We start from the raw sequence: 142,879 nt of genomic DNA, 5'->3' as shown, positions 1-142,879 counted from the left end.
TTTTGGTGGATGAAGAGAGGAAACAAATATAATACTATTACTTTTTGGTTGGCCAAGTCTCCTAATAAGGAAATGTAGCAAATAAAAAAAAAAACCCTTTTTGGAAAATGTAGCAAATAAATAAAAGCAGAGGGAGTACTTGATTGTATTAGTTTATTTTAATAGTTGATTGCATTAACTATTTGTATAAAGGTATTTGGTAAATAATTTTAGCTGATTGTTATTTAATTGTGCAAATTGTTCAATGAGGACACAAGTGTAATTGATTATTGTATTTTGTATTACTTATAAATGTAATTTTGAATAAACTTTATGGCATAAATGTAATTTATGAACTCATTCCCAAACTTCTATTGTCAAAAAGATCATCCCTCTAGCTATTTAAAAAAGATCGTTTACGTCTTTTACGTCCAATCAGTTATTTCAAACCTCCCTTTACCAATCACTCGAATATGAGAATTGATTAGTCAAATCCTCAAATATAAGTCATTTAAATCTCTAGTTTTCTCCCAAACCTCTTTTTACCAAACAAGGCCTAAGTTTTTTCTAGAAAATTGTGTTCATCTTACAAACTTACTAACTTTTTTTTAAAAAGTTACAACCTTAAGTATGTCGTGGGTGTAACATGTTACACCATAACTTATTGTTAACAACATCTCACATGATAACTTATTGGTAACAAAATCTCACATGTTCTATGTCTTGTAAAGCTCTTTCATGTCATTATTAAAAAGTTCATACTATTTTAACGTTGTTTTATGTCATTTTAAAATCTGTTTCACATCCATTTTTTAATTTATCATGTCATTATTGATATGTTTCACATCATTATTATGGACTTCTATGTCATAATCTAGCAAAATTGTATTATTTCTCCTATTTCATCATTATTTTTTAACTCGTCATAAACCTTATCATTAGTCTAATAATAGGAGATACTATATCATGATTACTTACTTTTATATCTTTTTTTTTTCCAAACTTGTATCATTCTCCTTATTTCATTAGAGATTTTTGACTCTTTATATACCTTGTATTATTATTAGACAAACTAATATAATTTATAATAAAAATGATACTATTATTACTCACTTTTATGTCATTTTTCAACATACTTGTATTCTTTTTCCTTATTTCATTATCATTTCTCAACACTTTAATTATCTTATCATTGTTACACATACTGATATCATTTATAAGAAAAATGATATTCTTATAACTCGCTTTTATGTCAATTTTTAGCAAACTTGTATCATTCTCCCCTATTCCATAATGATTTTTCAATTTTTTGTACATATTATCATTATTACACAAGACTGATATCAAGATTTGCCGGAATTTTTCGGTGTTGCATCTAACAAATAGAAGCAAAAGCAATAGCACAGCAGCAGTAGACATAGATGGGCGTGAATAGAAGATCTGTGGCAGTAGCCTTGCTATAATGGTCGTAACGACTAATAAAGGTGAGAAAGAAATAACAAGGGCGAGTATTAGACCACAAAAACAAATAGCAGCAACACGAATGAGGATTGGAGAAAGAATACGGGGCGACGACAAGCCTCTGGAGACGCAAGAAGAAGGGGTGGGGTTTACCGAGGTTTCACAAACAATATTAGAGAACATGTAGTTTAAGGATTTAGGGATTTGCTTTAAATTGGCGTCTAAAGAGCTACAGGATAAGGGATGAGAGAGAAATGAGGAAGAAGTGGTTGTTATGTGTGTCACCAGGCTGTCCTAATCATTGTGGAGACTATGTGCAATTAATAAAAGATGGATACCATTTCCGATCACCTTTCGTTTTAAGTTGTCAGTCGTCTTTGTCGTTGATAATTAATCATTTATTTTCTCTTAATATTTTACTAAGCTTAAAGCATCATTTCATCATCGAATCAGATAATGGAGAAGTTATTTTTTCTACATGTATCTTATTTATAAAATTAGTCACCTTCATGTTAGTATTACTATCGAAGTATTATTAGTCTTTTTTTGGTGTTAGAAAATCGATTAAGAGTTGTGATCGATTTGATCTCGTGATTTCAAGGCTATATACTAAAGTCTTAACCATTAAATAAAGTAATGTTTAGTGTTAAAATATTAATAAATAAAAATTATAATTACCATGACATAGCCCGAGCCTATGAACTAGTTAAATTCTATTGGTAGTGGTAACTACTCGCTCGGTTAACTAAGTTTTATCCCCAAGTTAGACAACATTTACATTAAAGTATAATTAGTGGTTGCAAGGGATTGGAGTTCTCAAGAATAATTATTAAGGGTAATTGCTATTTACTAGTAGGTAGTGTTAGTGATTTATTGGTATAAAAATAAAAACTACAAACTAAAAAAAATTGAGCGTTCTATTGATTGATTATCTAGTTCAACTGCATTTACTATGGAACATGTGTAAAACATAAATGACATAAATACAATAAGCATTTGACTTGGAAAATAAAAAAATAATTTGGATATTAATAGGATTTGTACACCTGGACTTTTGCAATTTGAAGAAAACCGTCAATCTACAGCACCACTAGGCTACATCCACCCATTTCAGTACATGTTGCAATAAACCGCAAACGAAATCCCATTTTTGTTGGAGGCCCTGTTCCAGTGCACATGTTGCACTTATTATTAACCGACCCTATTCCGTTTCTGAATAAGTGCAACACTTCTTGTTTTCACGTTTGCCAATGCATTATTTTAACCATTAATATCTTCAATTATCAATAAGTAAAAATTATAAAAAGTTGATATTAAAAAATTCACATTCAGACGAATCTAGCAAGATCCCACATGACTATGTTTTTCCTAAAATATAAATCACCAAGCTAATTAAAGTTTAAACTGTGAATAGTAAACACTATGCAAATGTTGCACTTATTTAAAAACGGAGGAAGTATATTGTAACAGTTACACCAAACGAAAATTGTACACATTCACTAACATACTTTTAGTTGTGTTTGACTTGTCTTGAAACTTTTTTAGTATGACAAACATGCAATTAATCATTCACTTTATAATTAAAGATGTGTGATATAGTTAAACACGTATGATATAATTAAAATTACTTTAATTATGCTTATGTGTATTGAAGAAACATTAGGGCAATATTGTTTGTAATTTATGTTAGGTAAACGAAGACTTGTAGTTTGGTCAATGGAAGAGTGTGCTTATGCAATTGTATAATTTTGCGTACCTGGGCTTGAGTGAACATAAGTGAGAAACAAGGGACTTTGTGTGATAAAATGAATTGAGTTGTGGCTCAAGCATAATAGGCTTATAAACAAAGTAATAATTTGACCTATTATTCATAAGATTTTTTTTGCTTGAAATATTGTCGAAGTTGAGTTGTACTACCTACTCTAGCTTGCATATTTCTTAACAATTCATTAACTAACAATTTACTAATATAAGAATCATATCAGCGCCCCCTCTCTCCCCTCTCTCCTCTCTCCTCTCTACTTTCAAAAACCCTAGCCTCCATTGTTGATTTTTAAAGGGGCTTCCATCGGTTTTTACCGTTGGAAAGCCCCCACCTTTGCTTTTTTATTTGTTTTTAGTTTTCCAATAACAATTTCTCCCTCGAAAGACAGGGTTTTCGATCTCCTTCGTAAGAAAAGGCTTTTCGATCTCCTTCGAAAGACAAGGTTTTTCGACCTCCTTCGAAAGACAGGGTTTTTCTCCTCTTTTGAGGGGAATTTCTACAGGTTACAATCCGGGATACTAGATCTAATGGATTGTCGTGAAATTATTTTGTTGGTGAAGAATTATGCGGGATCTCAAAGGTTATCAATTTTTCGAATACGGTCAGATGAATCCGACGGAAATCATCCTCACGACTACAAGGGATCGTTAGATTGTCTCTCCAACAAGGCTGTATTTTCCAGCGATATAAGCGGGAGATGTTCCACATTGCAAGATTTGTTTGACGATCGTAGTTTTTATGAAGGAAATTTTTGTTTGATTCAACTTATGTATTTGTTTGATTCGATTGCTTATGTAGATGTCGTATGACTTTTTTATTATGAATTAATTTTACTATTCAAAAAAAAAAAAAAAAAAAAAAAAGCTTGCATATTTCTTCATTCATTTGTTGTTATAAAGTTTGCAAGTCTTTCAATGTCTACAAATTAAATTCACCCTTCGCATATATGTTCATCAAATTAATAAGTTGTATATTAATTTTATACTTATCACCATACTAACACTTGACAAACTTACATTCTCACATTCTTATGTTTGTCCGAGCGACGAACTGAAGAAAAAAAAGTGTTGTTGTCACGACTCTCATCTTAAATTGCTACATACTTGTTCCGAAAAAGGGAGTAGTTACAAATTACAATATCTAATTGCTACGAATATTGCTAATTTAATTATTTTATACTATCTCCGTTTTCTAAAGATCTTCCTTGTTACTGTTACTACAGATACTAATGAGAATTAATTTGTGTAGGGTGTGGGGTGGGTAAAGTATGAGAGAGAAATGAGTTAAGATAAATAAACAAATAAAAAGAGGTTAAAGTAGGAGAGAGAAAGAGAGTAAAATTGAATTAATAATGTAATGGTGGACCATATGATAGGGATATGAGAGGGTAAAAAGGGAAAAAAAATTCCAAATAAGGAATAAAGTAAAAGAGGGAAGATCTTTTGAAAACGCACTAAAACGGAAAGAGGGAAGATCTTTAGGAAACAAAGGTAGTATCACTCAAGCTTTGTTCTTCTCAACTTATTAAAACAAGTTTCAGCAAAAATAAGTTAAGCTAAATTAAGTAAAAATAAGTTCAATCCAAGTAATTTCAGCAAAAATAAGTTTAATATTCAACAAAAATAAAATAAGTTTTGCAAAACCGAGCTCGAGAAGAGAAGAATTGCTCACATATGCAAATACTAGTATTTTTTGCACGCGATGCGTGCTTGAATATTTTTTAAGATAGAATCTCGATTTTTTTCGACGTATGTAAAAGTCAGAATTTGAACATTAGACATACAGAGTATAATTGTTTTTAATTACAAAATTTATTGGTTTAGTCTCTGTCACTTAAGTCTCTCACCAGTCATTTTTTTTACTTTTCAAAGTTAAATTTTATGAACAAAATATAAATTTTATTGAATTTATTTATGATTTCTAATATTATAATTTTTTAGTTGGTTTTTGAATTAAGTATACTACTTCATATATTGTGAAGAAAGTGGACACTTGGATTTCAAGTCAAATTTTTGTGAGTATGTATTGACGTTGTAGTGCATTTGTTGTAATTTTTGTTTTTTTGTAAAGTTTACTCATTTGAATGATTTGTATAATGTAAATTATGCAATTCTATGATATTAATTGACTTGTGAGTGATTGTTATAATTTTATTTTTAGTATTTTTATTTGAATCTCCCTTTGGTTTGTAAGTGAATTTGTAATTTAGAAAGGAAAAGAGGTAAAATAGTCTCTTCATTCGGGGACACCATAGTTCCCCCTTCCCTTATATCTATATATATATCTAAAGTAAAATCCTTGAGGCCACGTGTCGTTCAGTTAGCGATTTCAATCCCACGTGGCATGACGTGGCATGCTCCTTTGATCAGTATTCCTCGAAGCTCAATGAGAGTGTCCACGTGTCAAAGGAATCAAAGAATAATTCTTTCCCTTAATCACGCATATAATTGATTTGATATTGAATTAAATTTGGAAATCAGTAATAAGATTCAGTATCAAATTGATACGTAATCGATATAATTAAGGAAACAATTATTAGTATATTAATGTGATTGACGTTAATTATGGTTACAATTACGTAATTAAAATCTTAAATTAATATGCTTTTGGCCGAAATTTTTAGTTGTCATATTGGTATGTTCGAAAATTTTAGTTAGCAACTAAACATGGCAAGTAATTTAAATTATCAATCAATCTTAATTATTGCCTCCGTTAATGGTAATTGTCAATCAATCACTTAATTTAGATTAGTATCCGAAATTAATAAAAAAATATTAACATGGTAATAAAATTAAGATATCGATCAATCAATCAATATTTATGCTAATTGTCAATCAACTATAATTTTAGGTGATTTATGAATTTAATTAGGCAATTAGTATCCTCAAATCTTTATGAATTTAAATCAGTACTAAATCATTGGCATTTTTGATTTAATTGATTGATATTACAACCGTATCTTAGGGGTAGGGGATCCAAAATATCAATCAAGTCAATCATATATATTTTTGGAATTAGAAAAAAAAATCAATTAAATATACAATATTACAAGTATAAATATAGACCATGTCATAACTCACCATTACTCCAAAACGTGCCCTACTCCAAAATTATTCATTGAGTTATACGTATGCTTTGGATATTATAGAGTAGGGATATCTTCTTTTCTTCAATATCATATGTATACAAAAGCCCATATTTTTAATTGGAGCACCAACTACACCACAATACCATAATAGTAACGCAAACAAAGCAGCAACAACATAAGAGGCTAAAGAAAGAGTTACGACTTAAGTTGATGATTCGAAGCTCATATGTACATGTTGTTGTGCTAATCATGTTTTTTTATGGTTTCTAAAGATTACATATATGGAACGTTTTTTTCCATGAGTGATGATGTACAAGTCATATTGGTGATCTATTAATAAGTGATGATATATAAACATTTCATATATGTTGGTGATGATGTACAAAAAAAATCAGCTTATTTATTTATGCTAATTTAACAATTGATACTAAAGTAAATTTAAATATGCATATCCAATCTAATTGATGATAATTAGGATCATATACTAAAGGTATATCAAGTAATTCATATTCTTGCTTTCTAATACTATTATGCTTTCTAATACTACGTACAAGTCATATCAAGTAACAGACAACATAACAATCAACTGCAGCAACAACAACAAACTGGTGCAGGGCGGCAGCCAGCCTGAGCGTCGACAACACCGGTGATGCAACACCAGCAGCACCACACAGAACAACGTAGAGGAGAGATTATGTGAGGCATGCAGCAGGAACTTAAAAACCAAAAAAGACATTTGAGGTTCCTCTCATATATTGTGGAGTTTCTAAAACCTTTGAAAGGTAGTGATGGAATTTTAGTTGAGCAAAGATTTAATATTTGATGGGTGATTCTTGATTTCGTTCAAAAGAGAACAACGTTAACACCATCATTTGCTAAAAAAAAAATTAAATAAAATGAGGGGAACAGCCGAACAGGGGAGACGAAGACGAGTGGAAGAGGAGGAAGATTTGGGGTTCTTTTTGGTTTTGGTGATCTTATGGAAAATGATGATCAAGGTCTTTGATCTTATTTGATGGAGCATGATTTCTTGACAACAAGACCTTAATATGTCACAACTCATGACTTATGTGTAGATAGATCCACGGCAGAAAGAATAAAAAAATTGAATAGGTTTCCTTTTCTCATTTTTTCCTAATGGGGGAAAATTATATGTAATAAATTCATTTTAGATCAATAAAGTATATTTTGATTATGTTCCTCATAACATGTAATTGTCTTTACGTTTTTAAGAAAGTTTTTCAATAAGTACTTCTATTTTGATTATATTATTTTGTTTGGCATGGGATATTATAAGGTTTTCAAGCTTTCTTTTAGGGCATGTTCTCTTCGGCATAAAACAACTGAATTGAACTGAACTGGTCTGAACTGAACTAATCTGAACTGAATTAAACATGCCCTTAATCACGCATATAATTGATTTGAAATTGAATTAAATTAGGAAATCAGTAAGATTCACAATCAAATTGCACGTTTAATTCAAAAAAAAATAATGTCAATTAGTAGTATACATTGACGTCAATCACGCTTTGTAATTGATACGTAATCGATATAATTAAGGAAACAATTATTTAGGTTCCCAAATAAACCAGTCAGGCTAATATTAAGGAAACAATTAGTTATTATTGTGAGTAAATTACATAAATAAATAAATTCAATAAAAACCTTAATTATACATGGCCATAATCCGTACAATCATGCGTGTAATTGATATTGTACTTGCCACAATTAGGAAACAAGTATATTCCCTATTACGTGTAATTGATATTGTACTTGCCACAATTAGGAAACAAGTATATTCCCTTCTTAATAATAGCCTATTATGCAGCTAATGTTAAGGAATTATTTTTGCTAATTCCGAATGAGAAGTTGTTCGACTTACAATTTTGCAACTATAAATAGGCATTATACTCTAGCTTTGTAGGAGTCATTCAAAGTACATATTACATAATTATATTATATTCTCTTCGGTGGTGTTATTCTATTATAAGTCAACCATACGATTGAAAGTGGGTTGCACCCAAAATTATAAGTCAACGGTACCAACTGATGAGCAATCTATATTTTTTTGTGCAAACTCATGAACAATCTATGATTATATAGCAAGCTATGATTAGGGATACAACAATTATTAGTATTGTTTTTTCTAACATTTATATCTTAGTATGCTTTTATGTTCGTATTGCCCGTTTTATTATCATCATATTTATTTGTTGACTAATAAATAACTCACTCAATTTTGTGTTCGTGATTATATGGTATTATTGTTATCATATTCCCATGCAATACTATTATTGCTTTAAAAAGGAATTCATTATATATATATATATATATATATATATATATATATATATATGTCATCATTCACTGAAGTGAAAACCCATTCATACAAAATTATAGTTATAAATCCATGAAATATAACTTCTCAATTTCAATTTCAATTTCTAATTAATTCATAAAATAAATAAACTTAGTTGATCCATAGCAATGTAGGCATATGCATGTTCAATTCATCCCCAAAATTTTATAATTGATCCTCAAAAGTCAAAACACAAATTTTTTATACTACAATATCCAATTCATATAAGGAAACTACCATAAGTAAGTTTTTTTATACTTTTTCGGCAGTGGGATAGAAAAAATCAAATTACAATATCTATGTACAATATGAAAATGAAAACAGTTTATGGTATAATCAGAAAATTAACGAATTAGAAGTTTTAGAATTGGTATATGTTAGTTGAAATCAAGTATATAAGAAAAAAAAATACCCTGCTTAACGATTTTGACAAAAAACCATTTTGATTTATAATATTAGTCACATAATAGAAATGCACTTTAACAATATTATAGAAAGGGACTTGAACAATTTAGGTAATAAATAATGGCACCATCATAAAAAGTTCGTTAAAAATCATATTAATCCTAAAATAAAAGTTAAAAAATGATATTACATCCATCTTTGTAAAAATTTAAATATAATGTTGAAACATCATTAATATTTGGCCAAAGTCATATATTGGTTTGAAGAACTCTTTTTTTCCGATTTCTCTAATTAACTTTGTTTATTGTTTTTTAATTGAAAGAAAGTTTCAAACAAAAAAACATTTCTAATTAGAATGTGAGTATTATTTTGTAGAACCAAGAAATGAAACATCCCTCTTTTAGTGATTTAAATTACATTAGAAATTATATATGTTTACATTCAGAAGTAATTTTTGTTTTTGCCAATAATATCAATTAGTACTATACAAGTATCAGCTAGATTAACGTACATATGAATCATTTACTTTCTGCACACAAACAAAAACATCAAGGGATGAAAAAGAAATCAATTGATAAAATGGAAAAGTTTTAGATCACAACACAAAATCGAAATTTATCCTTGAATAACAACACTCTTAAAATTTAAAAGTTGAACTTTTATTTACCGCTTAGCATACTCTAACAATATTACAAAAAGAGTCATATATAATGAGCATCATTATAAAAATTTACATAAAAATCATATTACAATCATCTTTTTTGGAAAGTGAAATAAAATTTAGAAATAGTATCATTAGCTGGCTTAACACCAAAATAAGAAATTCTTTTGCTCCAACACTATGTCATTCAATCTTTTATACGAATCAAAATTTAGTCCCCAAATTGTGCAATAATTATTTTTCTTAGACTGAAACGGGATTTCTTCTTTTAGACGCCATTGTAGGAAATCGTTCTATAAAGTATACTACGTCCATTCTTGAATAATTGTCATGTAAGGTTTGGACACACATATGAAGAGTATATAGTAGGGGTGTAGGTATTGTTGGCAAAAAGTGTACAAGTATAAACAAAAAAAAATGATTGAGTAAGAAAGAGAACAGTGGAGGGCTCCACATCACATGAATATGAGAAGAATGTGTGTGAGAGATATAATTAGTGGAGGAATTTATATTAGATGGGTTCGGAGGAGTAAATTATCATATAATTAAGGGAAAAAGATAATTATTTATGAATGCATGAAAATTTGATGACCAATGGAGTCTGTGCAAACATATCTCTATTATATAAGCCAAGGGAGGAGGTGTAGTGTCCTCTTTTGAAAGGACTAAAATACCCTTAATGATCTAATTAATGGAATGAAAAAAATTACAAAAGAAAATCATTTAAAAATTCTCATTCCAACTTGTCATTTAAAACAAGTTTAAAATGGTATATGCATCAAATACTTCAATAAAAAATTAAATGGACAAAATATTTATACCTTATGAAAAAAATGGCATATATAACGTGCACATGAAAAGTCTGAACATTCACTACCTTTGATATTCTTTAATTCAGTTAAACCAACTCATTATTTTTGTTCTTTCTGTTCAATATTCATTCACAAAAAATTAATGTTAACAATCACTTGCTTATAACCTTTTTATTTTTGTACATTAGCGAATTAATATATCTAAATTCATCTAACTGTTAAATTTTTCACATTTAAATTTAATCATAAATAAAGTACGAATGGAGTATCTAATAGAATAACAAATTTTGAAATTAACGCACGCATCGCGTGCATATGAAGGCTATTATCACATAATGTTACTAATAGAATGAAAATATAATTGTAAGAATAAATGTTAAACATTTGCATATAGATACAAAATATCAAGATATGTGAAATAAGCAACATATTTGGTGTTTTCTAACAAATAGAAAAAACATAGTAACTGAAATCTATAACTGGAGAACATAATGAATAAAAAATGAAAAATCACGTAATACACGATGACAAAAAAAACATATTGTAACAAAGTCAAAAGCTGCTTTAAATAGAAGGATCCTTTCCACCATCAAAGTGTAAATACTATTAAGAGAAAAGATTATGAAAGGTGATAGGATTACTCTAAAGCAAAGGAGCATTAAAAATTAATTCATATTAATTTTGAACGTGACATACAATGATACAAGACTATAAAACGGGTATATATAAGTTAATAATGATGAGACTTTATGACAGGCCATTGAAGATTATCATTTTTGTGCAATCACTCCCTCAATTAAATTGTACAATCAGCCAAAATTTTCTAAATAGATAACGTTTGAAGAAAGTCCCCGTGCAAGTAGTGGTTGTCTGGTGGGTGGTGGTCAGTGGGTGACCTGGTGCATTGCAATGATGATGCAAGATTACAAGAGAAGAGAGGGTGAGTGGGCTGGGGAAAACGGGAGTGAAAGTGGTTGCATGATAGAGTGTAAGCAGTGATGCGAATTGTGATTTTGTATGAGCTTCTAAGTGAAGCAATGGGCACATCGAAGACTTTTTCTGTAAACCTTTTTAAAGAAAAATGGTTGGTCACATGTCCCACCATAATATTAGCTATATTAGTTACTGAACATATGGGTCGTAAGCCAATTTAATATATTCTTAATACACGATATGATTATAAAAAGGTTGCTTGGAATTTCAGGAATATAATGACGTATTATATAAAGGAAATAATATGATGAGACTTTTGTGACAGGTCATTGGTGATTCTCATTTGTGTGCAATCACTCCCGTAATTTATACAATATGCCAAAATTTTCTGTAAGATAACATCTGATGAAGTTCCCCGCCGCAAGCAGTGGTAGCCTGGTGGGTGGTGGCCAGTGGGTGGCCTGGTATAGTGCATGCGTGCAGCAGTGGTGCAAGACAACAAGAAAGAGGGGGAGACATGACTGTAGAATGCAGGAGTAGAAGTGGTTGCATGATTGAGTGTTAGTAGTGTGTGAATTAAAATTTTATTTAAATGGGAAAGCAAAGAAATTTTCAGTCAGATTTTCTAAAATATTGTTGCTCACGTGTTCCACCATAACATTAAATATATGACTATAATAACTTTAAATCACAAGTTAATATTCAGACTTCAATCATGTTCTTCTTCGTCGACTGCTAAGGAAGTAAGGGAGTTATCAGAATGGGTACTGAGTGTTGGTGATGGCAGAGCTGGAGGGTCCATTGATGGAGAAGTGGATATTGAAATCACTGAAGATATTTTTATAGACGGTGGAGATGACCCCATATCATCAATTGTCGACAAACATACCCTTCACTCACTGATCACCACTGGGAAGCCAAATACTTCCAAGAAAGAGCAATTCTAGCTCCAACTAATGAAATAGTTAAGAAGGTAAATGATCTTGTGTTGTCCACAATTCCAGGTGATGAGAAAAATTACTAGAGTTGTGATGCAATTAGTAAAGATGAAGGGAACTTAGGGGTTCATGAAATATAATCTACTGAATTCCTAAACACAATAAAGTGTTCGGGCCTGCCAAATCATAGTATTAAGTTAAAAGTTGGTGCGCCGGTCATGTTGTTTCGTAATATTGATCAGACATCTGGATTGTGTAATGGCACGAGGCTGGTTATCAAGCATTTAGGCAATCAAGTGATTGAAGCTACCGTCATTTCAGGGAGTAATGTTGGTGACAAGGTATTCATCCCACGAATGACACTAACACCGTCTGACTCAACAAAATTTCCTATCAGATTAAAGACGACGATTTCCTTTAACTGTGTGTTTTGCCAGGACTATAAACAAAAGTCAAGGACAATCATTATCGCACGTCGGGTTGTATTTACCAAGGCTGTTTTCAGTCATGGTCAGCTATATGTCGCTATTTCCCGAGTCACGAACAAAAAAGGACTTAAAATTTTTATTTGTGATAAAGAGAATAATATGTGCAAAACAATTACAAATGTTGTTTATAAGGTAGTGTTCCAAAATGTATAACTTCATACACATTTTTGTAATTTTTGTTATTATAACTTTTACTTATTGTTTCATTAGAAAATTTTTCGTTTATTATTCGTTTCATTGGAAAATTTTTCTTATTAAGCAAATCCTTTCCCGTGCATTTTTGCACGGGTCCAGAAGCTAGTAATAGATATAATAGAGATGATGATTTTTGACAACAATGATTTGTAAGTGAATTTTGTGAATGTTTTTGTATGTATTGACGTCCGAGTATATTAGTTTTAGTTTATAAGTTATTTGTTTTTGTAAAGTTTCTGATCATTTGAGTGATTTTCGTGATTTTTTGTGATTTTCTCAATTTTATGAGTGATTTGTAAAGTTTCCTAATATAAGTGATTTTTGAGTGATGTTGAAATCTAATTTTCGGTGGCTTTGTTAGAACCCCCATTTTGGTATTTAGAAAGGGAAGGGAGGGTGAAATACAGAAATAGGCATTTCAAAAGAGGACACCGTTGCTCTCCATTCCCTTATGTAATAGAGATAGTCTATATATATTCGGATCTTTTAAATTTGTAATTTGTCATTAGCTATTGTTAGAGGCTACATAAGGAGAAATTGGGCAAAATCCAGTATGCTTGAGACCGAAATCTCGATTTGGTACGTTAGCTGCTGATAGTCTGAAGCTAGTCAATTTCTGTCTTGAAAGCCTCACTTCTCAAAGCTCATCGCATTTGCAAGAAGCAAGAAGCCAAAGCTAGGGTTTTCATTTCTCCCCAAATTGAAGCTCCCCTTCTTCATCTTCCGGTATTTCTTTCGATTTCTTCATCTTCACACTTCTCTTTTCGCATCTCTATAATCTATTGTCTTCGATTTTTATTTTTTAAAGATTTCGCGTAGAATTTACTCCAGATTTAGTTCCGTGTTGTAGAACTTGCAAATTTGCGATTTTGCTTTGCTGCAGAAAGAGAGCGAGAGAGGGCGAACAATCTCAATTTGGAATTCGATTGATACTGAATCTTCTTTTCCGACGTAATCTCATAAGTAATTGAAGAATTAGGGTTTTACATTATTCGATCCTTTGCCTGAAAATTGGAAGGAAGAGATTGATTTTTCCGTGTTTGGTTGCTCGGATATTTCTTTCTGAGCTTTGATTGGCTGCTTGCTAATTTACGAAGTGATTTTTATTAATTCTTTTAGGTTTTGGTTGGTGAGTTGGGGTTGTTGCGAGAGAAATTGTATAGGAAAGAAAGGATACCCACCTACTATGAGAGTCAAGAGGGTATAAAATGAGGTTCTATCTCTTTCTTTGATGTTTGTTTTGCTGAGTGGATGAGGAGTACCAAGCTAGCGATACAAGACATAGATATTGGTGCATCATTGAGCTTCCGTTGATGTGTTCTGGTGGCTCGGAAATGGTTTTCATGTACTCATGCTGTTTTAATTCCTTATAATTTAGCATTTTGAAACAATTTTTTTTTTTAAATTATTGGAACACCTTTATAATGTTGTATTATTTTTGCCATCGATCAACTCAAAGCAGGGTTTATTGTAGGAAATTAATTATAGTCCACTAGTAGTTTGGAAAGGGGAGAACTATTTGTAGGTTCTGCGAAGTAATTTATGCGGCTATTATTTTTTGATAGTGGAAGTAGTTTGCTATCAAGTTCATAGCATGGAAATGAATGAATATAGGCTGAAGTGTATTTATGAAAAGGAGAGCTATTAGATTGAGGCTCCAAGAGCCATTTTTTTTTGGTGCACTTGATTTTCTCAGGCTATCCGTTTTCACAGATCTTTCTTGCCACTTTGTCGCTAGTACTTCATTTAGGGGCCTTTTCGCTTCATGGGATGTTTCTCTTCATTTTGTCATGAGCAATTTTGCTTTGTAGTCTGCTTATTTCATGAGTTTCTGATTGAAATTCTCCTTTGTATTGCCTGGTCAAGATGATAGAGTAACCCCCCTCTCCTCCTCTCTCTCTCTTTGTGTGTGTGTGTGGGGGGGGGGGAGGATTGGATACTAAAGATAAGTACCTTGAGCAGAAAAGACTGTTATTATATATTTATATGTCAAGTACATTAGTAAATGACATGGGTGTCACTTTTAAATTGGAGATTCTTTATTGCGTTGTTTTTCTTCCCCGTCCTCCCATTTTTGTGTATATGAGTGGGTAGTTCTTAATAGATTTATTGTTAAGGTAATGGGATTGTCGTGGTTATGAAGCGCAATGGCTTTTGATGCCGTTATCTATAGTGAATCACTGAATCATATAAGCTGTTACTTGATGATAACAAAGTATCTACGTCGAATCCTTTCAACTGGTATCCATGTATTTGTGACTTTAGTTGCCTGTCTGTGTCAGTGCACTATGTGTCATCACCCGCATTTTACTTATGCTTGCCTTTTGGTGAAGGTGGGATAATTGGAAACACTTCTTTCCCCCCTTCCCAGAAGTAGTTCATTTGAAAATCTGTTGCTTGCTTGTCCCATGTTCCTGGAAAACTGACATCATTTTTTGGTGTTCAATATATGAAGTTTCAGACAAAAAGATTGGTAATGCACTTGCTGTGTTGTTCATTCTGGTTCCAGACCTAATATTATTTAGCAGCTAATTTTGAAGAACTAAAACTCAAAATCTTTTTACTATTTCCTGGGCTTTGTGATGACGCAGTTGCAAAAGTCTCAGTAAGGCAAATGCTTAGATATGTGCTAATCTTCCATCTCATGACACATGCTTTCTTTATGGTAGATGACCAGCGCTTGGACAAATATGAGCTTTGGAATACATAGGGATGTAGAGGGGGAGTGGGAGAGTACTGGGTGGAGTAATGGGTTTATTAAATATAATGGAGTTCCTTGATCATTCTTTGGAGAGCTATGCATCTGCAAAAACTTGAGAAAGCATTGGCGATCAATTAATATATCAAATATATATTAGCTTTGGAGCCTCTTGGAGCATATGAGCAATGGAGCTTATGGAGAATCGCTCACCTCAAGGATTGCTCTCTTGGTTTGCTTCATGGTTTTGGCTTTGACTTGATAATGATATTAATTGCTTGAAATGAAATTAAGTGCTCCATTGTCTTAATCATGTTTTTGTAAATCTCAAAAGATTTATCTTTGACTCACATATCCTCTTTTGTGTTTGCAGTAAATCTTTGTGCAGAGTGACTAAGCAATAAAATGAGTAGCCGTTTCTCGCGTACCATCTATGTTGGTAACTTACCTGGAGATATTAAAGAACATGAGGTTGAAGATCTGTTTTACAAGGTTTGGATTTTGTAATTCTGTTTGTGTGCCTTTTTTTGAATTTTTTTTTTTCACTTCCAGTAATGTATTCCTCTGTAAGCAATTGCTGTTTTCACCAATTTTAAGTATCTCTTTGCTTATCCCCTAGATCCTATGCTGTATGTTTGCTAAGAACATAGGTTATAGATGGCGTAATGGTTCATGAAAATATGAGGTCTTTCCCCCTTTCTCGCCTTAATATGGTAATTCGTTACTGAAAGAGAGACGTTTAGAAGTTTCTGGAGTAGACATGCTGTCAATTTTGTTTGTCATCGTGTTGCTTTGTGTGTTAATTTATTGCTTCAATTTCTGCTTTCAAAACTTGCACTTAACTTTATGTCCACTCATCCATGATGGTTGTTGCTAAATTCGTGTATCTTCTTCCTGTACATTCATGCTGATTATTCAAGCATGTGCGGTGGGCTATGTTGGCCAGTCAAGTTCAAGAAATGATTTATGATTGCATGACAATTTTTTGATTGCTTTGGTGCAGTATGGTCGTATCTTGGATATTGAATTAAAAGTTCCTCCTCGACCTCCTTCCTATTGCTTTGTGGAGGTAATCCTTTAGCATCTTTTTGGTCAACATGCAACTAGTGTATTAATTTTTGGTCTTTAGAATTATGAGCTATATGCTTTAAATGAATAGTTCGAGAGTTCTCGAGATGCGGATGATGCGATCAGGGGACGTGATGGGTACAACTTTGATGGCTGTCGTCTAAGGGTAATACATCGTCGCTTACTTTCATGTCATAAGTTACACTTTTTGGTTCCTTAATTTTGTTGTTTGAATAATGTAGGTTGAACTTGCACATGGTGGTCGGGGATCTTCCTCTGCTAGTGAGCGTCGTGGTGGAGGGTCTGGGCGCTATGGTGCATCACGTCGTACTGATTATCGAGGTCTGTATGTTTATTTTCAAAGATGTCATTTATACCATTATGTGAATTAAGCAATGAAAAATTTGTGTTTGTCATGCAGTTATTGTTCGTGGACTTCCTTCTTCTGCATCATGGCAGGATTTAAAGGTATTTTTCTGACCTTTTCTCTACTGACAAGCTGTGTTGAGCATTTCATGATGTCAATATGCCTCCATCTTAACCTTTTGGGTTTCTGTTCAATTTCAGGATCACATGCGAAAAGCTGGTGATGTTTGCTTTGCTGAAGTTTCTCGTGACAGTGAAGGTATTGCTTGAACTATCTGCTACTGTCATACGTGCCAGCTGTATAAGTAGTTGTCAACTGTATATGGAGAACATTCTTTTTTTGTTTATGCACATTTATTTGACTTCTCAGAATTGGTTTTTGCATGCTGAATAAAACCTTATATAGTTATATAATGTCTTCCAAACTTTATATCTGAAGGACATACATCTTTGGTATCCTTGTGTATGAGTCATAGGTACCAAGGTTCTAATAAAAATTTCTACTTTGTATGCTACGTGCGGCCAATCCCTTTGCAAGACATGTTTCCTGTGTCAATGTTACTCCCTCCGTTTCATATTAATCTACACACTTTGACATTTTACACTATTCACAAATTGCATTTTGACCCTTGTTTGTGATTTATATGTGAATAAAAACATAGTCATGTGGGATCTTGTTAGATTCATATTAGTATGTATTTTATTAATATGTACTTTTTATAATTTTTACAAATACAAAACTAAAGATATATGTCCTCAAAGTTTTACATTGGCATGCGTGAAAAGTGTAAGTGTGTAGATTAAAATGAAACAGAGGGAGTATGATATTAGCAAAAATGTGGTATGGTGAAATGGCTGGTGTTTCTTAAGATTTAGGGAATTTGGTCTCTTGAACTGAATGTACAAGTGTGTATCTAGATCTCTGTTCGGACACAAACGCTTCGAGTTGTGTTTTGCCTTGCTGAATTCTAACTGAGTTGAATGGCTTTGTCCCGGTCCCTGAATCTGGGTTTCTGATGTAATTGGTTATTGTAATGAAGATATCTTATGAAAATCAGCTTTGAAACAGTGTAGATTATGTATGTGCTTGTACTGTTTGTATATGCTTGTACTGATTGTTACTTGCTTTAAGCTTAGAGTTCATAGCTTCCTGTCTCCTTAATTTTCAAATCTCTTTTTTACAGGAACCTTTGGTTTGGTTGACTATACTAACTCTGAAGACATGAAATATGCTGTAAGTGTTTAGTGATTGTTTTTGGATTCCAGGTCAAGAACATTTTTTATCCACCACTTCTCCATGCATAACTTTGACGTAATTCTTAATGTCTATATTTTAGATCCGAAAACTGGATGATACTGAATTCAAAAATCCTTGGGCAAAATCTTATATTCGGGTGAGTGACCTTCGCTTGCATGATTTTTGTGTTCCAAGGATAACTCTTGATCAAATATCTTTGCTTGCCTTTCATTTTCTACACATCGCTTATAAGTATTTATGCAATCATTTATTCCTCGCTGGATAGTCTTCAAAATCCGCGGGGCAATATTAGTTAAGTATGGTATCTCATGTTAGTGAGCATGGATATTATTTTGTGTACCTTAACTTCTCTTTTCTCATAAATTTTATTGCTATCAATTAGTAATGCGATTTCATAAAATAACACATGTTGTGGTATGGAGTTTCAGTACCATACACATTGGCATGAGACTTTCTTTACAGCTTTAAATAATTGTCATCTGTTACCACCTTCATCAGGGTGTGGATTTTGTGAAATGTGAATTGTCTTAAGGTTCCCTATAGTACTAATTTATGGTAAAATTTTACTGAACAATGATGTTCTTTGATTGGTTTATAGGAAATAGCTATGTGCCATTGCAGGCAAGCGCCAGACATGGCACGTGCTACCCCCCCCCCCCCCAAAAAAAAAGAAAATAGATAATTGTGCTCCCTTTTTCCTCTTTCAATTCTCTTCTCCGCCTCTCTATTTTTCTCTGAGGTGGTGGTGGCAGTGGCAGCTTGCTCTGACTAATTTTACCCAACTCACCTATAATGGACGATACATAGTACATGCAATCAAAGAGAAAGCTAAATGCTACTCCCTCTGTCCCCTAATAAGACTTCCCATCTCTCCTTTTCACGTTTGCCAATACATGTTTTGTATCATTAATATCTTTAATTACATATTAGTAAAAATTATAAAAGTTTGATTTTCGAGATATACACACAATGAGATGAATCAAACAAGACCCCACATGATTATGTTTTTCCTTATATAGTGGAATTTCTTTTTGGAAGATTTCTTTAATTATGGATAGCATCCATATTAGAAATGGGAAGTCTGTTGAGGGATGGAGTACTTTGTATCTGAGTGGCAAGGCAGAGTTAACTTTCTTGCCAGTGTCCTACTGCCAAAATTGCTACTTCACTCCGGGGATTTCATGTTTGCTTGAACATGTTATTGAAGAGGCTGAATAAAATGTTGGCGAGAAAATGAGTGTAGGAGCACATCATTTTTCACAAACATGTGAAAGTTGGTGATGCTGAGAGCAAATTTTTGGGGTTGTATTTTTTCCCACACATTTCCCAAGCTTCCTATTGTTTTAGTCGATATCTCCTTTTTTAATTGCATTTGGAATTGGCATCCAATATTCTCACATTATTGTGATTCCTTATCAATTTGATTCAGTATGCTTTGGGATTTCAGTTGAAACATAGAGCTGTGGAGAGGCTAAGTTGGGTTGTAGAACAAACTTTGGACAAATATTACTATTTTGCATTAGATTGTAGCACAGAGCACAACACTATGTTTTGGGTTGTAACCAAAGACGTACAAATTTGAAATATGTAAAAGTTCTTGTAGGGTTGTTGAACTGTTATGGTTGGGATTCTTTGTGAAGTATAATGTTTTTATACTTTGTCTACCTGTTTTTTGAACTTTTGGTGCAATCCCTAAAAGTTCCTGGATCCATCGCTGGTTGCAGGTTAAAAGGGGAGAGGGAAGCTCAACTAGGAGCCGCAGCAGGAGTAGAAGCCCGAAAAGGAACAGAAGGTATCTTATTTAAAAAATACAAACTTTTTCTTTCCTTGTTTTGGACTAGGGAGTTGGGGTTGCCTTAGTTTATCAGAGATGTGTTTGAATATTGTGGCAGCAAAGCACTGGAGAAATCAGTTTCAAGATCACCATCGAGATCAAGGTCTGCATCACCTGTGAAATCTGCCAGGTCATACATTTGATAATTATGCAGTGATTTAACTCTCCCCTTTCCTAATTATAATTTAGCATCTTTTCTCAGCTTCACCCTAACATGCAGGCCAAAGTCTAGATCCAGGTCGAGGTCCCTTTCTAAGTCACGGTCAAGGTCCAGATCGCCGCAGTAGTACTAGGTATGCCTTTGGCTCAAAACTTCATAAATTAGCTTATGATCTTTGTGATTCACATTCACCTGACTTGATAGGATTTGGCCTTTTATTCTTACAGTCTATTTGGCCAGTTTCTCTGCCCTGTGATCATCCAGTGGTACACCTTCGATGTATGAGCATCTGGCTAATGCTGATTATTGCATGAACTTCACAAGCGTAGTTATATTTCCCCTGACGGAACCTTGTAAAACAGACACGTAAGGCAGATTTGGCTATGGTTTTTATTTGGTCTTTAGTTTAAAAACGTTATGTTGAGGAGTCCATTTAAGTATATTGTTGCTTAATTTGTTTTTCTTTTGGTTTAATTTGGTTATTGAATTACGGGATTTGGAGACTCTACTTTCTGAAGATTAATCAAAACTAGAATATTTCTATATCTTCGTCAAGAATGTTCTGACCAGTTATGCTTATGAGCATGTAACTCACTTCTTTAATGTCAACATCAAGCATTCATCAAGCGACCAAAGCCACACGTTGTATATCCAAATCCCGAAAAGGAACAGAAGATATTATAAAAGGTTAGAGCCCCTCACCATTATGACGTATGAAAAGAAGTTTGCATGGCTCTGATGCAGGGAAGGGTTTTAATTTTATTTCCCCGGGTGTTGTTTTACAAAGCATGGAGCAAGGGTGTAAATTCATGTGTTTTGACAACTTTGTTGTCCTTGTGTGCGTAGACAAAATATTAGAATTACACCACAATAGAATTAAGTACCTTTACACTAATACTAATTTTTATGAAAAAGGAGAAGGGGAGGTTGGGGGTGACAGACTGACAGGATCAGGATGGAATGAACAAGGCGAGGGGCGACTTGAGGTGACAGTGTATTTTTACTTGCTCTTGTTGGTTAATCTGGAACCTTGGTGGCCTATGAGCCTGCTCGTCTATAGAGTAGTCCAATTCGTGGATTGAACACACCATTCCTTCTAATCCGTTGCTGGAGAGTGGAGACCTTCTCAAGTTCGTTGGAATATTAATACGAAACACAGGTCGGCCTGTCTATCTCAGAGCCCCGACCTGACATCTGTTTCAGATTCATGTCATTATGTTTTTAAAAAAATTGTGACGACCTTGCAGGACATGGAGAGAGAAAATTCAGAAAAGGGGTGGTGTTGATCTGTTTGTGATGGTTTCGGTGTTGGTGGTAGGGTTGGTTACAGTGGAGTGGTGGTGGTTTTGCTAGATTGGTGGTTGGATGAGGGAAGGGAAAGTTAGGGGGATGGGGTTGGTTACTTGGTTGTAGAGGAAAGGGAAAGGAAGAGAGGGAAAGAAAAATTTGGGTAGCAATCCCCTGTATATCTTCAATTGTCCTTAGACATATCTATCCTTTTTAATTTTTTCGTGAAGATATCCATTTTTTCCTTTAGATGATAACATTCTTTTCGACCGCTCTTTATTTCACATATTCACTAATTTCTGTATTTATTACTACATAACTGACTAGTGTGCTTAATATATATTGGAGATAAAAAAACAAGTAAAAAAATCAATTTTTTCTTGAATTATAAATGAAGGGTTTAATTTTCTGAATTGAACAGGGGCACTATTATCCTTGCCCTGATTCCTTATTCAAAACATTTCTTCTTACCGTAATTTGGGAATTTTATACAAGAAAAAATTATAGATACGTACAATTTTGTTAGATTACATCAATATATAGTTTCAAAAATATCATTTTTTTTATAATATTTACTTGTAGGAAATTAAAGATATTAATAATTAAAGTTATACATCTAAAAGAGTGCTCAGAAAAATGTTTCGAAGTAATATAAAACAAAGGGAGTATAATATTTTACTTCATGTGTTGCGTTGTCTTCCTGTTTTGCCATTTTTCGATCTCATAAAAGGATTTCCAAAAGGAAAACAAAAAGAAATAGATAAGTGTTTATTATTGGCTGGTTGGCTGAACTGTACACTCACCCATATTCTCTCTTCCTTTAATGTAAGGTAAAACGAACTCGTATTGTATCCTTTTTAAATATCTTTAGCCAAAAAAGCATGAGAGTTGAGACCTAACCTTTTATGGGCTCTCCTCTTGCAAAAAATTCTCTTTAGATGCATGTCAGTATATATATATATATATATATAATTATATATATATATAATATATATATATATATATATATATACATATATATATATTTCAAAGGTAAGATAAAGTCCCTTGCAAGGAAGGGGGGAAATTGGGAATATCTCATCGCAAGGGGTGAGACTCGATCCCTTGACCTCTGGGATCGGAGGTGATGCCAATACCACTAGGCTATCACCTACTACTTGATGCATGTCAGTATATACTGTCGAACTGAAAATAAGGTATTAAGGTGTAATGGAAGGATAAGGCAACCAACTAGTTTAGCTGAAATGACAATCTCAACTTAATTTATTGTGAGACATTGAAAGTTTGCCTTTAGGATGCATAATGCATGTCACGATATTGGTATTGTAGTAATAATAATAGAGGATGCTCATACAACCATCTCAAGCACTTGGTCACTCGGGTAATTTTTGACTAATAATAATCAAAGTAATGTTGTAGAATGGCATAGTGTTACCGAGCTTCCATATCCGAAATTGATGCATCATTCAAGGAACCCTGCTCTAGATCATATTGGGGATGCTCTGCCTTTGTTAAACCTTTGTCTATAAAAAATGCAGGTTTGTTTGGTTTAGGGAGTTGATTATCCTCACTAGCGATCATGGTTACGACAGTTGCCATGGTGGGTCTATCTTCTGGGTTTTCTTGCACGCATAAGAGACCGACATTGATGCACTTCATTGCTTCTTCATGGTCATTATTGTTCAAAATCGAGGTTTTGTCAATCAGCTCGGAGCTTCTGTTCTCTGTCCACAACTCCCATGCCTGAAAAAAACATGATTCAATGATATAGAAAGCTGACGAAGGGAGTTTCAGTGTGAGTCTAGAACTTACATATCCAATAAGGTTGAGTGAGCGGTCTGAGCTGTAAGATTCATTGTTCTTCTTACTGCTGATTATCTCTAACAATAATACCCCAAAGCTGAAAACATCGGACTTGATTGAAAAATATCCGTCCATTGCATATTCTGGAGGCATATAACCGCTGCGCCGAGAATGTTTAATGCATAGTGAAATAATGTCATAGTCCAAAAAGAGAAAGATCCCACATCAAGTATTCTACCCAAGAAAGAATAGTCACATTCTAGCCAACCCTTTCTGATTAAATTTCCTTCATAATAGTTGTCTCCTTCTTATCCTACTCTCCATAATTCAAAGGAAGTATGAAGGGAATTTAAACCTTAGTTCATTTCTATCTTAGAAAACATGGCCAAGTTTTTTGGAAACATCTTAAAATGGTATACAGGACTATTACTTCTGAACTAATTAAAGGAGTATTTACTTTACTTACAGTGTCCCAACAACTCTTAGGGTATTTGCTCCTGATTCATCATGCCGAAAGAGTCTCGCCATTCCGAAATCCGAGATTTTTGGATTCATTTCCTGGTCTAGTAATATGTTTCCTGTTTTCAAGTCTCTGTGAATTATCTTCAATCTTGAATATTTGTGAAGGTATAGGAGTCCTTGAGCTACCCCCTCGACGATTTTGAAACGCTTCTTCCAATCAAGGAGCAGGTTTCTGCCTCGATCTGTCTTGGACCAAATAAGAGTTACAAAAAAATATGAATGTTTATAAGGGGGTTCCGGAGTCCATAATGACTGGAACAGAGGGTTTTGTGTAAATCGGGTGTATGGTATACAACGAGCTTAATCACTCCAAATCACATAAAAGTCGACTTTGTACCTGAGTGAACTTATTTTTTATGATCTGGTCGTCGTTAAACTATTGCACACTCTATAATACACCCTTGTATAAAAGTTTTTGTGTAACTAGAAAATCGCTAAAAGAACTAACAGGAGAATCTATGATTCCCACTTACCATTTAGGAAATAATCTAAGCTTTTGTTATGCATGTATTCATAGACAACCATCTTCTCTCCTTGCTCAATGCAGTACCCAATGAGCTTAACGAGATTGGTGTGTTGTAATTTGGCAACGAGCTTAACTTCATTCATGAACTCCAATCTACCTTGCTTTGATGTTTTTGAAAGCCTCTTTATTGCTATTTCTTGATTATTAGCTAATATCCCCTGGAATTTTAAGTTCAATTTCTTTAAAGCTTTGACTTGAAAAGAGAAATATCATGGATTGAGCATTCAAAAGTTTTCAACTACCTTGTAGACTATCCCGTATCCACCTCGTCCAATCTTATTTGAAGATGAGAAGTTATCAGTTGCTTGAACCATGCTTCCGAAACTGAACACTTGTATTCCATGGTTTCTCTTGCCAATTGTGAGCTTTCTTTTTCTTTGAAGTCTTTTAGAGTGTCCAGCACTGGAACCTAGACCAGTAAGTGACATCCTCTCCTCAGTCTGGCTTGCTCCTATATAGCATGAGATAAAATCGAGTTGCATCAGTGAAAAATCACGAATGGGTTCTTTAAGGTTTAGCGAGTTGTTCAGTTTATCAGAACTCACCAGCTGTTTCGATGCTGCTCTGAAGGCGATCATATAACTTTGTGAGACATGTTGTGAGGCGTTGCTGTACAACATAACCTAGCAGGTAAAAAAATCGTGCTAGTTTGTGCAATGTCCTCTTGGCTAACCATCCTATTGAGAGGAGCACAAGAAAGCTACCTGTTGCTACTATAAGCCACATCCACCACAATGATCTCTTTCTGTCTGTAACAAAATCAATTATTCATAGTCAAAGCGACGTTTTTGGTAGAATTGAAGGTATCACAAATATTAGACATCAGCATAGGCTGCACAGAATATAAAATACTAACATGATGTTGCATCAAAGCAAGGTCATCTACTTAGACTCTATTTGGTTTGACGGAAAATTGCCCCGTCCCAACTCAGGATATCACCCAAAAGGCAAAAGGGCGTCCTACAAGTTTACATTCTACTTTTTCTCCACTTCTTTTCTCAAGAATTGAGATTTACACCTGTCTTGCTGGGTAGAAAACATTTTCAATAGATGTGAATAGCACATTCTATTGGACTCTACCTCTATGGAGAAAGTTTTTCATAAATACCTCTGAAACTGTGTCTTCGAAAATACAACGTCCTCGGAGAAGCATATCCATCTTCTCTCAACTGTGTAAGATTACTCCAAAGCTCACACCCGGTCTGATTGGGGTAGATAAAAGTATAAGCAACACAAGAGCAGTTGTAAAAGCATTTATCTTCACAATCAACCATACCCAATAGTTGGTTTCCATTGTCATACTTGAACCCTTCAGATAGCGCATAACCCCTGCTGCTGTCGAACCAGCTATCGATCCGGCATCCTGGCAGCTTCTGCTCCACACACCCTGCTTGGTAATTTTTGTGTCTTTTACAGTCAACAATACTGGTCAAAGATGATTGTGATCCTTTCGATGTCGAACGCTGAAAATTAAGTACTTCTCCTTTCTGATCTATCTGATACATAGGGAAACTATTGTCCCACCAGGTATTCTCTGCAGACAAAGTGAAGTATGTTTCATCATCATTTGAGACATAATCAAACTTATACAAGTAGTCTTTGAGATTTGGAAATTTTCCATTTTTCCAAACTCCACTCCTCCATTGAATTTCCCCTCTTTTCCACATGATCAACTGGCTGGTACCATTAGGGTCTACTCCAAGTGTGAAAGCTCCTGTTGCAGGTAACTCATCACTTACCCATGAAGTCAAAGACCAATTTTGCCCTCTTTTGAGGTTGAAGCCTAGTCTCATCCCCAGAAGAAGTGTTTCAGTTGGATAATCAAAGCTCTGCCATAAGATTTCGTGTCCTGCCGAGCCATCTGAATTCATTTCTCGTAATACAAAGTTGCCGGTATCTGTGAGCACAGCAACTCTTCTGGCAACTCCTCCACCGGATTTGAATATCATGTGTGTCAAATCTTTGTCTAAGATCTTCAAATCACCATTCTTTTCAATTTTAAGTGCTCCAGAAATCTTAGAGACGGGTTTGTTTCGGTTGGCAATCCACACTGGTCTTTTAGCTACATCATAAGTGTACCAGATTCCGATGTAGCTAATCTGTGTATTTTCTGGGTTAAAGTATCCAATTGTCTGCTTGCCTTCTGGGTTGATGAATCCTAATGTGAAGACTTTTCCTGCTGAAACTAAAAACTCACCGTTGTTAAGCTGATAGCTTTGTTTTAAGGTGTCTGTAACTGCATAAGAAGATATCATACAGCAGCAGAAATAAAAGTAGCAGAAGTTGTTCTGCTTCTTCAGAGCCATTGGTGGCTCAACTGCCCAAGAGAGAGATTATTGTCACTGAAAGTTGAAAATACGTTTTGCAGACTTTGTGGACTTGGACTTTTTTTATTTTTTGACAATGGGTAAAACAATAAAGAAAAGAGGAATTGTTAACCCTTTCTAGCCTTAATACAAGAAACATATTGAAAACTACTTGCAATAGATTTGATCTCTCTAACTATTGAGTCTATCTTCTTATTTGTTGTCTCATTTTTGCGGAGAGCTTGAACTACCTCCAAATTGTCAGTTTTGATTACTAGGTCAGAGCATCTCCATCTCATATCTTTCACTGCTTGCAAGATTGCGTAAGGATTCTAGTTGCATTCTCCTCTCTTGAGTCAGAGGTGATATTCTTCCACGCTATTGCTGCTTGCCGTGGACTTGGACTTGTCTACTAGTAAAGACTTAAGAGACAAGTCCTGGTATGAAGTGGACCAATCTATTTTTGATACTTTGGATTTGTAGTCTGGCGCTCCAAATAACCGAGCAAGCGGTCTTGCTCTAAAGATAATAAAACTGGGCCCTTTTTCGTCCTCTTAGAATAGTATTATATAAACCTTATACTTCTATCTCCATATGTAGTAATCTTTACTACTCCTCACGATAATAAAATTGTTTTTGCATTGCCTGTTGGCGTAACTAATACATTGTTAGTAAAGCATGTTAAAATTTGTGTGTTTATTTCTTAGTTGTTTATTGCATTCATTCCAACTGTTTAGCAATTGATGACCCGTTTTGTCAAAGAAAGGCTACTATTATTGAGCTATGAAGCATGGAAAAGGGTAAAGGCAGTGAACTAAGGTCTCAATCAATATAGAACGACACATGGATAATCTTTTTTACAACAGATTGTAAACTTTTTTTTTTTTTTTTTGACATAAGATAAACTTATTAATAAAACTGAATTACAACCTAGGAAACATACTAACCAAACATAAGGAAATAATCTTGAACATGATTAGTTACTAAAACAGGGGGGAAGGGGCATAACATTTTTTCCGACAAGGATAACAGATGTCCTCAGTAAAGCAGGATGGACTTCGCTTGAGTCCAATGCGCACCCTGCAAAACAAAGGGTTAGAAAAAGAGGTACTTGGACGCTTTACCGTATTATGTTGGCTTTTGGAGTGCACACGAAAGGAGATTTTCATCTTGCTGGTAGACTGATTGTTGACCCGTGAAGTAGACTTTGACGGCGAACAAAAGGAGGTGCTTGGAGGTACTAACAAAGAGATGCAAGACGACTTTTCGGAATCCATACTTGTAGCCGCTACATCGGGGCTGAAAATTGGAGTTTGTTTACACTGCTCGTACCCTTCCACAGGGGAGTGTCTCATCTCCATGGGTGTATGGTAAGCTATAGTCGTGCTGCAATCCATCCTTTGTGATGGATTCACAGTTCGGATGCTGATGGTTTGGTTTTGGGAAGAGCAATGGTAATACAAGGTTCTCTCCGCTGACGAGGGGGTGATATGCAGATAGGTGTCTTGCGCTTTCCGATTTGAAAATCGAAATCAGGACCCTGTAGATTTCGTTTTTTCCCAGAAGTAGACTCCTGAAGTAGAAACTTTAATGTCGTGATCTGTTCCAACGACATTCATGGTCACCTTCTCTGAGATTGTAACCTAAATGCAAATATATTTGTAGTTTTTTTTTTCTCTCAATCAATAAAATAATAGTAGTTTACCAGTATTGAATTTGACATAACAAACATAATGATAATAAATTAATAATTCTTTCTTCAAATTTATTTATTGATACATCAATAATCAAGCAAACATGAATATTTAGAATATCTCATCTTAATTTTTGTTTTGAGACATTGAATGTTTGCCTTTATAGTAAGGAACCATTGTTAGGGCTCGTTTGGTTGAAGTTGGGAAGTATAACTACCCATGAATTTGCATTTCCCATGAAATTTTATTTTCTAGAAATTACATTTTTTTGTTTGGTTGTACATGGGAAATTCTATTTCCCATGGGAACTTTCACTTACCTAGGGGGGTCTAGGTAAGTTATTTCCTCCATTTTGTAGGAAATAGAACTTCCTAGGAAGTTTTACTTCCCATGTTTTTGCCAAACAAACAACAATACATTTACTTATTTCCTAAAAATTTTAATTTTCCATGTATTTAAAGGTTAACCAAACCAGCTCTAATAATTATATAAAGTTCTCATTTTATGAAACGTCTCATACAATGTATTGCCTTTTCTATATAGAGCCTTTGGATAAATTGGATAAAGCACAACACTAACGTAGTAGTAGTAACTAGTAAATATTCCTTTTGTCTTTTTTTAGTTGTTACATTTGTTTTTTTTTTACGGTTCACGAGATGTAACTTTAAACATCAATATCTTGAATTACATATATGAAAAAATTATAAAAATTATATATTTGAAAAATACAAATTGGGATTAATCAAACAAGATCCAACATTATTATGTTTTTCCGTATGTATATAAATTTAAAGACAGTCAAAGTTATCATGTGAATAATGCCCACAGTCAAAATGTAGCAACTAAAAAAAGACGGAGGCGGACAGGCAGTAGTGGTTGCTCTCACAACCATCTCAAGCACTTGGTCACTCGCTATTTCGAGTAATACTCATCAAATTAAATGTTGTAGGATGACATAATGTTACCGAGCTTCCATCTCTGAGATTGATGCATCATCCAAAGAACCCTGCTCTAGATCATATTGGGAATGTTCTGCCTTTGTCAAATCTCTGCCTATAAAAAATGCAGGTTTCTTTGGTTCAGGGAGTTGATTAGCCTCACTAGCGATCATAGTTACGACAGTTGACATGGTGGGTCTGTCTTCTGGGTTTTCTTGCACGCATAAAAGACCGACATTGATGCACTTCATTGCTTCTTCATGATCACGATTGCCCAAAATCAAGGTTTGGTCAATCAGCTCTGAACTTCTGTTCTCTGTCCACAACTCCCATGCCTGAAAAACATGATTCAGTATCAGAAAGCTCATAAAGCTGTAGTTTTGACAACAGTAGCTTGAGTTTTACAGTGTTAGTCTGGAACTTACATAGCCAATAAGGGGAAGTGGGCGGTCTGAGCTGTAAGATTTATTGTTCTTCTTGCTGCTAATCATCTCTAACAGTAATACCCCGAAGCTGAAAACATCAGACTTGACTGAAAAGTATCCATCCATTGCATATTCCGGAGGCATATAACCGCTGCATGCACCAGAATGTTTAATGAAATGGAGAAGAAATGTTCATGATCAGAAAGGAGGGAAATAAACTATATAACTTGCAGTAACATCAGAAAGTATGTTTGGATTTTGAGTCTAGTTTATTTATATCTTGGAAAGAAAACATGACAAGTAATTCCGGACATCCAAAAATAATTTATGTGACTATTACTTCTGAAACCAAAAGGAGTATATACTTTACTTACAGTGTCCCTACGACTCTTTGGGTATTTGCTCCTGATTCGTCTTGCTGACAGAGTCTTGCCATTCCGAAATCTGAGATTTTTGGATTCATTTCCTGATCTAGTAATATGTTTCCTGTTTTTAAGTCTCGATGAATTATCTTCAATCTTGAGTATTTGTGTAGGTATAGGAGTCCTTGAGCTACTCCCTCGATGATGTTGAAACGCTTCTTCCAATCAAGAAGCAATTTTCTGCCTGGATCTGTCTTGGTCCAAGTTAAGACTTATAAGGGGTTTGAGAGAGAGTCCATAACAACTAGAACAATAGGTCTTATGTAAATCAAGTCTATAATATGCAACAAGGTCACATTAGAATCGAACCATTTTGGGGGTGACTAAACCCCCTGTTGTAGACTCCCATTGTATACAAGTTTGTGCGACTAGAAATATCTTCAATAAGCGTTAGGAGTATCTAAGATGTCACTAACCATTTAGGAAGTAATCCAAGCTTTTGTTATGCATGTATTCGTATACAACCATCTTCTCTCCTTGCTCATTGCAGCACCCAATGAGCTTGACAAGATTGGTGTGTTGTAATTTGGCAACAAGCTTAACTTCATTCATGAACTCCAATTTACCTTGCTTTGATGTTTTCGAAAGCCTCTTAATTGCTATTTCTTGATTATCAGCTAATATTCCCTGATGTTCAAAGTGCAATTTCTTTAATGCTTTGCCTGAAATAAACTGTTGGATTGAGCATTTGAAAGTTTTTTATTACCTTGTAGACTATCCCATATCCACCCTGTCCTATCTCATTTGAAGGCGAGAAGTTATCGGTTGCTTGAACCATGCTTTCGAAGCTGAACACTTGCATTCCATGGTTGTTCTTGCCAATTCTGAGCTTTCTCTTTCTCCCGAACCTTTTAGAGTGTCCAGCACTGGAATCTAGACCAGTAAGTGATATCCTCTCCTCTAATCGGCTTGCTCCTGTATAGCACAGAATTCAAATGAGTTGCATCAGTCAAAAATCACCAAATGGTTCTTCAAGGTTTAGTGGCTTCTTCAATTTTCAGAACCCACCAGCTCTTTTGCTGATGCTATGAAGACGAACATATAACTGTGTGAGATATGCTACGAGGCTTTGTTGAACATCATAACCTAGCACGCCGACACATTGTGCTAGTTTGAGAAGTGTCCTCTGCATGTAATAACCTAACCATGCTGTTGAGAGGAGCAGCAGGAAGCTAGCTGTTGCTACTATAAGCCACACCCACCACAAGGATCTCTTTCTTTTGTTTTCTGTAACAAAACCATATACTCAATTACTTGATAATTAAAGCAACAGTTATAGTAGAATTGGAGGTATCACTAATAAAAGACTTCAGCATAGGCTGCATAGCATATAAGATAACAAATATAATGTTGCAGTAAAAGCAAGGTCATTCACTTAGATTCTGTTTGGTTGGAAACAGAAACCCTGTAACTTTATGGAAGAAGTTTGTAAATAATACCTCCGTATTCTTGTTGGATGTACAACTCCCTCTGAGAAACATATGGATATGGATCTTGTACTAATTGTGTAAGATTACTCCAGAGCTCGCACCCGGTTCCATTTGGGTAGATAGAAGCATAAGCAACACAAAAGCAGTTTTTCAAGCACTTATCTTCACAATCAGCCATACCCAAAATTTGGTTTCCCTTACCATACTGTAACCCTTCAGATAGTGCATAACCCCTGCTGCTGTAGAAGAAGCTATTGTTCCTGCATCGCGGCAGCTTCGGCTCTAAACACCCTGGGTAGGGGAATGATTTGCAATCAACTACAGTGGTCAGAGTATTCTCTGATCTTTCTGATCTCAAGTATTGTGGTCTACTCGATGTAGAGCTCTGAAAATGAAGTACTGCACCTTTGTGATCTATTTGATACATCGGGAAACTGATGTACCGCCACTGCCAGGTGCTCTCTGCAGACAAAGTAAAATATCTTTCATCATCATTTGAGACATAATCAAACTTATAAAGGAAGTCTCTAAGATTTGGAAATTTCCCATTTTTCCAAATTCCGCTTTTCCATTGAATTTCCCCTCTTCTCCAGATGATCAACTGGCTAGTACCATTTGGGTCGAGACCAAGTGAGAACGACCCTGGTGCCGGAAATTTATCACTTACTCTTGAAGTCAAAGACCATTTTTGGCCATTTTTGATGTTAAATCCTAGTCTCATTCCAAGAAGAAGTGTGTCAGTTGGATAATCAAAGCTCTGCCATAAGACTTTGTCTCTTGTGGAGTTATTTGAGTTAAGCTCTTGTAACACAAAGTTTCCGGTATCTTGAAGCATAGCAACTCTTCTAGCGACCCCTTCACTGGATTTCAATATCATGCGTGTCAAACCTTTGTCTATGATCTTGAAGTCACCATTGCTGTCAATTTTAAGTACTCCAGAAGTTTTAGAGATGGGTTTGTTTCGGTTCGCAATCCACACTGGTTTCTTAGATTGGTCATAAGTGTACCATATTCCTATGTAGCAAATCTGTGCATTTTCTGGGTTGAAGTATCCAATTTCCTGCTCTTTTTGTAGGTTGAAGAATCCTAATGTGAAGACTTTTCCTGCTGAAACTAAAAACTCACCATATTTTAGTTGATCGCTTTGTTTTAATGTGTCTGTTTCTGCATAAGAAGAGATTATGCAGTAACAGAAGCAAATATACCAGAAAGAGTGTTGTTTGAGTTTCCTCAGAGCCATTGGTGGTTAAACTTGCCCAAAACAGATATGTTCTTAATAAGATATATTCCATGAAATGGTCTTTGTTAAAAAACTGATAGTCTTTAACTAACTAATACTTCCTCCGTTCCATAATAAGTGAAACATAGGGATTGGCACAAGATTTAATAAACATCACTTTCAAAAGCCAAAAAGTCATAAAATACCCTTTTATTATCAAAAGGAGGAGAGAGAAAAGCAAACCATATAAGTTTGTGATGGGCACTCTTGTCATTTTGCCACTTTCTTTTATCCATTTAAGGTATGTTTCACTTATTTTGCAACGTTCTAATATAGTAAGTGTTTCACTTATTATGGAACGGAGGAAGTATTAATTAATATGATTCCTGATGTCATGAAAGACCATTAGTATTGACCAGTTGAAATGTCAAGGAGCGTCGGCGGATCATTCAACTGGGTTCAATAGTGAATCCGGAGAAAGAAGAGACAAGAAAAATTCTGGAAAAAATAAACTGCGGTGTGGAATCATAAACTAATAAGTTAGATTCTTCATTTTACCTCAAATACGCATATCGCACATTTGACACTTTGAAATGGGGGTAGATACTTGAAGACCCATTTTATGCCGAAATCGTGAAATTCATTCGTAAAATAAACGAATCGGATGCTTAAAAATGTGCTTGTACTGATACAATTATATACAAGTATGTGAGTTCGAGCGACATAGATATAAACTTTGACCTTCTTATATCATTTTTATACAAGAAAATATAGCTGGGTTTAATCTTGTTCAACTCGTCTGAATATATATTTCAAAATACAATTATTCTTTTAATAATAATTACTTATAAAACAATAATAAGATACGTTACTATATATGCTCAAAATTTATGCGTTAAAGTCTGTTTGGTACAAGTAAAAAAAATAGGAAGTAATATCATATTAGTATTCAATATGGTATAAACACAAATATATAATAATTTATAATTCAAATTTTATTTTATTGACAATATCAAGCATCAAACAAACATGAATAACACAAGAAGGCTTTAGAAACAGCCTTTTTGCAAGGCATCATTACATTATGTATAAATTTTTAGGCAAACTATAGTACAAAATATCAACCATATTATTCCATAGGAGTTGCATATCATTCTTTGATCATCCATGTACTTAAGGAGTGGCAATGTTCTCCCTAGCAAGAGGAGTGATTTCAATGCCTTCGATTCCTGGTCTACTACCAGCAACCTCCAGACTAAGCAGCAGATTCTCCCATTTCTTTGCAGGTTCCTGCTCATAAAACAAAGTAAAATCAAAGTTAGTACTATGAAAAATGAGGTTTTCAACCAAGGGTGAGTGTATTATATACTGAAAAGTGATCACATAGCATATCCCACCTTCCATGAGAAATCTTGTGCCATACAGTTTGAGATCATCTCTCTCAATGCCGGAGTTCCATAGGTCGCTAGCGCCCTCTTCACCGTTGTTACAACAGCTGCTAGATCAGCAGGATCTACCATGTCACACTGTATCAATAAAAAGCAAAAAAGAGGTCAGTTCTTCAGAGTTTGAGAATCTAAAAGTGGACTAGCCTGTTCACTTGATTTTTAGTGATTAGAATGGTTTTTGCTCACTGAAACTTGAAACTGATCTTTCAAGTTGAAGTGAATAAGGCCTAATTAGCATTTGCGAAATGAAATAGTTGTTGTTTGTTCATTGATCATTACATTTGCACTGAAACGGCCCATGTGGAATCCGGTATAACCTTCCCTTACAGTATCGACAAGTCCACCAGTTGATGCCACCACAGGAACCTGAATGAAACTTCAAGGATTTAGTCATCTAGTTGATGAATGTATTAAGGGAAGAACTAAGAAGAAATCAATATCACATATAAATCCATTGCATGAAGGTGTTACTCACCGTTCCATAACGCATTGCAAAGAGTTGAATAAGCCCACAGGGCTCAAATCTGCTAGGAACCAGCATGAAATCGGCTCCTGCTATGATCATATGAGCTAAGGGCACGTTGAATTTCGTTACTCCTCTCGCCTTTTCTGGGTAGAGAGCTTCTAGCTGTTCTATCTGATTCTCCATACTTCTCTTTCCTGTCCCCTATTTTCCCAAACAAATGATCATGAAGACATCAGAAGAGATGGTTAAGATAAGAATATATATGGGGATCTTTTGGGTAAGAATTGATCTTACAAGAACAATAATCTGCACATTTTCTTTGATGAAATGAGGAATTGCTTCTGCAAGAATGTCTGAACCTTTCTGCTCTTCAAGCCTGCCTATAAAACCAATCAAAGGGATATTTCTATCCACAGGTAAACCAACTTCTGCTTGAAGTGCTTCCTTTATAAGATGCTTCGCATTAACAGCCTGAAATCAAAGTTACAGTTGCAATTAATATGAAACTTCCAAATAAGGGAAACGTTGCAATTAAAAAAGAATGGAGGAAGTAACCTACAGTTGTTATATCATAATTGGTACCAATGTACTTGTCAGTAGTAGGATTCCATTCTTGTACATCCATGCCATTTACTATGCCAGTAATTCCAGTCATCCGAACTACATTATCGAGCTCCACACCTCTCTCAACACCCGATACAACCTCTTGCGCGTAGTTGGGACTCACAGTTACTACGCGGTCTGATTCTAAAATACCCGCTTTCATCCAGTTGATTTTCCTTCCTTTTACAGGTTTATCATACCTGCAAAACATAACATTAGATCTGAACTTGATGTCTTGATCTTCTTAATCCATGGAATTGAAGCAATTTTCTCAGGGTAAGATGTACTTTACCCGTCCACAAAATCGAATAGTGGCTTTAACTCTTGAGGGAGATTAAGACGGGGATAATCTGACACGGAAAATCTTCCTTGATATACCATATTGTGAATGCAGAAAGCAACCTGAAGTTTTAACCATATGAAAGTAAACTCTCCAAATTATACATCATAACCAAGAAGTTTCCCTAGGTAAAAGACTTACCTTAGCATTTCTGTAGATACCTCTTGGCTGGTATACACTCTTAAGGTAGCATGGGAGAAGAGCAGTATGCCAATCATTGGCAATGAAAACAACATCTTCACCTGCATATATAGAGTACACAATGAGCATCTCTTTCTTGAGCTGCTTTTACAGGAATTATTCGAACAATGCGCGAAAGCATCAAATAGTTAGGCCATGTTCACCATACATGATCTTCATGAGCTGAAGTGATCATTTCTAATTAGAACCGATTTTTGCTGCTAAGAACTGATTTTTACTGAACATAACCCTTTGTTGATAATTATTATTGATTAGAACTGATTTTTGTACATTTATCAATGTTATTGTCATTTGCAGTCAGTGGATTAAACATGTTAAAACTGATTTATGTAGTTCATAACTGATTTGTACTAATAAAAACTGATTTTTCTTATCAAAATTGTTTTTTACTGAATCTGAATGTATATGACAAGTCAGTTTGAAGTCATTTACCGTATGGTCCAGAGTACTGTGGGTTGTTGTTGAGATTCAGAACTCTTGGTGCCTCCAAAGCTGCCTGTATCACAGGTTATGTAATATAAGCTACACTGATTAAAGTTAATAGTTTTTGCTTTACCAACATCAGTTTCAGGGGATTAGATTCAGATTAGGATTAGAGTATCATTAGGGTTGTCTTAAACAATGTTGTCACCTTGATTGCACCCACTTAAATGAGAAATGAGTCACTGACACAATTTTGAAGTAAATACTACTTTTGGAGATACAATTCATGCCAATTTTGTCAATATAAAGTATAATGGATACTTACTAGGTTTCTTGAGATGCGATGAAAAGTATGTTTCTAGATAAAATACATTTCTAGACCAGATAGGCAGATACCATCCATTTTTCGGATCCAAATTCTTTATGGCAAAAAAAATGCAAAAAAAAATGAAACAAATCCTTGAATAAAAACGGATTTATTGGGTAGTGGAAACAAAACTTTTCCTTAAGATTCTCTCAAATAGAAATAGAGAACGAAGTAACTAGAAAGATTGTTCGAATCCTGTTAGACCTTGTGTCGTGGAATACGTTAAACATCACATTAGATCATAACTCTATAGTGCTTGCTTTAAAGGTGATTAGTTAGGCTACTAATGATCAAATTACCTGGCTTAACAAGCTAAATCGAAGTTGGTTATCTTCATAATCCTCTCCAGCCTTTGGACCATAGAGTTTGGATCCAGTTATCCCCCACACCTGACATGGTTATATATATCACATAAACAGAAGAACTTAGAGTTCTAATTTATCAACTTATAAACATTATATCATGGTTGAGTTTTGAAAAAGTATTGATACCCTTGCTAGGAAAATTGGATGATCAACAAAAACACGGTCAACCCCTCGCTTGTAGGTGTGAAAGTAACGCACTGTTTCAATCCTATCTCCAACTTTTAGCTGCATTTAAGTTAATCAAAACATAATTAATTACAAACTACAAATATTATTACTAAGTATGAGGTAGCTAATTACAATATTGAGCATGCATGTATATACCTCAACTTGAACACTAGTATCCCAACCATCTCTATACTGATCATAGCGAGGAGAAACTGTCATCACACGGTGTCCCCTAGCCTGAAAGACACGCCACCCATTAGATACAAAAAACTTATACACGCCACGTAGCACGTCTATTACGCCTGACATCTTGCTTTATACATTACTAGTCTTACATGCACGCAATGCGTGCGATAATGTGTGATAACAAATGAAGTAGAAAATAAAATTAATTGGGTAGAAAAAACGTGTTTAGATTTTATTTTTTCAAAAAACTTATATTCAGTTTAAATGTCTTACTTTCCCCCCCTTTTTCATTCAAATGAAAGAGTTAGTTATCCTCTAATTTATTTCCTTTTTTTCCTTTTTCTAATTTTTGGTGTCCCCCATGTGTTGCCTTATATAATAGAGATACAATTACCATCTCAACCAACTTATAATCACATTTTAAGTGTCCACATTATTATATTTGTACCTTTTAGATGTTGAGTTTTCCTTAGTACTATATTAATGGGAATGGAAAAAAATGCATATGAAGTTCGAAAACATAATACCAACTCGGGAAAACGCCCGAGTCCAAATACTAGTTATGTGATTATAACAGAGTTGGCTCCTCATAGTACTCTCTCTTATTCTCCATTAGGATATGTTTTGTAAATTAAATTTTACATGATAGCTCCCAACTGTTAGGTTTTCTACCTGGTAACACTTCTTAAAAAAATTTAGTGAAAAAAGAACAAACACGTTACCGCCAATGCAGGGGGAAGACCTCCAAGCACGTCACCAAGACCACCAGTTTTACTCCATGGTGCAACTTCTGCTCCAACAAACACCAACTTCATCCCACAACTTATAACAGATATAGGAGAGCTTTCTTTTCTTAGCTCTTCACTAGAATTTTTCGCATTATTTCTTAATTTAAGCATATCCAAATTATTCTTCAATGATCTTAATCCACTGTGAGTTGGCATCATTTGATTGTTCTTCAACCCGTTGTTTATCAATGTTAATTTCGGATCCGAATTCGCCATACTAGTATTTGAACAGCTAGATATAAAATGAGATGAAGTTACAGTCTCCATTTTTTTTTTTCGTAGTACCTAAAATGACCAAAAACAATCATATATAAACTCACAACATTAACATATAGTTGTATGGTACAATAAAAGTGTAGCAATAAGGTAATAATATAAGGGTAAAGCTATATGCAGCCTTAAGGGCGGTATATAAGAAGCTAAAAATGAAAATAAATTGCATTAATTGATCATTTATAACATCAGTTGATGCAAAAAAAATTCATAAATTCACAACTTATTTCCATTTTAAATAGTGTATTTATGTCTTATATGCAACCTTAAGGACTGCATATAGCATAACCCATAATATAATGTTACAAATCAGTAAGAAATAAAGATTTTCTTACCAGATTAATATATAATGAATATGATCTATAAGAGACTAAAAAACTATATTGTAAATTAAATTTGATTTGGAGATGAAAAAACAATTTATGTACTTGAATTGAGTTTTTGAGAATGTTATGAGATCTAAGTAGAGTTATGAAGCATATTTAAGGAGAGTGTTTTGTGTGGGACCAACGTTGACGTGGCAGCATTAGAAATTCTGATACGTTTTGGAGTTTTTTACCAATGGGGAAATTTGTGAAGAAACTAAAAGCAAATAAATCTGATGCTGGAAATCACCTGAGCTATGAGTGGGTCCCATGATCAAATCACACATTTTACTTTTCAGGAGAAAAATACAGGTTATAATTCAATTTCATTCGTTGGATTGTACACATCAGCTGAGGTTGAGTGTTTTTGGATGTTGGTTTTTCTAGTTTGTAGTTTCAAGGCTTCAGTTTATTATTTGGTGAGGTTGTAAAAGTGTGTTAGAAAAGGTTCATTGATTGGGCTTTTGTTTTTTGATCTATGGATTGTATGACAATATACTATGGGTGCAAATGTGCAATACTAGTCCATGTCTTAACTAAGCTTATTAAATTTCCTCCGTTTCAAATTAAATAAAACAATTTTTAAAAACGGTAATTTCAAATTAAATGCAATATTCCCTTAGTTTTTATGTGGTCCCATTTTCTTACTCCGCATTAACTTAAGGTGTCGTTTGGTTCGCGTAGGAAATAACTTCCTATGAGAATTCTTATTTCCTGGGAAGTTATTTCCCTTGTAAATTCCCTTGGAATTGAGTTAAATTTGTTTGTTTGACATTATAGGAAATTGAATTTCCTAGGAAGTTAATTCCCATGTTTTGTTTGGTTTACATATCTATTTCCCATGGCATTTTAACTACTTTAACTACTTTTATATCAACTTTTTCTTTAAATTTTCTTTGTTCATTTTGAACATAGTAATTTATTTTTGTCTTTCTTGCAAATTTCATAAAGCCACCAACATGAACACTGTGACATAAACAAAAACCTGCTAATTTATTAGCCAAATGTTATACTACCAGAGCTACAAATCCATCTCAATCTATAAAACAAAAAGAAATAAACACAAAGTATAGATATACATCATGTTCCTTAGTACTACTTTCTACAACCATTAACAATTGTATTTAGGAGTTGACTTTCCAATCAACCCATAACATCAACATACCTCCTCTGCGTCACATTTATCATACTCTATAGTTGACAGTAAGATCAATGATCATCGACAACTTTCGGTCATTCAAGAAAACATCCCAAACTAAGTTTATCTCAATCTCATAAAAACTCTAATCATACTTTCCACCATCTTTCTTGTCCTTAAGCTCTCTTGCGTCTGCGGCTTTGCGCTCCGCAAATTATGATTTCAATATTCTATATCTATTTTGTCAACTGTAAGTTCCAATTTAATTTTAATTTTTATAAAGGATACATATTTTCCCAATATCTAACATGAATGTAATGAAAATCACTGTATTTTGATACGATAAAGGTAATTGAGCAAAAAAAAACACCAAATCCCACTTAAAATTAATTAAAATACAAACCTTTTAGTGCTAGAATTTCTGACCCAATTTTCAGAATAAATTTTTTTTGATGTTTTTGGAGCTTATTTATGAGTTGAATATTAGATAAAATCTCAAAAGTATATATAAAAAACACACACACACAATAAAGACTGAATACATATAGCAAGAAAAGGAGAGAGAAGATCAAACCTTGCTTGTGAGATGACGAGAAGGAAAAGATGGAGAATGCAAGATCAAAGTATTGGAGATTGCATGTAAAATGGAGTGTGGGTTGTTACCTTATTGGGTGCAAACCTTCGTAATGAAATAATGAAGGCGGGGAAAAGCGCGCCTTTGCGAAAATAATCAAGGGCATGGTTGTCATTTCACAGCAAAAATAGACACAGGAAATGTAACTCACCGTGGGGGGGGTGGGTGAGTTATTTCCGGTGTTCCGAGGGAAATTGTAATTCCCTTGGAAATCTGAGTTCCTATGCTTTTCATATTTTTAGTCAACCAAACACAACAATATTTGGCCATTTCCTAGGAAATTGTATTTCCAAGGAAATACATGTCCAACCAAACAACACCTTTAGTCACATGCTCTTACTTTTTCCTAATCTCACCCTAAGAAATTTTGTCTTGGAGAATGTGTCGTCCAAATTGTTGCATTTTATTTGGAACAAAAGAAGTATTACCTATGTTTCTTTAAATGCAACATTTCACTACTTAATGTACTCACCGAAAAGGCAAGTATTGCATTTTAAAAAACAAAGGAAGTGTTATCTGAATGTTCACGCCCACGGGATAGACGTCGGTACAACATCCCTGAGGACTGAGGCCAAACCTTACAAAAGAATGGAAAATTCTACATGGTAGCTCCCAATTGTTAGGTTTTCGATATGGTAGCAGTTCTTAATTTTTTTTATACTTGGTAGCCTTGAAGTTTTATGTCTTCCACATGCACGATAGCACTTTTTAAGTGAATTCCGTTAAGTCATAGTTAGTTTTTACATTTATTAGTCTGATATGCAAATCGAGACTTTTTCGACACCTAAAACGAGTATTTCTAGTCATTTTTTGACAATTACAACCGTTAATCGAGTCTTGAAGGACAAAATTGTGCTCCTTTCATCATCAAAAAATGATCGGAAATACTTGTTTTGGGTGTCGAAAAAGTCTCGATTTACGTGTCAGACTAATACATGTCAAAACTAACGACAACTTAACGGAATTCACATAACAAGTGCTACCATATAGAAAACATACAAGTTCAAAGCTACCAAGTAAAAAAAAAATTAGAAGTACTACCATATAGAAAACTTAAAAATTGGAACTACTATATTTAATTTTCCAATAAATATCCTCATCAACCATGTAATAGTTAATAATTGGAGGCTTAGAGCCATGTCAACTATGCATCAAGCCATGATGGTAATGTCCCTCTTCATCTATTTATCTACTACTACATGATACTATTTTATTAGAAAAAATTATCTTATTTTAATGAGAAATTACTTTTTAGATCCGGGATACGCCCGTGTGATTATATCTTTTATTTATTAATATTTTATTTTAAAAACGATACCATCAAGTGATGTTACTTTGTCCACATGTTAAGGCTTTAGTATATATGTTTGTAATCACGACGTCGAATATTATACAATGCATTTTCTATTTTTTTATTGTAAGTGAATTATATGTTGTTGAAAGAAATGCAGTTACACACTCTAAGGAAAAATTTCACGTAGTATAGTTCCTTATTTAGAAATGCCTTTTAATACATTAGTATAGATTTTCGATAATGTTCTCAAAAATTGTAATTGAATTAACTTTATTAAGATTTTGAATTAATTATAAAATCTGTAAATTATAACACCCACATTTAACTTAAGTATAACACATGTCGAGTTTAGCCCAAATCAAAAACTAGTATTAGATCTAATATGGTAGTACTCCATTACGTTTTGTGGATCGAGGTGGGCGAGAGGGACAGGTCCACTCTCTACTATATGGTTTTTGTGCCGGCCCGGCCCCAAGTGATATATTATTAGTAGCTCGATTTCTTGAAAATGATTTCTAGCTCTAATTTTTTTAAAGGATCCCCTATATTATTATGAATACAAAAAGATGTCTCGATAGTTTGACTGTTATTATTCCCTCCGTCTTATAATATAGTGTTCATTTTTTTTACACGTTTTCAAAATGGACTTTTGACCTTTGATATCTTCAATACCTTATTAATGAAAAATATAAAAGTTGATATTATGAAACTATATATTGAGGCGAATCTAACAAGATCTCAAATGAGTATAATTTCTTGTATATATTAATGAGAATATTTGGTCAAAATTTTTAAAGTTTGACCTACCTAAAATGAAGTAGGCTATGTTTAGTTCACCTGAAATTTTCTGATCTGAACTTATCTGATTTGATCTGAACTTATTTTTTCTGATCTGATTTGATTAAAGATCTTATCTTTTAGATTTTTCTCAATATATAAGAAAAAATATAGTCATGTGGGGTCTTTGATTTGTCTCAATGAGTACTTTATTAATATTCAATTATTATAATTTTTACTACGATATTTAATAGTAATAATGATTTTTAAATCTGATCATGATCTGAACTTATTTTTTATGATCTGATCAGATCAGATCTAATTAGATCTGTAATAAGCAAAAATAAGGTGAACTGAACATAGCCGTAGACACTATATTATGATATGAAGGTGTTAATTTTCGGATTATGTGAAAATGGGCCTGGGTAACCCAATAAGGAGGAGGAGAGTTTAGCCCACTTACAAGTTAGGAGGTTCCATCCTAAAACCAATTGGTGATAGGAGGAGTAACTCCTTATCTTATAAAGTGGTTTATTCTCTCCTCTTTCTCCAATGTGGGACACTCACAAGTGGGCATTTCATGGGTTTCAACATGCTGGTATCCTTCTTTTAGTTTCATCAAAAAATGCACTAATCTCTGATCCTGCTGAATCTTGAGAAACTTTTGAGTCAAATTACATTTGCAACCAGTACATTCACAGTAAGGTAAAGGATTAGTATTATCTAGTTCATCCCATAGAACTTTCATCCTAGTGAAAAAAACACCAACATCATCATTTTCTTGAGAAATATTTGCTAGATCCTGTTGAATTGAGTATAATTGAGCAGTGGAAGATTGGCCAAATCTTTCTTCAAGATCTTTCCAGATCTCTCTAGCAGTCATCAAATGTAAAACACTCTTAGCAGTCATAGCATCTAGAGATCGCAAAATCCATCCTGTAACCATATTATTGCATCGTTGCCATGCTTTGAGTGTTTTAGCTTCAGTAGGTTTCTCAAGACTTCCATCAACAAAACAGATTTTATTCTTAGCTGATAAGCTAATAATCATCATTCTTTTCCAGTCAGCATAACCAGTATCATCAAAAATGGGAGAAACTAATTGAGCTGAGGTATTATCAGATGGATGAAGAAAATACACACTAGTAGGATCTTGAGTTAATTCAAGGTTGTTGTTAGTTACTTCAGACATTTTGATCAGAATTTCAGTGATTTAGAAGAGATTTCAGGATGATATTTTCAGAATTATAGAGGTTTTAGAGGATTCAGAATCAAGGCAAATCAATTAACAAGATGAACCAAGCAGAAATTCCAGAATCAGAAATGAGGTTTCAAGAAAAGATGATCAAAAATTTAGGCAAAGCAAAATCAGAATCAGAAAAATTAGGCAGGAAATTTCAGAAACAATTAGAGAATTTGCAGATTCAGAACAGATCAATCAATTTGATGTAACAATCAGATAAGAATTTTAGAGAAAGAATTTTAGAGAAATGAATTCAGAATCGCAAACCAGGAAGCATCAAGATCGAAGTTCAGTAAGCTCTGATACCATGTTAATGGATGCTATATTGATCAGATCATATTCAGAGAGAATAGAGAAAATAGAGAGAGAAAGTTTAGTATTTCAGTTTCATTATTTGTGAATGAGTACAACATAAAAGGAGCTTCAGTATTTATACAAGTGAAGCTAGGAATTGTATCTTGTAATACAAGTTTGTTAGCTAACAAACTAACTGACTGCTAACTAACAATTAACAGCTTTTATTACAGCTATAACAAACTACTAAGCTGAGCTGGAAACTAGTAATATCTTCTGAGGTGCTGAGTCATCAGTAGCTTCAGCTGAATTAGTATTAGAGGTAGTCTTAACAGAAGGGAATATTAATAATGGTCTAATTAGAAACATAATACTCCCTCCGTCCCAAAATGTAGTTCCATTTTGCACAGTTTCCAAGATGTACCTTCGACCTACGATATCTTCTATTTCTTAATAGTAAAAATTATATAAAGTTGATATTACAAATTTATACATTGAGATGAATCTAACAAGACTCCTCATGAATATGTTTTTTTTTTTTATACATTATTAATAATAGAGTATATGGTTACAAGAATTTGGTTGGGTTGAACTTTGGACCGCCTTTAATAATATACGTTTGAATATTCATCATCTTAGCTTGGTCTTTTATTTTGGTGAAAAGGTCCTACGTATGTTAAAACCGGCAGTCATGCATGAGTCAATACTCATATTGGTACTTGCATTGGATAGGATTTGATTAATGAATTCTCATATACCAATTCATGACATTGGAGCTGAATAGATAAGCACTAATAAATTCCAGCGCAGACAACATTACTTTCAAGGAGGGAGTGACTAGTGAGGGACTATTATTTCTATTTTCTAATCGTCATTGTATTGCTAGCATGAGCCAGCAAATTCTAGATGATTGCGTGATTTTATCTCTATTATATAAGGGAAGGAAAGATTGCATTGTCCCCCTATTAAATTACTAAAAAACCCTCATGGTTTTTTAAAACTTAAAATATACTCCTTATTATGCACAAAATATATTAAGTAATTTAACAAAAATAAAACGGTTTTTTCACCAAGTACCCTGAGTTTTCAAAAAATTCACGTGGTACCCTCCAACTTTTCAAAATACATGGAGTACCCCTAAGTTTAAATAATAATTCATGTGGTACTCTCAAATACCCTTAGTGACCAACGATGTTAACCGCCATTAGTCATTAATATAACCCTAGTTTTTTATTTTAAACCCTAATTAACACCCCTAACCCTAACCCACCACCTATCCCCCCACCCTCCCACCACCCCTGTCATCCCCCAGCAATTGCCCCTACCCATCCCCCCTCCCCCACCCCTACAAGCCCTCCCCCACCCTCCCACCACCAGTGCCATCCCCCAACCTCAGCAACCTCCCCCACCCCCACAGCCCCCAGTACCCCCCGCAACTCGATTTCCCCTTCCCCAACACTCTTCCTTCCTTCGCGCCTCCCTCCCCGACCTCGTCGTCCTTGTTGTTGGGCGCCTCCCTCACTTGTTTCTTGGCTCAATTTCGATTTTTGACGAGGGAGGGGAGGGGAAATTGAGCTGCGGGTGGTGGGGGAGGGGCTGTGGGGGTAAGGGAGGGGGAGATTGTTAGGGTAGGGGGTGGCAGTGGTAGTGGGAGGGTGAGGGATGGGTTGCAGGGGTGGTGGGTTAGGGTTAGGGTTAGGGTTATAGGGTTAATTAGGGTTCTAAACAGAAAATTAGGATTCTTAATAAAAAATTAGGATTAATGACTAATGCCGATTAGAGCCGTTAGTCATAAAGGATATTTGAGGATACCACATGAATTATTATTTAAACTTAGGGGTACCCCGTGTATTATGAAAAGTGGGAGGGTACCACGTAAATTTTTCGAAAACTCGGGGGTACTTGGTGAAAAAATCGAAAATAAAACTATCCTTAATTTTTTTTTTTACAAACCAATTTAAAAAGTCAAAACTACTAGAAATTAGCCCACAAATATAGAAGATATATTACAAACATAAATTGATTAAACTTTTTGTAATAAACTTAAATTAGCAATAAAAATGAAGAAATAAAAAGTTAATCAAATCGCAAATTAAAAGAAATAAATAAAATAGAATTCAAACTTAACAAATTAAAATACGTGATATTCTTACGTTCGTTGTTTAAATGATATATTAATTGTAAGTGCATATTTTGTTTAGCATTTTGAAAAACAATTATCAACTTACACTATTTTAAACAGTGTTCGTCGCATATATTGTATGCACATAAAGTTAGTTGTTTGAAAATACGGATGGTCAACCAAAAAAATATTGTTGCACACATCGCGTGCTGCGTACGTATAAAGCCATTCAACTAAGCTAGATGAGATTTGATTATTGCAAACTTTTTCTAATTCTATTTATATACACGAGATTTACAGAATTTTAATATCATTAGATGTATAAATAAAGGCATAGGTTTGTTTCCCGATACTCTAGCTTCTCTTCTTCCTTTCAATACGGATCCTCTCGTTGTTGGGAAACCTGATGATGCATGTGCCTGCGATTGGTGCGAATGTGTTTGATTCGATTTGTGTATTTAGTTTTATGAGAGGTGTTTAGCTCGCACTCATAAGGACGTTGCTGTTGTTGATGTATATTGTGAGGTGTTTAGCTCGCACTCTTAAGGTTCTACCATAATAAGGTTACCCTAAAAGTGGTAAAAATTATTGTAAAAGTCTTAATAGTTACTCTTATAATAAATAAAGTTGCCCTTGAAATGTATAGAATTATCCTTAATATAATAAACTTACTCCAAAATTAGCAAAAGTTACCTCAAAACTAATGAAAATTACCCTTCAATTATATATAAAGTTATCTTAAAATTGTTTAAAATTACCCTTGTTTTCAGTTAAGATCGAGTTGTTTTAAGTGTGTAATAAAATTGATATTAGTAGCTTTATTGATAATCTATAGCTAAGTTTTCATATATTCATTTTTTAAAATTTGGTAAGTTTATAAAGTAGTTTTTTTCTAACATCACCCGTTCTGTACCCGCAGAACCATCCCTCTCGCGATTGATGGGCAAAGTCGTGGAGTGGATATCAGTGGAATTCTTTGTGGGTGATGGATGGTGTGGACGAGGATTTAAATCGCAGCCTCGTGGGTGATGTCCACTAATCTATCTCCGGTCCATTATCAGCCCTATTCTATACTAGTAAAGATTTTTCCACACCGCTCTAGAAAAAGCAAGGGAAATAAAAGAAAAAGGTACCAAAGTTGACTAAACCTGACCTACAAGCAACTTATTAGCAAGCCAAACTTAGCCAACGAAACAAAACAACATAACAGCTTTCCTTTTTTATCAACTTCGACTACTTGGTGTTCTGTTCTTCACGCGTTCCCAAAGACTTATTCAATGTATATCCCTCACTAACAAAAAAAAAAAAAAAAAAATTCAATGTACTCCTTCCGTCTCATAATATAGTGCCTACTTCATTTTTGGTGGGTCAAACTTTAAAATATTTGATCGAATATTCTCATTTGTATATATAAAAGCATATTCATGTGGGATCTTGTTAGATTCGCCTTAATGTGTAGTTTCATAATATCAACTTTTTATATTTTTTATTAATACGAAATTGAAGATATTAAAAGTCAAAATTACGTTTTGAAAACCGTGTAAAAAAAAACAAGCACTATACTATAGGACGGAGGGAGTATATTCCCTTAAAAACTAAAAATTGAAAATAGGAAACTTTCTTAGTTGCTTACCTTCCTTCTTTCCTAAATCCTTTTCACACCATATTTCGGTCTTTCGCAACTTTTCCAGACCAATTCTTTTTCTCTCTCCTCCCCCTATTTAAAACCCCTTACCCTCAACTTCTTTTCCAAGTCAAATCACTTTCTCTCTCTCACAACAAAAAATTTACCAAATCTTCAAATTTTCTCTCCTCGCTAAGTTCAATTTCTATAACCTAGATCGTAACAATGATGTCAATTTTCAGTTCTTTTGAAGCTAAGTGTGCTGAAACATACGGTTTAAAGTTCGTCAATTTCTCTCCGCCGAAAACTACTTCATCATCTTCAGCAACTTCTGATAAAAGTGTTGTTGATGATCATCGTAATTTGAATTCTTTGCCAGTTGATTCGGTGAAGAAAGATAGTGAGAATTCGCAGAATAAGGAAGTGAAGATGAAATTGAAGAAAAATAATCCTCGATTTGCTCTGGAATTGGATGGAGTTCATTGTTTTGAGACGATTGTTCGTTACTGATTCTATTAGTCTTTAATTTTTATGGATTATAGTAGTGATTCTTGATATTTATTGGTTCTTTTTGAGATTCTAATTCGATTAATTCAGAAATAGTTTATTTGTGTATATATAAAAGTTAAGTATCAAAGTTATTATTAATACACAATTTATTATTTATGCAATTACGTGTGGTGTTTGTTGAACAAGAAGTGTGATTTTAAGTTGCTATTTTTTTATTTTTAGTTTTGATGCTTGATTTAATGCTGGTTCTTGCTTGCGCCAGAAGTTTTACGGAGAATTTCTTCGTTGCTTATGGACGAAGCAATACAAATTAGTTAGAGTTGCAATATCGAATCATCAATGTGGTAATTCGGAATAAATTTCTAACAGAGTAATAAATGTTATATTCAATAAATGGAACTTTTTTAGATCGTACCCGTGGGAGCATGATGTGCATCCTGTTTTTACTTACATGTTCGTTTTATAAATTATAATCTTCGTGTTCTTTATCATAAAGTAGATTACATAGATTTAAATACATATACGGCCCGTCAAAAAAAAAAAATACATATACGGAATTTTGGATAAGCAAGATAGAGTTTTTTTTTTTTTTTAATAGTAAAATTAATTCATTAATAAAAAATCATACGACATCTACATCAGCAATCGAATCAAACAAATACATAAGTTGAATCAAACAAAAATTTCCTTTATAAAAACTACGATCGTCAAACAAATCTTGCAATGTGGAACATCTTCCGCTTATATCGCTGAAAAATACAGCCTTGTTGGAGAGACAATATAACGATCCCTTGTAGTCGTGAGGATGATTTCCGTCGGATTCATCTGACCGTATTCGAAAAATTGATAACCTTTGTGATCCCGCATAATTCTTCACCAACAAAATAATTTCATGGCAATCCATTAGATCTAGTATCCCGGATTGTAACCTGTAGAAATTTCCCCTCTAAAAGAGGAGAAAAACCCTGTCTTTCGAAGGAGGTCGAAAAACCTTGTCTTTCGAAAGAGATCGAAAAACCTTTTTTTACGAAGGAGATCGAAAACCCTTTCTTTCGAGGGAGAAATCGTTATTGGAAACCTAAAAACAAATAAAAAAACAAAGGTGGGGGCTTTCCAACGGTAAAAACCGATGGAAGCCCCTCTAAAAATCAACAATGGAGGCTAGGGTTTTTGAAAGTAGAGAGGAGAGAGGGGAGAGAGAAAAATCCGTGAACTAGGTAGTTTATTCAATAGACAAAACAGATTTTCTTGTGATAGCGAGATAGAGTTTCGTGTTGAATGAACAACTTAAATTATTATATTATATAATTATTGTATAATTTTTGCTACGTAATTCGAAATAGAATTATACATAGATTTAAATACATACTTCCCCCGTTTCAAAATACTCGCTACACTTTCCATTATGCGAAGTTTCACATTACTTGCTACACTTCTTTTTTGGGCAATAAACTCTCTCTATCTCTCTCCTCCCACATGAGTCCCTTTTCTTTTTACTCTCTACCTCTATCTTCTCCAAAAATTGCCTAGAAGTCCGTGAATTGAGAAGTGTAGCGAGTAAAATGAAACGGATGAAGTATATGAAATTTTAGATAAGGAAAAATTAGAGTTTTGCTTTGAATCAACAACCTAATTTATCAAATCAGGTAAATTGTGCATAAATTTTGTATCGTTGGAGAGCACTCGAAATATGTTTCGAAATAAGATCTAAATATAGTTCGATAACTTATTAAATGGATAGCGCCACGTCGGATTGTCATGTCAAGTTTTTTTTTTTAGCCTTTTAAAAAATAGAGGTCTACATAGATTTAAATACATATAATAAGTTGTAGATAAGGAAAATTTAGTTTGATTTTCAATGAACAACCTAAATTATTATATTATGTATGTAAATTGTATATAATTTTTGCTACATAATTCGAAATAATATAATTTTTGTACCATTGGATTTTGCCTGAAATATGTTTCGAAATAAGATCCATTTATAATATAGTTCTAGTACAACTTATGAAATAAAAAGCTCCACGTAGGATTGTCGTGTCATTAATCTTTATCTTGAATATTCTTAAAAAAAGTAGAGTTCTACGTATAGTTAAATACATAAAAAGAGTTTTGAATTGGGGGAAATTAGTGTTTCGTTTTGAACAAATAACTTAAACAATTATATTATGTAATTAAAGATAACTTTTGCTACCTAATTCAAAATATTATAATTTTTTTTACAATTGAAGAGTGTTTGTAATATGATTCAAAATAAGATCAATGTATAGTTGTACAACTCATGAAAATATATTTATTTAGATGAATTGTAAGACATTATTTAGTCTTTTTCTTAGATAAATACAATAATTAGTATAAGTATAGTAAATATATATGTGTGTGATTATAGCCTTTGATCATACGTTCGAATTACATGATCAAATACATTATTTTTCAAAACCTCAGTCTTAACTCGACGAATCAAAGCAATTTAGTATTGCAACAAAATTTGTTAAGAAAACTTTGTTGTTACAACAAAAACTAAAATCTATATATTGATAAAGTTACATATATAGTAGAGTTTGAATGATGAAAAAGTAGAGTTTGATTTTTAAAAACAACTTTAGAATATTATATAAATCTCCAACTAATTGTTGCAATAAAAAAAAAAAAATGCAGGAAGTATATAAATATAATGTTGTTGAAAAATTTCATTTCACAACAAGTAAAATTGAAAATTGATTTTTCTATCTTATGCACCTACAGTAAAGATTAAGGCTTATCTATTAAATAAATTAATTAACTAAAATTGAATTTATGCTAAATAATTAGTTTTCGTATTAATATGTATTTTATCTTTTGTTTTCATCAAACAAAAAAATATTATAAATATATATTTATAATTTAACATAATGATAAGGAGGATATTCAGTTTTAATTAATTTATTTATTTAATAGATAAACTTTAATCTTTCACTTAAGGGTATAGGTTAGAAAACCGATTGAAAATAGGAAACTTTCTTAGTTGCTTATCTTGCTTCTTTCCTAAATCCTTTTCACACCGTATTTAGGTCTTTCGCAACTTTTCGAGAGCGTTTCTTTTACTCTCTCCTCCCCCTATTTAAACCCCCTCATCCTCAACTTCTTCTCCAAGTCAAATAATTTTCTCTCTCTTACAACAACTTCAAAAAAATTACCAAATCTTCAAATTCTCTCTCCTCTCTAATTTCAATAGTAAAGATGATGTCTATTTTCAGCTCTTTTGAAGCTAAGTGCGCTGAAACATACGGTTTAAAGTTCGTCAATTTCTCTCCGCCTAAAACTTCATCATCAACAACTTCATCTAATAGTGTTGTTGATGATCGTCGTAATTTGAATTCTTCGTCAGTTGATTCGGTGAAGAAAGATAGTGAGAATTCGCAGAATAAGGAAGTGAAGATGAAATTGAAGAAAAATAATCCTCGATTTGCTCTGGAATTGGATGGAGTTCATTGTTTCGAGACGATTGTTCGTTACTGATTCTATTAGTCTTTAATTTTTTATGGATTAGTATTTTTTTTTTAGATTTTATTGGTTCTTTTTGAGATTCTAATATGATTAATTGAGGAAATAGTTTATGTGTGCATACAGCATATATATAGAAAAGTTAACTATGAAAGTTATTATTAATACACAATTTATTGTTTATGTGTGGTGTTTGTTGAACAAGAAGTGTGATTTTTTTCTTTGTGTTTTGATGCTTGATTGATTTAATTGCTGGTTCTTGATTGCGCCAGAAGTTTTACGGAGAATTTCTTCGTTGCTTATGGAAGAAGCAATACAAATTAGTTAGAGTTGCAAATTTCGAATCATCAATGTGGTAATTCGGAATAAAATTGTAACAGAATAATAAATGTTTCATTCAAGATACAGAGTACGAACCGTTAGTAATAGCCTAATAGGTGTTCTTGAGAAAAAGAAGATTTGAATCCTAACGCGGAGAATGATGTGCATCGTGTCTTTAGTTACAGCATATTGGCTGGTAAAGTATGCTAAGAAAATTCCCCAACATAATGCTGGGGTAAGGATCAAACCCCTGACCTCAAAGATCAGAGAGGAGTGCTCTACCACATGAGTTAGCTCTTCATCCTTTTCTTTTAATCATATTTGATCTCCTTCTTTATCAATGTTTTTTTTTTCCGCAAATGTCATAGTAAGGAAAATTATCTTCTGAGATGCTTCCGCATAGATTTACCTAAAGCTCTTAGAAATTTCAAATCTCTTATAATATAAAATTTGCTTTTACTAGATTTAAACTTTAGTATTCTATTTTGGAAATAGAGAGCTATATCATTGAATTTGAAGTGCGAGGATAGTTGATTTTTTATCAAAATATTGTGTACATTCTATGCGATATCACTTTTTCAACATACAAATAAGTATGTCAACAAAAAGAAAGGAATATACAACTCACATTATGTTTTCTAAAAAATTCACATTATGTTTATACATGTAAAATTTGAGTACTTTCTCTATTTTTTTTAAAGGTGTAATATCTTAATTTTTATACAATTTACGAATTAACATAATACAATTTTTTTGACCAATGAAGTATGTGTAATATGTTGAATTTGTCGGAATGTATATTTACTCAAATATCAATTTTTTTGATAATGTAGATTAATGCCTAATGTTAGATTGTTAAAATGCATAGGTCAAAATTTTGTGTTTTTAAAAAAATGGAGGAAGGATTACACTTTGCGTTACTTTTTAGTTTGATGAAATTAGTTATTAGGTCCGGGCTATGCTTCGGGTAAGAAATAAATTTATTTATTAATATAATACTTTATGATAATAACATTAAATATAACTTAGCCTAGTGGTTAGAACTTTAGTATATGTAATTGAGGTCTCTTCACAAAGAACGTAACAAGGCACCGTTTCTTATTTTCGCACGCCTTTTAATATACTTCCTCTGTTTCTAAATAAGTGCAACATTTCTTGTTTTCACGTTTGCCAATACATTATTTTAACCATTAATATCTTCAATTATCAATAAGTAAAAATTATAAAAAGTTGATATCAAAAAAATTCACATTCAGACGAATCTAACAAAATCCCATATGACTATGTTTTTCCTAAAATGTAAATCACCAATGCTAATTAAAGTTCAAACTGTGAATAGTAAACATTATGCAAATGTTGCACTTATTTAGAAACGGAGGAAGTATTTGGATAGATTAGGACGGTGGGGGACATAGAGGAATTCAACCACATGTGTTACCCTCGAATCTCGATGTATTTAATTTTACAAAAACTGGGAAGGTAATAGTCAAATACGTTCGTAATAGTGTGTGAATATGTTGTAAGACGTGATTTTTGTGTTCTTGTAATTCTATCCTTCTCCTCATATAAGCAATTTTATCATCAACATGCTTATCATCAACCTTTTATGATCACTTTTGCTTGGCCACCATCACTAATATGTCTAAAGACAGACGTCACCAGAAGGCTTACTAGTGCTCTTGACCTCGTAGTCAGAGACTCATAGTCATCCTATAGATAAAATAAAACTGGTTAGATAAGCTAAGAAAGTAACAGTGCTCCATTAAACAATTGCATAATATTAAGTGTATTTCTTTTTATCATATATAGGTCGTGAGTATGGTAGACTTAATATAAGACTATTTATTTATTTATTATGCATTTGAGATAAAAAAAAAATAATTACGAACTTACTATGCAAATAATATAATAGAGTATACAATACACAAATTATTAGAATATGTTGTCTTATTTAACATAAAATCAGACTAACTCAAGATTGAATTTTTCTAACAAGTCTGTTCCATTTCACTCTAACCCAACACTATCCTAGATTCCTAGTCATCTCTTCCTTTTTTTTTTTTTAAGGGAGATTCCTGAGAATATTTATAGTACACCTGGGTGTAGCATGCTCATGGTACACCCAAGATCATTTTTTCCGAATGAGCAAATTGAGCGAATGAGCAAATGAGCAAAATGAACAAATGAGCAAATGAACAAACATTTCTACTTATTTAAGAAAATGAGCAAACACTTTTATTACAAAATGAGCAAAATGAGCAAATGAGTAAATTAGCAAAATGCCCATATGAGCAAATTTGGTGTCAAATGAGCACCTGAAGTTCTAATTTATTACCAAAATACCCCTGGATATATCATGCTCATGGTACACCCGGGTGTACCATGAGTGAACTCGAGATTCCTAGTCATCTCTTCTCTTCTCCTTTTTTTTTATTGATTATCAAATTACAAAAGATAATTTCAAAAATAACTCGGTAGTTTTACAGAACGGATTAAACTAGTCACTTAATGAATTAAACTAGTCATTGAATGGATTAAAGAATGTAATTACTGTTTAGATAAACTGGTCACAAAAAAAGATTAACCTGGTCCCTAAATAGATTAAACCAGTCACTATATTAAGAAAGGTGGCAGGTATGTTCTCCTCTTAGGGTCCCTTCCGTTAAACTTATTTTAACTTATATAAGATCTTATAAGATAAGATAAGATATTTTGTTAACTTATCTTCACCCATTTCAGAAAAAAAATAAAATAAGATAAGATTAGGTAAGATTTTATAAGGTAAGATAAGACAAAATAAGTTGCACAAAACAGATCCTTAATATTGTAGTTGGGTCGTTAAAATTAGGCGGTATCTTACAAGACGAACGGAATATAATAAATATACTATAATAAGTGTTGTATCATTTTGTGGATGATATAAGAGCCATATCCTTTTAACTATTATTGATGTTCAAAAGTCCGTAGACAAATTTTAATTCAAGCACATGACCTTGTTACCAAATCTAGGAAAGCTGGCTATTGCCTTCTTGTTGTCATCTTCCCCGGCCCCAACCCTGACCCCAACAAAAAAATATAAAACCTCTTTACACTTATCTTAGTAGCCATTTCAATCAACGGCCAATACTTTTTCCATCTTTAATTTTCTATATTATAGAGATTAAAACATTATTGCAAATTCTGATTAAGCTTGTTTAAATGAGTACAATATCATAGTATGTCATTTTCATAAAAAATAAAATTTCTCGTATGCAAGCTATACTCATATATTAAAGGATGTTACTAAATCAAGAATTGTGTCACGTAACCTTAGAGCGTTTACTTCACGTAGGATTAAAAAAAATAGAAAATGCATGTTATAAAATTTGATTGTATAACTTCAAATTTCTATATTGAAGTTTTAATCACTAGATCAAGTAATATTTTGTGTTATAACTTACAGTAGAATATTAATAGATAAAAATTATAATTACTCGGTGCAATAGCCTGGGCAAAAAACTAGTTTAAAATACTAAAACATGAGTTAGGGCTTGTTCTCTCCAACTTATTTTCAGTTCAATTTAGCTATGGACAATACTTTTACTCTCACATAAAACTATTCAGTTCAATTCAATTCACTTCACTTCAACTGTTTTATGTCGAAGAAAACACATCCTTAGAGACTATAAAACTTGAAATTGGATAAATTAAGAAATAGAGAGGAAGTATATTTATGGGAGTGAAATAGTTGACCAATAGTAGGTGACAATTTCCACCGATGAAGATGCACAACTTATCTGACAAATTCGAATGGTCAACAACAAACCAATGCAATATATACATATCCACTTATCTAAAGCACCTTTGATCAATCCTCTATATTACTTAAGGGGAATAATAATTGGTCAATCTAAGGAGTAATTAAACGACGGACGTCCCTTTCATCTATTCGACTTGCTTTTGATTAATTCCTTGCTTTGTCTTTAGCATCAAGGTACCTCACAATACTTTTACTTTTTAATTAATTATTTAATTTGGATAACCCTAATCAAGAAGATCAATTTATCAAATTTATTATATCATCTAATGGTGGAGAACAAATTTACCTGGTGTATACTAAATTTAGGACCTTATACTAGCAAGTGTAATTATAAGTGGTAAATGGTGATTATATTGAAAAAAAAGGAAACTATATCATAAATAAATGTATACACATAAAATATTGTAACTTTAAAAAATGACTATGTAGGAAAAAAAATCACTAAGTTAAAAAATGATAGATGTAAAAGAGGACTCACTATGCTTTGATGGTAAGATTTGTACCTCACGATTTCAATAAGGTTATAAAATTAAACCTCGCTTGAGAGACTTTAAGGACATGCCGATTTCTCCTTATACTTTGTCTCGATTCTCAAGGAACATTTATCTATTCCGTTGGGTACATCTCCCTAAACCATCTATAAAAATTAAGAGGATCATGTTATCTTACAATCTCTAATCATTTACCGCCGCATTTAATTTGTTTTTTAGATGTCAAAATTTTATATAATGTATTATATAAACGACTAAGGACATCACCTGATCCAATGACTAGCATGTATACATTACTAATTTACATTGTAATATTAACTTAAAAGGCCTTATATGATTTGTATTCTTGAAATTGATTCATTACTGCTAGACTATGTAGGAAAGTTGATTATCTAAAGATTTAACCTCAAACTGCTAGACGTATCGATCAAAAAAAAAAAAAGCTAACAAGATTCTATTTTTTTCTTAATTAAGTGTCATTACAAATGCTCAATATGACAATATGATGGTTAGAATTTTTACGAAATCGTGGTGGGTCATTTATGTATTTGCGTGTTTCCCTCACGTAACTCTGATGTGGATCCCTCTCACGTAGGAAGTGTAAGACATTCATGAGTTTTATACGAAAGTTATTATGTGCAAAGCAAGATTTGTACTGTTGTATTCATGAGATTGTTTTTTTGGAGAGGTAGTAATTCAGTGGAGTATCATCCTATATTCCAGGCCGGGCAGCTCAAGGTTCGAATTTTCATTCCAACAATATGTTGGGAAATTAATTTAAGGTTGTTTAGCCTTATTCAGTCTCTAATCTGATGTATTCTGCAAATTAAGTAGCCTAATAAGAGTTGGTCTTCGAACCAATTATCTTTCCTAATTAAAAAAAATGAGATTGTTCTTTTGGTAACGCACAAGACAAGTGCTAATTACATTGTGTAGGGAAACTACTAAGTCAACCTAGTTAGAATATTGTACTTCACACAAATTGGGGGGGGGGGGTTGATTATAAAAAGTAAATTAATAAATACTGATAAAATATGTTTTTTGTCCTTAAGAATGAAGATATAGGCTGAGTGGAGAAAGTAATAATCCAACAAACTTAAACCACATACTTAAAGATTGATTAGTGGAGTATAGATGGCAATGATCGAACTTAATTATGAAAGTATTTTATTATGTGGTTAGATGATAATCTAATATTCTTATTTTGTTAACTTAGTGATGGAAAGAATATGTCACCTAAAACTCTAAAAGGGTCCTAAACAATACGTAATTCAACTTTGTGCATTCAATATTTTATTTTTTTTGGTGGACCCCCTTTTGAAAACCTATAATAAGATGAATATCCTCTGGGCTGTGCTCGCACAGAGCCACTCATCCATAGATACAACAATTGTAAAATGAGAAAATATCATCTACCATGAAACTTTAGTTATTCAAATTAAAAACCGATCGAGAATTTATTTTATCCACAAGTACTATAAATTGTTGATAGGTTTGAACCCAACATCAAAGTTGGGAGGTGAGAGTTCTTACCACTTGAACTTTCACTTGATTCTTTTTCAATCTTCATGTGTATGAAATATAGAATTACTTCAAATCAAAGTAGTATATACTACTATGTACTCCCTCCGTTTCATAAAGATCTTCCCACTTACTGTTCCTACAGATACCAAGGAAAATCAAGTTGTGTGGGGGCATGGTGTGAGTAAAGTAGGAGAGAGAAAGGGGTTAAGATAAATAAATAAATAAAAAGGGGTTAAAGTAGGAGAGAGAAATGGAGTAAAATTGAATTAATAATGTAATGGTGGACCATATGATAGTGACATGAGAGGGTAAATAGGAAAATTTGTTTTGCCAAATAAGGAATAAAGCAAAAGAGGGAAGATCTTTTGGAAACACCTTTAAACGGAAAGAGGGAAGATCTTTAGGAAACGGAGGGAGTATGACAACTTGTACTCTAAAAGTATTCTCATCTTAGCAAGCTAAGGTTGTTTGTTTTCATTCAACCACAATTATATTATATCAAATTAATTAAGTAGTATATAATAAGTATGATCTATCTATGACTTATCTAAACTAAAGAGCAATATAACGAATAAGGAAGAATCTTATCAAACTAAACCCTAATTGATCCGAGGAAATAAAATAAGGAAAATTATATTGTCAAGAAATGGATCGATATCTTGATGAGTTAGAGTGACGTAGCCGAGAAAAGCAACATAGTCAGTCTGCTACACACATATGGGTAAAAGTTCGGTGTACGGTTTGGATTAGGGCCCAATCCAATCCGGATATAATTCAGATTTCAATTTTCCAATCCGAATCCAAACTTTATCATACATCCGGGTATAATGTCAATATAGTACACCTAAAGGCTATTTTATTGCTCATAATGAGCAAAATATATTAAAAAGGAGAGTTTCAAACGAGCAGAAAGTAGTTTTAGGAGTACTATGTACATGATAGATTCGAAGGTGTGAATGTGTGATGAAGGAACTCCCTTAATATGTCTAGAGTTACAATGCGTCAATGCGGCAACACTGCAACTTGTTGCTAGCACTAAAAAGTATGATAAATGATGGCAAAACCATATCTTCCCTAGATGTTGTTTCTTTTCTGATTGTGTAGTTACGTTGATCAAACTCAATCTGCAAAGATCTCCTGTTACACCAGCTAGCTAGCAGGTGTATTTATTAAGGTGTACTTACTAGTACAAATTTTTAAATATTCACAAGTCACAACTTTCATGTGAAATTGTCCATGTGGTTAAGATCCCGAATAGAGTAACCAATTCCCAAAGGGAAACCCCATAACATATACTAACCTCCAAGGCTTCAACTGTGTGCCATACATTCCTCCATAGCACCATGAAGACCACATTCCAGATTTCACTCGTGCTTTGTCGATGAGGTATGACTTGTGAGTATCAAGATTTGTTTGGTAGGCAGTAATAAATAATACTAGTAGCATAAATGAATTTATAAATTATTTTGTAAAATGATTTATGAAAATTATCTAGCGCCAAACTTTGCAATTATACTTCATAGAGAATAATGAAAATTTGGATTATAAACTAGATTTGGACAAGAAAAAGAAAAAATTTGGATTAGATAGGATAGAATAGAACTAGACCTGATTGTTGGACAGGATAACTCAATAGCTAAAGTTAAGGTCAATTGGACAGGGATTTTTGTTAGACAAGATCACTATTGGACACGACTTTTTGTTAGATAATGTCACTATTGGATAGGGTTATTAAATGACCAATAAAATATTCCAATTATTTTGAGAATGAAATAAATATTGTAAAGATTTATATTCAATTATACTCACTTTTATATCTTACTGTTTACTATTTTTCTTGCTCGTTTATTAACCTCCCATTATGACCCACTATCAACCCAACCCACATTGACCCTATCCTCCACGACTTTTTTTATAACCCAATCCGATTTTGACACGTACTGACACTAATCCAATCCGGCTAATAACAAGGTCTAGATAGAACTAGACCTGTCAAAATTTTGGACTATAAATGAAGTCCATAATATTTTAAGACTCAAACCCTCAAAAGGCCTTCTATTTCACATGTCAATGTCATAGTTGTATAGTTGACAACCATACATTTAAATTTTGTTTCTCCAGGAATTAAATTTCTGTGTACAACATTTCCATAAACTGAAATCACAGCTAATCCACCGACCACCAGTCCAGACAGACTCCTGTATATATGTAAGCGGTAATTTGGTTAAAGCTTCTCTCCCGATATCCTACGATCAATTCTCATCTCTTGTCCATGTGACATCTCTAATACCAAAAAGAAAATAAAATACTCCAGAAGCAACACTAGACCAAAGACAGAAATTGAAAAAAAAAAATCAGAAAATTTATGAATAGCGTCAAAATGCTATAATTCATTCCTGAAAAATCTCTATGAAGGAAAGAATTAAGAAAAAAAGTATATGGACAGAAAGAATATACTCTATACTAACTTTGCAGATCACAGTAACAAGTTATTGCTACTCAGCTAACATCAGTATATTCAAGAAGAAAAAGAGAACAAATCCTTGCAGATATACAATGTTCTGCTTTCTTCAAATACACTTTTGTAGCTTCTTGCTACTTGCTACAACATGCAAGACTCTCTAGACAACTCTAAGATAATTGACATTATGAAGCTTTCATTTCTGAATTTCGCTTTTTTCTTTCTCGTTATTTTTCTGGGGGTGGTGGGGAATCGGATCATAATTTCCCTCCTATTCTTCCAAGTTTTCGAGCAACTCCGAAAATAACTGCCTTTGTTAGAAGACCTCGGTCAAGACTACACGCAAGAGCAACAGCACCACTGAATATGAGGAGCTTTGGCACACGCAGTCCTCCTTGTTGCTTCTCCTCAGGAAGAGCTACTTCACTCAGTGACTGATCATCACCACTCAACAATGATTTCAAATAATTTGGGTTTACTTTTGTGGTGATATGAGCCATGGAGGCTTGCGCTGAGAGAGGCCCACCGGAAGCTCTTGCCTTCTGGTAAGCCCTTAGACCAGGGTCGATTTTCTTAACGGCTCCCCACATGCCTTGTCGCACACCAAGTTTAGCTATTTCCCATGGAATACCCATGTCTTCGTGATGAAAGAGAAGCACTTCACATGCTGTCATCTGTCCAGTTCCTCTCTTCGATTCCACTGGTTTAACATTTACATAGGACATCAGAACCATCATTTTAATGAAGAATAACTAAGCAGAAAGTCCAACATTTAAGATAATAACACGAGAAAAACAATTTCCACTGATCTGCTTTATGTACTGAAGTTGGCATATTTGCATTTTGAGCTAAAACTAAGAAAGTTTAGATTAGTGAAACTTGAAAGCTACCTGGTCGTATACACCAACTTGAATAATACAGATCCACACGTCTCGGCTTGTCTTTTCGTGGCACAGAATTAGGTACTCCCTGGCGAGACGAAACAAAAACAAACAAAAAAATTCAATATTCACATTCAGTTTCAAATACAGTGAACATGTGCAGACTCAAAGTAAAGATGGTGGTGTTTGTGAATGAGAAACTGAAGTGGAGAACTGGTAATGCCGGACTGAAGAATCTATTCTTCAGTAACAAAATGTTTAAATCACACAATAATGCAATGTCCTTTTTCCACTTTATTGAATGTCCACTTCTAAACTTGATGAGCTCCGTAGAAAAGGCAGTTCACACTTCACATTGTCCTTTTTCCACTACAAGCAATGTCCTACCGAGAAGGGTAAGGAAATGAAAGCAAGAGGACCTAATTTCTCATGGAGCCAAAGAATCACTGGCTGAGTAGATTCATATAGGGAAACCTGTACTTTAGCCTTTTTTTTCTAAAATGACCCTTATTATTGAGCGTTCCCTAAAATAATCCTTAGCTTCAAAACTCACTCTACTACTCTTAAGAATTATTAACGATAACCCTTGAGAGATCTCCATGTTATGAGATAAGGTTATTTTGGCGAAACTATCTAAACTAGCAGGTTACCGTAGATAATTTCCCTTTTATCGTTATTGGCCAAATTAAAATGGTCCTCAAATGCTTTATATCTATGGATTAGCTGATATTTTTTGTTTAATGGAACAAAAATCGATTAAAACCACAGCCCGTTGATGCAAGTCAAGCAACCTCCCCCCTCTTTATAGACCGAAGCCTCTTTCAAGAAATCAAGTTAATTTGATGTTGATTGGGAAACTTAATCATCATCCCCAACGTAAGTTGGGCAATTCTCAATAAAGATTATAACATTTCAAGATGATAAAACTTTTAAATAGTTGCATAATAAAGATCATTGTATGTACCTTTGTTACGCAGTAATATGTTCTTTCAGACTCCCATATCCTGCGGCCAACTATGTACTCTCGGTCACTGCAAAAGAACGGAAACTGCATGGACACCCAACACAACTCAGTTTCATGCCAACATATGAATCAACCAATCCTTCACAATGATTCACAAGAGATTTCTTACCTTGCGAACCCATTGCACTACCATGGTTCCTATGGTATGAGACTCTTCAAGAGTTTCGGAATGTATGAGCATGTTGTCCCACTTTGGCCGAAATTCATCATCCCAGAAGAAGTCTCTCACCATCTCAGGTGTTGCATCTTCAAAGATTGTACTACTACGATATTGAGGGGGACCAGTCTAGCAACAACAAATACATAAATTCGCAATGAGTATATAACAAAAATCAACACTATCACACATCATATGCATTCAGAATCCTGTGGGTTATGGCTTTAATTGTTTTTGAGAATGGTAAGAAATATATTCATAAAGGAATAATAATAAAGTAAAAAAGGTTTTAACAGACAAAAACCTACTCAATGAGGAAACGCCCTAAGCTATTTTCTTTACATGTTTATACATAAGACGCTCATAATCACCATTAAGCATTTTCGTCATGATATCTTCCCACCAATCCCAACTAGTTTCAAACTAAAACAGCACATAACTAATGAAAATCAAATAAATCACTGTCAAGCAAGAAGTTCCAGAGTTGGAAGGTAAAATTCACCTCAGGGTCTCGCCGCCAAGCTCTATAGCTCATGGTTGAGGTGGAGCGGTCCATCATTTGCATCCAAGAAGGGCCTCCATCTTTTTCCTCAACAATCTTAAAAAGATGTACAAGATCACCTTGATCTACAACAGGATGCTCCTGTTCCTTTCCTTTTAGCTTTGATGACCTAAACAACAAGCAAAGTCCCCATCTTATGGTTCATTCAAAGTTCCAAGACATACACTAATATACCCAACAAGACAAGTGATGGATAACAAAACCTAACATGGTTAACATAGTTAAAATACAAAACATACCAAGAACAAGTTAATTAAACAGTGAAAAATGAACATAATTAAAACCCCATCAAATTAGTACAAAAACTCTGAACTTCAAACAAATTAAACAACTAACAAGAATCAAAATCCAATCTTTATTGTCCACTTACAAAAATTAGAATACCCAAGAACACAAGTATAACACTACAACTAAACATGGTGAACTTAGTCAACATACAAATATTAAAAACCATACTCATCAAAATCCTTTACTACCATATAACTCAAATCAGAAATGTTATATGCAAAACTTGCAAAATAGATTAAGCAACTTCATAACCCCAAAAACAAGCAAGAATGTCAAAAATTCAAATTACCTGCAACTAGAGTCACCAAAAGTAGGCTGCAAAGACAAATTTTCATTATTTGAGCTAATATCCTCTTCAACTGCTTGCCCTTTAGAGCTTGAAAATTTCATGGTAAATGGAGTGAAACTCTGAATAAAAGGAAACCCAATTGAAGTAGAAGATGGAGCTGAAAAATCCAAAATTTTAGAAATGAAAGAATCAAACTTGTTCTTATCCAAGCTCTCCCACCACCTTGGCCTCCATAACCATCCAATTACAAGACCAACAAGAAAAGCAGTCCAAATTGGAGTTATAAACAACATAATATCAATCATTAATCCTCCTCCAATTGATGTGGGTCTCTCTAAAATACCCCAAAATCCCTCAATTAATCCCATTTCAACCCCAAATCCAACAAATTAAGCAAAACCCAGAAACTAATTTCAACAAAAGATTACAACTTTAAAAACCCAATTTCCCCCCAAATCAAAAAGGGGGGATTTTTACATGGGATACAAGAAATTAGCTCCAAACCCCAGAAAATAAAAATCAATAACTTTCCCCCCAATTTTTCACAAATTGGGCAGGAAGTAAAGAAAAAGAAAGAAATGAGAAATATAATAAGGTGATAAATATAGATGTTTATTTGTGATGAAGAAAGAGAAATTAGTCAGAATAGTAGTGATTTTGGAGATAAGGATGCCACAGTGGATGAGGACGTTTGAGGGTAAGAAGTCCTCTTCCCAAAACAAGAAGAACCAGAAGAAATCCTTTTTTTTTTTCTCTAAAGAATAATTATTTTCACCATTTATTTTCAGTACCACCAAACACAATATAGAATCTGGCAAATTTAAATTGGAAAAAGAATGAAGCTTTTTATTTATTTTTTGTGAAGAATATTAGATCCACCAAACAAGAATAAATAGAAGTATTTTAAAAGGGTCAGAAATTGAAATATAATAAATAGTTAATAATATTACTTTATTTTGTGGATGTGTATGAAAGAAAAGATAACACCAAAAAATGTTATGGTGTGTTGTGTTTCAGCCGTTGGTTATATAGTCTCTGTGTTCCTCTCTTCTGCAGATATATACAGACAGAAACTCAGAAGGTGTGTACAGTATACACAAATTTCCGCGGTTGAGGTTGAGATTAAAGTTGGTGGAAAGAACTTTTTTTATTATATGGTTATGATTCACGTTTATTTGACATTTTTTGGACGGTCTTGTAATATGTAAATGGCTCTCTTTTCCTAACCTACTTCATTTCATTTTTGTGTACTATGATTGGGAAACATTTTCATGATTTCATCACTCTTTTATTGAATTTTTAGTTGGTACTTTTTGGGTTTGAAAATGTTATTATGTTGAATGAAGGGTGTTTTTTTTTGTGTGTGTTGTGTTCAATTCAATGTGGCCAAAACCGAGTGAAGACTTTGTTGAGTGGTCAAAAATTGAAAATTTTACTATGAGTAGTAGTATGTTCTTTTAGTTGAGTTTTATTATTAAACTAAGTTGAAGGTTTGAGTCAAAGTCTATGTGTAGGTAATTAGGTTGAATCATTCGTGCATTTTTTTCGTTTTAAGTAGGAGTGTAGATCAATTAAAGTTTTGATGATAATGATTTAATTTGATTAATGTAGCAGATGTGTATAAGTGTTGAGTGTTTTAAAGATGCAATTAGTGATTTTATGATTCCAAGTGTTTATGTATTTGCTTTTTAAGGTGACAAAAGTCAAGAGAGAAATTTTCTTTATAGAATTTTAGAACAACGACAATTTATGAAAATTGTTGTTGAAAGCTTGGTTTTTGAGTGAAAGTCAAGGAGTACTTTAAGGTAGAGCTACACATGTAAATTAAGTAGCTTGAACTTTGTAGTGAAATAATTTGATTTTAATGTTTTTTGGATAAATGGTTTATTTACTTTTTAGGGTTTATGAAGATTTTCTTGCTAAATGTTCTTTGGATAAATGGTTTGGTTAAATTTATACTGAATCCATTCTCCGTTTGCACGGAACTAAAGTACCTTGGATTGATCATTTTTTATTCCGCACCAAAATCTTATATGCTATAAAAAAAAAAAGGCTTCACTTAGCGTTGATCACCATACGACTACCATGAACTGTATCCAGTCCTATCCTGAACGATATTTTCGTCAAATGCACCTCCATTCACTGATCAAACTATACTTTGACCACTTAAATTTGTCTTCTGATCGTATAATCTTTGATTTGGAATTCAATAGTGCACTTGAATAGGCACATTTGGGGTCTTTTTGCAACTGGCTACCGTTAACTATCACATGTGTTATTTATACACTATCTTGTACCAAAAAAAACCTTTTTTTTTTTTGCTAGAAGACGTGTCTTACTACCTCATACAGGTCAATCCGACTAGCTACACAGGCAACACCCACTTCTTATACAATTTAAATACCTTTTAGTATTAATATTAATAGTTTAAAAAAGAATACAATCACAGACATTTTTGGTATGTCAAACTTAATTTCTTTTGAATGCTATGAAGGCCAAAAGGAGATGGAAAGGCCTTGGGCTAGAGCCTAGGGGAGTAAGATTTATTTTTTTGTTGCTAGAGAGAGTCGCAAGGACAAATGATGTAAACGAGATTTGATCCTAGGTACTGAGAATCAGAGCAAGATTTAATTTAATGCAGTTAAAAATATTAGCTGCATATATGACAAAGCACTTTTTTTTTCAAAAAAAAAAGACAATAAAGGCATCAATATATTAGCAATAATCAGTTACATACACAAAAACAATCAGTGAAAGAAAAACACTAATATATAGTTATGCTTATTATATAGTGAAAACAGTTTAAAAGAAGATATCTGAAATGAAATATTTCAGGGACTAAAATGAAATTCAACCTCAAGAGTCAAGACACCTTAGGATTTAGATGTGCCTAAACTTTAACAATTTTTTAAACCTTTGATAGAGATTTTTTTTTTTTATCCCACTGTGAATCCCATGGTAAAAGAAGGACTTTATTGAATCATCACCTCTCGCAAGTAAGTCATTCCAGCTATATAGGTCAACGCTTGAGAGTATGAAATATAAGAAAATCCTTATTCTAAGCACAAGTAAATAGTACAATTTTGAATTTATGATCTTAACTCACAAATTGAATTTGCTACCATCTCTATTCAACAAGTTTGGTTTTTAAGCTTGGTTTTTGAGAGATAGATGTGCCTACATAGCTGTTTATACACTAAAGATAACAACATACTTCATCTCATGGCCCAAATGCTAGTGGAAATTGACTTTTCCAAACTCATAACTTTATATCCTGAAGCGCATGCTCCATTAAAAGAAAGTAAGAAACACAACTCAATATAAAAATCACGTTTTTTGCGTTACATAAATTGCGGCATTTGTTCACCCAAAAAAAAATATTGCGGCATTTCTTTTCCTTGTAGTGAGTATATCTGTATATGTAGATTTGGTTAATGGACAAAATAGTCCAATAACTAAAAGGTTAGGATCGATTTATAGGCTTTTCATTTGATAGAGATTTAATAGACAGAGTTATTATAGGGCCAAATAACCCAATAAATTTGTTAAAGAAAACAGATATTACAAAAAAAATACATGTAAGGATTCGTATTCAATTATACTCACTTTTGTCATTCTTTGTCACTATTTTTCTTGCCTATTTATTGACCGTCCACTACTGACCAGCTACCGACCCACAACCCGCACTGACCGGACCCATTATGACCTTTTATTAGAGGTGATCAACATGGGTCATGCCCGAAAATAGGCTAGGCGGTTTTATGCACACCTTTTCATCCCGTGGTTCGAGTCTGGTCCGGCCCAACCTGATTTTGGGGGGAAAATACTGGGTACAGGCAACTTAATATGCAAAAGTATCCCAAATTTGACCCGACTCGAATTGGCGGGTTATGACGCGGAAATTACTTCCCACCGCTTGGCTTGACCTTACTCGAGGTTTTGGCTCGAAATGAGTCACTTTTTTTGGACCATGTCCAAACTGGCCCATGCTCACTGCTACCCTTTATGAGTCGGGCCCCACATGACCCGACCCGCTTTTGATCTGCTATGTCCAATAATCAGGTCTAGACACAATAGTCGCTATATAGCTTATTACAAATTTACAATTATAAATTCACAATGCCTAATGTCATATTTAAAAATTTTGACTAGTGGGACGATAATAGTTGATTACGTCCATCGAAATAATAGTTAAAGCCATTATCATATTTGTGTCTGTTTTGAGGAGAAAATGAGGGGATCTATTAGGATGACGACCAATTCAACATTTCTGGGTGTTGTTTGGTTGACATAAAAAATTATGAGAAGTCTAATTTTCTAGAATGTACTGGAAGATAGTGATGTGGTTTTTTTTGGGGTTAATGGTGGTATTGTTTGGTTGACAAAAATATTGAAAATCATATTTCCTATAAAGTTCCACTTCCTACAAAATACGAATGTTGGTTATCTTAGTTAACGAGGTTCCCATAGGTAAGTGTAATTTCTCATGTTCAACGAGCCTGGATGTTCAACAAAAAAAGAGTGTGGATATATAGGCGTCTCATTATTGCAATCAATTTTGAACTCCAACAAGAATATTTTGGTAATTTAATAGATTGTAGGTACCAAAGTAAAAATTAGTTACTTTATTACTCCAACTTATGAAATTACTTTGGTACAAGTCAGACACCAAAGCTTTATCATGTTCGAGTACGACCAAACAAGTGAACAACATTTCCTACTCTTAAGAAATGCATGTACATGATAAAACTTCTTAGAATTTTCTACTTCCGATTAAACCAAATGACATAATGGTTTTATTTCGGGTAGCGAAGGGGTACCTAACTGACATTTTGCTAAGGACGACGGCCAATTTGATCCCAATAAAGTGATTGTAAAAGAAACTTTGTTGGTCTTTAGGGAAATTTACCTTTGCCTCTCATTCCCTCGAGAAAGGCTTGGTAACCAACGGTTTGAGTCCAAAAAAGACTCAAACACCCAAAATAAAACATAATGGTACCATTATAACCTGACATTGGTATCAAATTGTTATCAGGACTGGTACCAAGGTATCAATATTTTCGGAGAATGGTACCATTATAACCTAGCATTGGTACCAAGCAAATGTCAGCCATACGCGCGTGAAATCTTCTAACGCATAAAATGACCAAATTACCCCCGTTTGAGTCCCCTAAGAGACTCAAACGGTTGGTTGCCAAGACAAGCTCCATTCCCTCTATATTTTTTCTCAAACCTCGTATGCTAACCTTGTTCTTTTTGGCATAATTTCAATCTATTTTAATTCAACTGAGCTCATTTAAATTTATTTTATTTCAACTCGTTTCCTCTCACAATTTTAGTTCAACTAGTTTACTCTCACAATTTTAGTTCAGTTTAGCAAAAAAGAAAAAGACCTATGTCAACTGCCTATTTATATAATACAAACTGTTAAAGTAACTAACTAAAGGACATGCAACAAGCATTAAGGATCGGTCGAGTAATAAATAAATAACAAAATCTTAACCATGTGTACGAGTAGTGGGGTACACCAGGGGGTCGAGGTAAGAGGGCTAGGATTTCCACTTCAATAGGGGCGATTAGGAATGCAAAGTTTGATTTTCACATTTTAAGTTCAAATCTAGACCAAAATTCAATCAAAACCGAACCAAATAGAAATTAGAAAAAATCTTATTATTTAGCCTTATATCCAGCTTCTGAATTGGTGTGTCCTGCTAAAATACTAGGCTAACAGGAGTTGGTGTTTAAATTAATTATCTTTTCTAATCAAAATAAAATAAAATTGTTGGCTGTTGACTGGTGTAGTGGTGTACCCACAAGACTGTGCACTAATTAATCATACTCTAAACCCCGGCGAGTACGAGATACGCGTTGATAGTATAGGGCCATAGGGGTCTCAAAGTCCCATTGGGCTCGAGAAGGATTTCGTTACTGATATTGGATCCCTACTTTCATAAACAATCATTGGGCATTACTAATGGACTAACAAGTACTAAAAAAGCCCAAAAACCCACACCTTTTTTTCCTTGTTACAAAAAGCGAAAGTAAGAAGTACAAAATCTCATTATAATAAAAGTACTACCTTCGTAGGGGGGTGTTCATTAAAAAACGAAATACCGAAAAATCGGTCTAAATGAGTGGTTACCGTACGGACAAAAAAAGTTTAATGCTACGATTAACGAACCGATAAAATTAGCAGTTAAACTGTACGAGTACGGGTGCGATTTTTGAGTGGACCGTTAACCAAAATTTTGTTGTCTCTATTAAATTTTTGTGAAACATGTTCAAACAATTACATTAATTCTAATATCTGTTGCTAGGTTACAACAATTAGAGGAAGTATGTAATTATTTGGAAACTCTAGTACTAATATAAACCCTATAATTAGAAAATGAAATGAATTCTTAGAGCTGGTTATGTTTTCCAATTGATTTATTATCCACTTTATAATGCATTTTATATTAGAGTATATATAAGATTAAAATATAAGCACACAAAATTGAAAATATATATGTACATTAAGTAAAACATAATAGTATAACTTAAATAACGGTTAATGGTTAACCGAAAAACGTACCAAAAAAGGGTTAATTGTTTAGGCGGTAACCGGTCTAAACCGTTACGGTTATGGTTCGCAAAAAGAGCAAAACGAAACTTCCGGTCACCGAACCAAAATATTGTTTCGTGACGGTTAACCACCCATGAACACCCCTACTTCGTAGTAATACATATGTACTTTTCACTAAGGTTGGCAAAAGTTGATCCAACCCGAAGTTAACCTAAAATAAGTGGGTTTAGGTTAAAATTTTCGACCCTTTTAACTAAATGGTCGACATGAATCCGACCTAATAACTAAAAGAGTATGTTCGGGTTGAAAGTTTTAATCCGAAAGTAATCCGCCTAACCCGTTTAAATTTATTGTAAGGTCAGACTCACAAAGAGAGAGTGTGAGAAAGAGAAAGTGGGAAGAAGAAACTCATAAAACTAACCTAATTCATAATTGAAAATGTAAGTCATTGGTGTAGCTTAAAATGCTAATTAAAGAAATAGAAGAAGAGACATGAATACTACAAAAAAGACACAATAAATTAGGCTTTTTTGTCAGAAAAGACCTAATAAAATACATGTTTTGTGGGGAAGGACCTAATAAAATTTTTTTTGTCAAAAAGGACCTAATAAGATACTTTCGATTGTGAACAGGATCCACTTTATGAATTTTCGGCCAAACTTACCATTTACCGGCGTTGACCCTTTTTTTTACCACTAGTTGACTCTTTAATGTTCTGTTTCTATTACCGTAAAATTAGGAGGAGAAGAGAAATTAACGTAAAATTAAGAATCCTAATTTGCCATTTTGGGAAAAACGTATCATAGGAGCCCTAAATTTCAAAATCCCTTAAACATTGAGAGAGAGAAATTTAAAGAGTAAAACATACCTTGGATTTGATGAAGGTTGCAGGATAAGATCGAATAACTTGATGCTTTCCTTCGATGGAGATTGCACTATTGGGAGGAAAGTGTGAGAATTCAATATGTTTGGGTAAGTTAAAATAGGCACAAAACATTAAAGAGTCAATTAGGGGTAAAAAAAGGGTCAACGCCGGTAAAATAGTAAATTTGGCCGGAAATTCATAAAAAGTGGTTCCTGTTCACAATCGAAAGTATTTTATTAGGTCTTTTTTGACAAAAAAATTTTTTATTAGGTCCTTCCCCACAAAACTTGTATTTTATTAGGTCCTTTCTGACAAAAACTCATAAATTATTGATAAAAGTTATTGGAGTTGAATGTTCTCACCATAGAGAACTTGTCCACCTATTTTGAACCTCAAAAGGAATTTTTTAAAATCATGTTAAACATGTCGAGTTCAGATCAATCGTTTATAAACAGGTCGGGATCGAGTTGGAATTTCTGACCTGTTAGGTAAACGGGTCGGGGTCGGGGTCGAGGATGCTAACCCGTTTCTGTAAATAAGTCGACTTGATTGTCAGCCCTACTTTTTACGCATGTCAATGTAAAAATTTGAGTACATATATTTTTTAATTTTGTAATTTTATATTTGTAAAATTATAAAAGATGTATATTAAAACGAATTTAACAAGATTACATATAACTGTATTTTCATTCATGTTAATAACGTATAAATCTCTATTATATAAGCCAAGGGAGGAGGTGTGGTGTCCTCTTTTGAAGTGACTAAAATACCCTTAATGATCTAATTAATGGAATGAAAAAAATTACAAAAACAAATCATTTAAAAATTCTCATTCCAACTTGCCATTTAAAACAAGTTTAATATGGTATATGCATCAAATACTTCAATCAAAAATTAAATGGACAAAATATTTATACCTTATAAAAAAAGATGGCATACGTAACATGCACATGAAAAGTCTGAACATTTACTACCTTTGGTACTCTTTAATTCAGTTAAACCAACTCATTATTTTTATTCTTTCTGTTCAATATTCATTCACAAAAAATTAATGTTAACAATCACTCACAACCTTTTTATTTTTTTACATTAGCGAATTAATATATCTAAATTCATCTAATTGTATTTAAATTTAATCATAAATAAAGTACGAATGGAGTATCTAATAGAATAACAAATTTTGAAATTAACGCATGCATCGCGTGCATATGAAGGCTAGTTATAAATGATGGGGAAAGTAAAGTGAAATTTGTGAATGGAGTAAAAAGTGTTTGGGTAAATGTAAAAAAAATGATGAGTTACTTCATTTTTGGTCTGGCGTTTCACTTTCATGTCTGATAGACTCTGATGTTTCACCTGAAAAACCCAGAGGAGAGAGAATTTCCACAAAGAAAATCAACAATTCAATATCTTATTCTTATACTTGTAAGTTCTACTTCTACTTCATTTTCTAAATCCCCTCCAAAAAAAGAATCAATTTTTTTGAATAAAAAAACATTGAGCGATGATTTCAGCTTCAAGTTCAAACTGGCTAGACCGGCTCCGGTCATCCAGAGGTTTTCCGACCGGTTCAGAGCTAGATCTAGACCGGTTTCTCTCCTCCTCTAGCTCCGGTTCAGTTCCCACCACCGAGTCAGCAACTCACTCCGAGTCGACTCAGTCAACTCGCTTGAGGAGAGAGAAAATCATCATCTCACCCCCGGAGTGGACCCCACCCGTTTCAGGACTACTAAGTGACCTCTTCAACATGGGAGTAGGAGAAACTTCCAGAACATTCTCGAAGAAGAGTTCTAGAAAGCAGCCAAACCCTAGATTCTTCTGCAGTGGGCCGAGTTCCGAGACCGAGTTACCGAGTTCTTCGGACGATTTGAGGAGAGAGCAAAATCAAAATCAAAATCAATCAAGTGGTGATAATAGCTTGAATGAGAGGTTAGAGAATAATGTAATTAGGGTTGATGAATTGAGAAAAGTTGATGATGATAATAATAATGGAGGAGGAGAAGAAGAAGAAGATGTTGATTTGAAGACGTATTCGAGAAATGAAGTTACGGTGATTGATACTAGTTGTGAAGAATGGAAGTCGGATAAATGGGTTTTTAGGAAAAATGATGACTGGAAAATTAGAGAGAAAAAGAGTAAATCTAAATCGAGGGTTTTTGGTGGAAAAAAGAGGAAATTGTTGGTTAGTAATTTGGGGGATAATAAATTACATGAGAATGATGATGATGATGATGATAAGTTGAAGATGAAGAAGAAAGAAGATGAGATCTTGTTGCAACTAAATAAAGTAAGATAAATATAGTAATAAATCTCTTTGTTTTTTATATGTGTTTGAGTTGGGTTTATTGAGAAATTATGGAATGTTAATAATTGGGGTTTTATTCTGTTTTTGGAAGATTTGATGGTGTTTTATGGTGTTTTTATGGTTGAATCTCAATATTTCATGTTCAAGATGTTGTGAAAAATCATGGGGGTGTAGTTTTTCTGGGTTTAAGCATTAAATTAGGTTCAAATTGCTAAGTTTTTTTGATTTTCATGGTGATTGCTTGAACTTGTTTGGTAAACTCTGAAGTTGATTGTTGAGTGATTTTGTGTTTTGTTTTTAGTTTAATTGTGTTAAATGTGAACCAAGGATTATAGTTTAGTTGGTATTGATGAGATTCTATCATCTAGGAATAGTGCATTATGTATATGATTAGTCTAGATCAAAGTTTTTTGTGGGCAGCTTTGTTTGAACTCTGTGATTACCACTTTTACTTTGGAGGATTTGTCAGTACTTTATAAATCAGGTTATATGTGGTGTTTATGTGGTTGAGTGGCCTTTCTATCATACTCTTGTATTCATATTGCTTAAGAGAATCTCATAATAACATAATTTGCTTATAGTTTTAGGGCCATAACTATTCATATTTCATGGCTTTGGGTTTGCTATGCTATGTTTTTTTAGACGCTTTAAGTGGATCGCGAGAGCAACCAATCCAAGCGTTTGGACTGTAAATCAGATGTAAAAGTTCTTTAAACATGTAGGGATGGATCAAGAACTCTGTCTTTCTCTCTCCTATTTGCTGCATTATTAGTAACTGTTTGGAACTTGGCTTGGTCCTCTGGTGGTGGGATTACTAGGGCTTGCTTTTGTTTCTGATATGATTGACGGGCAAGCAAGGTTGTGTTACTCTAAGTATTAACGCGCCTGTTTTTGCTGATTGTGGAACAAGTGCTTGTTTATTGAGTCTAAATGTATCGATTGTTGTTGTTTAGTCTTTTATGTAAGGAGAATGCTTCTAATTCATGTCTTGATAGGTTTTTTTATGTATGTTTATCATTTTGATAGCATGAGTCTTGTTTTGCTAGCTATTTTATGAGAACAGTCTTGTTAACTTGACATAAAATTCTGAAGAAAGTTTGCATCTTGATCTTAGTTCAGTTCTGGGGGTCATAGTACCAAATCTAGGATTGATTTATCTTCCTACCCAGAAGTTTCTTTTGCATTGCTCTAATAGCGTGGGTGCTAACTTAACAAAAAGCTAGAACTGGTGGGAAGAAGTAGATAGTTTGAACAGTCTTCTGAAACGATCAAGTCTTTAGCTGCAGAAGCGAAACCTTATCCTAATTTCATGCCTTCATGCAATTTTTTAGACTAATCGTCATGCATTCTTCGCAGGCAAGAGTATCAGGTTTTCGTTTGCTTACTACTATAAGTTTATTTTTAGCTGCATATGAGTATATACTTGGTTTTTTCTTCTTGCTGTTTACAATGCATAGTTTTGTAAAAATATACCCAAATTCTGCAGAAATATTGGGCATCTTGAATTTTGTTGGTAATTTGAAGAACTGACCAATTACTACAGAAGAAAGAAATATACAAAAGACTCGTTCATGGGTGTTTTTGTTTTAGTTGCATAAGATAAGTGTTTAGCTTAGTCCTTTCTCCGTTTTGGAATATAAGCTGGAAAATGAGAAACATAGTTACGTTAGTGTACCACAGAAGAAGTTGTTTATAATTGAATCTATTGGGTTTTTTAATTTACTTGCATAAGACAAGCATATAGTTGAGATTTCCTTTCTGCAACTGAGTTTGATTCCAATGAAACCTTCAGAGACTAACATATGCTGTAAAAGACGAGTATATAAACAATTCATATCTGTTTTTGCTTTTTGTAACATGAGTTGCATAAGACAAGCTTCAAGTCGTGGTTTCGTTTCTGCACCAGCTTTGTTCCAATGAAATCTTAGTTGCATGATACAACCTTTTAGTTAAGATTTCTTTTCTGCAGTGGATGTGAAGGCCATATCTTTATGGGCTTACTGATGCTGTAAATTTCTTGCTGCTCACATCAGATGATCTTCAAATTGTAATGAGATTCACATGTTAGTTTACCACATAAGAGACCTAATCATTGCATTGTAGTTGTGAGACAATATTGCTGATATTTTCAGAAGAACAGAAAATGGCTTTCATGCTGCATGTTTTCTGCAGTTTTGAGGGGGGTTTTTCCCTGCAAATGTGCTGATGTGATCATCCCAACAATTTTATTTATGGCTTGTTTGGTAATTGATAGTTGATAATTTTATGAGAAATTCGTGAAGAAAATTTTGTGTCGACGCCCATGGTAATCTGTGGGAACTGTCAACTTTTTTCTTCATTAATTCCGTTATACCTTCCATTACCATTTTAGAGGTGATACTGAGTAATAATGGAATTTATATATAATTGGAAAATAGACGTTCTATGACTATGGGAATTGTCAGGAGACTTTCCTTACAATATTCCTTGTAATATTATTATCCTCTACCAAACGGGTCGTTGGGGATTTTATGATTGTAATTTAAGTAGCTTTAATTTCATGTTGTCTGCAGTAGTATCTTACATTTGATTTTTGCGACGCGGAGGTCGCAAACAAATGCTCTAAATTTTCACTCACTTGCTCTAAATTTTCACTCTGGTGCAGACATAAGTGCTATTCTCAATCATATGCACACAGAGAATGTGTTTTTCTCTTCATCTAGGTCTGTTGTCAAATTAACTTACGAACAAAATATAATGTTGTTCATCTGCATTATCAGTGTGCTAGATGCTGTTAGTTTCTACTTCTACATAAAATCTTCAGTTAGATATTTTTGTTTCTTATTTTAGGTGCTTTTTGTCAGCATGCTTTTTTATGAACTGTTATTTTATGCCAATTACATGTGAATGACATTAATAATAAATCCACTTCTTCCTGTGGACTTATTTTCCTTGGTCAAAAATGACTGCTCCAGCCTCCAGTGAGTATTTCTAGGTATTTGATGGCTTTAATATGTTTAAGCCTGTTAATAATTGATTAAAGTCATTAACTCATTTGTTTAAGGACTAATAGAAGAAACTTTTAACTAGTGATTTTTACTATAATATCCTTGTGAAGATTATTTTGTGTAGTAGTACTTGTTACTTTGAACTTTTGTGACTTCTATTATTTCATGCAGGGACAACCCCAGAATGTGAAAGAGAGAGAACCTAATCAGGAAAGAGAAGATATTCTCAGGAAAGTCCCTCAAAAGAGGTAAGTTTCTTGTACCATCTTTATACTAACAAAAAAGTAAAGGGAAAAAAAACTCTAGTTGATTAAATTTTGGTTAATTAGGATACAACAAGGTTGTGGCCCATATTGAGCGAAGTTACGAGGATGGTTTTTGTAATCTAGCTAACTAAAATTTAGCCAAACAGAACTGTCATACTCTTAAGTAAATGCAAACAGAGAGATAGTGATCCTAGTTATCAATGGTAGGCAGGGGTGAAGCTACAATGGGGGGTTGGCCGGGGCCTAGCCCTTGCGGGTCATGTTTTCGGTCCATTTATTTTTATAGTGGTCCCTGTAAGGTATTGAGATTTATTTTATTTACTTGGCTATTATATCATATAAATACTCTTGTTTGAGTAATAAAGTGGGAATGATAAAGATAAATTTTACTCGACCCGTTAACTTTTGATTCCTGACTTCGCCCTAATGGTTGGACATAAGCTAAGTAGATACGCTGTACCCTTCATTCTCAGGTTTCCTTGCCCAAGACCACCCAAGAAATACATTAATGAAGGCTCACCAGTGATCCTTCTGAAGTCGATTCCATCGAGCAACAGTAATGCGGCCATTAAACCTTGTAAAAGCTTTCAAAAGAAGCGCCCGAAAAAGATGAAGATTATATGAGTTAGTCCTTACAAGAATTGTTCATAGAGGACTGGCGAAGATGAGTGACAAACTTGCTCCTGTATCTGAATTTGAGTTCATGGAATGTTTAGTCATATCTGATTAGGTGGTCCTGGTGCATATGCTTCTTATCTCAAAGTTGTAAATTATGCCGCAATTTTGTTCTACTGATATTCAAATATTGTTTACCAATTACTTAATATTAAATCTTATTTTTTGGTCTTATGGAGATGTTTAGATTTTTTAGGAAAATTGGCTAAAAGTCGTGTGAACTTTGGTTGTGAAATATAAACTTTAAAATTAGTTGTGCAAAATAATATGAGGCCAGCAACGATACAATAAGTATATTATGTTGGAAAGGTTCACTAAAAATAATATATGTATGCATCTCTTGAAATTAATACGTCATGCTATTCTTAAAATAAGTATTACATTGAATAAAGTAACAATATTTTCTCGTTATTATATAAAGAAAAAACATAATTAACTGACTTTGAGTATATTTTTTCGCTATTATATAAAGAAAAAACATAATTAATTGTGATGTTGTTAGATGCATGTATTTTTTTTTAAAATGACAACTTTTACAATTTTTACTTATTTGTAATTAAAAATACTAATGGAAAAAAGATCAGGTTATGAAAAAGTGAATATAACACTAAACGAAGGAAGTATTGTTTAACGCTGACTTTGTTTTTAAAGTATTTAGGTATTATATTATCAAATTATGTCGCCAAAGATCTTCATAGTGTTTTGCACAATAAAAAATAAAACTCATATTATCAAAAAAAAAAAAGTTAAGTTCATTTTACTTTTAGCTAGTTTTCCAAAAAATTATTTTGAGATTCTGTTCTGTAAAAGTACCTGTATACTTTTAGCTTTTAGCTATGAGTTGGGAACTTTTAGATGTGAGTTGTGAGCTTTAGCTGAGTAGTTGTGAACTTTAGCTGAGTAGTTGTGAAACTGCGTTTTTAAGGTATAACTATTCGGTGATAGTAGCAGTTGACAACATTTTTAGTGTGTAAATATTAAGTAAAAATGGTAGCTTTTGACAAAAGTTAATTAGCTAAAATCAACTTGAAAACTACTTTCAAAGTTGATTTCACGAACACTAAAATAATTTTTCATAAGCTAAAAGCTACCTCAAAAATTGCGCCGAACAGACCCATGTCAAACAAATTGCCCAAGGGTTTAGTGTACGCAAATTCTAAATTGTTTTTTCGACATGCTCATTTTTTTCAGTATCTTTTTTATCTTTTCGTGTATAGGGAGCCATAAGCGTAAAATGCTAATCATAGACTCATATTACCCCAAAAAGACTCTTAAGAGCTATAGCCCTAAGTTAGTTGATTTTCACTAATTTTCTTTGCTTTTTTGATTGAACTATAAAAGAAAGTATTTGGTTAGGCGGAGAAAATAACCCTATTAGTAAGATGTGTTATCATTCAGAACGATCTATTGATTTCCAACCAGTATTGCCCTATTACACATTTTTGCTTGCAACGGAGTTATTGCCCTATTATACATCTTTGCTTGCGACTTTCATATATTCATAATTCGTTATTGATTTAATCTTGATAGTCTATGTACAAATGACATTGTACGAAGTCAAAAACTAGATTTGTCATTAGACCTGAATTGTGATTAAATCAACAATAAACTTCTAATCAAAATTGGAGTTAGATAATGTCACAGTTGGGAGAAATTCGTACAAATAGTGTTGCATATCTATGTCTCAGATTCGATTTTTTTTTCCTAAGCAGGTTCAACTAATCCTTTGAAGCTTTAGATAGAGTCATAGAGGTTCTATATAAATGCATTAAAAATTAGTATTAATTTACAAAATCCACAAAACAATAAGTTTTGTCTTCTAAAATCTTCTCCAAAATCATTACATTGAAATTCCCACTAGCTAGAGGATTTGTTTATCTTTAACATTCAAATATTGAACTTTAATCTATATAACATTGTTAGACTTTAAATTAAACATTTCCCTATTTAAATCAATTGAAAAAAGAAAAGAAAAAGTAAACAACCCTTAATCCTTTATCGAATTACCAGGCTATCCAATTTTTTTTTTGCCATAACTCATAAGAACATGTAAATGTCATCTAATCTAATTTTCGGGTAATCAATTGGAGTTGGGGGAATGATAAAGGGTACATCGAGGAACTAAAAGAGAAGTTTGCAGTAAATTTTGGCTATTGTTCATGTACCAAAGTGGAGTTGTTGGCAGTGATGCGGAGTTTAGCTTTGGCATGGAATGCTGGTCATAGAAGAGTCCAACTCATCAATTAATAGATGGTGGTATGAAGTGTAGGATGAGCATCATACACCTCCTTCAAAACGTAAGGCAAGAAGAATGAAACGCATCATTCAACATGCAAAAAGTAATTGATTTGACAGCCAATATACATTTTCATTACATCCAGTGTACATGTCGAAAATTCAAAAAGTAACTGATTTGACAGTTATTGTGCACCATTTAATAACTGATTTGATGTCAACCGCCATCATTTTCTCCCATATACTGTTCACCACTTCTCTCTTTTCCACACTCAACCTTCTTGTACATTCATGGCTTCGTGGTTGTTCATTAATAAAATCAAAATGTACAATGACAACCCCAGCTGAAAGTAACCCAATTCCTGAAGCTAATGTCAAGTGAGTAATTTCCAATCTTTGTACACCGGTGTGTTGATGTTTGTTCACTAATGAAATTCAATATGTACAATTACAATCCCATACCGAAATTCAATAAATCACAATGTACACTAATGGTCATTACTATTGTACACCAAACCATATGCATTTGTACATTAAAAAAATTATTTCAACAAATAAATGAGAGAGAAAGAGAGTGAATGAGTGAGTGATGAGAGAGAAAGAGCTGGCCCACTTTCAAAAATACTGTCAAAAGCTAGCCAAATGGGCAAGGTGTAGGATGCTCATCCTACACCAAGCTCATCCTATTTGCGCCAACTCATAGTGGACGCCGAGGTTGTTATTCGCATCCTCGCGGAGGATTCTTCTTCCTTCTCTCCATACTTATATATCATAAATAAATGCAAGAATTTGCTTGCAAACCCAAATTGGCATGTTACTATTCCTCATTGTTATAGGAAAGCTAATCGAGCTGCAGATTGTTTAGCTAACTATGGAGTGAACTTAGTCCCTAATCTTGTTATTTTAGAGGTCATCTTAGTCTTCGTGCCTTTTTTATTGGAGGATTGGAGTGGTGTAGCGCTGATCCGATAAGCTTCTGCTGTAGCTGCGTGATTGGTTGGCGGAGTTTTGTTGTTTCTTAGGGTTTTTTAATTAGTTATTTTGTGTGTTTTTTTTTGTTAGTAGTCTCTTTTGAGTATGTTGTTTTTTTTTTCTTTGTGTTACTGTCTTAGTTTCTTGTTTTTTTTTTTTTGGCTTTGCCCCTCCTTTGCACCCAAAAAAAAAATCATCTAATTTAATTAATAAAGTTTTGTAAAAAGTAATATCTATATAAATTTTATATGAAGTAATGCATAACTGCGTTTAATCGCTCATTAAAAAAAGGAAAAAACTATATGCATCCCTAAAGTTTGCATGTTAAAAATGGAAATAAATTGCAATAATTGATCATTTATTGCATCGATTGATGCATAATTTTTTCATAAATTTACAATTTATCTCTATTTTAAATAATGTATTTATCTCTATTATATAATCCAAGGGGAGTTATGGTGTCCCATTTTGAAAAGACTTTTTAACTCTTCATCTAATAAAAAATATTACCTATTAAGATTTCGAGATTTTCCTCAATCATAATCCTTCCTAATTTAAAATATACATATCAAAGGAAGTTCAAAGTAGCTAAAATAAACTTTTATAAATTTGTATAGTGAACGACAAAGTTTATGATTGAATAACAGATTAACATAACTAAAAAGTTTTCAAATCAATTACAAAATCAAAGACATAAAATTTTAATTTTACCTAGGCCCTGTTTGGCCATAGCGTTTGAGGTAGCGGGTAGCGGTTGGACAAGGTCAAAAAGCTACTTAGGAAAAAAATAAGTGTTTGGTAAGGTAGCGTTTGTAGTAGAGGGTAGAGGTTTAGGTAGAGGTTGGGTAGTGGTTGAGAAACGCTTCCCATGTTAACGTTTCATAAAGAAAAGCAGCGTTCAAAATTTTTTTTTTTAAGATTATTTTCAGATATTCATTTTCCGGAAAAAAAAAAATCAAGAAAATCTTTGAAAAATTATCTTATCTATAACGACAGTACCTGCAGAATTCCCATTGTATTGATCAAGTTTCCTCAGGTTTCTCTCTTTCCTTTTCACTATATTCTAGTTCAATTGAATTGAAAGTATAGCTTTTATCCAACATTTATTTACTGTGTGTTCTTATTATGTTTCATATATGTTAGAGTTTGAATTGGAGTCTTCACACTGATCATCAAGGATACAACTTACCAAAGTAATTCGTGACCAGATAGCCTATTGTTTATGGAAAGCTAGACGACGTAGATCAATAGTTGTTGAAAACTAATTTTATGTGTAAGCATTATTGATTTTTAGGGGGTGTAAGCATTGAATTTATTTATTAAGCTAATTAATAAAAATATTGTAATTTAGTTCGTAACTAAATCTAATATATATTTCTAATATTGTGTTTTTTCAATTTCAACCGCTACTTTTGCCAAACACTCATTATTTAAACAGCTACTTTAAACGCTGACAGCTAACAACTACTAATTGGCAGCTACCCGCTACTACAACAGCTACCCGCTACCTCGACCGCTAGTTTTGCCAAACAGGGCCCTAAACTTTGATATGCAATAATAATATCAACATCCATTAACAAGTAATAAAAATATCTAGATTCCAATTTCTTCGTCAAGTAATTTTTATATTTTGTATTTACACCACATGATATTCAATCAGAACTAATGATGATTGTAAATTACATCATTCAAAATTATATTTAGATGAAATTTAATAATAATTCTCAAAATAATCCATACACACATCGTGTGCAAAAAAGACTAGTATCTCTTATATACAATCCTAAAAACTAGATGTAAGTATGTATAACCTACCCCTTAGAAAAAAAGTAAAAGATTAAGGTAGCTTTCTTGCTTTATCTACCCTCTCATTTTGAGGGAGAAAAAAAAAAAGGAGACACTAGACACAGAAAGAGATTGGCGCCAATTTAAAGTACGACTGAAAGCAGTTACAGACTTATAGAAATCACAAATTCACAATTCATCAAAAGATTATTCTTTTGTCAACAATCACTAAACAAACACTTAAATAGTTGAATGGCATACACTTTATCTCCTCAAGCTTTGAGCTTTTCCCCTCAACTTCCTTTCAATGCAACTCATAATTCTCCTCATGTTTGTTTCTCTTTCCTCAATTTCACTTCTTCTGGGTTTTTCAATGGAGAACGAGATTTTTTATGGCCAATCTCAACTCAACATCCGAGAAATGTGTTAATTTTAACCAAATGCAGCAGAGAAATTGGTGATTATACAGAAAAAGGTATGCAGTTCATTCAGACCTTTTTACAAACATGTTATATGCATTATTTTAAGAGACAAGTTTTAATTTAGTAATGAAATTTGTTATCACTTTTGATTTCTTATTAGGGCATATCGTTTCATTATTCCAAATTCTGGGTTTTGATGAGAGAGTAATTGAAGATATATTAGGGAGAAATCCTGCTTTGGAGCTCTTACCTGTTGAGTCGATTCGCAGTCGAATTCGTGGGTTACAATCAATTGGGTTAAATGAACTTGGTTTGTCTAAGTTGATAATCAAACACCCAGATGTATTAACAGCTGAAGAAGTTGAATTTTTTGTAAAGTTTATTAATGGACTAGAAATCAAGATTGAAAGTATTCAGATTGAGCGTCTTTTGTTGGGTATGGAGCCTAGGTTTATTGGAGGGTTTGATAAAAAAGTTAATTTGTTGATTGAGAATGGCATTCCTCAAGAAAAGATTGCCCATGTTCTCAACAATGTTAATCTTAGCAAGGGTATTTGTCTTAAATCATATGAAGAAATTCAGAGATTGTTAACATACTTGACTCGTTTTGATGCCGTGGGTATAATTGCTAAGCGCCCTTCGATTCTCAACTATGATTTGGATACTCAGTTAGTTCCGCGAATTGGGTTTCTTCAAAAGCTTAGTGGAGGAGACACAGATGCCGTTGGAGAAGTTTTGAATAGACTCCCTGCTATTCTAACTTATAGTGTGGAACATCTGCAAGGGCATGTGGAGTTCTTCAGATCATATGTTGGCTTATCTGATCCGGAGATCTTCAAGATTGTGCTTGTTTTTCCAAATGTAATAAGTGCCAGCAAAAAAAGGAAATTACAACCCAGAATTGATTTCTTGAAGGAATGTGGACTGGATTCTGGAGAGATTTATCGGTTTTTGATTAAAGCACCATTATTTCTTGGCCTTTCTTTTGAGAAGAACCTCTCTCACAAGCTGGCAATGTTGGTAAAGATTGGTTATGCCTATAGAACCAAGGATCTTGTTATGGCAATGGGAGCTGTGACAAGAACAACCTCTGAAAAATTGCAGGAAGTTTTTGGTTTATTTTTGAGCTATGGCTTTTGTTGTGATGATATAGTTGCAATGAGTAAAAAACATTTTCAGATACTGCAATATAATCCAGGGTCTTTAGAAAAGAAGATGGAGTACTTGATTGAAGATATGGATCGAGAAATAGGAGAACTTTTGTCATTTCCTGCGTTTCTCGGATACAATCTTGATAACAGGATCAAACACCGGTATGAACTCAAGAAGAAGATCGTAGGTGAAGAAATGTCTCTAAACAAACTCTTGAGCGTCTCGACTAAGAAATTTTCCAAAACAAAGAAGCAGCTGGTTCAAGTGAGCTGCGATATGGGAAAAGACAATTCTAATGAGATAAACGTTAAAGGTCATTAATTATTGTTTGTTCGAAAGTTATTGGCTATGGCAATTACTCGATGACTATTCATTCGTTTTGTTCATCTGGAAGTTCTATAATCAACGCTTCAAAGATTGCTGCTTCACAACACTGCAATGCCAGTTCTTACCTTCTGCAAAATCTAGTTGAACATACATTGTATAATGCTTCTATATATTTAATTCGAACATACAAAAGAACCTGCAGGCATAATGAAAGGAACATGCAACTCAAACAAATTGAGGATCTAAGTGTTGCATGTGTCATCTTGTAGCTTCCAACTATCTGTTCAAGACTTCAAGCTTAAATATCATTGATTTCAGGCAGCACTAACAGGCTTGGCCAATTTAGGTTGCTAGACCTTGCAAATATGTTTCTCAAGGCGTGCAAAGTTGTCAGAACTCAGAAATTTTAAATATAGGGCAAATTGTTGTATGGTTATATTATATCCGAGATTTCTGATGCTTGTAACTTCATGATCTAAACATATACATGATTGCAGCCTTGGTTTTCAAATCTGTTCTGTTGCAGAACATGTTTGATATTTAATTACTTTGTATCACTTTGAGCATTTTAATATGAAAGAAAGAAACATCCTTCCTATCAATTCGCATTGTATAAGAAAGGATTATAATCTGCAGCGAAATTCATTCGCTGTGTTTCTTGCATTAGAATACAGTTCATGGGCTGCATTTCTTAGTCATATTACCAATTTAAGAATGTAGTAATGTACTGATGTATTTTGAGGTCCCCTCTCTCTCTCTCTCTATTCTTCCTGTCTTCTGTATATTCTTTGAGGAGAACATTAGACAGATTTGGTCCATTTCCAGATCAAACATATCAGCACACTGCAAACCAAAGTTTGAGCACCGGAAGATAACGGAACAAACTTGGATTTTGTATGACATCACCAAGTTATCTCCACCATTGCAGCAACTGTCAGGTGAGTAGCTTAAAAGCCTATCAAATTGAATATGCCATCATTTCGCAGTGATAACAAGTAACAAATGTTTTAGGGAGTGTAAAACCAAAAAAAGAAGTGGGAGCAAAGAGCCTGTGTCATTTCATGTAGGTCTAAAACTTTGCTGTATTATTTGTCTTCTCTTTTAGTACTACTTTTTACCTGATTTGTTTTGAGTGTGGTATGAATTTTATTTTTTTTCTATCTCGTGATCTTTGCTTTGTGAGTCCAATCATAAAAGTTGACTAGAGTTTTTGGGTTTTACCTATATTAGGAAAGAAAGATACATACCATAATTATTGCCTACTGTTTCCTGTGGAGTCTGGAACAACTTATCTTCAAGTCTTCAACTATTAGAATGAGGAATCATAGACTAATTTAAAGCATCTTTCTTTCTAAATCTTATGCACTTTAATCATTAATTTGTATCCTTGTATCATGTAGAAAGATTGTTCCGAAAAGATAAGAATACCTACTTGCAGTTTGCACTATTTTTTTTTCCAAAACATTTCTCATAATGCCATTAATGATATTAGCATGTAGAAAAAAGAGAAAAAGAGCTTATTGCACATCTTGCATGGACGATATGCTGGAAATTATTTGCAAAAGCGATGCATAATGTTTTTTTGTTTCTTTTGGCTAGCATTGTTTAGAAAGAAAATCTTGTATCATAGCAAATGTTAAACCGATAATTATTACAGACAATAAGAACTCTTAGGTAAAACTGGAATTGTTATTCTTACACTAGGTTAGTGACTTAGTTCAATTATTTGATATTGGCTAACAAACTTGCGTTAAGTAATGCCGCCAATAATATCATTCTAGAGCAGACATCAAAAGAACTCTGATACTGGAGCAATTAATGCAGACGAAGAGATTGAACTTAAATCAGCTAATTCATGCATTTACAAGATTGTCTAACTGAGTTTACTGTTTTTCCTCATATCTGTTTCTATACATACTCGGCACTGTCACAAACAGGTCATCCAAAAAAGAGGATAATCACAGCTGTAAATCATCTATTTATCTCATATCCAAAAGCTTTTGCATGGAGTCCGGCTTTCTGATCTTTGATAGTAATTGTTTAGCGGTTTACAAGCAAACAGAGAATCCGCTGTTAGTGCCACTGCCAAGATAAGCAATCTCGGCCTATTCTGCATAGGATGGTTCTCTGTCGTGTTGTACTTCCAAAGGTTCCAACTTCTCTGTTTTTCCGTCCTTGGGAATAATAAGCCCGTATCCCCCTTCTTTTCTTTTATACAGGATGTTGATTTCACCTGTGAATAGAGAACTCAAAATTACAAAGTTGGCAGAGAAGCATTTAAGTAAAGCAGTGAACTACGTGGCCAGAAATAATCTACCTGTTTCTTCATTTCGGAAAGCATAGAAGTCATGATCAACATTTTCAAGCTGTTCAACAGCTTCGTTGAGTGTAAGAGGTGGCATGTCAAAGTACTTTGTACGAACAATCTGACAGAAAAGTTCAAAGATAAAATAAGCTGTTGTAAAGTAGTCCATATTGAGAAAATCTGATGCAGTAAAATGGCAAAACATTGCATTCATTCTCATATCTTTTGTGTCTGGCTATTTGGATAACTGTTACTTCGGGACACTGCGAGGTGGGTAGTTTATCTGGGGCGGCCAAATATGTGAGGTTTTAGTAAATCCACTTGGTTTGGACTCACATCAGTTCCTCCTCTCTGTTAGGTGTAGAACAAGTTCTCCATATATACAGTATACTATTATCAACATTATCAACAGAGATTTGCAGTTAAATGGTTCTGAACCTAATATGCACAACATGATAACAGAGCATCACATAGTGCATATTTCAGGTAAAAAGAAAGTAAAGGAATGACATGCCATGAAAGAGCATTTAGCATATGCATCAAACTAACCTCTTCAATGTCCTCTTCAACAGGAACAGGAGCTGCTTCCACTTCCTCTTCCACGGTGTCGTCTACAGTGATTATTGCTGGCTCAGGGTCCCTCACCTTAGAGCGGTTGAAACCTTTCATATGTCGACCATGGTCAGATACTTTGTCCTTAATCTTCCTCAATTTTCTATGTATAATTGAAGAGACCAAATCGATACTGCCGTAGAGAGTGTCAGAATCTTCCTCAGCTCGAATCACACCATGCCTCTTGGTAAATAAGGTGACCTGAACACAAATTTTTTGTATTCAACTGAGAATCCGTGTTAAAACATGAAAAATAACAACTTCATCACCAAGAGTGAAATCTGATACCTCACATCTCCTAAGTTTTGGCCCTTTACCAAGCTCTCCACCTCTAGCAGACAAACGCACATCCACTTCCCGCACCAAATGGCTATGGTTCTTGACAGCTTTTCCAACCTTTTCTTCCACATGGCTTCGAACATTGTCACTTAACTGTAACACACAAATTCTGTGTCAAACATACATAGACCATAAAACTGAAAATTTCATCTACTCATCAACTTCAACATGTGATCAATCAACGCTTCCCCATAAAAATAGTATTTGTAGGTATTGAAAGGATAAAATATTCATAGTAAGAAGACACCTTGTATTCTAGATACCCACATTACTCCCTATTAATCAATTTCCCGAAGTGTTTCAAGCATCGTGTACAAAGGATGCTTCCAAGTTCCAACATGAGGTCAAATGATCCTCTCTCGGGGCAATCAATGCTATTACTTCAAAACCAAAGCATTCCTTCATTGGGACTTAACACAAACCTTGGTTGGTTTTATCCAAAAAAAAACACAAGCCTTAGTTGGAGGAGAGTTTGACCACATACGATAAAACTTAGTGGGTTTCCTGTTTCCATCCTAAAGCCAATTGGCAATAGGAAGAGTAACCCATTAGTCTTATATCTTAATCATCGACCCTTTTCTGCTTCAATGTGAAGCAACTAGTCCTAACTCACATGTGAGTTCTCTTATCATAAGAACACAAATTGATGAAACAAGTATCAGCAAAATAGCATCAAACGAGAAAGCTTCATTATTGAGGATCTACATGACTAATACATCCACCCCAACTAACCACATTACAATATCAAGTAGCAAATATGAGATTTTAAATTCAGAATACTGGATAGTTAAGCAAAAGATTGATAACAGCAGCTCTCAAATCATAATCAAATAAGCACCCTGTAGCTGAAAATAGTCATAGAATTTAGTAATATCCCAACAAATGATATAATATAACCAATAAAATTGAATATGTCACACTTTAGATTTCTAACAAATACTTTAAAGATTACACTACATGATATTATCTTCATAAATCACAAAACCAAAATCGACCCAGATGTCCAAACACCCAAATAACCAAAACCCACATGAAATTTCAGTAAAAAAACACAGAAATTAAAAAGAGAAACGCAAGATCGAAAGAAATTTACCTCAAGATTTCGGCCCTGAAGGATAAGTTTAACAGAAGAAAGAGGACCATCCCATGACATACAAACAACATTACCATTCTTGTTTGGTTGACATTGAATGGTTTTTACAGCAACATTAAGACCTAAAGAAGAAGAATTAATGAAATTTGAACGAAGGGAAGATAGATTAGTGGGTGTTGATGATAAATTGATGGAATTGGAGAGAGAATGAGTGAGATTTGGGTGTATATTAATGGCTGAAGCACACAAAGTTGCCATTTTTTGTGTGTGTTTTGTCCTAAAGTTTCAAACTTTTTATGATTCTGTGATGAATGAAAATGGAAGAGAGAGAAACAATGGAGGTAGAGGTTTTGAAGGGAGGGTTTTGTAGAGTTGCAGATAGAAGGCAAGAGAACTGACGTGGCGCGTTATCCAGTTAAGATTTGTATTGCCATGCCCCATGCCCAGATTCTTGAGTCCGGAAAACAGTGGGTTTTGTGGGGGTGGGGACCCATAAATAAAGATCTTAAGTCCACTTGGGTCTTCGTTCATGCATATTGGATAAGAAGAAAATGGTGTCGGTTTCAAGTTTCAACATTGAAATACCATGTCCAAATCAATGCATAGGTGGAAGGTTGGATATTTATAATTTTTATTTTTTTAATAATTACTTCAAAATTATAACGCCAAATATTATTGGGTTTAGTGGTTAAGACTTTAATATATAAGCTTAATTATAATATTTATTTTCTAATTTTTTTTATTGCATATGTTTAGTTGAAATAAACAATCTAAGGGATAGCGATGTGAGACATAGGGTATGTTCTCCCCAGCTTATATTCAGTTCAATCCAGTTCAATTCACTTCAGTTCAATTCAATTCAGTTCAGCTCTAGACAATACTTTTACTCTCACATATCACTATTCATTTCAGTTCAATTCAATTCAGTTCAGTTTAATTCAGTTAAGCTATTTTATGCCGAAGAGAACTGACCCATAGTTCCTCATATATAGGATCACCTTTTAATATATATTCGTATAGATGTCTTACACAACCTGTGTACATTACTTATACATAATTACTTTTTTTTTTCTCTAATGGTCGCTATTTAACTATTGCTGCGGATAATATTACTTCCTCCGTTTTTTTATAAATGTAACACTTTCCTAAAAGGGAAATAATTAATTACTTGCAACACTTTTTACTTTTGTTTTTCTTTTCTCTCTATCTCTCTCCAACCACATGGGGCCCTCTCTTTTTTTCCTCTCTACATCTCTCCTATTCAAGTTTTGCATTAGAGTTGATGGAAAAAAAAGTTTTGCAAGTAAAGAAACGAAAGAAGTATATCAATCCAATATTAAAGTAATTTATTTATTAAAAATGAATAAATCTCTATTATATAAGGGAAGGGGGGAGCAATGGTGTCCTCTTTTGAAATGCCTATTTTGCCCCCCTTTCTTTTCTAAATTACAAAAGGAATGTTATTAGTTTATCCCCTTCCCATTCTAAATTACAAATTCACTTACAAATCAAAGAGGACTTCAAACAAAAATACAAAAAATATAATTATAACAATCACTCACATGTCAACTAAAATCATAAAATTGCATAATTTATGTTATGCAAATCACTAAAATGAGGAAACTTTACAAAAACTTAAAAATTCACTTACAAACTACAACCTATGAAAAAATTGATTTGAAATCAAAGTGTTCACTTTCTTTACAATTTATGAAGTATTGTACTTAATTCAAAGATCAACTAAAAAATTATAATATTAGAAATCATAAATAAATTCAATAAAATTTCTATTTTGTTCATAGAATTTAACTTTGAAAAGTAAAAAAAAAAAAAAAAAAAGAATGGTGAGAGACTTAAGTGACATAAACTAAACCAATCAAATTTTGCAACTAAAAACAATTATATTTCGTATGACTAATTTTCAAATTTTGACTCTTATATATGCCGAAGAAAATCGAGCATCTGTTTCGAAAAAAAATTCAAGCACGCATCGCGTGCAAAAAATTCTAGTAATTAACATAGTCCAACTCAATCTCCTAGTTTTTTTTTTATTTTTTATTTTTTTTTGTTTGATTGGGAAATTAAGTCAGCCCAAAGGCTAACCCCTACCAAGGCTACTAGCCTTGTAGGAACTACCAGCACATTGGCTGGTAAAGCATGCAAAGCATGCTAAGAAAATATCTCAACATAATGCTGGGGGTAAGGATCGAACCCCTGACCTCAAAGATCAGAGGGGAGTGCTCTACCACATGAGCTAGCTCCTCATCCTTCAACTCAATCTCCTAGTTGTTGTCTATATAAATGTTGTACAATGCACATGAGGCAAAAATGCAAAATCTAAACTTTAATTTGAAGAAGAGGTCATCAGCCGTCAACGTTGCAATTATTTTTAGTCGCAAATTCGTATATGATTTTTGCTTACAAACAATGAGAGAATAATTCTAAGAGCATCATTACTCATGATTGAAAAACTCAATTATTTCATTCTCTTTCTAACTTTCTCTTTCTAAAAGTTAACATCCCACAATCTTTTCTCACTCATCTCATGAACCATTTTTCAATCATCCCAACTACTTTTTCCTCTCTCTCTTACTTTTTGACCTTACCCAACTACTTTTTTTATTATTTACTTTTTGATGATATGAAATATTCATTACTAATTGATATTTTATTATTAATTAATTAAATTAATAAATTTAAAATTATAATTATCATTTTAATAATTAAGTTATCTACATAATTAGCTTTTATCAATACGTAGCAAATGTAATTAGCGCTTTCATTAAGTAATTAAATACGAAATTAGTTACCACTATCTTGTGCATACATAATTAACTATCTACTAATTAATTTATGAGACACAATTAGCATTTTTAATATAATTTTAAGAACGAAATACATAAAATGCTACATTGGTGCGACAATTACAAACTTACTTAAGAAAAAAAGTACATAAAACTTAACTAAGAACGTAAAACATAAAACTTAATCAAGAAAGAAATACATAAATAACAATGGAAGAAGAGTTAGAACAAATAGAAGAAATTAGTGAAGATGGAGAAAATTAAGTGTGACCAAAATATAGCAAAATGGGTCTCTATTTATAGATCTCGAAAAAAATAGAGCCGTTGGTAATTTTTTTATTTATTTATATTTTTTAAAATATAATCGTTGCAAAATTTACAACGATTATATTTTAATTACCCAATTAAAAACAACATGTGTTGTGAGTGCCAAATGGCACGCTGCAACTGGCGCTGACACGCATTTCAGCTGCCAGCTACAGCGTGTAAGCTCTTTAAATTTTTTGGCTGAACCAGCAGCAAAACGCTACGTTTTGCTGCTGGTTCAGCCAAAAAAAATTAAAGAATTGATGACCAGGAAGTGGTTCCCACTCTCATGCCTGATTAACATTTCACTCACCCCAACCCATTTTTTTTCCCAATCACTCTCATTCACCTCAGAATCTTTTTTTCAATTGTGATTAAGAGCACTTTTTTCTCAATCATCAACTTGATCTTTATTCTCAATCATGAATAAGGATGCTCTAAAGATTGACAATCCTTATGAGAGTGAGAGATAGAAAACTCAGCAGGTTTCGCCCCAAGTAACCCTGCCTCTGCAATGATATCCAATGCATACTTCCTTTGACTCATAAAAATTCATTGTGGCCCCCGACAATCTCAAGACCAAGGAAATATTTCAAAGCTCCCAAATCCTTCATTTTGAAACATTTCCCAAAGTAAGCTTTGAAGTTCAGTAAAGCTGTCTGATCATTTCCTGCAATAATCATGTCATCCACATAGATGAGAACATTCAACTGAATATTATTCCTAGTAAACGTAAACAAGGAATAATCAAAATAGGACTGCTTAAACCCATATGCTTTCAAAGCAGTGGCCAATTTTGCAAACCAACATCTAGGTGCCTGCTTCAAGCCATTCAATGATTTCTTCATCCTGGACACTAGATTAGACTATTTCCCTGAAAACCAGGTGGAATTTTCATGTAAACTTCTTCCTCCAAATCTCCATGTAAGAAAGGCATTATGGACATCCATCTGATGAATGTCCCATTTCTTAACTGCTGCAACAGCCAGGAAAGTACGAACAGTAGTCATTTTTGCTACCGGGGCAAATTTTTCGTTATAATCAATCCCTTCCACCTGATGATGGCCAAAGATAACCAATCTTGCCTTTAGTCTCTGAAGGTTTCCTTTCTCATCATACTTTTCTATACACACCCACTTACTCCCCAAGGCCTTCTTGCCTGGAGGAAGTGGCTGTAATTCCCATGTGCCCTGATTCTCCAGAGCTTGTATCTCAACGCCCATGGCCTCACGCCACCCTTCATGTTTCATGGCTTCTTTAAATGATTTTGGAGGGCGCCCTGTAGTTATAGCAGCTAGAAACCTGCATGGTTAGCAGAAAACTTTTCACAGCTAACATAATGTGTAATAGGATATGGGGTACCTGAGGACGTTGTCGAAGCAGGTGCTTGAGTTGATGAACTTTTCTTTTTCACTACCGTATGAGTAACAAAATCCTGTAACTTTTTATTCGGTACTTTGGTTCGTTTACCTCTTCCCAAATCCTTCACATCTCTTGTTCTACACCCTCCCTGGACCAGGGCCGGGTCATTTCTCATGGGGGGCGCCGCCTCCGGCCGCCCACCGTCCGTCGGAGGCTCCGCCACTCCCGGCGTCGCCTCACCCTCCTGATCTCCAAGCTGACCAACCTCCGTCCTGGTGTCTTCACAAGGGGCATACTCATCTCCTCCTCACAATACACCACATTATTAGGAACAATAGGTGACACAGGTACAGGTGCAGGGTCACTAAAGGGGAATTTATGTTCAATGAATTTCACATCACGGGAAACAAAATATTTCTAGGTGTCTAAATCATATAATTTCCATCCCTTCCGAGTATAAGAACATCCCAGAAACACACACCTTCGGCTCATACTGGCAAATTTATCACCCCCATGGGAAATATTATAGGCATAACACAAACACCCAAAGATTTTGATATCAGTCATTGTAGGGGCCTATTAAACAAGCACTCATAGGGGGTTTTATAATTAAGGACGACAGAAGGGGTTCGATTTATCAAATGACAAGCTGCCTGCATACAATCCCCCAAAATTTTAAAGGAAGATTAGCCTGAAATCGCAATGCCCGGACAACATTTAAAATATGGCCATGTTTTCGCTCCACTCTACCATTCTGTTGGGGGTTTTAACACATGATGTTTCAAAGATAATTCCGTGGTGCAAAAAGTACGGTTTGAGGCAATTAAATTCTGTGCCATTATTACTGCGCACATATTTAATCTTCAGGTCATATTGGCGATCAATCAAAGCCACAAAATGCAAGAACATTGTTTCAACCTCCAATTTATTATATAGCATATAAGTCCATACAGAACGAGAATAATCATCAACTAAAGTCAAAAAATAAGATGCACTACAAGTAGACTTTGTTCTATAAGGACCCCATAAATCACAATGAACTAATTCAAACATCCGACTAGCTCTACTATTACTCCTAAGAAAACTACTTCTAGGGTGATGAGCACGAAAACACACATCACACCATCTTTATTGCAACTACTAACATCAGAGGGACTCACACACGGTAAATGCCTCAAAACTTTCTCCGAAGGATGACCCAAACACTTATGCCAAATATCAATAGATGCCATGCCTTCCACAACATTGATCTTCACCTTTGGAACGCCCCGGAAAAAGAAAAGTCCATCTTCCCGCTCACCCGCTCCAATCAGCGTCTTTGTCCTGCGGTCCTGTAATATACACAATGTCTTAGTAAACTGAACTATACAATTTTCCGAATCTACTAACCGCGGAATAGAAATCAAATTACAATCCAGATTAGGAACAAATAAAATATTATATAGTTTCAGATTTCCAGGAAGTATAACATCTCTCTCATGGGTAGCTTCTACAGAACTACCATCTGACAAACCAACTGGACATCCAGGAATTTTCCGTACAGCACATAAATGCAAAAACTGTCCTGTCACATGATGTGTAGCACCCGTATCAATTATCCACAAACACTCACCAGTCATACGATCTTTCGGTTTAGGCATATTCAGCAAGTCTAAGAGATTCTTCCACTGGTCAGGCGAGATGCATGCCAATCCGGCCCCAGCAGCGTCGTGTGATGGAGGAGCGACCACTCCCCCACCGCCGATCTTCTCGGCTGAACTGCCACCCGCCACCGCCTTATTTGCGCGGGCTGGTGGTGTGCCGCGACCACCATGACCGCGTCCCGTCCGGCCACCCCGCTGCACCGAGCCACCTCGCCAGCCTCGTGGGCGGTCCCCCCACCATTCGGGGTATCCAATTAATTCAAAACAACCACTGCTCTCATGGCCTTCAAGATTACAGTGAGTACAAACCAGCGAATCCGTAGGTAAACATAATTTGGAACGAGCGTCAAGTTTAAAAGCCAAGGCGTCACCTGGCGTGGAAGAAGAGCGTTGTCCCCGCAAACGCTCCTCCTGGGCTATAATCTGGTAGGCGCGAGCGACCGTGGGCAAAGGGGTCTGCGCTAGAAGATGGGAACGAAGAGGCCCATAACAATCATCAAGGCCAATCAAGAAACGATGTAGACGATCATCTGCACGATGTTGTTCAAGGAACCGAACCACCTCACAGGTTGTGCCCCCTCTAGAGCAATGTAGCGCCACTTCCTGTGAGGACAACTCGTCCCACAAGCGAGTCAAGCGGCCAAAATAGTCGGCCAAAGATTCTATCTTTTGCTGCTTACAATCACTGATCTGCGATTTTAGGTGACAGATTCGGGTGCCATCCGAAACGCAATAACGTTCCTGCAGATGAGCCCATAATTCATGTGCCGTTTCATAGAACGAAACTGAGTTACGAATCGATGGAGAAATCGTGTTGAGGAGCTACGACACAAGCATAGAGTGAACAATGATCCAGCCTTCAGTCAGTCAATTTTTCGGGGGTCGTAGGCTTCGGAATTGTTCCCTGCAAGAAGCCTAATTTACGTTTAGCATTCAGAGACATGCGAATTGCACGTGCCCATTCATCAAAGTTATCATCTTTCAACTGAATCAGAGTGATCAAGTTGTCTGGATTATCGTTGGAGCCAAGAAAATAGGCGGGATCGGGTTTGGGAATATTTGTTTCGGTAGATTCGGTCATGATGATCGAAAAATTTGTCGAAGATCACGTCTTGTTCGTCGGTATTTGGTGTGTTTCGTTTTTTTTTAGGTTTAGGGTTTCGATTTTGTGTTTTTTTTTTCTTCGTCGATCTTCTTGATCGAGAGTCGTTCGTGGGAGAGAATATTTCTCAGGTTAGGCTCTTGATACCATGTTAAGTTTAGATTAATGTTATGTGTGATTATCTCATTCCTCAATCAAGTATATATATACATCCTGCATCTAGAGGCCCATTAGCGATAACATGCTATCCCTCAAGTCTATCTTAAATATCTAAAGATAATTCCTAACACTATCACTCTATCTTGACGATAATCAAGCCATTGAAGAGCATAATTCTGGACCTCTAGAAGGATTTTGAATTTTTTTAAAAAATGGAGGATATTTCAAGCAAACTAATTAATTCAACATTCTTTCGTAATAATTTTTTTAAAAGAAAAAACAGAGTATCGATACGCATTTACGACTGCAATTTTACGAATGTTTCATTCAAAATTTTACACACACAAATCATCTTGATGCTGAAATCAAAGAAAATTTGAGATTAACTAAGCGATTAAGCTAGTTTTGCTAAATTTCTAGAAGTTAAGAGAATATCATACAAGCATCGAGCACGATCTCCTCATGTTCTTCAAATCTGCTTCAAAATATAAACAATCATAAACATATAAAGATTCATGCAGTGAAAGTATTGAATTTTTGAAGAGAGCTCACTGTACATTTCTTGCATTTTCTTGGATTCTAGGGAGAAAACTCGGACTATAGTTTTAGAGAGAAACACAGAAATGGTGATATGTGATGAATGATTTGGCTCTTTGATGATCTGCGAGGTCTTTTTATATACGATGGATTAGGTGCATAATAAAATGATTTTGAAGTCTCTAGTATATTATGAGTCCCCATATATTATATTGTTAGATGTATTTTGTTTAAAAATTAGATGGACAAAATTTGGTAAAATGAGACCAAAAAAAAAAACATATTGCAATTTTTATACCCCAAATTTTATTAGTAATTATTCCTTCTGTATATTTTTATCTTTCTCATTAAATGTATTTTGTTTAAAAATTAGATGGACAAAATTTGGTAAAATGAGACATAAAAAAACTTATTGCAATTTTTTATACCCCGAATTTTGTTAGTAATTATTAGGATCGGTTCTCTTCGGCATAAAACAACTGAACTGAATTGATCTGAACTGAACTGAACTGAAATGAATTGAAGAATTGAACTGAACTAGAAATAAGCTGGGGAGAACATGCCCTTACTCCCTCTATATATTTTTATCTTTCTCACTTGGAATCTTGACACTATTCACAGTTAGAAGAGAATCTTCTAAATTCTTCCCAACGTATAAGAAAAAATATAGTCATGTGGCGTATTATTAGATTCTTCTTGATGTGTATTTTATTAATATTCAATCGCTATAATTTTTACTAATATGTAGTGAAAGATATTATAGAGTAAAGATGTGAATTGGCAAACGCGCATAATGAAAATAAGAAAGATAAAAAAATACAGAGGGAGTAGAAAGTAGCTATTGTTATATGAGACTTGATTATATGTATCATAACTTCTCTCATTTTACTTTTAGGGCTTGTTCTCTTCGGCATAAAACAGTTGAACTGAACTGAACTTATTGGAGTTGAACTGAACCGAACTTATTGGAGTTGAACTGAACCGAACTTATTGGAGCTGAACTGAACTGAACTAAATTGAATTGAATTGAATTGAATTAAATTAAATTAAATTAAATTGAATTAAACTGAATGTTATAAATATATAAATAATATTTTTAACAATAATAATATAAATATTAAATAATAATTATAATGATAAGTAATAATAATGAATAATAATAATAATAGTATTTTGGATATCTTTAAATGATAGTTATAAATAAATAATATTAATAATCATAAATTAATAATAATAATAATAATTAATGATAATAATGATAATTAATAATAATAATTTTATATTATTTGTATTAATATATTAATACTTGATGATGATATATAATAACAATAATATCTAAGAAGTAAATTAATATTACTATTTTAATAATTAGATTTAATAATATAAAAATATTTAGTAATAAAAATAATGATTGGGTTGGACCGCGAAAATTACATCATAAACCGTCTTGATGCGATTTGATTGATTTATGGGCCAAAAAAAGTGGGTTTATTTGTGCTTTGATCTAAACCATGTTCCTCCTAATAATAATAGTAATAATAATGAGTAAAGCTATAATAAACAAAATAATATATAGAAACAACAATAATAATAATACTACTTAATACTCCCTCCGTTTCCTAAAGATCTTCCCACTTACTGTTCCTACAGATACCAAGGAAAATCAAGTTGTGTGGGGGCATGTTGTGACTAAAGTAGGAGAGAAAAAGGGGTTAAGATAAATAAATAAATAAAAGGGGTTAAAGTAGGAGAGAGAAAGGGAGTAAAATTGAATTAATAATGTAATGGTGGACCATATGATAGTGACATGACAGGGTAAATAGGGAAATTTGTTTTGCCAAATAAGGAATAAAGCAAAAGAGGGAAGATCTTTTGGAAAGAGGGAAGATCTTTTGGAAAGACCCTTAAACGGAAAGAGGGAAGATCTTTAGGAAACGGAGGGAGTAGTAATGATATATATTTAAATAATAATAATAATAATAATAATAATAATAATAATAATAATAATAATAATAAGAGTAATTAGTAAAATAAATTATACCAACATAATAATAATATTTAACAAAATGGTTATAAAAGAATGAAGCTGAACTGAACTGAACTGATTCGAGCTGAACTGAACTGAACTTATAGGAGCTGAACTGAATTGTACTGAACTGAACTGAAAATAAGCTGGGGAGAACAGGCCCTTACTTTTGCAAGTGTTTATCTTGTGATAGTCATTGCTAGTGATTTTCTTAAATTAGATAGGTCAATTTGTACAAAAATAATTATTATTTGTACGGTAAAACAAAATTGAAAAAAAAAAATTAGAATCATGCAAATGTAAGGATAAAACTATGAGTATCAGACCCACAGTAAAAATAAATGTAAAAAGTAAAAAGGTTAATTGTACATTGGACAGTTTTAGGATTAATTTAATCTTTTTTGAGATAACTTTAAACATGATATCACTTTAGTAAAAATATAAAATGAGATAATTTTGTAAGGGTAATATAGATACATACATTCACTGCGATTTGATATTTATCCATTTCAATAGAGTAATATTATCAATAAAACATAAATAACTTATTTTTTTTATAATGGTGACCATATTTATATCGGGGTAACTCTATACAATACACACTTGATTTTTTTTGTCAACTTTCATATGACTAACTACCTTTCTTTTTCGAAAGGTTACCTGCTACAATATATTACAAAAGGTTAACAGAGTAAAATGGGAAGGCTACCTCAAATGTATGAATTATATTAGAATAACTTATTATTGGAATTAATTTGAAAAGACTCAATAATTTGAATTATTAATGTGGTTAATATCACTTTTTCTCTATCTCTCTCTCAAGACGAGAATTGCCAACACATAGGTTACTCAAACATTTTCCAGCTTAGACATTTGCAACAGTCTCATAATGCTCCTCTTTTCTTAGTCGAAGCAAGTAATCTACCTTCACAAGTTCCTCTTTTCTTATTCAAGACCCTAGTCCCTAAAGTGCCAAAGCCCAAACAAAATCCCAATTTTTTTCTTGCAAAATCTATAATCTGAACCCACAAATCATCAATATGTAACTACCCTCTCCAATACCATCAGATGGAAATTTCGTCGCTTTGCTGACCTGGGTAATCTAAATTGGTCGCAATTTAGCATCTTTGTGAGTTTCAGACGTTCAGTTTGGAATTTTTTTTATGGGAATTGAAGAATGTTACATAACTACATAAGTGGGAGTGAAATCATCTCAATCAACGGATTTTGGGGACAATGAACATTTTCAATGATGGTTGTTCTTCCCTTTGTAAGTTTTTCCAAGAAATTTTATATGCTTTTATATATTTTGATGATGATACTTGCATTAGCTGTTTACTTTTGGTTTATCTGCTCAATGGCTTTTTTGTTTTTGTTTTTGGGTGTGTTAGAATTTGTACTTTTGTGGAGTAGAAGATTTATGCCATACTAATTGACATTACTATATGATCAAGAGAGTCTAAGTTTATAACTGTGATTAATATATACAAATAATTTAGCTAATTGCTGTATATTGTTTAGAGTCTTAATTCTTAGGACTGGCATTATCAAATGATCAAGCTTTATATAAGTGTAATATTGTTTCTTAGATGATGACAGAGGCAACTTTGTGTTATTTTTGTGTAACCTGAGAAAACAACTTCAGAACCAGGTAAGATTATGCCATGGTTGGTGAATGGTGATCCAACAATTGACTTAAATATGATTTTCATCTTTATGCTTCTATAGCCGTCATATGTCACTCCTTTTTTCGCCGTAGTAGTTCACTATTGTGTAGGCTTATTTACCACTTAATCTGATTAAGATTAGCAATCAGGGTAAACTTAACATCATTTATATATGGATAGCTAACCATCAGTAAGAAGGATGCTGAATAAGAGAAGAGGTTTTCATGGCTAACATCAAACCTTACTAGCTTGGCTGTAATTTTGGGTACTTGTTTAATATGCAGGGTAATCATGATCGGCCATGAACTATGTCTTTCTTCAATTTGTGTCCATCAGCCTATAGGTAAGTTTTTCGGAGTATTAAATGCAGTCCTGTTATGAAAATGCACAAAATCTTGTGTGCATCTACTCTTGACTCTACCACAAGCTTATTGTAGATTGTCGTTTGTCGACCCATGCCCACTTTCGCATAAGTTACCTTTTCTGTGCTCTAGAGTCGGATTTTATGCTTTGAGTTACCTTTTAATTTTTATAGTTTGTCACTTGAGCATATAAGGCTGGTAAATCTAGCTTAGCCATGTAAAAATGGTTATTGTAAGTCTGTAAGAAATATAAGGGTTACTTATGCATGGATGCATGACAACCTTATTGTGAACAAGGGCTATACAAGATTTATATTTTATAGTGATAAATGTGGGAAGTGAAGCTAATTAATTGATATTTTCCAATTTTCAAGACTTGAACGGATTCTTGAAAAGGCTCTTTTTTCAGTTATAAGTTTTTTGGGATTTTATATTTGTCCCATACATGCATAGTTTAAATAATAGATACTTTCAACAATTAGCTATTAACCATTGTCATTAGCGAACAACTTTATCAATTAACAAGAGAGAATAATTGGTGTAGGACCCATACCAAGTGGATTTAACATATATTACCCCCTCTCATCTGTTTGCTGGATCCAATTAGCCTCACTCTTAATAGGAACATGATCTAGCTTATCACAGTGGCATAAGTTTGAGGCAGCGCACAGTTGGGAACTCCCAAATTTGAAGGGGGACTCGTGAAACACCATATGTAGCAACTCCAATAAAGGTAAGTCTCACAGCAGCACATTATTTTGTAGTTTAGTGCCCAACATAGAGATGTTCTTAATGCAATTTGCATTCTGGGAATAGATCCAATCCATGCAGATTATCTATCTGCCGAGCTATGGTGCTCGCTAATCTCTTCATTCATCACCAGCAAACCATGGATCATATCCAGCCATTTTCCTCAGTTCACCAAATCAATTACTGGCTTCAATATGTAACTGAGGCGACCTAGCAGAAAGCCATCTTTGAGCATACAATACCCCAATCCTGAGAATTCCAGCTAGATTTTCTTCAACGATATCATCCTACTGATCCGTCTGCTATACGAATGGTAGCCTCTCACCAAGACCTCTTAGTCTGTTCTGAGTCTTTCGCCACAAAGTCTATGAGCTCAGATCAATGCACACACTAAATCTGGAATCTGCTCAGCAAGCAATGGTGGGCGCTTCCACCACTACCTGGATGCCATAGAGAATGACACTTCCATTGCTTCATTGCTCCACCAATCATCAGCCATCTATCAAGCACTTTAGGATGGTGCAAATGGCTGACATTCGTGATAACCAAAATCTTTTACTCTGAGTCAGACAAGTACAAAAAAATTTTGTCTCTACCATGGGTAAGCAAGCAAGCAATTGTGGCATTTCAAGGTGGATGTTGTTGCCTTAAACAGTTAAACAGAACCTTGCATTAGATGGTCAATGTTGAACCGATCCTTGCATTTGACCCATTCCATGCTGTCGTCAGTCGTCACTGATCAATGCCTGTTCATGGATTTGCCTTCCGGCTTTAGCTCTGAGACGACATTCACCTATCTAGGAATATGCAGGGGAAATCTGAGGGTAGGAAAAATCTCAGGGGTGCAGGCGAATCAAGTGCTCATGTCCTTTGACTTTACAGTCAATAGATCATATTTTTTCAGGGGAAATCTCAAATCTAGTCTGACTGAACTTTGACTATATTTTTACGCCAATCCTTTAAGGTAAAACGTATTCATGTGGGATCTTGTTGTATTGGTCCACGTAGTTTTTAAAAATCTAATTACGTAATTGTTATTAATACAAAATTAAATAGATTTTGTAATTAGTAAACAGGACTAAGAATGTCCATGACTTTGTCTAATCTGATTCTAACTAGAAATCAAGAATAAGTAATAATTTTGTGAAGTATGGTGAAATCAACATAGGCTTATTATGGTAATTTTTTTTATATATTTAACTACCTAGATTTTACCACAGTCAGGATTTATAATGGAGGACATATTCAATATTTGCTATAGTTTTTGCTCTTGTGGATCTAACGTGACTCATAATGTTTGTTTATTAAATGTTTTCAGGCACAAGAAAGGCTGTTGAAGTTACCAAAGCGATCAATATTTCAGGAATGAAGAAAACATTTAAACTTGGCTGGTGTATGTTATCTGAATTCTGATATTGATGTATGAGTGGAGGTATCTCTGTCTATCTTTTCCTTTAATTTCTTTTAGGTACTTAAGTATATCTCGGGCATTACAAGCCTTGTTGATTTTATTTACTAATATTTCCATCAATACAATATTTACATTGCACCAAAAGAAGTATACATTTATAAAACAAAAGCTTTGTTTTAATTCATGCTCTAATATTTCAGTTACTCACATTCCGTCTGTGTCTTCCCATGATTGTATCACACTTTCTGATATCAACTTTGACCTTTAGTATACTTGATTCGTTAATCATGTATTCATAATTCATCAAAAATAAAATTATTCGAATTTATATTTTTGGAAAACACACATTAAAACAAATCGAATAAGATTTCACCTGATATATGTCTCTCTTTTTTTTAATTACCAAATAACAGCTTTATAACTTTGACTTGTGATGCAGTATCTGAATTTGGTATAGAGAATATACTGACATTCATGATGAATCAAATGCTAGATTTGATGAAACATAGGTGGCTAAACTTAGTGGCTATTAATTGTAATGGGTCACGTATAAGAAGTACGTAATCTAATTCGTCAAGAGTTTCAGTCATTCATTAAACAAATATTGTCAATGTTGAGAGACAGACAACTCCATAGCTCTGGAAGTGGTTCCCCTATCATGTAATTAGTATTTAATTGCATAGTTTAGCAAATAATTGTTGATAGATCTGGTTTAATTAGTGTAACATATGGTTGTGCCAAGCATGTAAATGCAGAAGCAAGTCCCCTAAGGAGGTAAGCACGTCTAAACTGAAAAGAAACTAATCAATTTCAAGTCCAATAAATCACACTTAAAAAGAGCAGAAGAAATGCAACAATTAACAAAAACAAGTCAAATCTTATTGATTACATGGGTAAATTATACACAACCCAGCTTCCTCTTCTTGCAAATTCATCAACCAATGCATCTATCAGCATTAACATCCTCTGTGATAGTCTTTTGATTGAGATTTTTCAAAGGCTCCCTTGCATCTCTGTTGTTCGAGCTAAATCTGTTTGCAAACACTGGTTTTCTCTCCTCTCCAATCCTTACTTCCTCCAAAGCTTCGTCAGCTACCATGAGCAGCATGTGTTGCCTTTCACCATTGTCTATGAATTTCATTTCTGGCATCGGTACCTCAGCGATCATCTCCACCACAACCTCCATATAGTCTCTGAGCACAAGAAATTCCAGTCCCGAGGATTTCATCTTGGTTTCCTCCCTTGCTTCCGGCCATGGGAGTTGCACCCCATATGGGTAGTGGCCTCCTACAAAGACCTCTTGGTCTGTTGTGACCCAAAAATGTCTCTACTGCAAGGTGTATACTACATCTGCAACCCATTAACTGAACAGTGGCTTGCTCTTCCACCTTCTCTAGGTCATCATAGGGTAGCGGATACAGCTACCGGCTTCATTATTACAGGGAAAATTTTCAAGCTGGTGCAAGTCCCTGAACTAGAATCACACCCGAGTAACAGTAGTCGATTTGAGGTAAATGTTTTCTGCTCTGAGGTGGGTGAATGGATAACATTCGAGGTAACTTCTCTAAGAAATTTCGCGAGGACTTGGCAATTCAAGCCCAATGCGATTACCTTCAGGAACACCTTTCATTGGCTGGTGAATAGCACAAATGTTGTTGTGTTTGATCCGTTTGATTTAATGAGGGGATCATGTCGGGTGATTGATCTGCCTGAAGAGTTGAACTCTGACATGGGAGTTTGTTTAGGATCATGTCAAGATTATCTCGCAGTTTGCCAAGTAACAGGAGGTTGCTTAAATGGTGTTTTGGTAGTTTGGAAACTCCGAGATTATGTAACTGGATATTGGGACTTGGAATGCAATATTAGTTTTACAGAAATGACATTTGTTGAGGATTTATGTTTATGTAACTTTAGGTTTTCGGCAGTGGAGGTGCTGGCTTTCCATCCAAGTGAATATGGGATTCTGTACTTGAGATTTGATAATCAGATAGTGATATGTAATGTGGAAAGAAGAACATTAGAAATGGTTAGTGAGTGCTTGTTAGACTCAAGTCTCTCTCTAGGAACATCAGGTGTCTTCCCGCTTATGCATCCATGTTGGCCGTCGTCGATCCCTTCACTTCCCTCGACCTGAACCTGCATTGCTATTTTGCTGCTACCATAAATTTGTCCAGAAAACTTCGAAAATTCGATGTTTTTTTTTTGACATCGAGGAAAATTTTATGTTGATGGAGAGTAAGGTCTCATGTAGTAGTTGAAAACTTGTGAAGATATTGAATTTCTGTTTAGCTCTTTTGTTTTCTATATTTGCTGTCATATTTTTGAGTCGTAGTTGTAACGCTTATGCAACTGATTTTATAGGACATTGTTACATCTACCCATTGGGTAGATTACCCCTTAGAAATAGAGAATTAAAATATAATTATTTCTGTTGAGTTGTACTCCACTAATTATTAAAGTCTATCTCTAGTGGGTAGATTACCCGTTGGGTAGACAAAGTTTTTCCCGACTTTATATGCATCATCCTTGAGATAATACAAAATCTAGAAGGATGTAAAATACTCAATGTAGAAAAAAGTTTGTTATTGGTACTTGTGAATAACAGTTATTTATTACACTTTAATTGAACTCGTCATCCTTTTTTGAAATATACACAAGACGGAAAAATCACTTTAATTTATTACACTTTAGTGATGTCCACAAGGCAAATCATTGAAAAATAATCTATTTACAAGTTTAAAGACTTATTCCTTTGTTGGGAATTGGTATTGAAAGAAATTTCCTCAAAAGAGAAGTGTTGGTGGAGTTGGTAATGTCTATGTTTCTTCTACAAACCAAATTGTGCCAGTATTACCAACATAAATCTATTCCAATAAGTTTGGGTACAATTTCGAATGGACATTATTGAATTTAAATCAAATAGAGAGTTGATTTCGAGACTATTTTGTATTTAAAACGTGCAAAGAAGTGAAATAATACAATGAGCACCTAAGAAAACTAAACCAAACACATTTTTGTTATATTGTAGACGGGTTAATAAAGGAGTAAAAATAGATGAGGAAGGTAAGAGAGAAACGAGTACCAAAGAAAATTAAACCAAACATTTTTTTTTTCTCATCTACAAAACTATTGACATACCATTTTGGTCCATTAAAGGCCTTATTCGATAAAAGTCATATCAATTATAAACCCGATCCAATAAAATCCTTTCATAAGACAACTCCTTGTTCTTGTCATTGTGTTTTAATCAGTTTTTGACATCACTAGAAATGTAAAAACAAATAAAAGTTTGCTGAAAACTATTATGTACTTTGAAAATATTTGAAAAGTAAAGGATTCTAGTAGGAAATTTTGTGATCTTCCATCATGTTTTGTCACTAACTGATCATTACCTGACTTAATAAAATGAAAATCTCATATAATTATATACTTTTATAATTAAACGCCACATATGAAACTATAATAAGTTGTTGTAGCTTGTAATCAGGATTAAGGGAAACACGTATAAGAATATGCCATCAATCTGACAGCACGTATGCAAATTGCATCTAATTAGGAATATGTCAAACATCTAGCTTTGGCTAATCTAATTTTAGATGAATCCTTTTTCAGCGGAACACATTTTTTCTACGTTGCAATGAAGCATAACCATTAACACACAATGCATATTAACAATCTCCCTGACAACTTACTTATTGAAATCCTTAAAAGACTGCCCTGTCAAGTTGTTCTTCGCTCCGAATCTGTGTGTAAGCGTTGGCTTTCTCTCATCTCCGACCCTTTCTTTGTTCGTTGCTTCATCCATCACCACCGCGGAAGCATTGATCACTCGTTGCCCTTCACATTAGTGCACCAGTTTTATTACTGGCATCACCATATCACCGAGACAGCTTCTAGAAAGATCCATCTAGTATCGGAGCATCCGATTCTCCAATCCCGTGATCTCTTACTAGACTTTCTTCCTTGTTTCCAGCACCCGGATCCATGGCCTATTCGTATAGTTGCATCACATGGAGACCTCGTTGTGTGTCACGACAACAAGTTGTACTCCTCCCAGCAAAGCATGTACTATGTTTGTAATCTTCTTACAAGGCAATGGTGCGCTCTCCCACCAATCCTAGGCCGCCATGTGGAGGATGATATGGCCATTGGATTGGTAACTTATGACGGGGAGAACCACCTGCTTCCCTTATTCCAGTACAAGGTTGTTCGCATCCTGAAGGTTGGCACCTGTAGTAATGATCTTATCGTCGAGACATTTTCATCCGATACAGGGGAGTGGAATGAGTCCTTGTTGTCGTGCCCACAAAGCATACAACGATTTTGGCAGTTTAGAACAAGCGCTGTTACTTTGAATAATGCTTTGCATTGGATAATTAATGGTAATAATGGAGAAACCATTGTTGTTTTTGATCCATTTCGCTCTATAAATGATCAATGTTGGCTCATTGATCCTCCCCTCGAGTTGAAGTTTGAGATGGCACATGTTTGCTTAGGAATCTGCAGGGATAGACTCAGGGTATCAACAATAAAAGGGGTGCACCCGAATCGTATGCTTAAGGTTTGGGAGCTGCAGGACTATGGTAAGGCAAATTGGACTTTAAAGTACAGGATTTGTCTAAAAGAGATGGTATTTGTTAGTGATTGTGAGTTTGATATGCTTGAGTTTTCTACTAACCTTGTGTTAAGTTTTCATCCAAATGATGAGGATGTTGTGTACTTAAGATGCCATAATCATATAATGAAGTGCCATGTAAGGAAGGGAACATTAGAAGTGGTTAGCAAGTGTCTCGGAGATCCGACTTTCGTTATTCGAACTCTTACCGTATTTCCTCTGCTTCATCCTTGTTGGCCGTCATCTGTCTACTGCCATGGAAAACAGAATTTAAGAAGTTTGGAGTCCTGATTGAAATTGTGGTACTGATGATATTTTCTTGATGTTATAGATGTCTTGAATAGATTTGATTAGTTCTTTTGTGTGAATGTTTTTGTTAGTAATTGGTTCTGAGTGCCATTACCATATAAAAGTTAGGGTCTTAGGGATAAATGAACGGTATATTGTGCTCATTGCATCATAGTAAAAGGCTAAAAGCATCACATTCTTCTTGTTAGATACTTAGCTTTGGCTAATACGTCAGGAAAAACTAGTGTCATTTCTATAGCATAACATTGAAGATGCCTGATAGACTATAAAATATACATGTCAATATTTTGTCTAGTCTCTTTTTGTTATAGCAATATACTTCTTGTAAACCCTGAGTCCCTGATATTCTCCTAAATGATTAGTATTGAAAGGTGTAAAAGTAAGTAATGTTAAATTCATTCAAACGTTAAGTGGGCCAAGGTCGCACCTGTGAATAGAGGAAAGTTTGAACAACTTACAAGTCTGAAGAAGGTTCCATCCTAAAACGAGTTGACAATAGGAAGAGTCCTATTCAAGCTTAAGTTGTTTTTTTCCCTTTAAACGTATTAAACATTGATATCTAAATTGGAGATATATAGCCCTTGTATTATGGAATTTAGATATCACATACCGAGCTTTTCAGTTAGCCATTCTCAAACCATAGACACGCACCAACCAATGTGAAAAGAATACTGGTAATAGAGACGGCCACTGGTGCGAGTTGGGTGGGCTGGTCCTTGGACCCAAGTGGACCGAGCTGAGATTTTACGGCCCAGGATCAGACCGTGAAATTCACGATTTGGGCGGACTGGTTCACGGGCTGAAAAATCTTGGCCCACATCGGTCTGTTATCGGTTTTCACGGTTCGTGAATCAGTTCTGGCGGTTCGTAGGCCTACTGGGATGGCGGGACGACATGAGAATTTTTTTTCAAAATTATTTAATCATTGGAATCATTTATTATTATTGTATACAAACCGTTAAAATTAATTAAATTATATAGAATTATTAATATTAATGAATAATTTCATTATTTTTGAATTTGATTGAATTATAATGTTTGAAATTTGATTAAAATACATACAATTTAATTAAAACATACACAATTTGGTTGAATAATTATTTGGGTTGGTTTGGTCCGGTTCATGGGCCGGGATGGATTGATTTCTAGGATCGGGCTGGCGGTAGCGGGCTTTCGTGGGTTGGGCTCAAAAAACCTTCTCCATGGCCCACCCACCAATTTCACGGTTCGAGTTGATGGTGGTGAGGCTTGAAAATGGAGTTACATCCCATTGTTGAACGATAAACCTCGAGTAAGAGAGGAAACTCTTGTATTCCAAACAGCATAATCGGAACACAAGCTAAGACAGAAGTGCCAACAAATAACAAACCAGACTTAAAAATAATATCAAAAGTTGCGGTGAAAGCTATCATCATTGTAGCGATGGAGATAAAGAGCAAAGTGAGGCCTATCATTAGCTTTCGAAGTATCGAATAAAGGAAATCTTCTTCAGCTATATTGAAGTTAATATTGACAAGAACATGCAACATGATCGAGAGGCTTAGCGAATGAGCTAGTGTCGTTACCTGGCGCTTTCAATGATGCGCTGAACACTACAGATGTGATTAGAGTGGCAACAACATTGCATGAACCAACTGTTTTTCTGATCCGTTCTTCCCTAGGACCCCAAAAACCCAACCCCATCCATCCGAAAACCCAGCCCACCTCTTGGACGACCCTCTCGCCTAACCCTAACACCCTCAAACCACCACAATGACCTCGTCCTATCTCGCCTAACCTTGAAAATTTGGTCCCATCCACTTGAAATGACCCAACCCACCTATCCAGCAACCCTCTTGTCCAACCAAAACCCTCGAAAACCATCAATCACCATCGAAAAACTCACCATCCAGAAAACCTGGCCCACCTCTCCGGCAACCTCAAACCCAGCACAGGTGGTTATCACGGCGGTTTGGTGGTTTTACTCAAAAACTAACGGAACATTTAACGTCTAGATAACGGTAGGAGCATCATATACTTACTAATTGCACCTAGGGATACTAGGTAGAAGTTTTAAAAAGAGGGGTACACCATAGAAAACTCAATTTCCCAAGGTGCCGAGCACCTTGTGGCAAAACCCAAAAATTTTCATAAAACAATTTATAAAAAAGATCTAAATAAAAAACAAACAAGTGTCATAATCTTATCCTCAAGAAAACAATTTGATTCTTCATGAAATTTCTCTTAAAAAAAAAAAGAAAACAATTTGATTAATCCAAGACTGAATTTTTTTAACAAGTCCATCCCATTTTACTCTAACCCAACGCTATTTTAGTCATCCATTCTATTCTCCTTCCTTTTTTTTTCTTGATTATCGAACTACAATAGATAATTTTTTGAAAAAAACTCGATAGTTTTACCCAACGGATTAAACTAGTCACTAAATGAATTAAACTAGTCACTGAATGGATTAAAGAATGTCATTACTGTACATATTAAACTAGTCATGAAATAAATTAACCTTGTCCCTAAATAGAATAAACTAGTCACTATATTAAAAAAAAAAAAAGTGACATGTTCTCCTCTTAATATTGGGCTTGAGCCGTGCCTAATTTTAAGTTAAAATCAACTGTATTTGTTTATACCCCTCAAAAAAAAAAAAATGTATTTGTCTATATATAACTAATTCTTAAAACCCATATTAGTCCGGAAAACCAATACGTAGGCCCCATGTTTTCAATAACTCAAAAGAACAAAAAGCTAAAAGGAATACGAGCATAAGAAATTTTTGTGAAAAAATGTCTTATTTATTTGTTATAAACTTTTGTCAGAAAATACTTTATATAATTCTTTTCGAGATAACACCTTTTATATACATGAAACATTTTTAGTAAATATTCTTGGTCGGTGAATTACGATGAAAAGTCATATGATATATATTCTATAATGGATAAAATATTAGTTAACTTATTAGATCATGATGTTTTTTTTGAAAATTGACAACAAAAAAGTGTAAACAATTTTTTCTGTTTTCATGTATTCTGTTTTTAGTTTTCATAAATGAGTTAAAACTGAAAATGATAACGAACAAGCCCTTAGTAAAGTAACTTGATTTCATCCTGTCACTTTTTATTTTGTTCGTCATAACTCATAAGATGGAAGATCGGATTGAATCATTTATCTAAATTTGATGCAAGAATTATGATCTTATTAGAAGGATTGCAATGTGCTTGAATGGCACCAGCAAAGAGTGTACCCACACGTTCATAGAATACATAAAGGCAACAAAAAACTCCATAGTTGGGAAATCAAGAATGAACACATTTACAATCAACAAATAATGGTGAAATACTACCACAACGTCACCCTACTATACAGTATATATCCAAAACTTCTCAAAACATATTGCTGTGTGATATTGCAAGATTAAGCTGATCAAAATAGTTGATGGTGGTGAGGTTTGAAAATGAAGTGACATCCAATAATTGAACGATAAACCTCGAGTAAGAGAGGAAACTCCTGTATTCCAAACAGTATGATTGGAACACAAGCTAAGACAGAAGTGCCAACAAATAACAAACCAGGCTTAAAAATAATATGAAAAGTTGCCGTGAAAGCTATCATCATTGTAGCTATGGAGATAAAGAGCAAAGTGAGGCCTATCATTAGCTTTCGAGGTAACGAATAAAGGAAATCTTCTTCAGCATATCTTGAAGTTAATATTGACAAGAACATCAATATTGATGCCGTGGATGATATTAAGGATAGAGAATCAGAGATTGCAAACAACCAATACCATGCACCATGATCGAGAGGCTTAGCGAATGAGCTAGTGTCGTTACCTGGCACTTTCAGTGCTGCACTGAACACTACAGATGTGATTAGAGTGGCAACAACACTACATGAACCAGCTGTTTTTCTCATCCATTCTTCCCCTTCTTTCCTTAGTTCTTTGTGCTCTATGGTGAATAAAGTCCTTGGGGTTTCCCCGTCGAAGTTCTGAGCTTCTGCAAGCTGGGGCTGTACAAGATCTTCAACTACCTGCCCCCATTTTAAAATGCAAACGAATATGAAATATGTATTAATTACTGATAAAAAGATGTGTATAAACTAATGAAATTATGTATAATCTGAGAATATGCCAATCTTTTGAGATCCTCAAACAAACAAATGTACTAATTACTCACTAGATAGTGCTAAACATCATTCTGTTGTTTAATTTAAGATAATCCTGAGCTGGAGTTTAAATCTTTGGCTTGTTGAGTGTGGGGTTAAATTTCTTTATGTTCAAACAAGAGAAGGTCTTGCTTTTTCATGGTATTTAGTACACTATTGAATATTGAATATCATATATTGATGTGTATAAAATTTGACATTGAAAAATGAACTGTTGCACTTGTTTAGGAACGGACAAATATAACATTTAAGATTGTAAGAAATGAAGAAGAAATAATCACCTTAAACCACAACATCTCTCTCTGCATTTGTAGAGCTGCACCTGATATACAATTAAGCCTATCAGAAGATGGTAAAAGGCCAGCCAAATGAAGAATGTTATTTCCAGTATTGTCGTCTACATAAGTCGCGAGCAAATCTTTAATGGCACCAATCTCATATATGAACTTGAAGATCTTTTCTTGGCGATATTGCACAGCAACATGAAATATACTTTGATGGTTGTCGTCCAATCTCCATATTAGATCGGGATAAGAACAAAGTAAAGTTGTAATGAATTCGACATTGCCTACTTGTACTGCAACAAATAAAAGCCTCCAAGGATGTCTCATCAGTTCTGATATGCTATCCTGTCGTTGCTTTAGTACTTCACCCCATAGACGTTCTACCAGTTGAAGAGCTTTAGGAGGTAGAGAATTTTCCTCATGGCTTCTATACACCTTTACTGTAGTAATTTAGTAAACATTATGTGAATTGTGAAAAACTTTGATCATATAATTCCGTAATTCTATGTACATGGATAATTGTTGGTTACATTTGTCTACATTTGTATATTTAAAGCATTAGTTTTGCGTTGTTAATTCTCACTGGTACCAAATAACAGATGTTGATGGTCAACAGTTGTGCATCAGGAAAGAACTGTGCAAATTCCAAATCATTTTTGGTCATTTGGTACTAACTCAATCCTCACGAAAAAGTTGTATGTAACAAAGTAGTAGAGATTTTGTTTGCTAAATTGTAAGAAAATATCTCTAGACTCTAATTTGAGTCAAAGTATGTCTACTTTTGAGTAAGCAAGCCATGCTGAGATGACCTTATGTATTCCCTCTCCTAACGATTATATTGTCTTGTACTGATTCTACATCATAAAGACTGAAGGAAATTCAAACTTACATAAGTCGCAGCATTTGCTCCATATTCCAAGCTTACTGCCATATGACTTCAGAGGCTTTTTGGCTAGAACATGCAGCGGCGTCTCTCCATTTGCATCAGAACCATCGCGAGCAATGGCCAAGGAAGGATGAATGCGTAGGATCTCAAGGGCTATATCTGCATCATTTGGTATGTAGTAAAATGTACAATTGCGTCCAACAAATATAAACCAATTGGTAAAAGTACTCACTCCAATAATAGTTGTTCCACTTTGACTTTCACGCTTGTTAATGTAAGGATTTGATAATTAATATCTTTGACTATCAAATAATGAAACTTTTAACAATCGATATTTTCTAAACATACATTGAGACAAGTCCAATAACATTTATGTACGTACTGTAAGAAAAAAGCCAAAGTGTAATGTTTAAATAACGCAAAACTCAAAACAGAACAACTGAAAAAGGACAGGCAGTATAAAGCAGATGTAGAACATTGAACATATACTGAACATACCATACAAATCAGTATTGATAGTACTAATGAAAAGAGTGATCAGTTCCTTATCTGAGAGATAATCATGGGTGAGTGGTAAGAGATACTTGACCATGTCTCTATGGCCTAACAAGGCAGCCATATGCAGTGGTGTCAAACCTTCATTTCCTCGAATCATTGGCAGCTCTGGCTCCACGTGCACCATCACCTTCGCAATGGCGACAGTTCCAGATGCTGCAGCTAAACAAAACGCGGTGTTTCCAATGTTGTTCCTCAACCTCAAGTTTTCAGTAGAGTCATTAGAAACCATCAAGGTCACTAACTGTACTGCAAAATCAGTCCGCCTCGCAACTGCAGCGATGTGGAGAGCAGTGTCCCCTTGTCTTGTGATTTTTGCTGCGAAACATTCTGGATATGTCGAACAAATTTGTCTTGCGGATTCCCAGTCTCCCCTTAGTGCAGCTTTATAGAGTGGTATACCATAATTCAAGTACTCTTGCCATTTTTCATCTTTGGTTTGCCAGTACATATATACATGAAATTAAGTTCAATATACATCGTAATTCATCTATTGGACTGTGATTAATAATGTCCTAAGAATTGTGATTTGTGAGGCTAAAAGATTCAAATGGATAACCAAGATTGTTTTTAATTCGGTGCTACAAAGCAATCCTATGGTAGGGTGGTGATGTATATGTGTGCATATTATTGATAACATTGACATATTCTTACTAGGTTCATCAAAATGTAGCATAATATTACTATATCAGTTAAAGTTTGATAATTTTTACTACAGTGTATATAGGTAAAAAGATATATATTGGTGATCAAAGTAGTGAATGAAAGACGGTAAAGTCAAATAAGACTATTATTTGAGGATGAAGTGATCTATAATATTTTTATCATACGCCAATCATGCGGACATGTATAACAACATAAGTAGGTTACTAACAACTACTCCCTCCGTCTCATTTTATAGTTCCTGTTTCACTTTGGGCACGGAAATTAAGAAAATATTGAGAGAGATGTAAAGTCTAATGGTAATGGAACTTACCAGATAAGAGAGAAAAGGAAGCCTGGAATTGAGGGGTTACATAGACACTTCTATCACCTTCTTGTTGACCAGCTGCCATTCGTAGATTATGCTAGCACTTCCAATGAATTAAGCTGACTTTATGCTTAAAGTAGAGAGAGCCTTAGCGAAGGACCAAATCATACCTTATTAAAGATGACCAAACTAATATTTATTCATTACTGAGTAGTGAATTAATAAATTAGCCAGCTAAGTCTATGATGAAAAGATAAGAATATCATCTTATTATAGACTAAGAAAGATTCAAAACATAGAAGTACAAATTGATGTAACCATTTAGCATATACAATCAATCATTCACCTTTGTTTAATTTTACCTTCTTTCTTTTCCTTGTCAAAATTTTCAATAGTGCTGCTTCTACATTGATGTTGAAGAAGACGAGGAGGACCAAATCCACACATATACTACCTCCGTTCCTAAATATTAGTTATACTTATACTTTTTACGCATGTCGATGCTATTTTGAGCTTTTATATCTTTAATTTTGTATTTGTAAAAAAAATAAAAATCGATATTTTAAAAATACATATGTTGAAACCCATGAAATGCCCACTTGTGAGTGTCCCACATTGGAGAAAGAGGAGAGAATAAACCACTTTATAAGATGAGGAGTTACTCCTCCTATCACCAATTGGTTTTAGGATGGAACCTCCTAGCTTGTAAGTGGGCTAAACTCTCTTCCTCCTTATTGGGTTACCCAGGCCCATTTTCATATAAATCTAAAAAATTAACATGGTATCAGAGCCCGGGTTGTGGGTTTCTTCTAAACTGGGCCTCTAATCAAGCAACTGGGTAAGGGTTTACCTCGACAGGATGTCCAGCCCCTAAGAGGATTATTTTTGATTACCTTTCCAGTTAGCTCTAAATTCTAAAGACACTCACAAGTGAGGGGGTGTGTTGAAACCCATGAAATGCCCACTTGTGAGTGTCCCACATTGGAGAAAGATGAGAGAATAAACCACTTTATAAGATGAGGAGTTACTCCTCCTATCACCAATTGGTTTTAGGATGGAACCTCCTAGCTTGTAAGTGGGCTAAACTCTCTTCCTCCTTATTGGGTTACCCAAGCCCATTTTCATATAAATCTAAAAAATTAACAACATATCAAGACGAATCAAACCAGACCCCACAAGACTATATTTTCTCTTAATCATAAATCACAAATGATAGCTAAAGAAAAATCAAGTCTGGTCAGGAACTAAAAATGTTATCATGAAGAACTATGCATTTGATGGAAATGGTCTTACATATTAGAAAGAATGTTAGGACTATGCATTTTTTAAGTAATTAGGTTCGAGCTACGCCTCGGGTAAGAAATGACAGTAAAACGGTGATACAAAAACTATCCGGACATTGGAGTATTTGTCATAAATTGATATTGCTGCGTACGCGCTCACTACAAGAAAGTAAGTCAAAGAGGGCGACTTATTATGTTAAGAGGAAAGGTAGCATTAAATGAAAAATAGCCGTAACATGAAAATTGATTTTTTTTGGTTCATTTTACAAATTTTTTCTCATTTTATATTTTTTACTCATTTTATGTTTTTTCTTATTCGCTCATTTTAAGAAAATTTTGCTCATTTTACAAACTTTTGTTCATTTTATATTTTTGTTTTTGCTCTTTGTAAGAAACTTTTGTTTATTTTACAAATTTATGTTCATTTTATATTTTTTTCTCATTTTATGTAGTAGTTTTCAGTACAAGAAATGATTTTCACATGATCCTATATATATAGAAGTGAGTTCATATGACAATGCATACTTACATGAGAAATGAGAATGAATTTTACGAATTACAACTCTTATGAATAAGTGATGTAACTCTAATTCGTATCTTTTTAATCTAAATAATGTTGCTTTCTCTATATTTAATAACATGTTTCCTCTATTTTTTTCATAATTTTCCACCCATTTAATCTACTTTTTAAATACGAAAAATTGCCATTCAAACCGGTGCCTTTTTTTAATGTCGTGGAATTCAACCTTTTTGCGGTTTCATAATCAGGCCTCCGACAATGATGGGGAATCTCGATTCATCTCCCTTGAGTCCGGGACAGCCGAAATTAGGGCTGTTGGCTCAGAGGGACCCGGGAGACCAGGCATGTTTGGGCCAGGTGCTGCACCACCTTCACCAGGCATTCCGTAAGGAAGACGAGGAAAGAAGGGCCTTATGATCTCCCCAAGCTCATCCATGAGCAGAAATCCAAGCTCGACCCCCCCCTTAAAAAGAATGAGCGCGAGTAAGAGGAGCAGACTGTTCCAGAATAGATATTCTCGTTGTGTTAAGAACGAGCTATGGTAGGACAGACTCACTTTTTTACGAAATAACGAGGCAGATTCGATCCAGCCAAAAGTTTCCCTTCGGCTACCTTGTTCCATCAATGACCCTCGGTCAACTCACTCTCTCCCGTCTAGTGACTAACCCACCATAAAAGCTTTCTAACCACATTTTGTAGTTTTCTTGCTCACTTCTCCAATTGAAATAATTTCCTCATATTTTTAATCTCAGATATCAATATTTGTTAATCATTGACTTTTAGATGTGACACAAGAAAGTGGGTTGCAACTTCATCTGATCATTGACTATTATTAGTATCAGTTGTTTATGATTTAGCCATCTAGTTGACACTTACAGCACCTAGATTCTCAAATCTTTCAAAAGATTAAATTATTTCAAGTAGGTTATTCAAGAGCTTTTACATAGTCAACCAAGCTCAGTGATGACTTTAGCTTGAAGGATCAAAATCGAGGAAACTATGAGGAATGTCCCAGGAAATTAACATCTCCAAATCAGCTAGGAAGCTGCTGTGTTTGCTTCAAGTAATATGCGATCCCATGCATGATCCTTGTCTCCCAGGTACTCTTTCGTATTTCATCTTCATGTTTTAGTCGGAATACTTCGTATAAAACATCGCTAACAATGTCGAAACAATGATGATCAAATAAATGCATCGCCTTGCATTGTGTTTTCCCAATCAACTGATTTCCCTAAGAAAAATAGCATGTCGTCGTCGTAGTTTTAACTTTTACGTAAACCTTGTCATTAACTCATTATTAGTGATCCCAACCAACTAGGCTTAGCGTGAGTGGTTAAGCGTCTCTCTCCTTAACCAAGGTCTCGGGTTCGAGTCTTGAGTATGAAAACAATCTCAACTGGAAGGGATACTGCCCTTAAGGTACCCATGCAAACTCCCAAATGGAAAACTCCTCGGACAAAAAAAAAATTATTTGTGAGCCCATGCATAGTCTATGCTATAGCTAGAGGAATTTATTCCATGAGCAAGTCTAAAGTTTTAATATGGATATATAATTATGACAAATGGAAAAAAAAATGTAGCAAAGAGGCATCTGCTGTTTGCATGGCTATGAACTTATGAGCAGGTGATCTTTGCTTAAAGTCCCTTTAAATGTTCTAAGATGAGCAGTTTTTCACATGTTTACTTGCTGAAATTGATGAAAGTGAATAAACATAATTCAGCACGTTCGAGTAGGGCGATTAATTGCAATACTTTCAATATACTACTTTCATTTCAATTTAATTAGTTAATAGTTATCATCCTATTACTAGTTCCAATCATTTTCTTATCCCCTACAATGCAAGAGATTTTTCAAAAAGAGACTTTTATGTCCTACATGAAGTGTAATTTTGATGTGATTATTATATTTATGATCCATAGTAAAAAAAAAAAAAAAAACTACTAACTTTTGAGAAAGAAATAAAGAGGTAAAAAAATACAATAAAAAATTGAAGTAAAAGTACAGCCCATCATTGGTTAAATATTTATTTACCCGGTCTTCTTATCACGTTCAGTTGTTCCCTTTCTTCTTCTTTCTTATGCCCCACAAATCAAACAAAAAAGAGGGGTTTTTTTTTTTGAATGAGAAAGGGGTATTTATTTAAATAAAAAGTAAAACTTTGTTCTTTTGAATTGAATTGAAATGAATTGACCATAATTTGTTTGAACTGAAGACATGTGCAAATTGAAGACAAAATATCATAAATTTTGGAGGGAACTATAACAAGGTCAATGTCGGAAACTTGACCAAGAGAGATAAAATAAAATCCAACAGATGGGTAGTAATAACCTAATAGAGAAAGAATGGAGATTTATTTATAAATAAAAAAGAAACAAAAATACTAAAAAAAATAAGAAAATACCCGTATGTAATAACTTCGTTCTTTTTACTTTTCCTTATTTAAATAAAGTATTTCAGAAACAATTTTTCTTACCTTTTCTTTTCTTTGTTATGAGCAGTTTCTAAATAAAAAAAATTCCCTTACTAGTTTTCTGAATCCTATTCTTTGAATATATCAAACCCTAAAATTAGGAAAATGATACTATGATATATAACAATTAGCAAATTAATTTATAGAAACATAAAGTAAAATTTATAATATTCTTATATTGCACAAATATTACGTGTTTCTCAATATCTTTTTGATATAGTAAGGTAAAAAGAAATACAATTTAGAGGCATTCTTCACGAGAAAATCACCTAATGTATCACTTTAATTTGAATAATTGAAATAAGTTGCAAACTTTACAAGCATTTATATACATATATCTATTTATTACTTCCTCTATATATTTTAGATGTTATACATGCATGGTAATTACTATTCACCAACTAAACTTTTTTTAAAAATCCATATGAGCCATGAAGGCAGTTCAAAGAAGGGGAGGGAGGATTTGAACTTGTGACCTATCGTTCACAGCACCTCAATCTTAACCACTAGGCCAAAACATCATTGATATACCAACTAACCTTATATGATGTATTATTCCTTATGTATAAGAAATAACATGGTCAAACGAATTTAATTCATCTTAATGCATATTTTCATAATAGAAAAATTTGTAAAATAACACTGATTTTATGAACTAGTAACTTTTATATTTTCTTTTCAACTAGTATCTTTAATTACTTAAATGTTTTATTTTCAATACCTATTTTTCAAAATTTCACCCAAAATGGTCAAGTTTCCGGCGTTGACCTTGTTAGTTCCCTCCAAAACTTATGATATTTTGTCTTCAATTTGCACATGTCTTCAGTTCAAACAAATTATGGTCAGTTCATTTCAATTCAATCCAAATGAACAAAGCTTTACTTTTTATTTAAATAAATACCCCTTACTCATTAAAAAAAAATCCCTCTTTTTTGTTTGATTTGTGAGGCATAGGAAAGAAGAAGAAAGGGAACATTTGAACATGATAAGAAGACCGGGTAAATTATGCTACCCAAACTCGACCAAGAGAGAGAAAATAAAATCCAACAGATGGGTAGTAATAACCTAATAGAGAAAGAATGGAGATTTATTTATAAATAAAAAAAGAAATAAAAATACTAAAAAAAATAAGAAAATTGGGGCTTACCATTAACCAAAAGGTAGGTTGAAGGTGTGATAGCTTTTAATAAGCCGACCAACAAAACTAGGATTTTGAGAGAAAAGGAGAGTATGTAAGCTTGTTTATTGCACTCTCATTTCATATAATGTGATGTGGACCCTTTGGCGTCTTCTTTAAACAATTGTTTTGGTATCTCTATACTCAAGGCTATGTTTTGTTAATGTTAATTTTATTTCTTTTTAATTTATACACTTTGTATTTTAACATATTTTACTTGATCATCGTTTGTGATTTATATATACAAGGAAATATATAGTAATGTGAGATCTTATTATATTCATCTCAACATATAATTTCCAAATCAACTTGTTATGATTTTTACTTGTACATAGAAAAGATATTAAGGGCCAAAGTTTTGCGTTTGCAAGCGTGAAAGTCAAACTGTGTCGATTAGAAAGAAATCGAAGTTGTAAAATCTGCACCTTTTCGTTAAAACGCATTCTCACGGTTCACATAATGTTTAATTATGAGCAAATAGAGAATTAGTTAAACAAATTGATCAATATATGAAGCAAATGTAGCAATAATTTTTAGTATATGGAGTACAAATTGCTGAAAGAGAAAGGAAGAGAATGAGAGGCATCATCATATCCTATTTTTTGAAGCAATGGATAGAAGAATTAAATAAATTGAATACTTTTATATCTCAGTTTCCTTTATTCATAACAATGAATGTCTTCACTCACACAAAAAACATAGAACCGCAAGCTAAGTATTTTTTCTAAGGAGATAATCAGTACAGCATGACCAATTGATCATACTTTGTAATTAAACACCCAGAAAACATACTTCTCTACGAAATCTCTCAACCTTGTACTTTTCTCGTATTTTTGACAATATTTTTTGACCCCTACTAGGGATTCCTTGGTAAGAAAAAAGACCCTACTGAACCATCATCTCTCGCTGATTAACCAGTCCACCTACACACGTCAACACTTGAGGTAGGATTGGCAATATTCAAGAGTGTTTTCTTACTATACTAACCCTCCTTACTGCACAGGCCATATTTCAGCAGCCATTTTAAAGCACAAAACCTCTTGAAGTAGTCAGCTCAAACATTGAATGAGCAGAAAATCTTGTTTGAAGAAATCGGTTCTTCGATTTGGCCTCGGATTTTCTGCTGGTTAACACCTCTTGAATAAATAGGTTCAGAAATCGAAATTGTACAGCATAAATAACACATTTCTTTGGTTGAGGTATGTTTGAATTCCCTTAGCTTGCTTAATTATTCCAGAAACCTAAGATCCTAGAACCTGCAGAAAAAACTTAACACGATTATTTGTTGGTTTGAATTTTAATAAAACTCTCGAGGGTTTTGGACTCTATTAATATAATTTATAGAGTTTGCCTTGTAAGAGATTATGGTAAGCCCAGTATTAAAAAGATATGTAATTTATATTTGAACTTTTTATTGGGAAGACATATTAAAATAATTATTTTGTTGGAAAATACCTAATAAAAACTTTTTTATTCAAAAATACTTTATAATACTTTCCTTTGTAGAAGACCATCTCAATATTTTCGGGCCAAAAAATCAATTTTCTGGCATTAACTTTTCTTCCCTTCCTTTTCAGGCTTTTCTCATTAAATGAAACCAACATTTTTTTTTTTATATCCTAATCCCTTAACCCTACTAAACCCTTTACTCTTGCTTCTCGTTTTAAGGGATTATGGTAAAAAAAAATAGGTTGGTCCCGTTTGTTGAGAAAGGGAGGAGATGCAAGTCAAAGTCGAAAAAATTGACTTTTTGGCCGGAAAACTTTGAAGTGGTTTTAAGTAACAAAGAAAAATATTATAATAAATTTTTTTCAACAAACAATTTTATTACGTCTTTTCTAACAAAATATCTATTTTAACAAGTATCTTCCAATATTAAGTTCTTTATATTTTATCTAAAAAAATAAATATATTTTGTGATTCACGTACTGATTCCCAAGAGGAACTAGGTATTAGTTTAATTAATTCATTATTTGCAAATGGAAGAATGATATATGAAAAATGCATCGTACATGATTGTGGAGGACACAAGCCTAGTTGACATATTTATAAAAAGCTAAGGCGACTTACAATTGATAACTACTTTCTCTGTTCTATAATGGTGAATTCTTTGTGAATTTTTTAAATGAAATTATATGTATGATTGTTAGTGATTATTAGGGTGTTCATTTCAGATATTCGATTTGATCCGAACTAAAAATTTCGGATTGGGAAAAAGGTGATCGAAAATTTTGGATCTTATCGGATGTCCAAAATTTTCGGATCGGATTACCGGATATCCGAAAACTAAAAAAAATTGAAATTTTCAAAGGAAAAGTTCATAAAACAAGTTTCGGATCGAATTTGATCATCAGATATCCGACCTTGAAAACGGGTATTTCGGATCGGTTATCCGAAAATATCCAGAAAAATCCAGAAAATGAAAAATGTTGATCCGTATCCAATCCCTAAATTTTCGGATATCCGAAAACTAAAAAAGCAGATCGGTTATCCGAAAAATCGGATCGAATCAACCGGATCACAGAAGATGCTTATGAACACCCCTAGTAATTATTGACTTTTGTCTTTTAAAACTATTGATACTAAAGCTTCTGACATTTTAATAGAAATTGTGAACAATCGGTAGATCTAGCAGGGGTCGGCTTTTACCATTTTCAACATGATCCATGGAATAGGTCCCCTTAATTATGAGGGCCCCAAAATAAAGAAAGTCCAAGTAGTAAAAAGAAAAGGTTTATTAACTTTTCAGTTGCCACAATACGCGTATTTCTAATCTTCTGCATGTCTTATTAATTCTCAAAACCATTCACCTTCTCATTTTTTTGAGAAGTACATTCACCTTATATTGATTACTCTTAATTAAAGCCTCTAATTATCATTTCAACATAATTTTTCAATCCATATTTCCAATTAACCTCAAATGAAAAATCGAAAAATATGGTTTAAACTGGGAAATTCTTTTATTACCTATTCATTTGCAATCGATTTCCACTTATATTTATCTTTTAATCATAAAAAATAATCCCCAAATAATATACTTATTTGGGCTACTCTTTTTTTTATAATATGATTATATGACGTGAAGAATCATGAATTGATGAGCTATTACATAATTGAATTCTCATTTTGGCTCAAAAGTTTGTTCATAGGATGGATTGATGAGTCGTCGGCCTATACTGTATGTTTCTTTTTCCTCCCTTTTTTAGTTTGTGCGATCGCCAAAATTGTATAGATTTGATCATAAACTAGTTTTTAAGCCCGGGCTATGCCTCGGGTAAGGAAACTTTTCATTGATCAATATTGTACTTTAAAATGATAACATTGAATACAACTTGCTCTAGTGGTTCAAACTTTAGTATGTGAACTTGAGGTCACAAGGTTGAAACCTATACTATGCAATATCTAATTTTTTTTATTGTACATGGATTACATGAATTAACATTCCCTTAGAAAGAGCGCCACATGGCACCGTTCCTTGTTTAGGAACGCCTTTTAATATATTTGTATAGATGGCTCGAATCATGCATTAATTAGGCAGACCTAGAAAGTTTTGACCATATATCAAAAAGAGAGCATAGAATAACAAATATTAAGATTAGAAATTTAAATTTTGAAATATGATAGTTGTGTGGATTGTGGAATAGTTTTATACTTTCACTTGAATTTGGTCTACTAGTCTCTATATTTCACATTTGTATATCTAACAACTAGATATTTATTCTCAACAAAATACAAATGAAATATTGAGTTGTGAGCACGCAGCACACAAAAAAAAACCTATTAAAATAGCTATTTTGTTAAGAAAGATTTAATTAAAAAAAATTGTTGAAAAAGACTTATTATAATAATCTAGCTTCTTTTATTACTTAAGACCTCATCAACATTTTCCGATCAAAAAGCCAATTTTATGGCATTGACTTTTCTTCGCTTCCTTTTCTCATTAAATGGGACCAAATTCTTTTTTTCTATCAAAAAAAAAAAAAAACAATGACTAATGAGTGAGAGTTTCTTAAATCACCCGGACTCCTCAAAAATCTGAATGGAGAGGGTGGTTGGTGGTGGACTGGGATTGTTGATGAATCATTCTCGTCTACTAGTGCCAATGCAGACATTATGGAACTGCTACGTCGTATTAATCCCTTCTTGTTACAATTACCAGATTGTTGGTGTCTCCTATCAACAATTGGACTTGGTGGATGCCCAATTATCTGAACTGCTAACGATCTTTGACGATGCTGCCTTGTTTTCGAATGGATTATTGATCCACCTCCTTCTATAGACAATCCCCATACCTCCTGCTGCCGAGGTTTCTTCTCGATCCTCGTTAAATCTCTCCTCGGACTAGCTATGCCTATTAGCCCAGTTATCGCGCATCCTTGCTGTAACAACAAAAAACATTGATCTTAACCGTCTTTAAGAGGTGGTAGTTTAGGCTATGTTTAGTTCACTTGAAATTTTCTAATCTGAACTTATCTGATCTGATCTAATCTGATCTGATCGATCTGAACTGATCTAATTACAAGATCATATCTTTTAGATTTTTCTCAATATATAAGAAAAAATATAGTCATGTGGAGTCTTGTTTGATTCGTACTTTCTTAATATTCAATTATTATATTTTTTTACTAATATGTAATGAAAGATATTTATAGTAATAATAATTTTTAAATATAAGCATGATCTGAACTGATCTGATCTGATATGATCTGAACTTATTTTTTCTGATCTGATCCGATCTGATCTGATTAGATCTGAAATAAGCAAAAATAAGGTGAACTGAACATAGCCTTAGTGATAATGGAAATTTTTGTAGAGAAACATGTGTTTGGAAATAAAAGTTCATTATACTCTCTCCGTTTTCCGTTTCAAAATATAGTTTTCATTTCCTTTTTTTTACGGTAATTTATGCAAGTAGAATCTAAAAGGAATAGTAAAGATTTTTATGTTTATTTAAATAAATGTTGTATGGCAAAAGATGATTTTAGGAGAGAGAATGGAGAATAATTGGTGAAAGAGTATTAACCGTACTCCCGCCGTCCCAAAATATAGTTCCCATTTCATTTTGCACAGTCTCCAAGATGTACTTTTGACCTACGATAAAATATAAAAAGTTGATATTACGAATTTACACATTGAGACGAATCTAACAAGATCTCTCATGAATATGTTTTTTTGTATACATTAGTAAGAATATTTGGTCAAAGTTTTTAAAATTTGACTCCCTAAATAAAAATGGGAACTATATTTTGGGACGGAGGGAGTAATATTTTGGTTGAAGAAACAAAGGAAAAAAAAAATTCAAGAAGCAAATAAATGAATGGACAAGTTTTTTCTAGATAAAATTAAGGGAAAATGTGGAATTAAATATGGAAATAGGAACTATATTTTGGGACACCCAAAATAGAAATGGAAACTATATTTTGGGACGGAGGGAGTAATAAAAATTAGTCTTTCTTTACAAATTTATATTACCTATGTTTCTTAATAAGTATTCCTTCATGAGATGGTTCATAACACTTGCAACATTTCTCTTATTGTACAAAGAAAGCTATATGTAATTATTTATACACATTGGTCATATTTCACTCTATTTCCTCCTCCTCGATTTTTATTCCATTTGCCAATATTATTGCATGTATTAAGAAATGGAGGAAGTACATAGGAAGATTCGTTACTACTACATCATCTACTCCCTCCGTCTCAAAATATAGTTCCCATTTCCATTTTGGGTGTCCTAAACTATAGTTCCCATTTTCATATTTAGTTCCACATTTTTCTTTTGTAATTTGTCTAGAAAAACTGTGTTCCATCATTTATTTTATTTGTTTCTTGAATTTTGTTTTTTCCTTTGTTTATTCAACCAAAATGTTACAATTAATGCTCTTTCACCAATTATTCTCCACTCTCCTAAAATCATTTTTTCCCATACAACATTTATTTAAATAAACAAAAAATCTTTATTATCCCTCTTATATTCTACCTGCATAAATTACCGTGAAAAAAGATAAATGAGAGTTAACTATATTTTGGGACTGAGGGACTATTACGGAATACCAAAAACTTGCTATTCGTGATAAAAATAAAATTATTGAGACTTACCCGGCTAGCAGAAGGTGCCATTTTTGTAGACTCTAGGACTTCAAAGACGAGTTCAGAAAGGAGGGAAACGAAGGAGATTGCTGATAAAAAAACAGCTAATCAACGGCAACGGGAGATCGCCCAACCCTAAACATTTTGGAATAAACCATAATCTGTTTGATTATTCCATTCACCATTATCCGATCCCTTGGTTGGTGAAACGACGGTAAAACGCAGATTGCCGGAAAAAAGTTCCCTCCTTATCATTTGGGCCTCTGAAATCCTCTATCTTATAGCGAGGTAATGCCAGTTTATTGCAGGTGGGTATAAAAAGACAATAAGCTACATACAACATAATTAAAAATGTGGTTATTTCATGGATATGCCATGGAATTTTTATGGGTAAAGCGCGTTGTGCTGTTGTGGTGATCAGGTGTTGGAGTCTAGAAAGAATTAATGGCCTTCAGTGGAATCAAGGGTTAGCTAACTTGGGTGACTTGTTCTTTTTAATCTTTTAAATTTGAGACGAGGGAATTATGGACGTCTATGCATGTCATGCATGGAATGAATCATGACATCTTTACGATTAGACGGTCACAAATTTCCCACCGAGGAAAGGGACATGATGGAGTTTGTTTGGTTTCAAGACGTGAATTAACGCGGTAAACCTTTCTTGATCTGCAAGGAAAAACACTCACGCAAGCAACCGATCATTTTCATGATATTTTTTTAAATTCTCGAATCGAGATTCGGCCCAAATTAAATGTTTGTGAGATTATAGAATTTGCATTTGGAATCAACCCAACTCCAAGTATATATCAAAAGGCCCAATACAGTAATTTGGAAATTTGCGTCTTGTACAGTTAGAGCACCCACAATGGCAAGCTACAACTATTTGTAGTTTTGTGTACCACATCAAATTTTCAAACTACAACATTCCCAAACTACAACATCTCCCATTGAAAAATTACAACCACTTGTAGTTTTTGTAGATCTCACATGTCATGACCATATTAACAATTAAAGAGAAAATTTAAAGTGGGGCCCACAAAAAATTGACAAAGCAAGTAGCTTTGTGGAGCTACTTGGATTCACAAAGCAACAAGCTTGCTTTCTCTCCAACAATAAAGCTATTAGCTCTAACTTTTGGAAAATTGCAAGCTAGGACCTCCAAGCAACCATTGGAGTTGCTCTTATACATGATATTTCTCACTTAACATATGCATGCACAATGAGCAGCAGGTGATAACCTAGTGGCGTGGGAAAACTGTGGCATATCAGTTTTTGAATTAACTCAGCTACAGGTTCCGTTAATTTAGGCTCTTCCGGTCGCATGCTAGGTATTGTAGTCATCAGTATCTGCAGCTTCTGGGTATGTACTATGTACGCCACCTATTATGAGATGAAACATTCTTTTACCAGACATCAGAAGTGGAGAGAGAAAAGAATGGTTTGATTATTCATTGTAAAAAAATGAAGATGATTTTGTTTTGTAAAAGAGATTTTCAGTCAGTGCTTATGAAGTTATGATGCTCCAAGGTTTGAACTTTTTTCTGCGTGTACAGGCCTAGTTGCCAACCCTTCCAATTCTGCTATCTTTGGTTGTGGTCTGGACACTTGAGGAAATGCAAAGAATTTAGAATAGCATATTATTCTGGATTTAAAAAAGGGTGTTACCTTTCAGATATTTTGGAGTACCAATTAAGTAGCACAAAGAAGCTATCTACAGTTGAAAAGATGGTGTGTAGAATTAGCCTTTGGAGTACAAGGCACATTTCCTTTGTTGGGATAAGGCAATTAGTAAACTCAGTGTTGCTGAGCATCAATATATACTGGTCTCAATTAGTAAACTTCTGTGAATACAGAAACTGGGGTGATGTTTAAAGTTGAACCAAATCAATGTACAGCACATATACTGAATATCAATAATCGTATTTACAGAAGTTGATGATCAAATAAATAACATCCAAGCTGAGCCTAACAGAGGAACTACCCCCAAAATCTAGTTCGCTTTTTCTCCTCATCTTAGAATAAAGACTGACTTCATGCCTGATCAAATCCAGCTCCCACAATTCTTAATCACAAAGAAAGATATGGCAACAAAATTACAATGAAGCGAAGACATGGTATAGCAACAGAGTGTCTGAGATCGCTTTCAATATCTTATCATCCTTCAGCTAATGACCCAAGAGCACAGAATGATGAGCAAATTACTATTTTTTCCATGGCTGTAAAGAGAGAACGACAACCAGTATCATGACGAGTAGCAGAATAATGGCAAAGCAAGTCCATTTTCGGGTATTTTTCTGGTGTTTTCTAGCAACATACAGTTGCTCAGTTCCTCCCCTGACAAAGGAGGAAGCTCTACCAACATTAGCCTGGATGTCATCCAACTGTTCACCTTGAAACTGAACCGACACTGCCATGTCAAGAAATGTCTGGTGTAATTCCACGAGGTTCCTTTCGATGTCTTTCACAGCGTCATGCCTCTCTTGGATCTCAGCAATTGTATCTAGTACTTGTCCCCTTCCCTGCAGTTGCAAAAGAACAATTTTACACAACATTTCACATTGTTTCTCATCTTAATCCAAGTTAGAACAGTCAGCTTTTAGATTGATGAAAACATACTCCATAGGTTGTTAAGAAGCATTCTACCGTTATTACATGGTACCTAGGATAACAGGATCTTACAAGAACATAAAGCGTTGTAAAGATGCGTTGTGTCACTTCATTGAGATCCAATGTGAGCTACGTATTATGTAACCAACCGTTCAAGCATCAAGTAAGAGATATGTAGATGAACTTACCAAAACCAAGGCAAGCGAGCAAACAACCAAGATGAAGAAGATAACTTTGAAAACTGACCATTCGTAAAAGTTTACAAGTATATTATCTCTACATTAGTAAAGGTTCACTCAATCAGCACAGAAAGAAATCAAAGATTTGGACCTTTGAGTCCATTCAGTTCAATCACTCCATCCATCCAACAGAGAAAGACGATAGAAAACCAGAAATAGTGAATGTGAAGAGGAAATATAACGATTACAATAGAATTTTGGGAATTGATTTGCATTTGTGCAGGTCAACTGTCTACACAGCAAAATCTGAACAAATTTTTAACTAAATTCCTACTTAGAAGACTCAGTTAAAGTTGTCAAGGTTCTGAAATTTCATAGGAATAAGCTATGATTTGTCGAAGTAAACACTGCATCGAAGAATTGAATATCCAAACAAGATCTAGCCTACAACTTTCATTGGAAAAGAGGATTGAGTTTTGATTATATGTGTGCAAAACATCATTTACAAAAACTCAAAGTTATTGCATCAAGCCATTAAACTTGAGTTTATCTAGGGTGTCAACAGTCGAGTATTACCCGTTGCATTTGTGATTTGCTCAAACAGTAAACACACTCCTATTGACTAACCTATCATATGAAAACTTCAATTATATTGTGAAAAATTGAAAATGTAAGTATTCAAACTCTCAGAAAGTCTGAATGGATTTCACCTATAATCATAACCAACAAGGATGATGAGTATGTCAAAATTACTAGAGTACTGTCATCAATTAGGAAGAACCTTCCCGCTGCCTAGAAACCTACATCAAAAGAAAATTCAGCTTTTCCTACTTCCTTTACTTTTAAGGATCTTCCCAAACTAGTAGACAAGCTTGAAACGGTCGTAGTCGTTAATAAATGGTGGTAACGAGAGGGAAGGATCCTTAAGATCTCTATGAGGCGGCAATTTCAACCTTCAAGTTTGTGTGTTTTTTTTCCAGGGAAAGTAATCTCACTCCTAAGTTTGTGCTTTTTTCTCCAATGGGAAATAATTTTCATTACCACTCATTACCAACTACAAGGTAGTATTGGATAGGAATGAAAATGTAAGAAGAAAAATGCTCACTTTAGGTCGTTAGGATAAATTAGTATTACCATGAGTATGGTCAGTGATTTTCTTTACAAATTTACATACAAATTCAATTCCATTAGGTCATTACTAGCATTTATAACCAACTACCAAACAGACCGTTAATTAGAGTCAATAATTTATTGAGCAAACACACTTATGACTTAACTAACCTTTACAATGCGCACGCTACTGCATCAAATAACCATAAGTTTACCATCTACGGCCGAATATAAGTTAGATATGTTACTCTGTTTGTTCCATACGAAAATTTTAGAATATGAAGTATCTAGGCAAGTAACCAATCAATTTACAATTACAAATTATCAACTTTTTATGATTTTTACTAACCAAATATTATATATATATAAATGTTGCAAAGTCGCAATTATATAAGAATGAAAAAAGTATGAAATATCGATTTAGAACTATTTTTTAATCTTAAATTAGTTATTAGGCCTGAGCTATGTCCCGAGTAAAAAAAATTCATTTATTAATATAATACTTTATAATAATAACACTAAATATAACTTTAATATATGTACTTGAGGTATAATATATAGTGAAAGTATTGGGTCAGATCGTCTGACCCAATGCTTTCTATCAGACGGCTCTCTCTCTCCTTATTCCTCATCATCCTCCTTTTGACTCCCCCTTATTCCAAACCACCTCCACAACAATGTTCATCACTCATCACCGTTGTTCTTGATCTCCCTGTTGAAGGAAACATGTGGGTGACACATTTCCTCATTCTTGAAAACCAAACCCCCACAAATTTACCAACTCACATTTTTTCAAGTCTCAATATAAAGCTCAAACTTCCCAGACCTTAGTATTTACTAACGCCGTAGTAATAGTATATATACTATCCTTTCATTATTTCCATCCATCATCGTCTTTATTTCACGGTCGTTTTACTTCCGACGACTGCCTCGACGGAGACGACACCATTGTTTAAGAAGAAGGTGCGATTCTCGCAGGACTTGCCATAGCTGCCATAGCTGCCGCCATGGAAGAAGGAGAGCGAGAGAGAAAATGAAATCACTATCAGACGCAGAGGAATGAAAATGAAACTGACTGAAAAAAACAAAGGATCCGTAATGAGTAGTATTGCTGATGGGCCGGCCCATATCAACTTCGTACTTCACTTTCTTCTAGGTTGGAAGAAAAAAATCAGCTAAGAGGAATGAAGAAGAGGGAGAAAGTGAGAGAAAGCAGAGGTTAGTGTTTTGTTTTCTTTTCAGTTGGACTTTGTTTTCTTTCAGTTGGACTTTGTTTCATAATATGTATACCAACTGAAACAAATAATGGACCAACTGAAACAAAAAATGGACCAACTGAAAGTAATAATGGGCCAACTGAAAGAAATAATGGACTAACTGAAAAAAAATGAAGACTACCTGAAAAAAATGAAGACTACCTGAAAAAAATTAAGACTAACTGAAAAAAAATTGGAACCACCTGAAAGTCGTCCGACCAAAGATTATGGTCGGACGAGTCCGACACAATACGTTCTCTAATACTACCTCCGTTTCTTAATAAGTGCAACATTTCCCTTATTTGGAATAGTCACAATAAGTGCAACCAAGCTCAAAATGGTAAAAAAAGTTCAATATTATTACAAATATGCCACCAAAAAGCAAGAGGGGACCACAACTTTTTTGTTTCATCACTTGAATACTTTATTGTGGTCCCAACTATCTCTCTCTACATTCCTTGATATTCCCTCACTTTCTCTATGTTGCACTTATTAAGAAACGGAGGAAGTATATATTAACCATCAAGTATAATACGAGCAACATTTTCTAAAAGTCCTACACCAAATCGTCAAATACTACTCACGGCAAACCACATTCTCTAGACTCTAATCTCCAAAGTCAATAAGTTACGCTTTTAATTCGTGTACACTTTTATCATCTAGACGTATGCATTTTCTAATCAGCGAACACACTTGTTCAATAACTAGTGGAACATATTTAATACTCAGAAAAGTAAGCAATTCACATGACCGTTAAACCATATTGATTCCTTCCAAAAAAAGACCATATCGATTCAGAAATATACTATTCTATGATCATTCATAACTGCCCACATGATCAATCAACTAAAGATCATAATAAAATATCAAATTGAGAGTATAATGAATTACCCCTCTGTTCTCACATCCTATTTCTTTTTCACAGTTTTCGAGACACAACTTCAGTTAGGTATAAAAAACTTCTTTTGTTTTAACTTCTAGGTCGTTTTATAATAAATAGGACATTACTTTATATTGAATTACTTCTCACTATCTATCTTCTCATTACATGGGTTCCTCTTTCTCTATATCTCTCTCTTCTCCTAAATCCTCATGCTAATACCCTACATTTCATTTAAAACAGCACTGAAAAAGTATTTGAAAAATACGCATTGAAAATAATCAAACAAAATCCCACATAACTATATTTTTCTCTACCTATATAAAATTAAATAAAGCCAAAGTTGTCATGTGAATATCGCTCACACATACAATATAATCTCTCTGTCCCTGAATAGAGTATCCATTTTTCCGTTTATATATATGTCTCAAATAGATTTTCCATTTCCTTATTTGGTATAAATCCACCAATTAAAATATTATTTTGCCTCCAATTTTTATAATATCACCCACTTTCCATATGCCCGCATTTTCCCTTAATATAACTAAAATCCCACACATAACTTCTTGTTAATATTTGCGTACAAAAGGAGTGGACACTCTGTTTAGAGACGAAAGAAGTAGCAATTAAAAAAAAAAAAACTAGAGAGAGTTTTCACTGCAGTAAAAAAAGAAAAGACAAACCTGCTGTTGAATAGCCTTTTGCAAGAAACTCTCACTTTCACCCGTACTAATCAACAAATCAACAGTCCTCTCATCAGGATTTTCACCCGTAACAGTAAAAAACCTTCTCTCAACAGTCTCTCTATATTCACCATTTATCTTCTCTCTCAACTCTTGAAACTCATCCATCTTCTCCTTCAACTTCTTCCTCAAACCATTTACCACCGACGTCCTCGTCCGGTCAGCCGAACTACCCGGACCACATCCGGGCAGGTTCCTATTCGCCGCGTTGGACCTATCTAGGGCCTCTAATCGGACTTTAATCATCTTAGCCTTTTTCAAAGCAAGGCCCACATCACGGTCCATTCTGGCCCGAAGTTCCTTAACTGAGGCCGCAGTATGGGCCGTCTTGGACTCTTCATGGGCCGCTCTTAGTTTCTTTTGTTGGTCTTCGATTTCTTTTAAGTCATCTTTAATTGTTTCGACATCGTCGAAGAATTTGTCGAGATTTACTCCGGGGTTTGGGCTTGGGGTAGGTGGGCCCCCCATTTCTATGTCGCCGGAGTTTTCCCGGAATCGGGTGAATGAACTGGATATTAAATTGTTCATTTTGGTTTTTTAAAAAAAAAAAAAATATTTTGGGTTAGGATTTTTTTTTTTTTTTTGAGGGATTTGATATAAAGATGTAAGAGAGGGTTGGATTTGGTTTGATATAAAGTTGAATGGTCAAAATGGAGGGACAGAATACAGAAGTAGATGAAAGAAGTATATTTAAGAGGAAGAAGTCAATGGGAAAGAGAAGACTTTGTCCAAGATTGTAGTTTTATCAGCTAGTTGTAAGTCTTTGGTCTTCTATCGTTTGGAAGGGAGGACCAAGGGGGGAAGAACAATCCGCGAAACTGACGTCTAGCCGTAGAGGTTAGGTTGATATATACACGAGTTTATTCATCACACATCCAGATGTACGATGTAACTAAACTTATTTGGTGGAGGTGGTAGAGAACTTACCTTGTAATTTGGATAGTTGGAGGTCACAAGTTCAAACTTCAATACCTATTTATGCTTGGGAGTAGGGATTCTCTTATATCCCCTACTCTCAAGTGTTGATCTGTGTTGCTGGGTTGGCTGACCTGAGCGAGTTGCTAGTCCAATGGGATCCTTCTTCTTACCAACGGGTCCTCATCGGGGGCTAAAAAAATCCGGATGTACTATGTATAAAGACTGGAGTATTAGTACGTTCAGGATTAAATTTTGCTCATGTTCATGTATATAGTATATTCAAGATTAATTTTTGCTCAAAGTTACAAAAGATCGATAAATCCCTTGTCAAAATTTGCATCAGACAATGATGTGAAAAATGAGGGTTTTTAGAAGTATGAAATCTCCTCAACGATCATGTTTTTGTCATATTAGAATTGTATTTTAGTGTTAACTTTCTATGGTAGATATAGTATGACTTTAAAGTTTAAATCAATGAATGAATTTTAACTTTAAACAAATTAACCTTTTTTTTACTGATTCAAGCTAGATTATACTCCCTCCGTTTCATTTTAATCTACACACTTACATTTTTCACGCATGTCAATGTAAAACTTTGAAAACATATATCTTTAGTTTTGTATTTGTAAAAATTATAAAAAGTACTAAGACGAATCTAACAAGATCTCACATGACTATGTTTTTATTCATGTATAAATCACAAACGAGAGTCAAAAAGTAATTTGTGAATAATGTAAAATGTCAAAGTGTGTAGATTAATATGAAACGAAGGGAGTACTATTGAGTGAAACTAATTTTTAATGAACAATGTTTTAGCAATTGAAACTGCTTTTACTTATTGAACTTCATCTGACTTTCAACATATCTTTATACTTCCTTTATTTTATATAGTTGCACCATTTTTCTTTGATGGATATTTTATATAGTTGTACCATTCCCGATTATTTTAGGCCTCAATTACTTATCACTCTCACTTGATTTACCCATCAAACTTATTTGGAGATTATCATAGGCTTTTATGTCTATTTTCACTCTCTTTCCTCGTTTTTAGTTTTTTTTTATGCCCAAACCAAATGGTGCAACTAAAAAAAGGAAGTATAATAATATATAATGATATTGATGATAAATAATTGCTAATAAGAAAATTTTCCATTTCTTTTTGTTTTTCCTGTATACTTTTTCACATTTTCTTATACGTATTTTTATCATTAACATCTTTAATTACATATAAGTAAAAAAACATTAAAAAAAAATCTTCCTAATAAATTCATTAAAACAAATCAAATAAAGGCCCTACATAACTATACTTTCCCTCAAACAAGTACTTCTAAATTACCTAGTACTTGGTTTAGTAATTTGGTTAGTTTGATTTTCATCTCACAACCTCTTACCATTCCCCATACTTTCAAGAAGCCTTGCCTGCAAAGTCGGACCAGGTTGACCAAAGCGATATCCGGTTCAGTATGGGCCCTTCTCCTTACCATATAAAAAAGTAGTTCTATATTGGAAACAATTTAGACTATTTTCTCAACTTTTGAATAATACCAGGATCTCAAAAAGGAAAAATAAAAGAAACAGAGAGAGAGTATATTTACTTAAATTTATATTTTGACTAATATTTTTTTTATATTAGGGCTACATATAAGCATTAAATACATTTCTTTAAATGGAAACAGTTTAAGAATTCAAGACACATTTTCACATCAATTGAGGTAATAAATGCTTGATTTAATATTTTATTTCCATTTTAAACACCTTATACATAGCCCTAATGACTACATATATCATTTTCCATTAAATTAATGCATAACTCAATTGCAGCTTGAAGTACTAAGTATTACTATTGTGAAGCACTCCCTTCGTTCTCTTTTGTGAATGAGCACCCGGACAGTTAGCAGACACCCCGATGATCAGACATATAGCCAGATGCAGATTTACAGATAAAAAGGAACTCAATCCTTTAAATTTCTTCATGTATCTTTCTTATAAACACATGTTGCACAAATACAAAAATATGCAAGTAACAATGATTTATGGCTTCTAAGTTCTAAACAAAACGATTATCAGTTAATTGTTTTGCCCACTTCACACTTAGACTAGGCTTCTGATATTGGAAAAACCGTTCTTGACAGACTAAACAGGAAAATATATATAGTATAGACCATCAAATGGAAACGAGATAATGTCACATACATCATCTTTCTCTACCACCACATTTCTCAAATGCAATGATACTACTAGCTTCAACTATTTTACTCTAGGTCCTTACCAATTATGTATTAAAAAGTTAGGCTTCTCTAAATAATAACATTTATTAGAAGTATATATTACGCTATAATTCATACAGAGGACACTTACCTCACTAAAATCGGCAGATTTCAATTGGAAAACAACATTATCCAGAGGCAATTTCAAAATATCAGGATCTGCATAGTCCGGAAACAGATTAGATAATACCGCAGATGAGTAGAGGCAACAATAACAATGACCAGGTCCTGTTCTTCCTGCTCTTCCAGCATGTTGAGAAATGAGAAGCTGATGCCTTTCTTGTCCACTTTATTATGTATGATTCCAATCCATTAAAGAGATTATACTCCTTCACTTTTCTCCTTCCAATGTCAACCACATATCGTATCTAAGAAAATGTCAAAGAGGTCTCAGCAAAAATGGTAACAACAACTAGACGCTTCCTTGACTTTGTCAAATACACAAAGCTGAGCAGCTTTTGAAAGCTTAGCATAGAGGCAAAAAGGAATCTCTTTCTGCCTTTCGCTTAATCAAGCTGGAAATTGAAATGAGTAACCATCTTGTGTAGCAGAAACTTTCTCATTCTTGAAATATGATGCTGGAGCAGTTTCTTCTGTCAAATCTTCAAGGCTTCAAAGCTGGAAAGCAGACTTCAAGGCTTCAATGTTTAAATCTTCATTAAAATCCACAAAGCTATTATTTTACTTTACAAGACTTCTGATCTTTGAAATCACTTCCAAGTTCCAATTCACTATCTTCCCCTGAACTGAAGGCAATATATGCATCGCTATTGTCTGATTCATCATGACACTCTTCATCTTTGAAATCACTTCCAATATCCAATTCACTATCTTCCCCGGTAACAAACACCAGTATGCCTATGCCACCAGAAGGTAGCAATTTGTGAATCTTTAACACTTTTCTACAAACTTCACCAATATAGGCTCTGTTTGGCATTACTAGCTGAAAATAAAGTGAAACTGATAAGTTAACTGAAACTGATAAGATAAAGCTGAAACTGATAAGGTGCTAGAACTGATAATGTAACTGATTAGTTTAACTGTTTGGCAAAATTAGTTGATTAAGTTGATAAATTATTTTAGCAAAATTAGTCGTTGTCAAAATTTTGGAAAGATTTTCCAAAATTTCAGTTAACTGATTTTGAAAAGGTAAATTTTTTAACTTATCATTTAAGTCATTTTAGCCACCTGAAATTTTGTTTTAGTTGCTCCCCAAACACTACTAATCATTTAAGGTAGCTAAAATGCTTCCCTAAACAGAGCCATAGTCTATAAGCTTTGTTTTCTTCGAGAAGTGTCTTGCTACAGGAAACTACTTTGTTGGAATGTTTATAATAGGTGGGTGTTCAGCGAATATCTGATTTCTTGAAGTGAAATCTTCGACCTGCAACTTTTGTTGAACTTTTGGGATCCTAATATGGTTAGGACTAGTGAATAACTGAAGGAACATTATCTTCTTGAGCAAAATTAAAGATAAGTTTGGTAACATAGAGCTTACAACAGTATGAATGGGAGGAACTAAACGATTGAAATCGCGCGTTTCTATGGTAACAAGCAGGCCTAGAGGCTAGAACCATGTAACAATCATCCAAATAGTAAAGAGTAAAGACTCCCCTTTATATACTGCAACATTACATGAAGAACAAACAATATATGTACTGCAACATTTGAGCACTATACACAGCCAATATCTGCTAATTAAATTCAATTATTGCTCAAACTAATCATGCCCGTCTCAAACTATATAGAGACACTGTGCGATCTCATATTTGAAGAATTCAATAATGTAGTAGCTCATCCATACTTCATATAATCATATTATGAAAAAAAAAATAGTCCAAATAAGTAGATAAACTTTTTCTTTTTACTACTTGAACTTTTTCTATTTTGGAGCCCTCGCAAGGGCCCTGTTCCGTGGAACATGTTGAACATGCTAAAAGCCCCCCTGAAACTAATACCAGTAGCGTATCCAAAATCTGGATTTCTCTCTTATGAGCTTATCTTATCAGTGAACAAAATTAACGACAAAAAGACGAAAATAAATTGTGAATTTTTAGACATTTATGCGTAACCTACAAAAGTCAAATACTTAAAAATCTTACAACTTGTAGTAAAATTAGTCGTAAACTAACCTTCAATATTTGGGAATTGCCGAAAAAAGATGTTCAATTTGTTTTCTCACTCTTCTTTTATCTAATTTATCTGCTCTTCAGACCTCAAACTTGATGCTGAAAATACGAAATAGTGTGGGTTTATTTCTGAACTCTTTACATAGAAATCTGGAATTGATGAATGTAAACTGTAGACAATTGTAGAAAGAGATGGAAATTGTAAGGGAGCGTTTGGTTCACATGATTCTGATATCAGGTATGGGTTTAGAATGAGCAAAACCATACCTATTGTTTGTTTTATTATTTGAATGATTTAAAACCCATACCTTAAACCCATAAGGTATGGGGTTTAGAAACTCAAGGGGGAGGTGGGTTTAGCTCATACCAATACCGTTTAGCTCATACCAATACCTCTAGGTATTAAATAGAAGAAAAAATTTCATTCCCAAATAAAAACCAAACACATGGTATTAGGTATCAAGTTCCAAACGTATACCACCTCGATTTCATTCCTCATTCCAAACTCATACCACTATGTGAACCAAACGCCCCCTAAGAGGTTTAGCACAAATTGTTAATGACTTTTACAGATAGGAGATTTTAGGTTTAGGATCAGAAAAAAACATTAAATTACCCTCCTCGCGAGCGAGATTTTAGGTTTAAGGACACTTTCTCGTCGTCACCTCACACGCTCCAAAAGTATCTCAGTTGACTATCTAAATTATTTTTAAAATTATAGAAATTATTAGAAACTTTTACAATCTACAACATTCTCCATTGTCAATTCTCATTTGTTTATGTCCACCTTTATAATTCTCTCTCTTTCCTTCCCTCGTCTTTCTTACCCTGATGAGTTTGTCTTGTAATTTCGATCTATTCTATCTCCTTTTCACTTTATTTTTTTCACCAAAACTTTCCCAATATTATCAAATTTTATAGACTTTACTTCAATTTGGTTCCTATTTTATTTAAGCCTTTTGATGAGAGTATGTCGTTGGGGAAATTAAGTACATGTTAAAGCAAGTAAATTCAAAAAAATAAACAAATTTATTGTTACTTATGATGAGGTAATTTGTATCTCCAATTGGACCAATTTTTTTTTCGAATGAATTAATTTTTAAAATTTTCACTAAGACATGGAGTATTAATAGTTAAATAAGTAAAAGAAAATAATATACAACACTTAAAATTGTAAAGAAGAAGTTGAAATGGACATATACCATCGTAGAAGTACATTTCTAAACCTTATTGCTATGTCCCCCCGGTATTTGAGGTTGAGGTGGTGGAGTAGTGGCATCGCTTCTCTCTTCATATCCCTAAGGTCTAGGGATCAAACCTCATGAGACTCATTTGAGGATTTCCACTTATCCCCTCAAGTGAGTCCCTTTCATCTTACCTTAAAAAATAAATTCGTCGCCCGTATTTACTAAAATTAACCCATATATTTCCCTTTAAATGCCTCCATAGTCCATACCCCTCCCCTCTCACCTCACTCTTACTCTCTCACCTCTCATCCAACTTCACTCCACTCCTACTTTCTCACCCCTTTCTCACTTGCACTTCCACCGACGACGACACCACCATCAATGACTTTCAGTAAATACGAACAATAAATAGTAATGCCTCTCTGAATCAATGCAAATTTGCAATACCCCTTTTAGAAAATACTATACTCCATAATCCATAGTCAAACTTTGAGTAATTCTTTTTTTGGAAAAATTAGGACAAATCTCGTACGAACACAAATGTCTGAGATGTCCTGCAACAACACTCAAGCCGCAACAGCAGCCATCTCCTCTGCTCTATTACACTCTTAACACTACCATTACTCAACACTATCTTCTTCATCAAATCCATCACCATTAATCCTTCATCATCCAACAAATCATTTTTTCCATTTCCAATTGAAAATCAATGATCTTATTTCCTCTTTAAAACCCTACACCATTAATTTTCCTAAAAATCAATTTGTCTCCTTGAAAAATTAAACGAATTCCGTGTAATGATGGGTCGTCGAGATGGTTTAATGCGAAGTAGCAGCAATATTCATCAATCATTTCGCGGATCTAGAATTGTTATAGCAATTGCAATTGGTATTTTAATGGGGTGTGTTTTCGCCTTTTTTTACCCTAATGGTTTCTTCCACCCTTATCGTCCTCAAACTTCCACTCTTACCCGTCACTCCAAATCCTTTTTCCAGGTTTTTATTTTTATTTTTTCTATCTTTTTTAATGCTTTTACATTTGATTTGTGTTGTGTAATTTGCATTTATGTGCCCCTTTTATGGTGGGTGTTCTTTTGTTGGGTTATTGTTGGGAAATCTTGATTTGGGGGTGACGTATAATTAAGGCGATCCCAATTTTAAAAATTGGATTTTGTTGGGATTTTCGAGAAAATTATAAGATATGTGAATCTATACTTCTTGGTTGAGTGTAATTGTAATTGGTAGTTTTATGGGTTTTTGTTGATCTCATTTCCATTGCTAGTTTTAGATGTATGATCGAGTAATTCAGGACTTGTCAGAATCCGAAACAATGGGATTCATCTTGTATGAATCATGATCAGTTGGTTGAGTGTTGTAGACTTGTAGTACAATGTGAATATTGGATACTGTGGATATTTTAGGATTGTTTTTCTTGGGTGGTAACTTAATGTGATTGCTACTTTTCTGGCTTATACATGATTCTAGAGTGTTGCACGATACTGGGCTGATGTTGGTTGTTAAAGTTGTGTGATTTTCGGATGTGAAACAGGGAAGTTTATCAGACTGTGAAGCAGACGAACGGATTAATATACTGAAGGCTGATGCTGTCAGGCTTACGGAGAAGAATGCAGAGTTGAGGAAGCAAGTAAGGGAGCTAAATGAGAAGCTTAGGTTGGCTGAGCAGGGAAAAGACACTGCTCAGAAGCAATATATGGCATTGGGTGAGCAACCAAAGGCTGGGCCTTTTGGTACAGTCAAGGGCTTAAGGACGAACCCAACTGTGGTACCGGATGAATCTGTGAACCCTAGATTGGCAAAGATCTTAGAAGAAGTTGCTGTTAGGAAAGAGCTTGTTGTTGTGTTGGCCAATTCAAATGTGAAGGAGATGTTGGAGGTGCAGATATCTACCGTCAAGAAAGCGGGTATCTCCAATTACCTGGTAGTGGCGTTGGACGATGAGATTGAGGGTTACTGCAAATCCAATGGTGTTGCTGTCTATAAGCGAGACCCAGATGATGGGGTTGATGCAATTGGGAGGTCAGGGGGTAATCATGCTGTTTCGGGTTTGAAGTTCCGTATTTTAAGGGAGTTCTTGCAGCTTGGGTACAGTGTTCTACTATCTGATGTTGATATACTTTACTTGAGAAATCCATTTGATCATCTTTATCGTGACTCAGATGTGGAGTCGATGACAGATGGTCATAATAATATGACTGCTTACGGTTATAACGACGTATTTGATGAACCCGCGATGGGTTGGGCTCGTTATGCCCACACTATGAGGATTTGGGTTTATAATTCTGGGTTCTTTTACATGAGACCAACAATTCCTTCCATTGAGCTTTTGGATCGTGTTGCTGATAGGCTTTCCAAGGAAAAAGCATGGGACCAAGCAGTTTTTAATGAGGTCCTTTTTTATCCTTCACATCCAGGGTATGAAGGGCTTCATGCTTCTAAGAGGACTATGGATTTCTATTCTTTCATGAACAGTAAAGTTTTATTTAAGACTGTGAGAAAAGACCCTAATCTGAAGAAGTTGAAACCTGTGATCATCCATATTAATTACCATCCCGACAAACTGCCAAGAATGAAAGCCGTTGTTGAGTATTACTTCAACGGAAAGCAAGATGCATTGGATTCTTTTCCTGATGGCTCTCAATGATGGAAGCGGAGATATATAAGCTTGTTCACATTCGGCATATTATGTTAGTTTATATAGAGGGCACATACAATATGGGCCTATTTATGCCTCTTTTGGGGTTTATACAGTTAAGAAAGAGATGCAGCGTTTCTTTGTTTACATGCTTTGGTTCTGTCAGCTGTTTCTTTCTAGAATTTTCCCAATCATAAACTCTTCTAGAACTTTTGTTCATCTTGTATTTTAGTGTATCTATTACCTTTATATAAGGGAGCGGCGCCATTGTTCATTTCTACTATGCCTGAAGTTTATTATATAAACAGTGCAAGGGCCCTTTGTAACTTTTGGCCAACACCATCAATGTATAAACCTGCTTCACTTTGCTTTCCTATCTCTTGTTGTCTCTGTGCTTGTTGTCCCTCTGCTTTCTCTGCATTCCAGGTTTTGCACTTGGTTCCCTTGCCAACATGATGATAATGTCTTCAACAACAAACTTTCCAGGCTTTCTACTTCCTCTGTATTTGTATCTCCCTCTTCTTCATTGCTATTTAATTGTCTTTCCCTTTTTCATTTTCGGCTGTTTTTTTCTTTTTCTGAAAATTCATCATATTATTCAGATTTAATGAATTGTTTAGAGCTGCTGTAAACCAGAGAGAAAGCAGAAAATG

The 142,879-nt window shown here is 33.9% G+C and overlaps 14 protein-coding genes and 1 long non-coding RNA gene across 28 annotated transcripts; 5 read left to right on the top strand and 10 right to left on the bottom strand.

Moving 5' to 3' along the window:
- The first annotated feature begins 13,615 nt into the window (after positions 1-13,615).
- On the top strand, positions 13,616-21,013 carry LOC104883334 (serine/arginine-rich splicing factor SR34A). Of its 3 annotated transcripts, none has more exons than XM_010667831.4 (14): positions 13,616-13,810; positions 15,754-16,014; positions 16,156-16,274; positions 16,786-16,851; positions 16,942-17,016; positions 17,093-17,192; positions 17,272-17,318; positions 17,418-17,475; positions 18,401-18,450; positions 18,554-18,610; positions 20,199-20,266; positions 20,367-20,438; positions 20,529-20,601; positions 20,696-21,013. In XM_010667831.4, exons 3-13 carry the CDS (start codon positions 16,188-16,190, stop codon positions 20,593-20,595), a joined length of 747 nt encoding a protein of 248 aa, XP_010666133.1. In that variant the 5' UTR covers positions 13,616-13,810; positions 15,754-16,014; positions 16,156-16,187; the 3' UTR covers positions 20,596-20,601; positions 20,696-21,013. The 3 variants fall into 3 exon arrangements, with proteins under 3 accessions (XP_010666133.1, XP_010666134.1, XP_010666135.1); XM_010667832.4 differs by having other exon boundaries at positions 15,754-16,026; XM_010667833.3 differs by lacking the exon at positions 15,754-16,014 and having other exon boundaries at positions 13,617-13,810.
- Positions 21,014-22,941: 1,928 nt separating this feature from the next.
- On the bottom strand, positions 22,942-27,331 carry LOC104883333 (G-type lectin S-receptor-like serine/threonine-protein kinase At1g67520). Of its 2 annotated transcripts, XM_010667830.4 has the most exons (7): positions 25,715-27,305; positions 25,152-25,355; positions 24,849-25,057; positions 24,554-24,764; positions 24,025-24,262; positions 23,568-23,718; positions 22,942-23,498 (listed from the first exon to the last, which is right to left on the bottom strand). In XM_010667830.4, the coding sequence occupies exons 1-7, from the start codon at positions 26,910-26,912 to the stop codon at positions 23,187-23,189; spliced, it is 2,523 nt and encodes an 840-aa protein (XP_010666132.1). In that variant the 5' UTR covers positions 26,913-27,305; the 3' UTR covers positions 22,942-23,186. The 2 variants fall into 2 exon arrangements, with proteins under 2 accessions (XP_010666132.1, XP_057249466.1); XM_057393483.1 differs by lacking the exon at positions 23,568-23,718 and having other exon boundaries at positions 23,315-23,498; positions 25,715-27,331.
- A 1,934-nt stretch (positions 27,332-29,265) lies between these two features.
- On the bottom strand, positions 29,266-33,119 carry LOC104883362 (G-type lectin S-receptor-like serine/threonine-protein kinase At1g67520). Its single transcript, XM_010667871.4, has 7 exons — positions 31,831-33,119; positions 31,400-31,618; positions 31,098-31,306; positions 30,808-31,018; positions 30,344-30,581; positions 29,970-30,120; positions 29,266-29,879 (listed from the first exon to the last, which is right to left on the bottom strand). Exons 1-7 carry the CDS (start codon positions 33,059-33,061, stop codon positions 29,568-29,570), a joined length of 2,571 nt encoding a protein of 856 aa, XP_010666173.1. The 5' UTR covers positions 33,062-33,119; the 3' UTR covers positions 29,266-29,567.
- Positions 33,120-33,945: 826 nt separating this feature from the next.
- Positions 33,946-41,114, bottom strand: LOC104883332 (granule-bound starch synthase 1, chloroplastic/amyloplastic). Its single transcript, XM_019247354.3, has 14 exons — positions 40,746-41,114; positions 38,330-38,680; positions 37,578-37,658; positions 37,380-37,478; positions 37,188-37,277; positions 36,531-36,594; positions 36,039-36,139; positions 35,850-35,959; positions 35,514-35,757; positions 35,249-35,425; positions 34,964-35,155; positions 34,768-34,854; positions 34,438-34,566; positions 33,946-34,330 (listed from the first exon to the last, which is right to left on the bottom strand). Exons 2-14 carry the CDS (start codon positions 38,660-38,662, stop codon positions 34,214-34,216), a joined length of 1,824 nt encoding a protein of 607 aa, XP_019102899.1. The 5' UTR covers positions 38,663-38,680; positions 40,746-41,114; the 3' UTR covers positions 33,946-34,213.
- A 19,612-nt stretch (positions 41,115-60,726) lies between these two features.
- Positions 60,727-64,927, bottom strand: LOC104883331 (hypothetical protein). Its single transcript, XM_010667828.4, has 6 exons — positions 63,950-64,927; positions 63,313-63,481; positions 62,763-62,939; positions 62,594-62,677; positions 61,639-61,717; positions 60,727-61,448 (listed from the first exon to the last, which is right to left on the bottom strand). Exons 1-6 carry the CDS (start codon positions 64,315-64,317, stop codon positions 61,006-61,008), a joined length of 1,320 nt encoding a protein of 439 aa, XP_010666130.1. The 5' UTR covers positions 64,318-64,927; the 3' UTR covers positions 60,727-61,005.
- A 7,763-nt stretch (positions 64,928-72,690) lies between these two features.
- On the top strand, positions 72,691-77,786 carry LOC104883330 (uncharacterized). Its single transcript, XM_010667827.4, has 3 exons — positions 72,691-73,666; positions 76,843-76,919; positions 77,411-77,786. Exons 1-3 carry the CDS (start codon positions 72,884-72,886, stop codon positions 77,559-77,561), a joined length of 1,011 nt encoding a protein of 336 aa, XP_010666129.1. The 5' UTR covers positions 72,691-72,883; the 3' UTR covers positions 77,562-77,786.
- A 4,886-nt stretch (positions 77,787-82,672) lies between these two features.
- Positions 82,673-85,107, top strand: LOC104883329 (hypothetical protein). The gene is made up of 2 exons (XM_010667826.3): positions 82,673-83,079; positions 83,187-85,107. The coding sequence occupies exons 1-2, from the start codon at positions 82,857-82,859 to the stop codon at positions 84,497-84,499; spliced, it is 1,536 nt and encodes a 511-aa protein (XP_010666128.1). The 5' UTR covers positions 82,673-82,856; the 3' UTR covers positions 84,500-85,107.
- Positions 85,108-86,338: 1,231 nt separating this feature from the next.
- LOC104883328 (ribosome-binding factor PSRP1, chloroplastic) lies at positions 86,339-89,300 on the bottom strand. Its single transcript, XM_010667825.4, has 5 exons — positions 88,855-89,300; positions 87,711-87,854; positions 87,360-87,623; positions 86,823-86,931; positions 86,339-86,738 (listed from the first exon to the last, which is right to left on the bottom strand). The coding sequence occupies exons 1-5, from the start codon at positions 89,110-89,112 to the stop codon at positions 86,611-86,613; spliced, it is 903 nt and encodes a 300-aa protein (XP_010666127.1). The 5' UTR covers positions 89,113-89,300; the 3' UTR covers positions 86,339-86,610.
- A 10,283-nt stretch (positions 89,301-99,583) lies between these two features.
- Positions 99,584-113,334, top strand: LOC104883326 (F-box protein At5g49610). Of its 10 annotated transcripts, XM_048640852.1 has the most exons (5): positions 99,584-100,063; positions 100,745-100,803; positions 101,445-101,555; positions 101,639-102,173; positions 102,891-105,412. In XM_048640852.1, the coding sequence occupies exon 5, from the start codon at positions 103,873-103,875 to the stop codon at positions 105,115-105,117; it is 1,245 nt and encodes a 414-aa protein (XP_048496809.1). In that variant the 5' UTR covers positions 99,584-100,063; positions 100,745-100,803; positions 101,445-101,555; positions 101,639-102,173; positions 102,891-103,872; the 3' UTR covers positions 105,118-105,412. The 10 variants fall into 10 exon arrangements, 5 of the variants coding, with proteins under 5 accessions (XP_048496809.1, XP_048496810.1, XP_048496811.1 ...); XM_048640853.1 differs by lacking the exon at positions 101,639-102,173 and having other exon boundaries at positions 99,586-100,063; XR_007272391.2 differs by lacking the exons at positions 101,445-101,555; positions 101,639-102,173 and adding an exon at positions 113,214-113,334 and having other exon boundaries at positions 99,594-100,063; positions 102,891-103,004.
- On the bottom strand, positions 106,436-108,071 carry LOC125495950 (uncharacterized). The gene is made up of 2 exons (XR_007272393.2): positions 107,808-108,071; positions 106,436-107,483 (listed from the first exon to the last, which is right to left on the bottom strand). It is a non-coding gene; the product is annotated as an uncharacterized LOC125495950 (long non-coding RNA).
- On the bottom strand, positions 111,129-112,673 carry LOC125495949 (uncharacterized). The gene is made up of 2 exons (XM_048640857.2): positions 112,344-112,673; positions 111,129-111,927 (listed from the first exon to the last, which is right to left on the bottom strand). Exons 1-2 carry the CDS (start codon positions 112,671-112,673, stop codon positions 111,322-111,324), a joined length of 936 nt encoding a protein of 311 aa, XP_048496814.1. The 3' UTR covers positions 111,129-111,321.
- Positions 112,672-115,153, bottom strand: LOC104883360 (uncharacterized). Its single transcript, XM_048640858.2, has 3 exons — positions 114,764-115,153; positions 113,236-114,219; positions 112,672-112,786 (listed from the first exon to the last, which is right to left on the bottom strand). Exons 1-2 carry the CDS (start codon positions 114,840-114,842, stop codon positions 113,642-113,644), a joined length of 657 nt encoding a protein of 218 aa, XP_048496815.1. The 5' UTR covers positions 114,843-115,153; the 3' UTR covers positions 112,672-112,786; positions 113,236-113,641.
- Positions 115,154-120,876: 5,723 nt separating this feature from the next.
- LOC109133697 (uncharacterized) lies at positions 120,877-126,952 on the bottom strand. 2 transcript variants are annotated; one of them, XM_048640635.2, is made up of 3 exons: positions 126,308-126,952; positions 124,227-124,587; positions 120,877-121,464 (listed from the first exon to the last, which is right to left on the bottom strand). In XM_048640635.2, exons 1-3 carry the CDS (start codon positions 126,326-126,328, stop codon positions 121,433-121,435), a joined length of 414 nt encoding a protein of 137 aa, XP_048496592.1. In that variant the 5' UTR covers positions 126,329-126,952; the 3' UTR covers positions 120,877-121,432. The 2 variants fall into 2 exon arrangements, with proteins under 2 accessions (XP_048496592.1, XP_019102891.1); XM_019247346.3 differs by lacking the exon at positions 120,877-121,464 and having other exon boundaries at positions 124,010-124,587.
- A 1,220-nt stretch (positions 126,953-128,172) lies between these two features.
- LOC104883359 (syntaxin-121) lies at positions 128,173-133,999 on the bottom strand. Its single transcript, XM_048640850.2, has 2 exons — positions 133,014-133,999; positions 128,173-128,817 (listed from the first exon to the last, which is right to left on the bottom strand). Exons 1-2 carry the CDS (start codon positions 133,599-133,601, stop codon positions 128,500-128,502), a joined length of 906 nt encoding a protein of 301 aa, XP_048496807.1. The 5' UTR covers positions 133,602-133,999; the 3' UTR covers positions 128,173-128,499.
- A 5,874-nt stretch (positions 134,000-139,873) lies between these two features.
- Positions 139,874-142,600, top strand: LOC104888160 (hypothetical protein). Its single transcript, XM_010673043.2, has 2 exons — positions 139,874-140,569; positions 141,123-142,600. The coding sequence occupies exons 1-2, from the start codon at positions 140,372-140,374 to the stop codon at positions 142,233-142,235; spliced, it is 1,311 nt and encodes a 436-aa protein (XP_010671345.2). The 5' UTR covers positions 139,874-140,371; the 3' UTR covers positions 142,236-142,600.
- The last annotated feature ends 279 nt before the right edge of the window (positions 142,601-142,879 follow it).

This window comes from Beta vulgaris, chromosome 3 (genome assembly GCF_026745355.1).
Source record: "Beta vulgaris subsp. vulgaris cultivar EL10 chromosome 3, EL10.2, whole genome shotgun sequence".
NCBI classification, from domain to species: domain Eukaryota; kingdom Viridiplantae; phylum Streptophyta; class Magnoliopsida; order Caryophyllales; family Amaranthaceae; genus Beta; species Beta vulgaris.
Note: the sequence above shows the minus strand (reverse complement) of the source record. Positions and strands in the feature narration are given on the sequence as shown.

Excerpts from the sequence above, each read along its gene's own strand:
- LOC104883334 (XM_010667831.4), top strand. The coding sequence starts at position 16,188 with ATGAGTAGCCGTTTCTCGCGTACCATCTATGTTGGTAACTTACCTGGA. Across the intron at positions 17,193-17,271 it reads ACGTCGTACTGATTATCGAG|TTATTGTTCGTGGACTTCCT; the intron begins GTCTGTATGTTT and ends TTTGTCATGCAG. Across the intron at positions 18,611-20,198 it reads GGGCAAAATCTTATATTCGG|GTTAAAAGGGGAGAGGGAAG; the intron begins GTGAGTGACCTT and ends CGCTGGTTGCAG.
- LOC104883333 (XM_010667830.4), bottom strand. The coding sequence starts at position 26,912 with ATGGCTCTGAAGAAGCAGAACAACTTCTGCTACTTTTATTTCTGCTGC. Across the intron at positions 25,058-25,151 it reads GAGCAGCATCGAAACAGCTG|GAGCAAGCCAGACTGAGGAG; the intron begins GTGAGTTCTGAT and ends CATGCTATATAG. Across the intron at positions 23,719-24,024 it reads CTAAGAGTTGTTGGGACACT|CGGTTATATGCCTCCAGAAT; the intron begins GTAAGTAAAGTA and ends TTCTCGGCGCAG.
- LOC104883362 (XM_010667871.4), bottom strand. The coding sequence starts at position 33,061 with ATGGCTCTGAGGAAACTCAAACAACACTCTTTCTGGTATATTTGCTTC. Across the intron at positions 31,307-31,399 it reads TAGCATCAGCAAAAGAGCTG|GAGCAAGCCGATTAGAGGAG; the intron begins GTGGGTTCTGAA and ends TGTGCTATACAG. Across the intron at positions 30,121-30,343 it reads CAAAGAGTCGTAGGGACACT|CGGTTATATGCCTCCGGAAT; the intron begins GTAAGTAAAGTA and ends TGGTGCATGCAG.
- LOC104883332 (XM_019247354.3), bottom strand. The coding sequence starts at position 38,662 with ATGGAGACTGTAACTTCATCTCATTTTATATCTAGCTGTTCAAATACT. Across the intron at positions 37,278-37,379 it reads ATCCAATTTTCCTAGCAAGG|GTGTGGGGGATAACTGGATC; the intron begins GTATCAATACTT and ends TAACCATGTCAG. Across the intron at positions 35,960-36,038 it reads GTATCTACAGAAATGCTAAG|GTTGCTTTCTGCATTCACAA; the intron begins GTAAGTCTTTTA and ends TTAAAACTTCAG.
- LOC104883331 (XM_010667828.4), bottom strand. The coding sequence starts at position 64,317 with ATGGGATTAATTGAGGGATTTTGGGGTATTTTAGAGAGACCCACATCA. Across the intron at positions 62,678-62,762 it reads TAGTGCAATGGGTTCGCAAG|TTTCCGTTCTTTTGCAGTGA; the intron begins GTAAGAAATCTC and ends GTGTCCATGCAG. Across the intron at positions 61,449-61,638 it reads AAGTTGGTGTATACGACCAG|TGGAATCGAAGAGAGGAACT; the intron begins GTAGCTTTCAAG and ends ATGTTAAACCAG.
- LOC104883330 (XM_010667827.4), top strand. The coding sequence starts at position 72,884 with ATGATTTCAGCTTCAAGTTCAAACTGGCTAGACCGGCTCCGGTCATCC. Across the intron at positions 73,667-76,842 it reads TCTTGTTGCAACTAAATAAA|GGACAACCCCAGAATGTGAA; the intron begins GTAAGATAAATA and ends TATTTCATGCAG. Across the intron at positions 76,920-77,410 it reads AGGAAAGTCCCTCAAAAGAG|GTTTCCTTGCCCAAGACCAC; the intron begins GTAAGTTTCTTG and ends CTTCATTCTCAG.
- LOC104883329 (XM_010667826.3), top strand. The coding sequence starts at position 82,857 with ATGGCATACACTTTATCTCCTCAAGCTTTGAGCTTTTCCCCTCAACTT. Across the intron at positions 83,080-83,186 it reads TGGTGATTATACAGAAAAAG|GGCATATCGTTTCATTATTC; the intron begins GTATGCAGTTCA and ends ATTTCTTATTAG.
- LOC104883328 (XM_010667825.4), bottom strand. The coding sequence starts at position 89,112 with ATGGCAACTTTGTGTGCTTCAGCCATTAATATACACCCAAATCTCACT. Across the intron at positions 87,855-88,854 it reads TTCAGGGCCGAAATCTTGAG|TTAAGTGACAATGTTCGAAG; the intron begins GTAAATTTCTTT and ends TGTGTGTTACAG. Across the intron at positions 86,932-87,359 it reads TTGAAGAGGACATTGAAGAG|ATTGTTCGTACAAAGTACTT; the intron begins GTTAGTTTGATG and ends CTTTTCTGTCAG.
- LOC104883326 (XM_048640852.1), top strand. The coding sequence starts at position 103,873 with ATGGGTAAATTATACACAACCCAGCTTCCTCTTCTTGCAAATTCATCA.
- LOC125495949 (XM_048640857.2), bottom strand. The coding sequence starts at position 112,673 with ATGAGACATCCTTGGAGGCTTTTATTTGTTGCAGTACAAGTAGGCAAT. Across the intron at positions 111,928-112,343 it reads GAGAGATGTTGTGGTTTAAG|GTAGTTGAAGATCTTGTACA; the intron begins GTGATTATTTCT and ends AAATGGGGGCAG.
- LOC104883360 (XM_048640858.2), bottom strand. The coding sequence starts at position 114,842 with ATGGCAGCTGGTCAACAAGAAGGTGATAGAAGTGTCTATGTAACCCCT. Across the intron at positions 114,220-114,763 it reads TTCCTTTTCTCTCTTATCTG|ATGAAAAATGGCAAGAGTAC; the intron begins GTAAGTTCCATT and ends GGCAAACCAAAG.
- LOC109133697 (XM_019247346.3), bottom strand. The coding sequence starts at position 126,328 with ATGGCACCTTCTGCTAGCCGG. Across the intron at positions 124,588-126,307 it reads TGGCACCTTCTGCTAGCCGG|CAAGGATGCGCGATAACTGG; the intron begins GTAAGTCTCAAT and ends TTGTTGTTACAG.
- LOC104883359 (XM_048640850.2), bottom strand. The coding sequence starts at position 133,601 with ATGAACAATTTAATATCCAGTTCATTCACCCGATTCCGGGAAAACTCC. Across the intron at positions 128,818-133,013 it reads AAAAGGCTATTCAACAGCAG|GGAAGGGGACAAGTACTAGA; the intron begins GTTTGTCTTTTC and ends TTGCAACTGCAG.
- LOC104888160 (XM_010673043.2), top strand. The coding sequence starts at position 140,372 with ATGATGGGTCGTCGAGATGGTTTAATGCGAAGTAGCAGCAATATTCAT. Across the intron at positions 140,570-141,122 it reads ACTCCAAATCCTTTTTCCAG|GGAAGTTTATCAGACTGTGA; the intron begins GTTTTTATTTTT and ends GATGTGAAACAG.